The 144,179-nt window shown below is 39.4% G+C and overlaps 2 protein-coding genes and 1 pseudogene across 8 annotated transcripts; 1 reads left to right on the top strand and 2 right to left on the bottom strand.

Annotated features, from left to right (window-relative positions):
• Nucleotides 1-17,621: 17,621 nt before the first annotated feature.
• On the bottom strand, nt 17,622-47,665 carry LOC145531298 (uncharacterized). 3 transcript variants are annotated; one of them, XR_014072350.1, is made up of 9 exons: nt 47,564-47,665; nt 45,270-45,383; nt 29,570-29,726; nt 25,591-25,692; nt 23,823-23,958; nt 20,449-20,582; nt 19,381-19,492; nt 19,129-19,274; nt 17,622-17,865 (listed from the first exon to the last, which is right to left on the bottom strand). XR_014072350.1 is itself a non-coding variant. In XM_081553409.1 (7 exons), the coding sequence occupies exons 1-6, from the start codon at nt 47,571-47,573 to the stop codon at nt 19,258-19,260; spliced, it is 567 nt and encodes a 188-aa protein (XP_081409535.1). In that variant the 5' UTR covers nt 47,574-47,665; the 3' UTR covers nt 17,622-17,865; nt 19,129-19,257. The 3 variants fall into 3 exon arrangements, 1 of the variants encoding a protein (XP_081409535.1); XM_081553409.1 differs by lacking the exons at nt 29,570-29,726; nt 45,270-45,383 and having other exon boundaries at nt 20,449-20,638; XR_014072353.1 differs by lacking the exons at nt 17,622-17,865; nt 19,129-19,274; nt 19,381-19,492; nt 29,570-29,726; nt 45,270-45,383 and having other exon boundaries at nt 20,569-20,598.
• A 95-nt stretch (nt 47,666-47,760) lies between these two features.
• LOC145531314 (uncharacterized) lies at nt 47,761-60,087 on the top strand. The gene is made up of 6 exons (XM_081553418.1): nt 47,761-47,983; nt 49,550-49,612; nt 53,273-53,318; nt 58,441-58,563; nt 58,665-58,691; nt 59,277-60,087. Exons 1-6 carry the CDS (start codon nt 47,916-47,918, stop codon nt 59,298-59,300), a joined length of 351 nt encoding a protein of 116 aa, XP_081409544.1. The 5' UTR covers nt 47,761-47,915; the 3' UTR covers nt 59,301-60,087.
• A 22,347-nt stretch (nt 60,088-82,434) lies between these two features.
• LOC145531285 (protein CFDP2 pseudogene) lies at nt 82,435-141,640 on the bottom strand (annotated as a pseudogene). Of its 4 annotated transcripts, none has more exons than XR_014072322.1 (2): nt 141,520-141,640; nt 82,435-86,747 (listed from the first exon to the last, which is right to left on the bottom strand). The product of XR_014072322.1 is annotated as a protein CFDP2 pseudogene, transcript variant X2 (transcript). The 4 variants fall into 4 exon arrangements; XR_014072320.1 differs by having other exon boundaries at nt 82,435-85,983; nt 141,520-141,638; XR_014072326.1 differs by lacking the exon at nt 141,520-141,640 and adding an exon at nt 92,494-92,721 and having other exon boundaries at nt 82,435-85,643.
• Nucleotides 141,641-144,179: the final 2,539 nt, after the last annotated feature.

Genomic DNA, 144,179 nt, shown 5'->3' with positions numbered 1-144,179 from the left:
GAGTGGAACACAACTGAATGACTAACACTACTACTACTACTGAAAGCAACTCTCTGTGACCCCAATGGACTATGCAGTCCATAGAATTCTCCAGGCCAGAATACTGGAGTGGGTAGCCTTTCCCTTCTCCAGGGGATCTTCCCAAACCAGGGATCGAAGGCAGGTCTCCCGCATTGCAGATGGATTCTTCACCAGCTGAGCCACAAGGGAAGCCCAACTACTAGAGGCACCACAACAGTTCCAAGGCACTGTCAATAGACCAACAAGTGGGCAGAGGCCCAATTCCTGGAAATCTCCACCCTTCACCAAAATTGCTGGAATAATCCTCCCACTTGTTAGCACATGAAATTACCCAGTCCATAAAAACTAACCACACCACATTTCACAGCCGCATTTGCCATCTGAGATGGCCCACACTCTGCCTGTGGGGTGTGCTTCTCTCTGAATCTGAATAAATCCACTTCTTACCTATCACTTGTCTCTCACTGAATTCTTTCTGTGATGAGACATTGAGAACCTGAGCTTCATTAGGTCCTGAAACCAAGTACCATGTGTTGTGGCTGGGTTCTAGTCCCAGCACACGGGTTCAAGTCCCAACCTGAGGTAAATGGTTTCAAATGTATCATTATATTAATTTCAAACTGGACTTCTTCTTCACATTCTAGTGCTTTCCCTATAAATCCTGCAGTTTATCATCCTAAAACAACCTATCTATCATCTATCAACCTAAAATTTGATTGCTGAATTGTAGCAGAATCGGAGAAGGAAATGGCAACCCACTCCAGTACTCTTGCCTGGAAAATCCTATGGACGGAGGAGCCTGGTAGGCTGCAGTCCATGGGTTCGCTAAGGGTCGGACAGGACTGAGCGACTTCACTTTCACTTTTCACTTTCATGCATTGGAGAAGGAAATGGCAAACCACTCCAACATTCTTGCCTGGAGAATCCCAGGGACGGGGGAGCCTGGTGGGCTGCCGTCTGTGGGGTCGCACAGAGTCGGACACGACTGAAGTGACTTAGCAGCAGCAGAATATTTCACTACAGAGTGCATGATGAACTATGGACAGAGGTTTGTGACATTGTACAGGAGACAGGAATCAAGACCATCCCCAAGAAAAAGAAATGCAAAAGAGCAAAATGGCTGTCTGAAGAGGCCTTACAAATAGCTGTGAAAAGAAGAGAAGAGAAAAGCAAAGGAGAAAAGGAAAGATATACCCATTTGAATACAGAGTCCCAAAGAATAACAAGGAGAGATAAGAAAGGCATAACAAGGAGAGATAAAAAAGCCTTCCTCAGAGATCAATGCAAAGAAATAGAGGAAAACAATAGAATGGGAAAGACTAGAGATCTTCAATAAAATTAGAGATACCAAGGTAACACTTCATGCAAAGATGGGCTCAATAAAGGACAGAAATGGTATGAACCTAACAGAAGCAGAAGATATTACGAAGAGGTGGCAAGAATACACAGAAGAACTGTACAAAAAAGATCTTCACGACCCAGATAATCATGATGGTGTGATCACTCACACTCACCTAGAGCCAGACATCCTGGAATGTGACCACAAGTGGGCCTTAGGAAGCATCACTATGAACAAAGCTAGTGGAGGTGATGGAATTCCTGTTGAGCTATTGCAAATCCTGAAAGATGATGCTGTGAAAGTGCTGCACTCAGTATGTCAGCAAATTTGGAAAACTCAGCAGAGGCCACAGGACTAGAAAAGGTCAGTTTTCATTCCAATCCTAAAGAAAGGCAATGCCAAAGAATGCTCAAACTACCACACAATTGCACTCATCTCACACGCTAGTAAAGTAATGCTCAAAATTCTCCAAGCCAGGCTTCAGCAATACGTGAACCGTGAACTTCCAGATGTTCAAGCTGGTTTTAGAAAAGGCAGAGAAACCAGAGATCAAATTGCCCACATCCACTGGATCATGAAAAAAGTAAAAAAGTTTCAGAAAAACATCTATTTCTGCTTTATTGACTATGCCAAAGCCTTTGACTGTATGGATCACAATAAACTGCGGAAAATTCTGAGAGATGGGAATACCAGACCACCTGACCTGCCTCTTGAGAAACCTGTATGCAGGTCAGGAAGCAACAGTTAGAACTGGACATGGAACGACAGACTGGTTCCAAATAGGAAAAGGAGTACACCAAGGCTGTATATTGTCACCCTGCTTATTTAACTTATATGCAGAGTACATCATGAGAAATGCTGGACTGGAAGAAGCACAAGCTGGAATCAAGATTGCCGGGAGAAATATCAATAACCTCAGATATGCAGATGACACCACCCTTATGGCAGAAAGTGAAGAAGAACTAAAGAGTCTGTTGATGAAAGTGAAAGAGGAGAGTGAAAAAGTTGGCTTAAAGCTCAACATTCAGAAAACTCAGATCATGGCATCTGGTCCCGTCACTTCATGGCAAATAGGTGGGGAAACTGGCTGACTTTATTTTTCTGGGCTCCAAAATCACTGCTGATGGTGATTACAGCCATGAAATTAAAAGATGCTTACTCCTTGCAAGGAAAGTTATGACCAACTTAGACAGCATATTGAAAAGCAGAGACATTACTTTGCCAACAAAGGTCTGTCTAGTCAAGGCTATGGTTTTTCCAGTGGCCATGTATGGATGTGAGAGTTGGACTATAAAGAAAGCTGAGCACCAAAGAATTGATGCTTTTGAACTGTGGTGTTGGAGAAGATTCTTCAGAGTCCCTTGGACTACAAGGAGATCCAACCAGTCCATCCTAAAGGAAATCAGTCCTGGGTATTCATTGGAGGGACTGATGTTGAAACTGAAACTCCAATGCTTTGGCCACCTGATATGAAGAGTTGACTCATTTGAAAAGACCCTGATGCTGGGAAAGATTGGAGGCAGGAGGAGAAGGGGACATCAGAGGATGAGATTGTTGGATGGCATCACCAACACAATGGACATGGGTTTGGGTAGACTCCGGGAGTTGGTGATAGACAGGGAGGCCTGGTGTGCTGCAGTTCATGGGGTCGCAAAGAGTTGGACACGACTGAGCGACTGAACTGAACTGATGTCACTACAAAATGTGTCATTTTGGCGTAATGATTATTTTGCGCTCAAGACAATTAAGAAAAATCAGAAAAAAAGAAAAGCTCTCTACCTTCCCCCTATTTGTCTAAGCAGGACATACATTTATAAAACTGTTTCTTCCCCTCCTGGAAGGATAGAAGTTAATCACCAGAGGCAACTCTAGATCCTTATCAGTCCATAGATTGGGCCTGAGAATCCTGAGTGAAAAAATTTACTGAATAACCCTTATCTTCCATTAGCTTCCCCATATATTTATATTTATCTTCGTAATTTGCTCCCCTAGATAATCAGTGTCCTTTTCCTCTGTCTTACTATTTCCCTAAAAAAATTTATTGTTCTTTTGTTAAGGTGCCATACCAACCCAAGTTCTAACCACTCTTTTTGATTTAGTCATCACTGAGTACTTTTATGCATATGAACTGTGTGCATGTGTTAAAAACTTCTGTTTTTTTTCTCTTACTAATAATCTCTTGTTTGTCTGATTTGCAAGGCATCAGCCAATGAGCCTAAGATAAGTAGAAGGAAAATAGTCCTTGTCCCCTGCCCCAAATTACCATGCTCATGCTTTAAAACTTCTGTTCACTTTTTAATTACTGCTGCTATTGTTGTTGTTCAGTTGCTAAGTTGTTTCCAACTCTTTGTGACCCTGTGGACTGCAGCCCGCCAGGCTCCCCTGTCCTTCACTATCTCCCAGAGTTTGCTGAGATTCATGTCCATTGAGTCATGTCCATGAATACTCTCTAAGCATCTCATCCTCTGTCACCCTCTTCTCCTTTTGCCTTCAATCTTTCTCAGCATCAAGGTCTTTTCCAGTGAGCCAGCTCTTCAAATCAGGTTGCCAAAGTATTGTAGCTTCAGCTGCAGCAACAGTCCTTCCTTCTAATGAATATTTGGGGTTGGCATACCTACAGAATAAAATACCATTTCCATAGATGACTTGTCCCAAACTGAGCTGCTACCTGTTTCTCCAACCACTCTTTTCCAACACATATTCTGTGTGTGTTAGTCACTCAGTTGTGTTCAACTCTTTGCAAACCCATGGACTGTAGCCTGCCAGGCTTCTCTGTCCATGGAATTCGCCAGACTAGAATACTGGAGTGGGTTGCCATTTCCTTCTCCAGGCGATCTTCCAACCCAGGGATCAAACCCAGGTCTCCCACATTGCAGGCAGATTCTTAACCTTCTGAGCAACCAGGGAAGCCACCGGGGCTTTATTCGAGCAAACATCAATTCAATTTGGGCAGCACCAAACTGAAAGGAGTTAAGAATGCTCCATTGACTGGGGTAAAGCTTTTATAGAGAAGATAGGAAAATAGAGCAAAGACATTATTTGACTAGCTATAGCTTATGGAATTGCCTTATTTGGAAAAGCCCCATTGGAGGTATGTCATTAGTTGTCCTTAAGCTTCTTTTTCTCAGATTCTAGCACACTGATCTTGGCTTAGGTTTTTCTTTGCTTACGCAGGCCACCAAGGGGTTGGAACCACCCCAGTCTAATGGTCTTGTTAAATTATATATATATATATATATTCAATATATAAAACTTTATACATTTATATGTGTATAAAATATATTTTGCCAACAAATGTCCAAACCAAAAGCTTTGGTTTTTCCAGTAGTCATGTATGGATGTGAGAGTTAAACTATAAAGAAAGCTGAGCACCAAAGAATTGATGCTTTGAACTGTGGTGTTGGTGAAGACTCTTGGGAGTCCCTTGGACAGCAAGGAGATCTAACCAGCCCATCCTAGAGGAAATCAACCCTGAATATTCATTGGAAGGATTGATGCTGAAACTGAAGCTCCAATACTTTGGCTACCTGATGAGAAGAACTGACTCATGTAAAAAGACCCTGATGCTTGGAATGATTGAAGGCAGGAGGAGATGGGGACGACAGAGGATGAGATGGTTGGATGGCATCACCGACTCAATGGACATGAGTTTGAGTAAGCTCTGGGAGTTGGTGCTGGAAGGGAAGCCTGGTGTACTGCAGTGCATGGGGATGGAAAGAGTCAGACACGACTGAGTGACTGAACTGAACTGAACTGAAAATATATTTACACAAATATAAAATATAAAATTTAATATGTATAAACTATCATACAATTTTAATGTAGGATATTTATATTATATGTATTTAATACATCATTGCTTTAACATATATGTTAAAGAAAAATAAAGAGACGTGGAGCATTGATCAGGAGTTTCAAAATCTCTAAGACAAAGTCCCAAAAAAGAAAAAAAAAATAGAAATAAATTAAGCAGGAGAAAATGGAGAAGGCAGAGGCGTATGAGGAGGAACAAAGTCATGCAAGATAAAGAAAAGACTAAGTGCCAACTGGGTACAAGATGAAAGATTTATATCTAGGCACCGGCAAGAACTAGACATCTCCTTTAGAGTTTTCAGTCTGAGGGCAGCGAAAGTGTGAGGGCGTAAAATCAATATATTTTCAAACACAAAATGAGTTATTTTACTTACCACTTCTCTTAAAAAAGGTAATTGTGGTTTCTCTTCAAACCAACAAAAAATGAATTGAAGAAATAGAAGTCATAGGATCTAAGAAATAGTGCCCCCAACACAAAAGAACCGTGAAAAAAAATCCCCTTAGAGTGGGCTCTGTGGCATGTGAGAAGAAGAATGGTCAAAATTGGAACATGAATATCAAGGGTTCTAACCACAATGTTTTTAAGAACAAAAGGATTAACCTCAACATGTAGTAAATTTGAAAGGCAGGATTATCCTGAGGCTGAAATAAAAGCCCAAGCTTCTTCTTTCAATAAGGACAATTAAAAGAAGATTGAAAACTCAAGGAAAAGAAAAGATTTATGTGAAGCAGCCTCAAAAAATACAAAGAAAAGTGCAATATGGGATGATTTTGAACTCCTCATGGCGTGGAAGGAAAGAGAACCCCTTGACTTTCACTCTTGGAGTGTTGTTTGTCACATGGATAAGGTTTAGTGAAACAGGATCATATCATTCTACCTAGTTCTGTGATGATTAATAATTACTGTAATTATAATATTTAAAAAATTTATTGGGTCTGAATTTTAAAATATAAAATAGATAAAAGGTTATATATTTAACTAATTATAATGTAATACATAACTGAAATAGTATGAATTTGGTCAATGCAAAAAATAATGGCACAGCTAACAGAGCTAAGAAAATATGGAGGAAAGAAGGAAGAAAGATGTGGAGAAGCACTAATTTTTTTATCTTAATATTCGGACTTAAGGAGTTAGTGCATGTCAACTTTGATAAATAAATACACAGTTTGGTAATAACATGACTAGTACAATATTAAGGGAGTGGAAATCAACTGGAAATAGAGAGTATAAGCTCAGCAAATTCATCACCCTTCGTGTGAAAAAGTAAAGCATACTTTAAGTTGTAAATTTGGGACTTTACATTTGTTAAACAATTTAAGGTAAAATGGAGGTATAATGTACAAATGGAGATATAATTTAAAATGGAGGTATAAATGTACAAATTAATGCAGGAATTGCAAATTGGTAGCCCACAAGCAAATTCTGCAAAAGAGGCCTTTTTTGTTTTTTATTTCCCATATAATGTTTGTAAAAATTAAGAAACATAACCAAAGGATTCATATTTCCCATTTTTATTGAGAAAAAAAAGTGGAAGAAAGATCTAGCAGCATTGAAGTTGCATTCCTGCGTGGGAGCAATTAACCAGTGCTGACAAACAGGCCTCCCTTAGATGGAGCTTGTGCTATGCCGTTGAGCACATTCCTCAGCCCTCCACCTGTGTTTCTTATGCCCTGCTTAATTTGTTTACTTTGTCTGCCTGGTCTTTGTGAGACTGAAGTTCATGATCCTCATTGAGAGTTAGGAAGTTAAACACCAGACGAACCACACATGGTTCAAGCTTGGCTCTTCTGCAGATGTGGGAAGAGTATAGTTTGGAAGATAATAATCTTTCATTTCTACCCTTTAGTACAGTTTGAACCAGCCTTTTCATTTTTATGTCTGTTTGTCTATTTGTGTCTATTTGTCTATGTGTGTTTTTTTGTCTATGTATGTCTATGTCTATCACCTTATCTGTGCCCAGCCACAAACTGGTTCAGAGATAAAGCTCTGGAAGGACTAAACAGACCTTAGTCTAGAAGAAGGGTCAAATATAAGTGGGAAGATGATTTTCAAGGTAATAGTTTGTGCCAGGAGTCCATAGATATTATGTGCATGCTCAGTCGTTTCAGTCATGTCTGACACTTTGCGACCCCATGGACTGTAGCCTGCTCGTCTTCTCTGTCCCTTGAATTCTCCAGGTAAGAATACTGGAGTGGTTTGCTGTGGCCTCCTCCAGGGAATCTTCCTAACCCTGGGATCGAACCCTTGTCTTTTACGTCTACCTGCGTTGCCAGGGGAGTTCTTTTTTGTTTTTAAATTAATTTATTTATTTTAATTGGAGGCTAATTACTTTACAATATTGTAGTGCTTTTGCCATACATTGACATGAATCAGCCATGGGTGTACATGTGTCTCCCTCCCACCTCCCTCCCCATCCAATACCTCAAGGTCATCCCAGTGCACTGGCCCTGAGCGCCCTGTCTCATGCATCGAACCTGGACACCAGGGAGGTTCTTTACCATTAGTGCCACCTATAAATAAAAGAAAAAATTAGAATGACTTATCTGCTGATGGATGTAATATATTGTTTCTCTGCTCCTGCTTGTGGCCAACTGTTAACTCTCACAACAACCATGTGCTCCTCTACATTCCCTAGCCTTCTTGGCTGGATGATGCAATTAACTGACTAGACTCTTACAGACAAGATATGGGCAGATGTAATATAAGCCAATCCAAAGCCTGACCCACAAACCCTTCCCAAGCAACCTTTCAGATCTCTTTTCCTCCCTCAGCAACTTGAAAGCCAAGTGTTCAAGAAGTCTTAGCTACAAGACAGAGGGCACCTGTCTCACCCATATTTGGACTGTAATGTGAGCAAGAAATGAGACTTTGTTGTGAGATCTGGGGGGTTTCTGTTCCAGCAGTTACGGTTTATTACCTAAACTAGTGCCTCTCAAACTTAGCATGTTTCAAAATCACCAGGAGGGCTTGTTGAAACACAAACTGCTCACAGGCGATTTAATACCGTCTCCTACACACTGGCATTGAAGACAGGCTTATTGTAACTCGTCTGCACTGAAATGAAGAGGTAGGAAGAATGGATGATGCCAGATTTTCAAAATGTATCATAAGGGTGCATTTGTCATCCCTGAGACGACTATAAGCCATCCGGAAAGTGATGACTTCAAGTTACCTTGAAGCACAATTTCAGTTGCAGCATGATTATGATCTTCTGGGAAACCAGAGGGCAGACAGATCAGCCTCCTCTATTGAGAGGTCACCCCTGTTGAGAAAAATCATGGATCAAACTGCAGGTGAAAGTATAGGAGAGAAAACAACCTAACACTACCAACAATGGTTCAATGCTGTCATGAGAAAGTCACAACATGGGGCCATGATAAGTGGCACCATCTCATACCTATACGTTGATCTGTAACAGTTTTAAATAGGAACTCTTCATTTCTGAATAAAAGCAATAATAAAAAGTTAACTGTCAGAGGAAGGAAAATACCCAATAGGAATACCACAATTTTAAGTCAAGAACTTTAGCAGAAAAGAATGCATTTCTAATGATCAAGGAGTGACAGACTCAACCCTAGAGGTTAAAAGCAGTGATTAGACAAAATTCAATTTTCTTCTTCTCTTTTCAGATATGAAAAATGTGCATCTATGTGGTAGGTCTTTCAAAAGTATTTTTCACAACAGTGATTTTACCATATTACCAAATTTGTTACTGTTCCTTTTCAAAAAGGTAGTTTTGCGTCCTCTTCAATAGCTTCATACCCTTCTTGTATACTCTGCCACAAGCCACACAAACTCATCTTTCTTTTTATATATAAAGATACAAAATATTGTTATTTTAGGATTTAACACACTAATAATTAATTTGTTAATTGCTTCACCATAATATGATAATAAATTATCCATAATTTCCCAGAAACTACTTTTTCTATTTCATTTATTTCTCTTAGGTTTTTTGCGTAGATGAAATCATAGAAATTCCTGCTTGGACACTGTTATTAATATTCCTGAGCAGAACTTTGTAACTTCTAGTTATTAATTGAGAGTCAAATGAGAAGGGTCTGATTACATTATTTAATTTTTTCCATTCTACTTACAATCCAATAGGGTGTTCACTCTTGATGTTATTAATTCTTCATGTTTTAATTTTAATCTTAGTTTATAAGCCATCTGTTGTCCTTAACTCTACATGTCAAAACATAGATTAAGTTTTTCTTCATCCTCTTGAAATTTAAATACAGATAATGATGAACTAGAATGGATTTTATTACAGTTTTCATGTTCAAAATTTTTTTACTATTTCAAACTACTCAGGAAAAGATAGTCTTTAGTTCTATTTTATTCATGTTGTTTTTACAATAGAATTATTAACTATTGATTATTTAAAAAGCATTGTGTTAGGTGCTGATGAAGATTCAAACATCAAGAAGACACAATATCCTCTATCTTCTTAGAGCATAGAATTAGGGTGAATTAATAAGTACTTATGGGCTTTCCTGGTGACTTACTCAGTAAAGAATGTGACTGCAATACAGGAGACCCAGGTTCAGTCCCTAAGTCAAGAAGATCCCCTGGAGAAGGAAATGGGTACCCACTCCAGTATCCTTGCCTGAGAAATCCTATGGACAGAGGAGCCTGGTGGGCTACAGTCCATGGGGTCACAAACAGCTGGACATGGCTGAGCAATTAAGCTGTCACCAATGTGGTCCTGATAGTTATTTAAATGAGACAACATGTCCCAAATGGAGTCATTTCTGCTAAGTCCACATCTCCAAGCCAGGACTTAATACCTAACTTGATTGCAGTTTCAGCCTCTCCAGGAGTGGAATCTTAAATCAGTCAGTCTGAAAAGACCTGGTCAGCACAAGTGAGCTAACCTTTCTGATAGATGCCTGCTGTCCCCTAAAGGAAGGTGACTTTGCCACAATAATCTACTCTTTGCTAGTAACTTTCACCCTCCTTCTGCTTCCCAAAGTCTTCTATTTTGTACATCTACTCGGAGCTCCTTTCTATTTGCTAGCTGGAATGTTGCCCAACTATGAATCATTGAATAAAGTAAAAAAAAATCTTTAAAATTTACCCAGTTGAATTTTTGTTTTGTAACATAGTAAATGTGAAGTTCCTTCAGAAAAGCAGAACTTAAGCACTATATATCAGAAGATAGATTGTTTGCAAGAGGAATCGGTGATGGTTTCGTGGCCACCTGAATGAGATCTTGAACAAGTGTAGGATATGTATTGCAGAGAAGGCAAGTGTAGATGGGAAGAGAAGGAGGTACTATACAGAGCATTTCAGAGCTGGAATAACTCTGGAGGGTGCTGATAAAGACAGTGGCGAGTATCATTAGTGATAAGGTTGATAGAAGGCATTAAAAAGTTTAAATGTAACATTCAGGAGTATGGAGTTTGCCCTGTGGTCCTCAAGGGTGTGACAGATAGGTGAGAGAATGACAGTTTGTTTCAAGAAGATTATCTGATGACAGGTATGTACAAATAAATTAAGGAAAGCCTGAAGATCAGATTTAGGTGATGGGAGAGAAATTGTGTGGGAAAGCCAAAGGAGGAATCAAAGATAACTCCAAAGTTGAAAGGCTGGTTAACAGAGTGAATGATGACTTTATATGCTACAAAAAAGGAAGTAAGGAAAGAAGCTTGTTTGAGGAAACATGTTACTACAGACTTGTAAGTTAAAAATGATATTAGGATACAGGAGGGAAAAGGCAGAGCAGGTAAGTGCAGAAATGGAGCTGGAACTCAAAAGAAGGCTGAGCATTAGTGTGAAAGATTTGGCAAATGGCTAAAGATATGGGGGGGATGACTGAAATCAAGTGGAAGAGTTTGGAGACAGAAAGGTAGAAAGCTAATACTTATTCAGGACCAGCATCATTCAATTTACTTTATTTACACTAAATTCAAACACTAAAACTGACACAGCTCCCAGAACCTCTATAATAGAGAGAATGGTGAACTAGGTCAAATGTTACAGTAAGAGGTAAATCTAGGAATCTCTGCCTTTGGAATTAAAATCATGACTGAGAGAAACTATATAAGTAGTCTTGTTTATTTCCTCAGGTCAAATGGAGATTTGGCAGTTAGCTAGGTCATGTGACAGAGTCAGAAATCAAACGGGATAATTCCTACCTCCCCCAATCCACCTGGAGTCTGAATCATTCGTTTGGATTTTCCAGAATTGACCACATTGTGTTGTAACACTGTGTCTTCTGGCTAAACAACATGTTTCTTAAGGGTAGGGCTTTGGCCTCACAAATGCTTTACCCTTAACCAAGCTTAAGACATTTTTGTTAAAAAAAATAGTTGAATAAAAATAGGCCTCCATTGTATATAGATTCTAAACCATTTGCAGGAGTAACTAGGAATAAAGGAGAACCAAGGATTCAGTTTCAGGACCAGTAGAATGCTGGTGAACAGAGAGCTACTGATTTAGAGGTCCTAGGATTGGACAGTAGCTCAGTCTTCCCACTGCTATCAGAAAGACAGGCTTCATGGATTAATTGTTATTCCCAATTTACAAATGAGTTTATAGAAACAGACGGTTAAGTCACTTCTAGAAGGCCATAATGTGTCAACAGGAGATCAGAACTTGAAGGAACTGGCTTAGCATAGAGCTCAGAGTCTGTAACCTAACTGAGAGTTTCCCTGAAACTCCGAGTCTCAGATAAAGTTTTTCCCCGAGGTATGAAGGTTTTCCCTGAGGTTCATTTTACATGAACAACTCAGAGGAAACATGCATCTTTTGTTATTATCTTTTTAAAAATCATATCTTCTTTATTAAAGACAAAGCGGGGATTCCTGATTGAAAAATAAAAATAAAAATGGTAAATCTTACCCCACTCCCACCCTCCCCAGAAATAAACATGCCCTGCATAATGGAGAAATACGGGACAAACATATTTACTCATGTCTTATCCAGCACCTTTAAAATGATTAAGTGGATTGTTACCATCCCTTGTAAGAGGTATATTAGATATTGCTTTAATAGGTTTATTTCTTCAATAAAACCAGGAATAAGCTGAGGTGAAGTCACAGGTTCTTTTTTGACCTCACTGCAATCTTGAAACAGGGCACGGAAGAGTTAACCTGAGGCCCAGACTGTCTCCTGCTGATCAGTAAAGAGTGAGAGCTGCAGCTGAATGTCAATAGCTCCTGTGAACTTGGGTAACCCAGCTGAGCCCTCTGCTTGCCAGCGCTGGAGGAGGTAATCAGCTTGACCTGAGTGACCTTCCTGAGGCCACGTTCTGTCCTGCATCTGGAAGCTTCTTTGCATATGCCTCCTACATGCTACTCTGCTGCACCCCTTTGAAGAGAACTGAACCTGAGTCAGCCTTAAGAGGAAACACAATATAAATTAGTCAATGCTGGTGACAGGTTGCACAATATTGTAGGTGATTAGGAAAAATAAAACCTCAAGATTTCCAGGAACAGCTATGACAACGGCCCTTCCAGCATTGAAGGTTATATAAGAGTTCTGTTAGCACCTCATGCTTTCTTTGTCAAAGTTGTGTCTCATCAAATGCTTTCAACTTTCTGGTTTTGCTAAATTGATTTGCTATTGTTTTATTGTTTACTTGTCAATATTTTCATTGCATCCCAAGGATACCACACATGGAATTTACATCATATATTAAGAGTGCATTTCCTATGATTTTGGTTGAATTTTGAAAGAACATTCTATGTATTCTGTTCAGGAAAAGAAACTTGATCAACAATTAAACTCCTCTCTATCTGTGTCTAAATACACTGTCATTAAAAGAATCTTATTCATGAACAGAGAGTGTGAATGCTAATTCTGCTGTTAACTCCACAGCTTACATAACCAAGTAGAGCACAGCCAACAGTATGTCCATGCTAAGTCAACTGAGTCATGTCTGACTCTTTGTGACCCTATGGACTGTAGCCCACCAGGCTCCTCTTTCAATGGGATTCTCCAGGCAAGAATACTGGAGTGGGTTGCCATACCCTCCTCCAGGGGATCTTCCTGACCCAGGAATTAAACCTGCATCTTTTTCATCTCTTGCATTGGCGGGCATATTTTTTACCACTAGCACCACCTGGGAAGTCCATGACTTATTGTATTTTTAAATTTATTGATATATTTTATTTATTTATGGGTCAACATTATAATAAAGTTACAATCCATCCCCGAGAACCGCAAAAGTCCAAACACAAGGTACCACGCACTCTTGTCCCACAGAGGGAATAATTTAACCGTGTGTCTTTGTAATGGACTTCAGAATCACCATTACAAAGACACGTGTTCCCATAAAAGTAAGAAAGAGTGATTTGAATAATAAAGATTACCCTGCTATACAAATCCACAAATAAGTCCCATAACAAATATATAATTTATACTCCCATGAAAATGGGGCTTAAATGTAACAAAAAGATTTAATTGTGTTAAACTTATGGTGGTGGTTCAAGACTCCAACTCAAAGGCACATTATTCTATACAGCACCTCAAGTCTTCATTCTTACCCTAAAGCAAATTTATCACCGATTATATTTATTATGTGCGTTCAGTCTTTAGTATGAAGGAATTCTTGATCACAACTAATGACTTTTGCCTTGAAAAAAACTATATGGTGTAATTTCCTTTGGTTTTCATAATAATAATTTTTAAAATCTTTACTTAACAAATTGCTCCAGAAAAGATGAATTCTTTACCAGATGCTCAGCCACCATCATTACTTGGCAGATCAAAGGAACAAAGAAAATACAGCTTCAGTGTGGGCAAAGGTAACAAGCAAAGTTGGAATTCGCAATCTGTGATCAAATACTATAAAATACAGTGTAGCCTTCTTTGGACAAGCACACATGGTTAGACTAGGGGAAAAAAAAGCCTGCTAACAAGTCTATATTAAGCTTAACGTTATACTCTCAACTTGGTCCTAAGAGAAACAACACAATTATGAACCCTAAGATGAGCTAAGGCAACAGATGGTAAAGATTACTTGAGGGAGATGACACCTATATATTTGACCACAACTGTCAAACATACACAGAAAGGCTACATAACAACTGCACTTAACCCACACTTGCCTGTTTCTGGCTCAAGCATCTTATAACTGACAGCTTAAATATCTCTAAGCAAGTATCTTAAGAGCATAGTTCCCAAGGGAGGCTGATTTTTCAAAACACATGCCACGTGCCCAAGTAAATCATGCACATAGATGGGGCTCTAACAACCAAGTCAAACTCATAAAATATATTTTTCTTGTTGATTTTTAAAAGCCCGTTAAGATTGGATTGCATGATAACTAGTCATTTCAGCAAAGTCTAAATTTGTACAGAGCGTTTGCCTCTAGAAAAGTGTCACACGTTTGTTTTGACCCTGGAACACTCCTTTTTACAAAAATTTGTAGAATCAATCTCTGTGAAAAGTCAATTTAAAAGCAAATCTGCTTAATCTAATGAGATTGTATTGTATTGCATTGTAACAGCACAGAAGAACTCTACTGCTTTGTGGGGAGTGTCTTTTTTTGCTTTTCTGATCTGCATCACCAGCACCACCACTCACACTTCCTCCAAGGGAGAAAGTGTTAGTTGCTCAGTCGTGCCTGACTCTTTGCAATCCCATGGACTGTAGCCCTCCAGGCTCCTCTGTCTATGGACTTCTCCAGGCAAGAATACTGGAGTGGGTGGCCATTTCCTTTCCCAAGGGAACTTTCCAAACCAGGAATTGAACCCATGTCTCTTGCACTGTAGGCAGATTCTTCACCTTCTGAGCCACCAGAGGAGCCATGGAAGGAAGAAAAGCTTTGTCAAAAGACTTCCTGGTAAATTAAAAGCACTTTGTAGATAGTAATAGTGTGCACTGCACCAGAATGAGATCTAGTTATTCAGTGTTCTCCAAAATGTGTTCCTGCTAACTCAGGTCAATCAAATGCCTCATACCTGAAATGAACGAGGAGGCTTTTGAAATTGCTCCAGTAACGAGGCTAAGATAAACAAATACACAAGTTTTGCATAGCTCCATATTTCTACAGTCAAAATATGACTTGCACAGATTAGCCCCCAAAATGGTCTTTTGAGGTTATCCTTATTGAGGATACGAAATGACTGTGTGTTATGCACTAGGTCCTAGGAAGATGGATAATTCTTCCTTTGCACAGATATTTATGCAGAACAGACTCTGAGGCAGACTCTGTGATAAGTAAGGGGAAAGAAAGACAATGAAGACACATGCTTAATCTAAAAGAGTTTCCACTGCAGCTGAAGAAAAAGACAAGGAATAGTTGTATGTAATAAAAGTGTGTAATACCATTGTAGAACTATGAGTCAAGTTCTGAGAGTGCCCAGAGATGGAGGAAACCATTGGTTTTATCTGAGCCACTAAACAAAGGCCTCTCAGCAGAGGTGACCTGAGGCCTTCAGGGATGCCCTTGAATTGGATGCGGGACTGGAGACACGACATACCACTTGAGATGCATATTTCAGTGTATAGCCCTGGTGCTGAATGCAAGGTAGAGGAGGGGAACGAAACAGGCTAGAAGTCTGGGCAACTAATTTTTAAAATATATCTAATGTGAAAAATTCCAAACATTCACAAAAGGAAAAAAAAATAATAAATAATCCCTCAAATGCCATTAATCTAGATTTAACAGTTCTCAGAATTTGAGTTTATTTGTTTCATCTACCTTGTTTTCTTTTCTATTGTTTCTTTTCTTTCCAAGTTTTTTAAAAAAGTATATCCCAGGCATATATCAGTCACCTCCTCTGACTTTATTACATATCTCTCAAAAAATGAGCATTGTCTTATCACAAACAAAATTGATGTTAATTAAGGACCATCTGAAGAAGGAAATGGCAACTCACTTCAGTATGCTTGCCTGGAGAATCCCATGGACAGAGGATCCTGGCAGGCTACAGTCCATGGGGTTGCAAGAGTCGGATATGACTTAGCGACTAAACCACTACCAAGAACCATCTAATAGCTGGCCATATTGAATTTCCCCACTTTTTCAAAATTATTTTTTTACATGGTTAGTTTATTAGGTTGGCAGCAGATTTTCTTTTTAAAGCCCAAATGCCATTGCATGGACTTGGATAGTATTTCACAGGAGTGCTGAGGGTGTTATCTAAATAAATTCTTGTTGAACAGCCCTCTACCTAGAACAGTGCCCAGCTCAGAATTAATCCTAAATCATTGTTTGTTGAATTGCACTGACCTGAACTGAATAATGTTTTTAAGTTGAGTACTATTTTATCAGTGTTCAGTTTTGACATAACTCTAGTGGCTCTAGGTTAGACATTGGAAGGCCTGATCTAACAAAAAGTTTGTATGCTCAGGGAACCTGTAATATATGAGATCAACACTGCAGGTGAAAAGATCATAAACTCTAAACTGGAAGTTTATAAGACAGAAGTTAACAGTTTATAGATTTACTGAAATGCTAAGTCTTTGAGCCTTCTGGAACTTCGGAAAGGGGCCATACTTACCCTTGAATATCTATATAGACTAATATCTGAATAGACTACTATCAAAGATACAGTAGATCTTTTTTAATCAAGGAAAAATGTGTCCTCTAGTGATTAAAGAATTGTTTTTGAAATATTTGTTTCAACAATGCTCTGTTTGAGTTATTCCGGGACAAACCTGTGTATTCTCAGTACCTAGTAAGAAACCACTGGAGGAGAAAGGTCCAGAGAGTACAGTACTCATCATGTGGCAAAATTTCCATACCCACTTTATAATTTGATACATCCTTATATGTTTCTTATCTCACTGTTTCTCTTTGTTATTCACAATTGGTAAAACGTATAGGACGAATATTATTACCTACACTTAACATGTAAGTATGGAGAAGGCAATGGCACCCCACTCCAGTACTCTTGCCTGGAAAATCCCATGGATGGAGGAGCCTAGTAGGCCGCAGTCCATGGGGTCGCTAAGAGTCGGACACGACTGAGCCACTTCACTTTCACTTTTCCCTTTCATGCACTGGAGAAGGAAACGGCAACCCACTCCAGTATTCTTGCCTGGAGAATCCCAGGGACGGCGGAGCCCGGTGGGCTGCTGTCTATGGGGTCGCACAGAGTTGGACACGACTGAAGCGACTTAGTAGCAGCAGCAGCAACATGTAAATAAATAAACTGAGGTCCAGAGAAAATGACTGTCATTTTCAAGGTCTCAAAGCTAGTTATTAGTGGAGGCAAGATTTGAGGTCAAGTGTCTGCTGCTGTGTTGTCCTCAGTTGTGTCCATTTCTTTGAGACTCCATGGAGTGTAACCCCACAGGCTCCTCTGTCCATGGGATTCTCCAGGCAAGAACACTGGAGTGGGTTACCATTCCCTTCTCCAGGGGATCTTCCCAACCCAGGAACTGAACTCATGTCTTCTGCATTGACAGGCAGATTCTTTTACCACTAGCCACTTGGGAAGCCCACTGGGAGGTCAAGTGTCTGGATACCAAGAATAGCACCAGTGGTTTTATGTTTCTGCCATTTCCTTGATATTTATTTTCCATTCTTAGCACTGTTTTGGTTCCATTTGTCCTGTAGCACCAAACGTCCTGTGCAGAAGAATCTGGAAAGCAATGAAGATTCCGTGTCCTTGTGGGTGGCCCAAGTAAATAAACTTCAAGCAGCTTGAAGATTCCTTGAGAGCTGTCAGCCTCCTCTTCATATTTTTATAGGTTCTTCAGTCTCCATTATTATTTGTGAAGATTTCTCCTAGGATATAAACAGAATCCTATTTTCCTCATAAAATAAACTTCTTCTTTAGCAACTGGTGATCCAAAATGATTTGAACTACTTATTATGCAAAACTGGTACCCAACTCTTTGTGACCACATGGACTATAGCCTGCCAGGCTCCTCTGTCCATGGGATTCTCCAAGTCAAGAATACTGGAGTGGGTTGCCGTTTCCTTCTCCAGGGGATCTTCCCAACAAAGGGATCAAATCCACGTCTCTTATGTCTCCTGCATTGTCAGGTGGGTTCTTTACCTCTAGCAAAACTTGGAAAGCCCCTCGATGGATAATTTTTTTTAAAATCAAAATCCATTTAAAAAATGTTTGGGTTCAGTTTGTTCATAGTATCCATAATGTGTGGAGAAGGAAATAACAACTCACTCCAGTATTCTCTGGCTTCCCTTATGGTTCAGCTGGTAAAGAATCCACCTGCAATGAGGGAGACCTGGGTTTGATCCCTGGGTTGGGAAGATCCCCTGGAGAAGGGAAAGGCTACCCACTCCAGTATTCTGGCCTGGAAAATTCCATGGACTGTATAGTCCATGGGGTTTAAAGAGTCAGACACAACTGAACGACTTTCACTTTCACTTTCTAGTATTCTTGCCTGGAAAATTCCATGGACAGAGGAGCCTGGTGGGTTACAGTTCATGGGGTCACAAAAGAGTCAGATGCAACTTCACATGCATGCATTGCATTGCATCTATAATGTATACACTTTGTGGCTATATAATCAAACATTAATACTGCCTAAATTTTGACCGTATTAAATTTTAGTATAGAAATCTTTATAATATCAGGTTATAGTGTTAAAATGAACAGAACAAAAATTAGTTCTGGTTCAATCATTCCACAACAAATTATCATTAGTCATTAATTATGAATAAATGTATATGTTTCTTGCATTATTAATATATGAGCCACAAGTTCTGCATTTAGCTTTCTGTTGCCATTCCTTGTGTCATACCCATTTTGTTCAGCTCGTGGTCTTGTTTCCAGTGTTACTGTCTTTCCAAGTCATTTTTCACTTTTACCTTAAACAATGTCATTATAAAAAGTTTTTCTAATTTTTGAAAATGAAATTACTTTGTACAAATGTCCTTAGAAAAAATGGTATAATAGGCAAGTTCTGTAATTTCTAAAACCTCAAGAAATTGGTGTAAGATATAAATGAAGATTATTTGGGTTTTTTTTTTTCATCTAGAAGCCCCAGAAATTTAATTGTAAGATCGATTGTTTCCACTTACAAGCCAAGACTGTGATAGGGGCTATATTTGGTTCCAAAATCTTGTTGCAGAGGGTTCTGATTGAGATCATGCTCTTGCCTTTTCACACAGTGATTTCTCAGAACACTCCACTGAGATAGGTGTTAATTTCTATCCTCCTTTATTTCCTACAAGTGGAATTAGAGTGAGAATGTTCAACCAGCTTTTTTTTCTTTCTTTTAAATTAACTTGTAGCACTTTGAACACTCTTGGAAATGAAGGAAATTCATCCACCTAGATTGGAGAATTGTGCAGATTTACAAGCCTTAGGTTTTGCTCTTCGTTTTGTCACCGTTTTTGTTAATGGTGAGTACGAGGGGAGATGTCGTTGACTCCGAAAATATTTCTTAAGAAAGAGGAAGAATAGATGCTATTAAACTTATTGGAGCTGTTGCATTTCAAAACAACAACAAAAAAAGGCATTTTTAGAATAGTGGAATTAAACTCTACACAAAATGGGTGTTAGAGACAACGCATGGAGGTTCACTGGGGAGATTCAGGCAGTAGCAAGCTTGTTTCACCAAAATATGGTATTCAAGAGGGATGCTGGGAGCACTGCAGTGACTATGTCTTAAACGTTTTGTTTTTGCTACAGCACTGAGCTGGGGGCCTTGTGGAAAACAGATGTGTAATTAAAGCCTTGCTGCATGAACGCATGCATAGGCCCAGGTTAATTATGAAATAAAATTCACATTCATATGACACAGTATCTCCCAGAACCTCTTAATTTCAACACCCAACTTCTTGAGACCTCAGAAGGAAACCAGGTCATCCTTCTTTCTAAAAATGCAAATCTGGTCCTGACAATCTTCTAGCTAATCACCTTCTGTGGCTCCCATGTACCCACAGGAATAAATCCAGGTTTCATAGCCAGACATAAAAAGCCCCTGATCCTACCTCAGACTCCAGTTTCATCTCTTCCTCTCATTTTTCTACATCTTCCCTTCCACCCCAAATAAATCAGAGGTATCAACCTGCATTCTCTTTCTCTGCTTTTGTGTACGCTGTTCTCAGCATTCATGCTCTTCAAGTCCCTGGTTAATCACTGTTCTGCTGCTCAATCATGTTCGACTCTTTGTGACTCCATGGACTGTCGCCCTCTAGGCTCTTCTGTCAGTGGAATTTTCCATCCAAGAATACTGGAGCAGTTTGCCATTTCCTCTTCCAGGGCATCTTCCCAACCAGGGATCTAACCTGCGTCTCTTGTGTCTCTTGAATTGGCAGGCAGATTCTTTACCTCTGTGCCACCTGGGAAGCCCTGGCTAATCACTACTTGTCTTTTAGTATTAGTTCAAACCTCACCTCCTCTGAGAAGCTCTCTCTTGCATCCTGGTGTCTGGCCTGAGTTCTCAACACTTTCCAGCACAGGGAAGTGGGGTTTGCTGCCCTCTGTCCCCCTGAACTGGTCTCTGAAGAACCTGGATTTTTTTTTTTACCTTTCAATCCAAGGCACTCAGCATCAATGTGCCAGGTCCACAGTAGGCATTGAAACATGTTGGGGAGAAAAAAGGTCAGGGGAAGGGAGAGGAAAAAACAGATGGTGGGAAGAAAGGGGAAGATAAGGAAGAAAGAAGAGGGGAAAAGTTACTATTGGTTCAGATCATATTTTTAGGCTCTGAGAGCTAGAAATGAGCTCTAAAAAGAAAACAATGGTCAACATTAAAAGAAAAAAAAAACTTACTAAGCATGGGATATTTATTCTAAAGAATTAGCTTTTATATTTTACAAATTGTTCATAGGCTTAATAAGAATAATTTTGAATCCATTCCTCTTGAGTGATCGCATGATTTAAAAAACAAAAGCAGTAATTTCCTTATTAAAGCCTGCACTTTGAAATCAAAGAAAGCATGATTATTTCCAAGTTTATTTGACTCCAACATTGAGATGAAAGCTCAATTCAGAAATGACAAAATTTTCAGTCTAAAATATTTTGTTGAAATGCCAAGTAAAAAAAATTAATTATTTTGCAGTTTTTTGATGTGTTTTGGGGTCATGAGATAAGTCTATTTTACTTCCTCTTTACCACGGTCTGGAGGCTTTTAACTATTTATGGGTTTCACTGATCATCAAGTTGGGGTAAACCAAACCATTCTAAGGAGTGTGGAATTTTCATAGAAGTGGGGCTTTCTTTAAACTTCGTCGCCTTTAAAGAGAACTTTAGATATGTTTGAATGTCTTTTTTATAATATGCAAATATGCAATCATTTGGAGACAAAAATACAAATAACTAGTCACGCTTATTATAAAACGTTACACTGCAATATAAATTCCTAAGTTTAAACAAAGAGGTCAGTGCTGGGGAGACAGGACGTGCAAAGCACAGAAAACCACCTGAGACTGTCAATAGATGGTTTTCTTTGCTCCTCACACACACTCCCCACCTCTTTCCAAACTGTCTAGATGATCAGGGACCTCAGGAAAACAAACAAACACAATGTACAGGGCAGAAAAAATTGGAGTTTGCCTCCAAATGTGCAAGTGAAAACTCAAACTCCTTGCATTGATCATTCATGTATGATAGCCTTGCTTTAGTTGTAACCAGGTTCTTCACCCCTCAGCAACCTTTCCACTTATAACGTTGAGCCTCACAGCTGAGAAATCTACATATCTGCCAGATCAAGAAACCCTGACCAAGGCCAGCCAGTCCAAGGCTATTCAGCCCAGAACAGCAAGTCTGAAATAAAACTGAGAACCTAAGTCTTGGCTTTCCAGTTGGTCAGACCACTAGACCACATTGCACCATCAGAGCAAAGACAAATATCAAGGTTCTCCAGGGCAGTCTCTTGTTTGTTTACAGATGGGTTTGCAGCCTTTCCGAAGCCCTGTTTGTCCTAATTTCTTCTTCCTGTTTGCAACTTATAAGTATTTCTGTCTTCCTTTCCCCTTATCTAACCTATTTATGTAATCACTTGTACTCTTTTGTTTGAAATGAATCCTGGGAGAAGCTGAAGAATGAAATGGAATAAAATGACAGGTTCTGGGTTTTCTGGGAGCATGCTTACATCAAGGTATTGGGACCTATATTACTATGGATAATATTTAAAAAGTGCATGAGCACCAGAGCATATTTTACATAAAAAATAAAAGGTGCTTTGAGCACCAAACAACTTCAGGCTCTCCTGAATCAGAGAATCTTAAGACAATGAGGAAGTGATGCAAGTTAGATAATAAATCGATTAGGTTCCTTTCAATCCAAGGGCAAGGATGAATCTGCCCAAACTTACATTGTAAATAAAAACTTACATTGTAAATAAAACCTTGCATTTTCAAAGTGTCTATTTAAATACACAGGTGTATCAAGACTCACATAAGATAGATTCATAATCAACGTGCAGCTTTAAAACACATGATTACTTTGACAAAACTGAACAGCCTAGAAATAAAGTAGGAGAAGCAAATTTAACACAACATGAATGCTAACAGTTGAGGAAAAGCAGGTTCTTCTAGTGGAGGTCATGAAGGTAGACCAGCTGCTGTTGAACTTTGAAAGTGAACTTTGAGCACCAGGAAAATTTTAAGGTTAGAGATACTAGTTTTATTTTTATCTAATTTCATTTAACTTTATTCCTTGATGTAGGGATTACAAGTTTGTCCTTACACTATCATTAAAAGCCATGGTCGGGTCAGTATTTGACTCACAAATGTAATGAATATACACTATTTCTATCAGAAATCAAGAACATATTCTTACAGAGGCAAAAATATTTTTTTTCTAGTCTGTAAATTTTATACCATTTTCCTCTCTAATTCTCTTTTGGTTTCTAAAGTCTGTTTCTCATGGTTTCAAAATCTTTGTCTCCAGACTTGAACCCAGGAGTGAAAGAGGAGAGCTGCCTGGTCATTGGAACGTCCACATGGTCACCAGGCCAAATTAACCTTATAGCCAACAGAGCCAGAAGTGCCCTTGTGTGTCTGAGATCAGGCAACTTCAGCCTCAGCTGCCCAGGAGCAGTCAGCCACAGTGACCTCTTGTGAGGAACTTGGCCATAAGCCCTGACCCCTGGATGGGGCTAGAGTATTGCAATCATATCCCATTGCCTAATCCTTTGAACTCCAGTGGAACCAAAAAGGAGCAAGGATGGGATGACTCTCATCTCAAAAAGGGGTGCAGAAGAAAGAAGAGGAAAGATAACCAAATAGCCCTCAGGTGATAGAGGTTTCCAGAGGTTCTATGTCTCACCTCTTGGGAGAGTGAACACCCTTCTGCTCTTACAGATATTTAATACGATATAGAACCTTTGGAATGGGGACCAAAGAGCCAGCCTATTAGTCTAAGAGAAAAGTAATTAGGAGCTGAACCAGACTGGACAGGAGAGGAAAGGGGTTCTCTTAGGAGTCCTAGGAATAGGAAGAATGAAATGCTGCTGTTCATCAGGGATTTGGGGAAACCAATGATTCCTGTGATACAGACTGGTTTTTATCAAATTTCCAATTTAACTAATTATATTTAATAGTGGACCATTGTCTTAAGCGATTTGGAAGAGAAAGAGGAGCAGTCTGATGTCTTATTTACTCCATAAGAGGTTTTGTATATTTGTTTTTCTGTTCATTTTTCCTGACTGTCTCCAGGACTATTTTCCAGATATATGGCTTAGATATATTTTTTTTTTCCTGGAAAGAAGTCCCAACAAATGGGCATGAAAGAAATCACATAAAACCTTGTGAATGTTAACTACCATAGAATATTATTTTGAATCCTGTTGTCCTTGGCGCCTGGAAGCCAGGTAAGCACACCACAGGTAGCCACACCATCATGAGCAGAAGTTTCCTCAGCCAAATTATCCAGGTCATGGCCTTCCAGAATGAACACACCTGGAAAAACCGGTTAGTGAAGATCTGAGTTTTCATTAGGCATGAAGAAAAACGAAGAGGCAGCACTGTTTCCCTAACAGCATTCCCTGATGGCTTCCCACAGTCCTTAATCAAATTCTCTGATGTGGGTACCCAGCCTAACTCTTTGATTTCTCACATTGCCTGGAGGAAGCTAGTGCTACACCAAATAAAAGAGGAGGAAAATTCACTCATTCATCCTCCTGAATCAAAAACCTAAAGGAGGAGGAAGCCTTTACAAGTTAGTCACCAACCTTTCCTTCTCCCTCCCCCTGCCTCTGGCGAATTTTTTTTTTTGTTTTCGTGGTGGGGAGGACTGGACTTCAGCTCCGTTCTGAAATAAAAGATTGAATTGGAGGATCTGGTACTTTTTCATTTCCTTCATAGAATCAAATGGCATGAAGAGCCCTTAGAGACTGATTAACTGCATGACTGAGTGATTCATTTATTCATTCAGCCATTTAGCAAGTATTTGTTTAGTGCCTGCTTTGCAATAGGCACCATGCAAAGGCTGAGAATGCAAAGACAAAAGGATATGAGTTTTTGCCCTGGACTCATGGTCCAGTAATAGAGACGGTCAGGAAAACAAATGATTTGGGTATGAATCATGCCTCACAAATTGAGATATGTGTGCAATAAATGTTATTTGTCTTTATCTTCTTGAAAGGAGATTAAATACTACTCTAAGCTCTGACCCTGCACGGCATCTGGGAAGTTCAGCCTCAGTCATTTTTGAGGATCCCTCCCTGCTTTGCCCTGTTGTGCAAAGGTCTTTTGGTTTTTCAAAGCCCAGAGCATATGAGGAGCCCCTCTACAATCTTGGGTCCACCAGACTATTCCCGGATAACTGTGGTTCACTCTCAGCTTACTCCTTGAGGTCTGGAAGCCCCACTACTTCCATGACACACATAGGCCACTGGATCCTCAAGGACACTGGACCCTGTTACCTAAAACCAATTTGCTAGATAAATGGATAGCTCTCCCTGCCTGCCATGGTCTTTCTACTTTGCAGGGCTCCACTAAGAGTAGATGCTTGAAAGAGTGGACACTTGTTCCATGGAAGAAAAGCTATGACAAACCTAGACAGCATATTAAAAAGCAGAGACATCATTTTGCTGCCAAAGTCCGTAATGTCAAAGCTATGATTTTTCCATTAGTCATGTGAGAGTTGGATCATAAAAAAGGCTATGCACTGAAGAACTGATGCTTTCAAACTGTGGTACTAGAGAAGACTCTCGAGAGTCCCTTGGACAGCAAGGAGATCAAACCAGTCAATCCTAAAAGAAATCAACCCTGAAAATACTTCGGAAGGACTGATGCTGAAGCTGAAGCTCCAATACTTTGGCCACCAGATAGGAAGAGCCGACTCATTAGAAAAGACCCCGATGCTGGGAAAGATTGAAGGCAGGAGGAGAAGGGGATGATAAAGGATCAGATGGTTGGATGGCATCACCAATTCAATGGACATGAGTTTGAGCAAACTCAGGGAGATAAAGAATGACAGGGAAGCCTGGGGTGCTGCAGTCCATGGGGTCGCAAAGAGTCGGACATGACTGAGTGACTGAACAACAACTGAGTAGATCCTGCCTGACTCCCATGGCCCTCAGGACTCACCCAACTCCATTCTCTTCCTTGTCTGGGAGGATAATCTCCTTTCTCTTCCTCTTGTGTATTTCCTCTGCCCCCAATACAGCAGAATTTGCTCCAGAAGATACCCTATTGCAGGAATGAGTATAAATGAATATCCCACTGATTATTCTGCTCTTAGACCCTAACAGTGAGTGTCTCCTCAATTGTCTCCTCTGGTACCATGCCTGGGTGACTCATAAGCCTCACCCTAGTCCCAGCCCAGTGTTAGAATATATGCTTGAATAAGTATTGTAGGAAGGTCACAACTATGTATGGAGTTTAGGGGACTCAGAGAGAGGCTGGTATTTCTTCTGGGTCATGTTCACAATGTGTATAAGGTGTTGGGGATAGGCATCTGGGGTCAAGAGAAGAGAGCGCAGGAAACAGGGAGGGAAGAAAGAAAAATCCTCCCATGGGGGGTGTGTGTGTGTGTGTGTGTGTGTGTGTGTGTGTGTGGTAGGGCGTAATGGTAAGAGATGAGGCTAGAAAAAACGTTGGAGCTAAATTGTGAAGGGACTTAAAATAAATCTGGGGGGTTTCCAAGGTGAATTTCTAAGGTAAACAGTTTAAGGTCATTTTCTACACTATAGTATCAAGTGGAATCTGTGGGTTTTAGAGTCTGTTGGATGTAGCTTGTAATCTCAATTCCATCGTTTTCTTGCCATGTGATTCTGGGTAAGTTATTTAACCTTTCTGTACCTCAGCTTTTATTATCTGTAAAACGGGCATAGATAATGGTATCAATTTTAGAATCTTTTTTGTAAGAATTGAATAAAACAAGATATGGAAGCGTCTGCACAGTTCTGGGCATGGAATCATGGATAATAATGGCCCCAAAGGTCAAAAGAGATGAACATCAGGACGAGCATGTGGGGCAAGGCTTTGATGATTTCACCAAGTTCAAGTCAGTGTCTGGCACCCAGACGCCACCCAATTCATTTTGTTCTGAAAGTTCTAAAAGAACATAATATAAAGTAAAATGAGCCATCAGAAAAGAGAGAGAGGTGTATGAGTTTCCAAAGTCTGCTTGTAACAAAGTACCACAAACCAGGTGGTTTAAAATAACACATATATATTCTGTCACAATTCTAGAATCTAAAATCTGGAAGTCCAAAATCAAGCAATCAAGAGGATCATGTTTCCTCTGAAACTGTGGGTGGAATCCTTCCTTACCTCTTTCTAGCTTCTGGTGGGGTTTCTTGGAGTACTTTTTTGGTCATGTGATATTCTCCCTGTGTGTCTGTCTCATCTCCTTTCTCTTCTTAAAAGGACTCAAGTTATATTGGATTAGGCGCCCGCATACTCCAAGATGACCTCACCTTAATTTACATCTTAATCATGTCTGCAAGAAACTGTTTCCAAATAAGGTCACATTTTCAGATACCAGGGGTTAGGACTTCAGCATATCTTTTTGGAAAACCCAACTCAGGGTTTTATGGAGCTTGGGCTTGGAGCTGTGATTCTGGTGAAGTTACCTCTCAGAAGTCAGGTGTGTTATCTGCAAAGTCAGGAATGATTCTAAAATGCTATGATTATCTGAGTCTGCCTTGACTCTGAAAATGAGATCTATCTAGGGGCAAAATCTGAAGCAACTAATTGAAACCGTGTGTTCAAATCAAAACTGCAGTTTGAGGAACTAGGTATTACATAACTAATAACCTAAGACTTTACTGACCCTGGTTGAGTTAGGAAGCAGTGCTTATGAAAGAATGCATTCTGTTTGAACAATTTCTTCAGTCGGGCAGAGGATAGATTTTCTTGTGTAACTGGCATTTCCCACCCCTCCCTGAAAATGTGTTTGGATAAACATATTTGAAAGAAACAACATCAAGTAAAAAAAAATGAAAAGCTTAATTTACTGTCTAAATATAAACATCCCATACAGTGATTTGGGTTTTGAGTACTGAAATGAAACCATTGCTCAACATCCCTCCTCCCTTAACTGTAAAACAAAGATGACACTGAAGATCTTCATTTCATCATCTGTATACATCTGCCCTCCAATCTCCTTTAACTCTCATCCCTGGTTGCAGTTATACATATATATAACTGAAAAGTTATATATATTTTTGTGATCGTCTCTATAATAAAACCGATGTATGGGTCATGCTTACAATTTGAGTCTGTCTTCAAAATATGGCACATTGTAGGGTAATCTTGCCTGTTGATATCCAGCCAACCATTCCCATAATCATATCCTCTCATCTTTCCATGTTTTATGATTTGATTGTATATGTGAATGAGGGGAACCTGCTCTATTTCCATCTTGGGGTGACCCAAGGTAACCCAAATGTTGGCACATACTCTGTATCCTTAAGAAGGAAGCAAAAGTTTGGTAGGACCTTAAAAGATGGTTCGAATGGGTAAAGAATTTTATTAGGGGGATTGTATGAGAAGAGACTTCAAGGCTGAAGAATATAGAGCATATTTGGAGGAAATTGATGTATTACATTAATGGTCTAGTCCCAGATGAGCCTTAAAAAGACATAATGGAGCCCTCTCATGAAAGGGCTTTGCCTCTAAGGCTGAGAACTTTAGAAATGATTTGGCAGACAGCAAGGAGCCACTGAAGGTTTTAGGGGAAGGTGGTTAACATAATAGTTGGTTTCAGGAAGTTATCTCTTTAACAACACAGAGGGTGGGCTGGTGAGGGTGAATCTGCATTTGCAGAGACCATCCATGAAGTCATTACAAAAGTGGGAGGAAGCGCGATGCCAGCCTACGCAGGAGACAGATGGAAAGTATCAATAATAGGAGACAGTGCAGACCCACTGGCATGAAAATGTGATTTCTAGTCTGAGCGAATGGAGGAACGATGTGACCCCATGGATGTGTGAGAATGGTTGCGTTCTATTTTAGACGTGTTGAGTTTGAGGTGACTTCAGGACAATCCAGGGAAGATGTTCCCTGGGAAGCATGAGGTCACTATCTTTGCTCTGGCATGTTTATCGAGAAGGCTCCCAAGGGCAGGGCCTGCAGCACTGTGTCCTTTGCTGAATTCAGATGTCCTGCACTGTGTTGACTGAACACACAGTGGTTACTCAGTCAATCCAAGTTAAGATCTTGACACAGCACCTTTCATCAAACACTCAGCAAAGTCATTAACAGCCCTACCTATCTATTCAGCCATAATGCAAGAGACTTGTAGTTCTAGCATTTTTAATGCAGCAACTTCTAACCAAGACATTCTTCTAAAATCAGGTTTTTACTGAGTGAAAAGTGATGCAGGAATAGCCTCTAGTCACATGCTCCATATATCTAAGAAATGGGAGTAGTTTTCAGGAGCCTGAAATCCCAGATGCCTACTTTCATCAGGGCTACTTTTTTTTTTTGCTTTGCTACTTGATGTATTAACATTATACATTACGGAAGTTTCAAGGACCCGGTTTGAGAAGAATGACCAGAAAAAGTCTTTTTTTACCCATAAAACGAAGGAAAAAAGAGAAGGGTTGGTTAGATGCCAAAAGCGATCATGTGTTTTCGAGATGCCCTTGGTTGGTATGCTCATAAAAATAATTTACAGGGGGAAAGTTGACATGGAGCCACTTTCTGAACTTACAAGCTGTGCTTTTTGATTTCAGTTGAGAGAGACAAAAATATGAATAGGGCAGAGGTAAAGAAATAACATGACCCCTTGACATGTGGATGTGCAATGCCTAGACCAGTGATATTAACTGATTTGGGGAAGGAAAAAAAAAAACCAAAAAACTCATTTGCTTTTCCACCAACTCAAGCAGGAAGGAATTGGAGAAGGCATTTTGCACTGGAAGCCAGGACCCCTGGGTTCTAGTTCAGACTGTGCCCCTAAAGACAAGTTATACTGCTAACCTTGGGTAAATCACTTCACCCTCTGCAGGGTGGCAGTTTCAGCTATAATTTTCTCTCCTTCACACATCACCTTCTCTATTGATTCTCTACCCCTGTAGCCTTCTTTAAGTCATCACACATGAGATGTATAAAATACCTATATATTTTGGGATGCTGTATTTCCTACTGAGAGAAGCTCCTCTTCTTGTGGCTAATAATGAAAATTACAAGGGTAGAGCCTGGCTCACTTGTGTCAAGATGATATGAGTAAACTGAAGGTCACTTTCAGCATACTTCACTGTGCCTCCCAGGCACTGCTGATAAGAAAAAGAGAAAAGGACAAAGACAAAATTAACTTTTAATTTCCCATCCAAGCTACAAACTGACAGAAACAGGGAGATGGGTAGGATCTCTTCTAACATAAAATGGAGAATTATATATTAAATATCTTATCTGATTTAACTTATCAGAGATAACCAAGCATGTAACTATTTAAATCTGTATTTATAGGTAAAGTCCCTTGCTCTGAGTGCTAATAAATTTTAGTGACATATTTTCATATATAGTATCATTCCAAAAATCTTTCAGTTCTAAATTAGACAAATAACTAAACAAATTAGACACATGAACTTTCTCTTTGGAGTAGTTTTCTTTCCAAGTAATCACTGAAGTTATTTACATGCTGATATAACACATTACTTAACATAATTAGTAATAATTTTCTCACCCTCCAAGGAATTAGCCACCAACCCGTCTTCAATAATTTTTTTTTTTTCGTCTTCAATAATTTATTTTTGCAATTCTATAGCATCACTAGGAATATTAGTAAAGAACCTGACTTTTTTTTGGTATCTGATTTATTTTATAAAAATAGATCAATAATTATGGTTGGTTAAGCATTAGACATATAAGCCACCTAACATAATATATAGATAATTTATATTAACTATGGACAATGAATTCATGTCACAGAACACCCCACCCATACATGAACAGTGAAGCTTACAGTCAAATGACTAGCACTTTCAAACAATAGATTTCAAAACTGTTTTTAAGTGTGAACTCTTCCCATATAAACTTGGCATCTTTGTTTTGTTGTTGTTGTTCAGTCTGTCATAACCAGCTCTTTGTGACCCCATGAACTGCAGCATGCCACGATTCTCTATCCTTCACTATCTCCCGGAGTTTGCTCAAACTCATGTCTATTGACTCGGTGATGCCATCCAACCACCTCAACTTCTGTCGCCCTCTTCTCCTCCAGTCTTCAGTCTTTCCCAGGATCAGGAGCTTTTTCCAATGGGTTAACTCTTCCCATCAACTGCCCAAAGTACTGGAGCTTCAGCATCACTCCTTCCAGTGAATATTCAGGGTTGATTTCCTTTACGATTGACTGGTTTGATCTCCTTACTGTCCAAGGGACTCTCAAAAGTCTTCTCCAGCACCACAGTTTGAAAGCTACACATCTTTGTGTAGCATATTCTAAGTCTAGCGATTTTATGCTTATAAGCAAGACATACCCTTGATTTCAAAGAAGTCCAATTTAATTTGTGCATAACCTGAGTTTATGCACAAATTAATTATAACTTTGTTGTTTTACAAATTCATTCTTTATTTTACAGAAAGACAAGTTATCCTGTTGCATTTAAGTATAATCTGGTTTCTATAACAGTTATGATTACTCAGAGCCTGCATGCTAAGTGGCTTCAGTCGTGTCTGACTCTTTGTGACCCTATGGACTGTAGCCCTCCAGCCTCCTCTGTCCATGGGATTCTCCAGGCAAGAATGCTGGAGTGGGTTGCCATGCCCTCCCCCAGAGGATCTTCCCAACCCAGGGATCAAACCCTAGTCTCCCATGGTCATGCATTGCAGGCAGATTCTTTACCACTGAGCCACCAGGGAAGCCTTGATTACTCAGAAGTGTATCTATTTTATAAAACATGTTTTAACCCCTGCTATAACTTTTTAACACAGGATTACTACTTAATAGCGATGCACACCATTCAGGAAAAAATGTGCAATACTGGCTTTAGATTTAATAAGTTCTTAAACTTTCAAGTGAGTAAGCATCCCTCCAAAGTGAATACTTTGATGCTACATAATAATTCTATTTTACCCTAAATCAACACAGTTCAGGAACTTACAGTGAAATAGAAATTACAAAGGAAAATAATAACCTTGAACTCCCAGGTGGCACTAGTGGTAAAGAACCTGCCTGCCAATACAGGAGACACAAGAGATTCGAGTTTGATCCCTGGGTCAGGAAGATCCCCTGGAGGAGGGCATGGCAACCCACTCCAGTATTCTTGCCTGGAACATTCCATGGACAAAGGAGCCTGAGGACAGGCTACACTCCATAGGATCTCAAAGAGTCAGACACGACTGAAGTGACTTAGCACCATATCACGTACAGTATATACAGCATACATAGTTTGAATATCCAGAGTTTCATTCTCCAAATTTCTCCTCTGCATAAGAAACATTAAACATTCTTTAGAAGCTCTAGGCTTAGTCTTATGCAGTAGAGATGGAGGTGATATTAAAAATGAATAGGGAAGTACAGAGAATTAAAAGTATTTTCATTTAAAATTTTAAATAGGGTATCTGGCTTTCTGAGGCATGGTATTTTTTTTTTAAATAGCATTTTAAAATTTAATTAAGGGCAATGGTCCATCATAGAAAATAACAGGTAAGCAAAAAGAGCAAGCTAAAATGTCAGATATAATTCTAGAATTACTGATATACAGACATTCTGGGCTGACTTGTGTTCCCTCTCAAATTCAAACATTGAAGTCCTAATCCCACTCGCTCAGACTGTGCCCTTACTTGGAAAGAGTTTTACAGAGGTAATCACCTAAAAGTGAGGTCATTAGTGTGGCCCTAATGCAACATGACTGATGTCCTTATAAAAGGGGAAAACATGGACACAGTTATGCACAAAGGGAAGACTATATGAGGAGACACAGGGAGAAGACAGCCATCTGCAAGCAAAGGGGAGAGGCCTGGAGCTGACTCTTCCTTCAGAGCCCTCAGCAAGGACCAATCATGCTGACACTTCGATTTCAGACCTCTAGCCTCCAGAACTGTCAGACAGTAAACGTCTTTTGTTTAAGCCACCTGGTCTGTACTTTGTTATGGCAGCTTAGCAAACTAATACACTCTCCATCTTTTTGCCAAATGTGTAAATCTTTATATATATATATATATATATATATATATATACACACACACACACATACATGTATGCATATATGGGCTTCCCAGGGGGCTTAGTGGTAAAGAACCCATCAACTAATGCAGAAGATGCAGGAGACCTGGCTTCGAATATGCAGTCACAAAGAGCTGGACATGAATGAGTGACTGAGCACAGCAGCACACATGCATGTAGTGTGTGAATATGTAAATATACATGTGTATTAATGCATGCGTGCTAAGTATTTGAGTCATGTCCAACTCTGTGCGACCCCATGGACTGGAGCCTGCCAGGCTCCTCTGTTCATGGGATTCTCCAGGCAAGACTACTGTGGTGGGTTGCCATTCCCTTCTCCAGAGGATTTTCCCAACCCAGTGATTGAACCCGCATCTCTTATGTCTCCTGAATTGGCAGGCGGATTCTTTATCACTAGCGCCATCTGGGAAGCCCTATACATGTGTATACATATATTTAATTGGTATCATAATTTATATACTGCTTTGTATTTATTTTTCATTTTACATATAGGAACATCTCACTACATCTTAAGACATGATCATAATGATGATGATAATTTAATGTGGAATGAGCATTTATTAGGTTCTGAACACTACTAAGTACTTTATGTCTATTATCTTAATCCTTATGATTTCTAGAAGAACATCATGTTTAATGGTCATATTACATTCCATTAACTGGGTATATCATAAAATATTTAAAGTATATCCTATTATCAAACATTTAGGTTTATTCCATTTGGAAGGTGGGGTATTAAAAATTGTTTCTGACATGAACATCTTTGCATCATGGTCTAGGTGCATACATGGTATCTTCTTGGGATGAGGAGTCTGTGGGCTTATAAATCTTAAAGGTAACTTGGCAAAATATTAATTATATATTTATATAACAAGTACATATTTTATTTTAAAATATATAAGATTTGTGCATGTATATGTTTTATGTATATATTTGTGCATATATATATGTTGTGGGTTTGTATACACACACAGAAATTGTCTGCATGGGTATCAATTTGTAGACAAATAATGATATTGTGCATGTGTATTCAGTCACTAAATATGTCTGACTCTTTGCGACTCCATGGACTGTAGCCACTTGGTTCCTCTGTCCATGGAATTGTCCAGGCAAGAGTACTGCAGTGGGTAGTTGCCATTCCCTTCTCCAGGGAATCTTCCCAACCCAGAGATTGAAACCGTGCCTCCTGCATCTCCTGTACTGCAAGCAGATTCTTTACCGCTGAGCCACCAGGCAAACCCAATGATGACAGCATACTGTCTTAATTTAAATGTCCTTGTGTCCTTTAGTCCTTCCTATTTTTTGTGAATGTCTTGTTTGTTTACTTTTAATCTGAGATCATAAGGAAAGTCCTTCTGCTCTGGATGACTTTCATGATTTCCCAAACTCTCAATGCTCCCCCTAGTTTGAGAATTAACACCAGCTGATGTTTAGTGACCTCCAACACATAATGCCTCTTGTCCATCCTAGGGTCATATTTCTGACAACCTCAATCAAATAGAACACAAACACGAACCAAGAAGTAAGATATAAGAGTCTCTAAGAATGAAGGAAAAGGAAGAAGGTCATGAGTGTTGCTTCAAAGGAGACTCCTAAAACATTTTGTTTACACAAATTTTAGTTGTGTTAGACAGTAAACTAGAAGTCAGAGAGAAAATGGTGACTGGTAGACACTGGCTTGATTAAATAAAATGTTCTTCCTTCTTGCCTAAAATACTCACTACATCCTTTTCACTCCCTTCTGCAGAATTCAAATGTTACTATAGAGATTTAATTTAAATATGAGTTTTTCTGGGCTCCTTGACTAGATTTTCTACCCACCTACTACTCAGCTCCTTTGCTGCATGCTGATAACTTCACATAAATCTCCTATATGACTTGTAACGTCTCTTAATTATTTGCTCATATATCTGTTTCTGACACTAGACTCTGAACATCTTTAGGTCACCATGCCTTTCGTCCTAGTAGTTTCAGTGTCTGGTCCCAGACAAAGGCTGTCACGAAGGAACCACATAATGGGTGACATCACTCATTCTGAAGGTATTTGTATTGCGGGTGGATCCAAATATTTACTTTGATATTCAAGACTAAATCTGAGGAAGTTTTTTTTGTTTTGGATCTGCAGAGTTAGCTCTTTGGAAGAAAACAAATCTACTAACTTAAGAGCAATCAAATGATACACACATCTACCTGGGTCCCTAGCGGGCTTCATTACACATCCATGCAGGCATATGCGACAATTATGGATATCACACATCTCCTTGTCTTCCTGGTTGTGAGTTTTTGTTTTTGTTGTTGTTATTTTTTTAAATATTTACTTACTAGTTTATCTGCATTGGCTCTTAGTTGTAACTCACAGGATCTTTAGTTGCGGCATGTAGGATCTAGTTCCCTGACCAGGAATCAAACTCGGGTCCCCTGGGTTGAGAGTGCAGTCTTAGCCATGGGATCACCAGGGAAGTCCCAGCTGTTGTTGTTTTTAATCTGCAAAACAAGAGATTTGTGACACAAGCTCCAAGGGGTTTTTCAGAAATAAAAGCCTGTGATTCTCATTCCCCCAGGGCAAGACTGCATATGAAGTGGCTTCACTGCTATTCTGAGGGCAGGTTGAGCCTGGGGCCGCCTGTGTCACTGCCTCTGAGTCTCAGAGATAGCGTGCTGTTTACACGGAGCGGTGCCGCCTTGCCTCTGATAGCTGATCCTATCAGACCGGGTTATTTCCAGCTGTCTTCAGGACCAGTCAGCTGCTGTGTCCAAATTTGCCCGCTTCACCACTGGAGACTGTAGGCAGCAGACATACGCCTTGTGGGGCTCTTGAACTGCTACACAAATGCTTGGGCGAATTCGACCTCACAGAAAGTCACCCATAAAAGCTGACTTGGAACCAGGACCGTTTCATGTTTTCACTATGTCTGCAAATTCCTCTAATAGCCAGGTGGGGCCAGAATTGAGGGAGAGCAAAGGAGCCTAAAGAAACTGAAGAAATGGGACAAATTCACCACCTGCTAATAATGATATTAATAATATTTGTTTGTAAGCATGTAAGTTTATAGATACAATAGATTTTTTTTTGGTAAATCTGTAGATTTTGGATGTAGTGATGGTTCAAAATGATGTCACAAGGAGCTGAAAAAGAGAACTGGGAAGACCCAATATTTGGGGAGCATATTTCTGTGTGTGTGCTCAGTCGCTCAGTTTTGTCTGACCCTTTGCAACCCCATGGACTATAGCACACCAGCCTCCTCTGTCCATGAGATTCTCCAGGCAAGAATGATGGAGCGGGTTGCGATTTCCTTGTCCAGGGTATCTTCCTGATCCTGGGGATTGAACCCACGTCTCCTGTGTCTCCTGCATTGACAGGCAAATTCTTTATCACTGAATCACCTGGGAAGCCCATACCTGAGTACATACCTCTCTATATAGTGTTGAATAGATACTTTCAAGATTCAGGTACTTTTCTCAGTACTAAAACTAGGGCAGAAAAAATAAAAGCTTAAAAGCTGTTAGAAGAGAGAGATAGCAATAGTTGGAAATGGCAAATAAGACTTTATCATATTATCAACATGACTTTTACTTACTAGAGAACTCTAGTGTGCATGTTCACTTAATCTGATACCATTTATCTAAAAAAAAAAAATCCAAACTTCTGGTTGGCTCTTAGCAAAGTTGGGTGCCATATAGTTACAGAGCCATTGCTGCCATTCTAACCAGATACTGAGTTTCTGGGACCAAAAGAAGCCGAGTCCATTTCTTCCTGTCTAGACATCTCCTTTTCTGTGCTACACTGCAGCTGGACTTGTTTGCAGAGAGAGTGATGTGATTTGAACTGAAATGACCTTGCTTTCAAAGGGATATCAACAGCTCTCTGAGAGGAACAAATTTCCCTGATTTAAGTTGAAATCAAATGGATAAGGGATTCAAGTCTAAGTCATTTAGTCTCTTTTACTTGGTTTCTCCTTAACGTAAGAATTTGAAGGACTTAGCTTCTTGTAGTTGCTCCAAGACACTAAAGAATTTCTTTATGCAAATTCTAGTCATACAACAATTTCAGCTATACAAATTATTTTTATTAAGGTTTGTGCTCACTTGCTCAGTCATGGCTGACTCTTTGTGACCCCATGGACTGTAGCCCACCAGGTTCCTCTGTCCATGGCATTTTCTAGGCAAGACTATTGGAGTGGGTTGCCATTTCCTTCTCCATTATTGAGGCATAATTGAACTATAGTATTATATTAGTTTCAGGTGTACAACATAATGGCTTGATATTTATATATATTGTGAAATGATCTCCACCAGAAATCTAGTTAACTTCCATACACATTATTTTAAACAGCTTTTTGTGATGTGCAAAGAATCAGGTTGGCATAGTAGAGGACTCAAAGGCTATGGAAGATTCTTCAATAGAGAAGTCATCTATTACTTATCTTGCTAAGGAAAAAAGACTGACTTTGATTAAAATGCAGGCATCATTATTAAATAAAAACCTGACCACAAATATGAAACCTAACTCTTTGGCAGTTTCTTTAAAGTTTTATTAGATAAATCTGAATAGCCTTGAATTTTCATAATAAGGTCCAGAAAGCAAAAGGATAATGATGTAGCTCTGCTGAAAAAAATTTCTTGTTTCATATTCTTGGGCAATATTTAATTTTACAAGGTCAGAAATAATGGGAAACTAATGTATTACAAAGAGATCAAGTCCTTGGTTTTCAATAAGCACTTACAATACATACATAAGCTAATGAAGGAGTCTTACTTGGTTATAAATGATTGCAGGATGTGTTGTAATAATAACCACACTATCATTTTAATATGTCTGCCAAGTACTATGAAACATCTACCAAATATATTTCCAGCCTGAAGTTGTTGGGAAAATGTAGTTATTTCTGGAGATTCTTGAGACACACTTTGTATCTGATACTAGTTTTCTAGGGTTTTAAGAAAACTTTAAGCCACTTGTTACGGGAAATTACTAAGATGGAAGAGATGCCACAATGCCACACTGCCGATTCTGTTTTTAAAAATCTATCTCAGTGCTGTTCACATTAGGACAAACAAGTTTCATCACTTGAAATGTAAAGGTATTTTTCTCCTTGAGCATTGACCTTGACCACTCCTGGCTTTTCTATAGCAAAATAAACAAGCAATGATTAATACTTGTTAAGCACCAAGAACTGTGTTAAGTGCAACGTACTCCTAATGCTCTCCTAATGCTCAAAAGGATCCCATCACATGGATGATAACATTTACTCCCATTTTACAGCTGGGGAAACTGAGGCACAGGGTGTTAAGTATCTTTTTCAAGGTCACACAGTTAATAAGCAGCAGGGCAAGGAAGATCCCAACCCAGGCCTTTGGCTTTAGGGTCTGAATGCATAGCCACTACATCATTCAGCCTCATCTGTACAATAAGCAAAAACTACAAGGATTCAGTTATCTATGTGTATGGGGGGGGTGTTAATATTAAAGATTCTAAGACCATTATTTCCTAAGAAATAGACTGCTACTTTGCTACCTTATAACTCTTTGCTAAAGCTAAAAATCCAGGAGCCATATTTTAGCTGACTTAAAGGCATTAAAGTGCTACTTCACCTGGGAAAACTGAAAATTTGAACTACATTGAAACTAAAGATGTAAGGTGAGCACAGCTTGAAATTTTAAAAGATAATCATCTCCAGTTTATTGTGTTTTGGGGTGTTGTTTTTTTTAATTTTTAAGATTACAGAAAAACTGAGAAAATAGTGCAGAAATAACCATAGAAACTTCGAGATTCCTCATTGCTAATACTGTATCTCATTTGATTATATGTGTTTGTAAGTGAGTCACAGCTATCATAACATATAACCCTATGTATTTAACTACACATCACTAAAATATAAGAACAACTTTTCATTTTCCCCCATAATTTGCAATACAACTATATTATTATCACATTTAAGAAAATTATAATAATTGTAATTTCTTAATACCCTCTAATAGTATCATATTCAAATCTGCTGCAATTGTGAAACATGCATATTTTACAGCTGTTTTGTTCAAGACACAGTCAAAGCAAGGTCCAATCATTGCATTTACTTGTTAGGGCTTAAGTCTTTTTTCTAACTTATTTTTAAAGTTTCTTCACTGGACTTCTATAATTGTCCTTTTAAAAGGTTCCTTAAAATAAGCATGTGATTTTTTTTTTAATTCAAAAGCAAATAATGGCATTGGAGTTGATCTCTTTTTAGAAAACCAAAACAAATGATCTTTTAGATATCCTTTCCAATTGTCTAGTACCATGACTTGCCCATCTCTTACCATGGTCTCATCTTTCCCAGCCCAAGTGTCAGAAGAAAGCCAATGAAAAAAGTTAAACCTTAAAAATTCAGAGCTGAAAGATCAAAAATGCTGGAGATCAACCAGCATAACCACTTCCTTTAACACGTTAGAAAACCAAGTTCTAAGGAGGTGAAATAAACTGCCCTCAGCTACAACTACATATTAACAGAAAATGAAACTAGAACAAAAGTCCAATCCTTTTTCCAGTAATACCACAGTAGAAGAAGATCATATTACCTGGCCCTTGTCCTTCTAAAGGATTGCAGAACAAATGACTTTTCAGATCTCATGCTCTGGCACCAAAGTCAATAAGGCTATTACTGACATTCCAATTTGCATCAATGACAGCACATTTTATCAAACAAGTCTGCAGTTTAGCCCCAAAGACCCAATTCAAATCTGTGGACATGAGGTCAAAGGTTTGTACTGAGTCTTTTGTGCTTACCTGAATGCCTGATGAAGCCACATACAGGATTGGATGGACTATGGCTCTCAGTAGAACCTTGCAGACTCAGCCGGTCACAGGCTTAAGGGGACCCAATGCAACCTCCTTTTCCCAGTTTAACTTAAACTTGGCTTTTCTTTTGTCATTGAGGTAATATTTCTTCTCTTTCCGTGTTTTTGTGGCTGTTCCACACTGGCAATCTTGACTGACCTCACCCTAAAGGGAGTTATCACTGGGCTTGGCTAGTCATGGAATCCCAAGCCCCTATTCACAGATTTTTACAGAGCCCATGTGTGATCCAGACAGTCAAGCAAAACAGTCATGCAATTCAATAAATGGGAGTAAAACTGCATGTATATATGCACACACACAATATATATATATTTAAGAGCATTCTCTCTTTCTTTTGGCTCATACCCTGTAAGGGTATGGGCTTGACAACCTTTCCTGACATGGAGAACCCTAGGTCAGTACTAAAAGACACAGTGACTCACACAGATCTGAGATACACAAAAAGAGAGCCCTGACAACACCACGTGGGCCTACTTGGCATTCTGTTAAGTGAGCTAATAAATGTGTTTTTTTGGCTTTTGATAGATGCTGTTATGTTTCTGTCATTTACATCCAAAAAAAGTCTTCATGAGTACAAAGTTCTACTCTGAAGAGGATCATGAAGCCTTGAGGTTTTCAAGACATCTAAAGATAGTGATTTGTACCTTGTTACACTATTTCTAATTCTGAAAGCAGAAGTTACACAGGCATAGGGGTCCTCTACACCATAGTGACAATCAGAAATTAAATTTGTGTTTGTCCTTTTCTTTAGAGAGAGAAGTGCCAGAGACTACATAGCCAGGATTTAAAAAAAAAAGAAAAAGAAATTACCAGACATCACCTTAGAGTCACAGACGGTAGCCTGATTTAGAAAGGTAGGTAGAAATACGGGGCTTAGTCTCTCAGTTGTGTCCAGCTCTTTGTGACCTCATTGACTATAGCCCTCCAGACTCCTCTGTCCATGAGATTTTCCAAGCAAGCATACTGGAGGGGATAGCCATTTCCTCCTCCAGGAGATCTTCCTGACACAGGGATCAAACGCACGTCTCCTGCATCTTCTGCATTGGCAGGCAGATTCTTTACCACTGAGACACCTTGGATTTACTTCAGAACCTCCCTTGGAAGGTTATATCACCTTTCTACTTCAGTGAAAGCTGCCTCTTGCGAAAGGGAAGTGTATGATGAAGTTGGATATTGTGAGGATAGAAGTCAAGATCAGCTACTCCTCCCTTGGGTAGGTCACTGAGGAGGAGGAGGGATGGAAGACCAAGGCCCAGGAACTAGTAAATATCAGGATGGGATCTTCCCCAGCCCCTGGGAATGAGCTTGCACTTAGAAACTGTCTGTATGTGTATAACAGCAATTGCTGGGGCTTCAAACATGAACTGCCTTTGGCAAACCTCACAGCTGAAGAAGCAGGATGGCTGCAGGATTCTGGACCAGTAAACACTGTTGCAAACGTGTAGGGTGGTCTTCAACAGTGAGAAGCAGGTCTTTAAGAGTGTATGGCCACAACTGAAGCCACCACTGACTTCTCTTTACTTGATTTTGGGCAGAACTGCTGTAATATATTTAATATATTTTTATATATAAGTTTTTGTGTACATATGGTTATAATCCCAAGGGAGGCAATTATAGTTTATAAACCAGAAGAGGGAAATAACAAATCATTTGCTCTTATCCAGACTTCCCTGATTGCTCAGATGGTAAAGCATCTGCCTACAATGCAGGAGACCTGGGTTCAATCCCTGGGTGGGGAAGATCCTCTGGAGAAGGAAATGGCAACCCGCTCCAGTACTCTTGCCTGGAAAATCCCATGGGAGGAGCCTGGTGGGCTACAGTCTGTGGGGTTGCAAAGAGTCGGACACGACTGAGTCACTTCACCTCACTTCACTTCAGTAGATACCTCTAATGATCTATATATAGGGGAGACACCATTCTGCTTCTATAATACATTCCTATCAACATGGGTTAATTGTATTTAGAAGCTAAGTTGTGAACCTCTCTTGACAATTGCTTCACATATACCTCTTCTCTTACCTAAGTCTCTGTCCCTTAGCTTGTGTCCTTTTCAATTTATTAGGTGTCTTTCACAATGTGTAACAAATTCCTATTGTCTAGTCTTATTCTATTGTTATTCTATCAGAAATGTTTATTAGGTTGCCCCAACTGAGTGCAATCTTTCTTCAGCCATCCCTGTCACGGTCCCTAACAGAGACTTCTGCTGTCACCCACTGGGCTTACTTCATTCACCCTGTAATCTGAATGTTCTGGAAACATTATTTTTGGTTTCAACATAGGCAATTAATCATACACATTCATGACCTGCAATCTCCAAGAAGGCTTCAGGATGTACCCAGTGAGAGAGTTCATGGATGAGTAGGCAAAATGCCAGCTCAGACGTGAGGATACTTGATAATCCAGTACTTCTAGTTCTAAAACATGTTGCCTGGATCTGTGTACAGAGAAACATTTAAGTGCTCTGCTTTGGGGAGAAGGTAGGAAGCAGAAGAAATCACTTTAGAGCTCTTCTCACTCTTCTCCAGCCTTTCCCCTGCCATCTTCTCCCTTTTCCCTGACATTTTCAATCTTTTTTAATCCTGTCTCTTTAGATTGTCCATTTCCCCCTTTTGCTGGAATATTATTGGGCAGAAAAATTTTAATGAGGTGATGGCCAGGGGTAGAAAAGTGGTTGGAAGGTATATTATCGAGGTGAGTTGGGGCTAGGAACTGAAACCTGGGAAAGATTTTATTATTCTAGTAACAGACACAGAGAATGAGAGAGAAAAACAAAATCATAATTTGTTATGAATTCAGATTCTAATTTGTTCCAATAGTTGTCTGCAAAGCCATTATATTACAGAATTTGACCTCATGTTTTTTTTTCTTTTATAAATTATTAAAGTAATGCCTATTCCTTGTAACAAAATCAAGTGAAACAGAAGTCTAAAAGATGTAAAGCCTCCCAAATCTGAATCTCTGGAAGAAAAAATGGATTACAATTTGGTAATTAAAAAAAAAATGTTGTAGACTTGCAAATTTTTATGTACGTGCATTACCTTTAACAAGTAATACACATATAAATGGTTCCTTTTTGGGAAAAAAAAACATGTTTTATTCTTTTGCATAAATGGGATGGCAATAAACACACTCTTCAACATATTCTTTACTCTTATTCAATCATGGGCGCCATGATTGTTGGTTTTGAGGTATATAGATTTGGAGTTTAATGGGTAACTCTCTACAGATTATTATTTATGAGTCAATATTTATTTAATTTGTTCAACAAGCCTTGAATAAAAAGGCTGATATCTGCTCTTATGGAGCTTAAATTGTATTAGAGAAATAAAGCCAAACAAATAAATATGTAAATAAGAAAAATATCCAATAGCAATAACTGCTATTCAAATAATGAAAATAATAGTTCTGTGATAGAGTGAATAGGTAGCTATTTTAGATTTTTATGGCATCTCTTTAAAGTTTTATCCACTAGGAAAAATAAAGGGATGAGTTTTTTTTATCATAATTTCTGTACAATTAATTTCTCAGGATTCAAATATATCTTCTAAATGCTAATAATTGGAAGTATAAATTTTAGCAGGCTTGGAGCAATGGTATCCTGTAAGGCCAGTTCTTTCTGAGTCAATAACTATGAGTTTGATTGACCTTGGCAGTATTACAGGGTCATATTTTTACATGGATGAACTGTTCTTGAACAATTTCTACAATGTACTAGGTACAAATCGTCTTTTATTCAGCACCAGGCATGCGTGTCTTATCTTCTCACCAATTCTCCCCTCTTCCCTACCTATTCTTTCATTACTTTTACAAAAGAAAAACTATTATAAAATAGGTAAAGAAAATCCATCCCCACTGGCTTTTTTACTTTCAGCCTGCCCTCTCTTTATACTATGTTACAGTTGAAATATTGCATTCATGGATATCTGTTTTATTCTTAAGATGGATTTTATTTGTGAGTTTGTCTCATTATTTTGTGGTTCCAATATCTCATAGAATAACCTCTTTTTTATTTCCATCAGAGGAAGGACAAGAACTAAGAAGGAGATGTGGTTCTATCAGCAATTCACCTAGGAAAAATTCCAATCTTTTTTCTGAACTGCTCTACAAAGAAATTGCAATGTCATCACAAAAGAGACTAAAATTGCAGTCAATTCTTAACTATCAAAATATTTTCAAGAGAAGATAATTTTTGAATAAAGGAGTAAAACCCAGTCCCGTGAAAGCAATCCTTCTTTTATCTCTCTGTTGAAGCATAGTATGGGGGGAAAGTACTGAACTAAAAATCAAGGAAGTCCATCAGGATACCAACAATGTCCCAGGTGGCACATTCAAGAAGAGTAATTGAGGATTTGAAAGATGGAGTGGGGGCTTCCCTGGTGGTCCAGTGGTTAAAACTCTGTGCTCCTAATGCAGGAGTCTGGGTTTGATCCTTGGTCATGGAACTAGATCCTGCATGCTGCAGCTAAAGATTCCGCATGCCACAATGAAGATCCTGCACACTGGCAACGAAGATCCTGTATGCTTCAATTAAAACCCGGTGCAGCCAAATGAATAAATAACAAACACAAGCAAAAAAATTAAGATAGAGCAACTTACAAAAATGTAAACAGGATATAATTAAATCAGCAGGAGACAGTGAAATACTGAAGGGGCTATTTTTCCCACCTCTATGGCTAAAGGGCAAAAGAGAGTGCCTAAGTCCTCAGTCTCTCACTCATGACTGACACTTTGTCACCCCATGAACAAAGAAAGTAAGGCAGCTATAAAGGTAGATATAGAAAAGGGCACTGGGCTTTAATGGGATCTTTCATTGAGGCGTCCAGACACAACCTACAGTTTACCAGAGCAGGTACTGGGAGCATAAATACCTCACTCTCCCTGAAACTAGCATCTCCTAATCAGTTCAGTTCAGTTGCTCAGTCGTGTCCGATTCTGCAACCCCATGGGCTGCAGCATGCCTGGCTTCCCTGTCCATCACCAACTCCCAGAGACTACTCAAACTCATGTCCGTCAAGTTGGTGATGCCATCCAACCATCTCATCCTCTGTCGTCCCCTTCTCCTCCTGCCTTCAATCTTTCCCAGCATCAGGGTCTTCTCCAGTGAGTGAGTTCTTTGCATCAGGTGGCCAAAGTATTGGAGTTTCAGCTTCAGCATTAGTTCTTCCAATGAATATTTAGGACTGATTTTCTTTAGGATTGACTGGTTGGATCTCCTTGTAGACCAAGGGACTCCCAAGTTCAATTCAGTTCAGTCACTCATTTGTGTCCAACTCTTTGTGACCCAATGGACCGCAGCACGCCAGCCCTCCCTGTCCATCACCAACTCCCGAAGTTTACCCAAACTCATGTCCATTGAGTTGGTGATGCCATCCAACCATCTCATCCTCTGTTGTCCCCTTCTCCTCCTGCCTTCAATCTTTCCCAGCATTAGGGTCTTTTCAAATGAGTCATCTTCTCCAATACCCCAGTTCAAATGCATCAATTCTTCAGTGCTCAGCTTTCTTTATAGTCTAACTTTCACATCCTTACGTGACAACTGGAAAAACCATAGCTTTGACTAGACGGACCTTTGTTGGCAAAGGAATGTCTCTGTTTTTTAATATGCTGTCTAGGTTGGTCATAGTTTTTCTTCTAAGCATCTCCTGATAGTGATTCTTTTTGGTAGAAAGAAACCAACCAAAAGCTTGAGGACAAGAGAGCTTGTGGACACAATTCGTAGAGGTCAGCTTCCCAGGGCAGAAAGCAGCATGGTAAAGGATGGAGAGAAACTGCAGGACAAAGAAAGTAAAGCAGCACCTTGGATTCTGCCCCAGGTGAAACCTCAGGGTCCTGAGCCTTTTCTTCCTTCTCTGGGATAGATGGCAGGTAGGGCTCTTCCCAAGCTTCAAGACTCTGTGGCTTCCCTCAACTCTAAACGTCATATTTAAAGAGAGGGTTGTTAATGGGTGAAAAGTACAGTTGTTTACTACAACAAAAAGCTTTTTTAAAAAAGTCTCAGCATCTTATTTCTCTTTCTTGCTTGATATATTCCCATGATGATTTTTTCCCATCATTAAAAAAAAAAGTTGTATGGGTAATTACAATTTTTGTGTTAAATATTAATGGATTACATAGAGGTATCTAAATGTGCTATATTAGGAAAATGATTTCATCATTTAGTATTTCCTGTAACATCCATTTGAAGGTGAAATGTTTGTAACGTTTCTTTGCCATTTTCAAGTTTTCCTACACTCAGGATGAATATTTATCAAAACTAAACGGCATTGACGAATTTTGGTCTCCACTAAATTGTGAGCTCCCTGAAAGGAGTCCACATGCATCTTTGCATCTCCCTAGTATCTGTGAAATGGGTTTAGCAGTGAGTGAAGTCACTAACATAATTTGTTTTCTGAGCTTTTGTTAAGTGTTAAAGTGAAAGTCACTCAGTCGTGTCTGACTCTTTGTGATCCCATGGACTATAGAGTCCATGGAATTCTCCGGGCCAGGATGCTGGAGTGGGTAGCCTTTCCCTTCTCCAGGGGAATCTTCCCAACCCAGGGATCGAACCCAGGTCTCCTACAGTGTAGGCAGATTCTTTACCAGCTGAGCTACAAGGGAAGCCCATGAAGTGTTAAGCACTGTAGTAAGTGCCTTTTATTTTATTTTATACTATAATTATTACTATTATTTGGACCCATCACCTGGCTTGTGGGATCTTAGTTCCCTGACCAAGATTTGAACACAGGCCACCACAGTGGAAGTGCTGAGTCCTAATCACTGAACCATCAGGGAATTCCCCTAAATGCCTTTTATTCACTTTTTATTTTTTAAAATTTATATCATCTCTTTTTTAAAAGCTTTATTCATTTATTTATTTTTAACTGTGTTGGGTCTTTGTTGCTGCACACAGACTTTCTCTAGCTGAGACGAGCAAGCTTCTTGTCACTAGTGGTTTCTCTTATTGCGGAGCTTGGGCTCTAGAGCACTGGCTCAGCAGTTGTGATGTATGGACTCAGTTGCCCCACAACATGTGGAATCTTAGTTCCCAGGCCAGGGATCGCACTGTGCCTCCTGCATTGGCAGGCAGATTCTTGATTATTGGACCACCAGGGAGTTCCTCCCTAAATGCCTTTTAAACACTAGTCTACTTCATTTATCAAAACAACCTTAAAAGTTTACAGATGAGAAAATTGAACTTCATAGAGGCTAAATAACTTGCCTCAAGTCACACAGCCAATAAATGTCACAGCCAGGACCTAAATTGGGTCTGGGTGACTGATACATTTTTGTTTCCAACTAGTACATTTTACTGCTACTTGGAAATAAAGATGACAAGCATCTTTCTATAGTGTCTGGAAGGCAGAAAAACACTAAAGATGTTAATTCGTGGTGCTAGTATAAGCTTCGTTATCATGATACCAAGTAATATGAAAATATTCCTGCCTTCCAACATGTTAAAAGGCAGTAGGGAGTACTAGGTAGTTACTAAATGGCTGTAATGCAAGACAGAGTAAGGCAAGGGTCATAAGGCAAGTACAAATACATGTATGAGGAGGTGTCCTGCTGAACATTGAACAGAGTTTCAATGCTTAGGAGATGAAAGGATGTCACTCCAGGTGGAGAGAACATGTGAACAAAGGCAATGAGGTTGGAGCATACAGGGTGTGTTCAGGCATCAACAAGGAATTTAATGGCCGGAGTATGGGAGGTGTAGGGGAGCAAGAAAAGAAAAGACTGAACAGGTAGGTTGCAGTCTAGAGATTAATCTACTTAATTGTGCTATCATCTAGCACATATTTCTAGAACTTGTTGACAAGAGAGCTCATCAAATGACATGAGGAAATCTAAAAGCATGTCTACCAAGAGTTCCCTGATCTAGCAATTTTCAAACTTGCCAAAAGAAAATGAAGTCAATATGGCTTACCAGCCCCATCCTGCCCTCCTCCAACATATTTGAGTCAGTGTAAAACTGACTCACATTTACACTCACGTTAGAGTCAGTGTAAAACTTTTAAAATTATAGTCCAATTTCATCGCATTTTTCTTAACTCACAGGACGAGTTTCTCATTTCCTAAATTTCCATGCTCGCCTCTTCAGCCACCTGTCTTACCAGACTCCATCTTTAAGAGGTTCTGGCTACACCAAACTTCTCTCTGGTTCTGAGATGTGCTTTCTTCTGGACAGCAAGCTCTTCCTCTTCACCTCTGTCCCTGGCTGAGCTGTGTCTCAGGTCCCAACCTACTGACCTTCCTCTGTGATGTCGTTCACATGGTCTCCTTCAGAGACCCCACCCAGTAGAGCTCACTTGTTGCATGCCTCTATTCGTGTCCTTGTCACAATAGATCGTCATGTTAGTTTAAATTTCAGAGCATTTTTCTTATTTATTCTTACATTCCCAATTCCTAGAGCAAAATAGACAAGCAGTAGATATTCACTGAGGAAATGAATGGAAGGACAAAGTAATGGCATTCTCCTTGTGGACAGATGAAGCTTGCAAGTCACAGAACTTTCCTGTCATTACTCTTAGATGGTGAGATTTTCAGCATCTGTATGGGGAGTTCAAATCTCTCTCCTCTATTCAGTCTCTGAGATGGTTGTCAAGATAATTTCTCTGTATCTTTATCCATCCAGGCAGCCATAATATGCCCCAACAATTACATCATTTGTTTTCTTCTTTTTACTTCAAATATTCTCAAACCTGCTTTCCCCTCAGCCTGTGGATTTATAAAAAATTCTTTTTTGTAAGGTATACTTTTCTACATCTTAACTGCAAGTTTGTGTCTCATCCATTACGTTTTAAGATTATATTCCCTGTTCTGTTTTTCTCCCAAGAATTACCGGAAATCACCCAAAACACTTCTTTGAAATTATAGTTGTAGTCCTTTCATAGGTATGAGTTTCCATCTCTTTTCAGAGTTCCATCTAAGCCAATATCTAGTTATCTTCAGACTTCAGTGCAAAATCACAAGGAGAAATGGGCTGCACAGTTCATTCTAACCAACGTGCATGCTGTATACTCTATCATTTTATATATTATTTATCTGCTCTGATCAAAAAATTAGGTGACACAACTAATTTCACAATTCAACTTGATTCTCACTTAAGAGTAACAATTTAGTTCATTAGGAATTGAATTTGGTATAATCTCTTTACAAAGATCTTTTCCTCACTAGTTGAAATGTTATCCTCATTAGATTTTATTCTCTAATATTGTTTCTCCCTGCCATTAAAGAAGTTCAGGTGAGTTTTGTTTTGTTTTTATTGAAGTACAGTTGGTTTAGAATATTATTTCAGATGTACAACTCAATGATTCAAAATGTTTATAGATTATACTCCATTTAAAGTTATAAAATTTTGGATTTAGTACTTATGCTGTACAATATATCCTTGTTCAGTTCAGTTCAGTCACTCAGTCATGTCTGACTCTTTGCGACCCCATGAACTACAGCACACCAGGCCTCCCTGTCCATCACCAACGCCCGGAGTTTACCCAAACCCATGTCCATTGAGTCGGTGATGCCATCCAACCATCTCATCTTCTGTCCTTATCTCATCTTGCTGCTGCTGCTGCTGCTGCTGCTAAGTCGCTTCAGTCGTGTCCGACTCTGTGCGACCCCATAGATGGCAGCCCACCAGGCTCCACCGTCCCCGGGATTCTCCAGGCAAGAATACTGGAGTGGGTTGCCATTTCCTTCTCCAGTGCATGAAAGGCAAAAGTGAAAGTGAAGTCACTCAGTCGTGTCTGACTCTTAGCGACCCTGTGGACTGTAGCCTACCAGGCTCCTCCGTCCATGGGATTTTCTAGGCAAGAGTACTGGAGTGGGGTGCCATTGCCTTCTCCATATCTCATTTTATATCTTATATCCTTGTAGCTAATTTATTTTATACAGAATAGCTTGTACCTCTTTATCCCCTTTCTCTATTTTGCCCCTTCCTGCTTCTTTCTCCCCACTGATAACCACTACTTCATTGTCTGTATCAGTGAGTTTGTTTCTTTTTTGTTGTTATATTAAATAGTTTGTTTTATTTTTTAGATTCCACATATAAATGATAACATATAGTATTTCTTTTTCTCTATCTGACATGTTTCCCAAAGCATCATACCCTCCAGGTCCATCCACGTTGCTACAAATGACAAAATTTCTTTTCCTTCCTATGGGTGAGTAGTATTTAATTCACATTCTTTATCTATTCTTCTGTTGATGGACACTCAGTTTGCTTCCATATCTTGGTTACTGTAAATAATGCTGCTATGAACATTGGGATGCATGTATCTTTTCAAGTTAGTGTTTTTTTGTTTCCTCTGGACTTACACCCAGAAGTTGAATTGCCAAATTATATGGTAGTTCAATTTTTAGTTTTTTAAGGCACTTTCACACTGCTTTCCACAGTGGCTAAACCAATTTATACTTCCACCAATAGTGTACAAAGTTTCCCTTTTCTTCATATACTTGCCAACCTTTGTTATTTGTGGTATTTTTGATGATAGCCATTTTGTCATGTATGAGATGATACCTCACTGTGATTTTGATTTGCATTTCCCTGGTGATTAGTGATGCTGAATATCTTTTCATGTGCCAGCTGGCCACCTGTATGTCTTCTTTGGAAAAATATCTATTCAGATCATCTGCCCATTTTTTACTCAGGTTGCTTTTTGATAAATTTTAAGAGCTGTTTATGTATTTTGGGTATTAACCCCTTGTAAGTCATATCATTTGTAAATATTTTCTCCAATTCCTACAGGTTATCTTTTCATTTTGTCAATGGTTTCCTTTGCTATGTGAAAGCTTTTAAGTTTAATCAGGTCCCATTTGCTTGTTTTTGCTTTTGTTTTCTTTGCCTTAGGCGACAGATCTAAAAAATGTTGCTATGATTTATATCAAAGGGTATTCTGCTTATGTTTTCTTCTAGGAGTCTTATGATTTCCAGTCTTACATTTAGGCCTTTAAGCCATTTTGGGTTTATTCTTGTATATGGTATAAGAAAATGTTCTAATTTCATTTTTTTAACATGTAGCTCTCCAGTTGTCTCAGCACTACTTATTAAAGAGACATTGTATAGTCTTGCCTTCTTTGTCATGGATTAATTGACCATAAACATATGGCTTTATTTCTGGGTTCCCTATTTGTTCTACTGATTTATGTGCTTGTTTTGTGCCAGTATGATACTGGTTTTATTACTGTAGCTTTGTAATAGAGTCTGAAGTCATGGAGCATGATTCTTCCAGCTCTGTTCTGCTTTCTCAAGATTGTTTTGGCTATTCAGGGTCTTTTGCATTTGTGCATAAATTTTAAAAATATTTTTTTCTAGTTCTGTGAAAACTCCCATTGGTATTTTGATAGGACTTGCATCTGGAGATTGCCTTGGGTAATATAGTCATTTTAACAATATCATTCTTCCAATTCATGAACATAGTATGCCTTTCTGTTTGTGTCATCTTCAGTTTCTTTCATCAGTGTGTTATAGTCTTCTGAGTACTGGTCTTTTACTTGCTTAGGTAGGTTTATTCCTGGGTATTTTATTCTTTTTGATGCAATTACAAATGGAATTGTTTTCTTAATTTCTCTTTCTGATAGTTTGTTGGTAATGTATAGAAATGCAACAGATTTCTATATATTAACTTAGTACTCTTCAGCCTTAACAAATTTGCTGTTAAGCTCCAGTAGATTTTTTGTGACGTCTTTAGGATTTTCTATTGAGAATATCATATTATCTGCAATCAATGATAGGTTTACTTCTTCCCTTCTAATTTGGATTTCTTTTACTTCTTTTTTTTGTCTGATTCCTGTGCTAGAAATTCCAACACTATGTTGGATGAAAGTGGCAAGAATGGGCATCCTTGTCTTCTTTCTGATGTTAGAGGAAATGCTTTCAACTTTTCATCATTGAATGTGATGTTAGCTGTGGGTTTGTCATATATGGCCTTTATTATGTTGAAGTGGTGGCTTCCCTGGTGGCTCAGACAGTAAAAGCATCTGTTTGCAACGCAGGAGACCCAGGTTCGATCCCTGGGTCAGGAAGATCCCCTGGAGAAGGAAATAGCAACCCACTCCAATACTCTTGCCTGGAAAATTCCATGGATGGAGGAACCTTGTAGGCTACAGTCCATGGGATAGCAAAGAGTCGAACACGACTGAGCCACTTCACTTTCACTTTCATGCAAACTTTATGTCCACTTTCTGGAGAGATTTTTATAATATCATTTAAGATCTTTAATATGTGATAAAGTGCATTTATCACATAAATGATATGTGTCATTTAAAGCCAGTACTTCCTTATTGATTTTTCTGTCCGGATGACCTGTCCACTGATATAAGTGGGCTATTAAAGTCTCCTATTACTATTGTCTTGCTGTGAGTCATGTGGGCCCTTCTCTTGTGGTGGGCTAACTACTGTGGGTGGTCTGCTAGGGCAGACTGGCTTCCATTCTGCTTTGTTGTCAGATCCTGCCTTGTGTGGAGGCTGCCAGCCACTGTTGGTGGGATTGGGTCATGAGGCATCTGGCTGCATAACCCCAGGGGTCACTGGAGCTCATCCTGGCTCATTGGTAGGCAGAGGTGGGGTCCAGAAGATCCTAGATCTGGTTCCTGATTACGAGTGAGAGAAGCTAGGTCCTGGGGCTAGTGCTAGAACATCGACTGGCGGAACTGGATCTTGGAGTCTCCTAGGTGTCCCAGAGCTGGTGTTGGATTGCTGGCTGGTTGGGGCAGTTCCTGACATAGTTGGCTGTGGGGTTCAGGTTGTCCTGAAATTTGTTGCTCAAGGCTCTGTCCCAGCTGGCTGCTGGCCTGCTGGTAGGTGGGACGGGTACAGCCATGGCAGGCTGTGGGGCCATGCTTATTCTTAGGCTGGTGACAGGTGAGGCTGGTACTGAGGCTAGATCAGGCTTGGTAGACAGGGCTGGGACCCAGGGTATTATGGGGCTGGTAACTGCCCACAAATGTGTGGTGCCAGGTCTGCACTCTGGTGGCCAGCGCCATGTCCAGGGATGACTGCAGAGTCATGAGATCTTAAGACTGCCTGTAGGCTCATTGGTAGGGCTATGTCCCTGCCAACTCAGTTGCCTGGCCTGAGGCATCTCAGTCCTGGTGCCTACAGGCTGGTAGGCAGGGAGGGGGCTTCGTCCTGAGGCCCATAAGCTAGAGGGAGGATTGCAAATTGATGTTTACCAGCACCAGTGCCCACATGGTAAAACAAGTTCCGCAAAATGGGTTCTACCAGTGTCTATGTCCCCAGGGAGAGCTCCAGTTGCTTCCTACCTCTCTAGGAGACTCTCTAAGGTCGACAGGTAGGTTTGACCCAGGCTCTGTTCAAATTGCTGCTTGTATTCTGGGGTCCCAGAGTGTGTGAGATTTTGTATGTGCCTTTTATGAGCATAGTCTCTATTTCCTCCAGTCCTCTGGATCTTCCACAAGTAAGCACCACTGGTCTTCAAAAACAAACATTATGGGGGTTCATCTTCCTGGCACAGGCTTCCTAGGCTGGAGAGCCCAATGTGGGACTGAGACCAATCATTTCTTGGGGAGAACCTCTGCAACTGTAATTATTCTCCCATTTGTGGGTTGCCCACCTGGAGGGTTGAATCTTGACTGTATAACAACTCAACCCCCAGTTACCCATCTCATTGTGGTTTCTTCTCTCTATATTTAGTTGTAGAAGATCTTTTCTGGTAAGTTCTGATCTTTTTCATCAATAGCTGTTCTGTAAATAGTTGTAAATTTGGGGTGCCCATGAAAGGAGGTGTCTTTCTACTTCAACATCTTGGGAACTGAACCAATTTCATTTGCTTTAAAACTCATCTAATGTATGCCTATTACAGGGAAGTATGCTGCTGGCCTCAGGTCCTCTTGTCAGCCAGGAAATGGGTGAGTTGGGGAAGATGCCCAGATCTAAGTGCTTTAGTTTTATATGTGACTAAGTATTTATTCAAATTGAATAGACTGCTTAAATCATACAAATATATTCCATCACCCAGAATAAATTTTATATCATTTTAATAATCAAATCTGCTAACATCTGACTAATATCTGAGATTAGGGTTCTGGAAAAATTATGAGAAAAGATTGAAGCATGTAGATGATAAGGTAAATATAGAGAATAGGCCATTTCAGAGGAGTGAAGGTAAGTAGACTTGTGAGCAATGTCTCATGACATGGGCAGTCAGGAGTTTCTCTAATGCATCTATCATCTTATCCTATGAGGGTCATCTGAAGGCAAGGCAGGACAACAGAGGGAGATTCTCAAAGTCCAACAGTCGAGTTTGGGACACGAGATCCTGTAGCTATAACAGCCTGTGAATTGTGCAGCAACATTCAGAGTGACTCATCAGTCATGCTTCTCTTAGGTCACTTGTTTATTCTTGAGGCCAATTTTACTTGTTCTGAAGAAAGAAAAGATTTCTAAAGATTTTAGATGATGTTCCCACACACGTGCAATGACATGCCAAGCTCAAATTAAAGTCAGTCTGTAGAATGATGGCCTGCCAGGAGACAGGCAAACCTCCTGGTGCTTTTTAAAGCACCAGGGCAGAGAAGAATGTGAATCTAAGTGGAGTGGTTGAAAATAGTTGTATTCTTGGCCATTAGCAGCTGTGGCTGCAAATCAAGGACCAATCTCATCTAGGCTGTGTAGACAGGCTTCTCTGACACTCATCATTCTTCCTGGGCTGCAGGTACACAGGCCTGATTGGTGATAGAATGATAAGCATTGTTTTTAAATACAAAACCGAATTCTATATGGAAATTTGACAGTGGATATTCATAAAATGACTGGACAAAAATCATATACCAAGCTATTCATTCTTTAATGTCATTCATAGAATATATTTTACATATAAGAATGATTTAAATTTTCAGAACTGATGTTTCAGGCATTATACTGTCACTTTGATACAACACAATTACTGTGGTCCATACTTTATGATCACTTTTTTCCTAATCGATCTCTATTGAATAGTGTCTAAAAATAAACTCAACTTTTAAAAAGTACTTCACTATGCTTAGATTCCACTGTGTTTGAATTAAAGAATCCTTGAAAATGTGAAATTTCAAGAATGTATTTTAATCCTGAAGCAATTTTGAAATTTGATGGTTCCATACTGTGGAAAACCACTCTGTAAAGTGTTCTTGCCAACCGTTACTGAAACTATTTGCATTAATATTCTTTCAGAGGAAAAGCAGGATATGAAAGGCTAATATTAAGCTTTCAAATAATCTTACTGAGGATCTGATCACTATCAGAGCTTCCAGAGAGTTATTTGAAGCGGAGATAGCCAGATCTGAAAGTGTGAAAGAGACACTCTTGGGTTAAGAAATAGTAGAGCTGGTCTCTGTGTCCACTGGCTCTCTGAGGGCAGAGGTCAAGCCTCTTTTGTTCATCAATACACACTCAACTCCCAGGGGGTTGGGATTTGGCACAAAGCAGAGACTTGGTGTATATTTGTTAAATGGGTATGTGAGCTAATTGGCCATTGAGGAGTCAACCAGTGGTCAGAGAAATAGGATCAGTAAGTGTCTGGGGCAAGTATAGTGGAAATGCATAGACATTAGGGTCAGGATGACCTCTCTGAGTTTCAGTTCCTATATCTCTAAACCAAGGATGATAACTTCCTCATAGGGTTGCTATGTGATCAAGCACAATAGACACATAAAAATGTCTAGAATAATGCTTGACTCATCCCGTCTGACTCTTTGTGACCCCATGGACTGTAGCCCACCAGGCTCCTCTGTCCATGGAATTCTCTAGGCAAGAATACTGGAGTGGATAGCCATTCCTTTCTCCTAGGGTTCTTCCCAACCCAGGGATTGAACCCATGTCTCTCGCATTGCAGACAGATTCTTTACCATCCGAACCACCTGGGAAACCTCATAACTGGTTATTAAAAGCTGATAATCTCCATGCTTTAGATGTGCTTCCCCCTCCCCCAAACCTTAGCCTACATTTTGCATATTCTTCTTATGTCCTGTTTTGGAAAATACATTGAGTGGGACATCAGGCTTAGATAATGGTCCCAACCTAATCACTTAATCTCCGGGCTTTGGCTGTCTCAGTAAAATGAGGGGATTGGATTCATTCTCTTAGTCCCTTCTATCTCTAGGTTTTAGTTTTTAAGTCTCCTAATTTTCATTTAGTTCTCATAAGTTAAACACTTTATCTAAATTAATAAACACTGTGCACAGGCTTGTTGCTGTCATTCAGTCACTAAGTCGTGTTCAACTCTTTGTGACCACATAGACTGCAGCACACCAGTCTCCCGTGTCCTCCACTATCTCCTGGAGCTTGCTAAAATTCATGTCCACTGAGTCAGTGATGCTATCTAATCATCTCATCCTCTGCTGCCCCCTTCAAGAGACCATACTAATATATATATTGTTATCTCCCCACCTCGTTTTAGGTATCTTTTCTTTAATTCTGTGAATTTTCCTTACATTTTTTAGGTATCAACTACATACAGGGTAAATTTTGTTAGAATAATTAAGATTTGGATTCTGTTTTCTCAAATGTTTTAGCCAACTGAGAGTTGGCTAAAGTGAGGCAGATAATCTATGAGGTAATGAATCCCTTGATGTTTCAGAAATTAATTCTTCCAAGGTTTTATTTTCACCTTAAGAGAGGCCTGGAGTGCTGCAATTCATGGGGTCGCAAAGAGTCGGACACGACTGAGCGACTGAACTGAACTGAACTAAGGTTGTTATTAAATATTGTATTATAACATTGTGAATACGGTGGGAGGAGAGGAGTCGATAAGTTTTGGTTAATAAAGTGTGTCTTCCAATAGAACTCTGAGTAGCTGAATGCTTACTGTGGTGAGAGGAGAGTTATAACTGCACGGTTGTTAATGTTGTTTAGTCGTTAAGTCATGTCCGACTCTTTTGTGACCCCATGGACTGTAGTCCACCAGTTTCCTCTGTCCATGGGATTTCCCAGGCAAGAATACTGGAGTGGGTTGCCGTTTCCTTTGCCAGAGGATCTTCTTGACCCAGGAATTGAATTCGCATCTTTACTTGGTAGGCAGATTCTTTACCACTGAGCCACCAGGAAAGCCCCATAACTGCATGGTAAAACAGCAAAGAAATTCAGATTATTTATTTTATGACCTAGATATATTTTTTTTCTTTTAAGGCTACATATGCACATTATGAGCATCTTAAATTTCTTCAATAGTGGCAGTCTTTTTCAAAGGGCAGTTCTTAAGTGTAGGAAATATTTAAAATTCTTCAGTCTCATCATGGTTCTGTTACTGGAATTTGTGTTCAGAAAGGATTGTTAGTCCTCACTCATTAGAAATGCAGTGAGAAAAATAATGCTTTTATTATTAATTCATGGTCAGTAAAAGAATAATTAAATTCTCTTTATGTATTCCTTCTACCTAGTAATGTTTTATTTCTAAGATTAACTGCGTGACATTGTATGAAGAAGATTGCCGCACACAATGATTTTTAAGAAACTAAATGACTAAAAAAGACTGAGGTTAGTTTTGGTAGAAGCCATTTTTTTCTCTCTTTCTCGGACAGCCTGCAAAAAGAAATCCTATCCAAGACAAATATCTCCTTTTTTTTTTTTTAAATAAAATAGCTCCTTTTTAACCTAGGAACTGATCTTATGGATAAAAAGAGTATAGTTGATGTAAAACAGAGTGACAAATTATTAGTATATAGTCCATTGAGCACAATCCAAGTGGTTTTAGTTAGAAAACTCCTTTCCAAATATAGATTAAAAGTATGATTACTTGATTGAAAGCTTTTCCCCATTTGACACCAGTTTCAAAGCTTATATATTTTGTTTAATTCCTTCACCAGATATTACTTAGTATCCAGAAGATGCACCTTTTAAGGATGGTCCTCTAATCAGGACTTTTGAAGACAACACATTTTAGCAATTCCCATCTAGAAATCAGTGTTGGAAAAAGCCAATAGAATCATCACACAAGTTTTATTTCCTGGATTTTCTTTTGCATTTTGAAAATTTTAAAGTTAAAACAGTTCTTAATTGCTCCCTGGAATGAATCTTTAAACTATAATCAAACAAAGAGATCCAAGTTACATGGTACTGTGGGAGATTCAAAATGACAGGGCCTCATACACTTTTCCAGTAGTCATGTATGGATGTGAGAGTTGGACCATAAAGAAGGCTGAACACTGGAGAAATGACACTTTTAAGCTAGTGTTGGAGAAGACTCTTGAGAGTCCCTTGGACTGCAAGGAGATCAAACCAATCAATCCTAAAGGAAATCAATCCTGAATATTCATTAGAAAGACTGATACTGAAGCTGAAGCTCCAATACTTTGGCCACCTGATATGAAGAGTTGATTCATTAAAAAAGACCCTGATACTGAGAAAGACTGAAAGTGGGAGGAGAAGGGGATGACAGAGGATGAGATGGTTGGATGGTATCAACCAACCATCCATGGTTGGATGACTCAATGGACATGAGTTTGAGCAAGCTCCAGGAGTTGGTGAAGGACAGGGAAGCTTGGCATGCTGCAGTTTGTGGGGTTGCAAAGGGTCAGACACAACTTAGAGACAGAATAACAACAACATACACTTATTTTTTTTAATAACTGTGCCCTGAAATCATCAGTCTGAATCCATGAATTTGCTGGGAAGTTGGGAGGGGAAATGTTGCATGTATGTAGGATTGTGGTTTTCCATTTGGGGAGTATTATTTGAAAATAATTATAGAGTTAAGGGTTTCAGGTATTTTTGTGGTTTACTGCAGTGTTTCATATCAATATTTCTTTTCTTCAGGATGCATTATTTTAAATAAACTTTCACACAAATGCTTTCTAGAGATAGTTTGTAGATGTTTAATTTTCACCTTTTGCAGAGCAATGTGTTGTGCTCTTGTCTAGAATTTGAATTTTTCTAAAATGCTGATAGAGTGTTACTTTAAAAAAAACTATGAAGTGAAAGGAATTCAAAGGCTGGAGAAAGATTATAGTGCTTCTGCTTTAATTTAGGTACTAAAACCTTTTTCTTCTGTTACAGGCTTTGCAGAATTTATCCATGATTTTATTCATCCATTTATTTATTGAGTGGTTACTCAGGTCTTGGAGAAAACAGACCAACATATATGCTCATGTATTGCTGTTCATCACTTCCAAGGAAATGGTGAATGCTATTTTAATTTCACATTTATATCTCAGTGATTTAGAGTTTGGAAAAGAAGACTTGAATCATCATACTAAAAAATGTTCTTTCTCTTTATTGAGATGAACTTTGAGGTCAAGAGTGCTAAGGTGAGTCCCAAAAGTAGCATTCAACTTAAGAGTTAACTCTAAATAGAGACATAGTACAGCAAATTTTAAAATACTATTATCAGGAATCCAGATATGCCCTAAATAACCCTGGCTACTAATAATCTCTGATGGACATATTTTCTTTTTAAACTTGGAGCTTCCCTAACCTCATTTTCCCCCATTAAAAAAAAAGAGAGAGAGAGAGAGAAAAGAACAAGAAAACAGAAATTCTAAAAGGTTAAGTAAAGTAGTTTGACCAATGTCAAACAGCTAGTAGATGACAGAGCAAGAAAACAACTCAATTCCTCCGAGCACAGTAAAATTTCATCCATGCATTAGATTAAGATTTAGAGCTTGGAGACTGGAGCCCAGAGAAGAGATTTTCTGCAGTTTATTTTTTGATAGAGAAGGAAACCAGGAATGACCATCTAAAAAGTTTCCAAAGTCAAGTTCTCCCTCGTTCCAATTGTAATACCTAGCCCAGGGGTCTGGCACATCTCCGCATTTCTTCCTTTAAGGATGACTCATTTTGCTTTGACTGGTAGGAAATAATGGTTTCTTTGTTCTATCCAAATTGTTATACAGACGCAGAAAGGGGTACTGGAGTAAGTGGGAAGTCCTTAAGAGAATATTATTTGGTAAGTCACTTGTGATATCTTCTAAACCCCAAACTGAAGTGATCCAGATTGATATGATATATTCTGACAAGAGAAATCTTCTATATGAACAATCTCCCGAAAGTATAACAATTAAATCAATTTAGTTAACTAACTGACTAATGAAAATAATGAAATATCAATAACATTGAAGTTGTCCTGAAAAGTACAGAATGTACAGTTACTAAAGGGGTGAGAGACGATCCCCAGTGGAAGTAATGTGGAGGCTTGCTACTCGCGGTGCAGCCTCAGGACTGGCAATGTTGCTTGGGATCTTGTTATAAATGGAAAATCTCAGGCTACAGTCCAGGCTTACAGAATCAGCATGTGTATTCTCACATGATCCTCAGGTGGTTTATATGTACATTAAAGTTTGAGAAGCAGTGATTTAGAACACTATGAGAAAGGTTGTTTAAGGGAGTCTAGAGGGTGACCATCAGGGGAGGAGAGATAGTCCTACCCTTTTATTTTTCTAGTTTCTTTGACCCACAGCTTTTCAATCTTTGAGATAAGGGCCCCATGGGTAGCTATTCCTGTGACTCATAACATTCATGAAACATTGAAAGTGCTGTGTTCTTCAGAGTAGTGCCTCTTGCTCCATTTCTTGATTTTAAATGGTTATTTTATCGCAATTCTCTCGACAAGTGAAGCAGAAAACCACACATACTTTTTACTTTTCTCAACATTTCTTACCATCAAAAATGTCACTGCAGTCAGTTCTTGATTAAAAAGTACTAAAGGAGTGCAAAATGGCATTGAAAGAGGTTCTTTTTTTTTTTTTTTTTAAAGCCTTTTAGTCATGATTTTAACCATTCAGGTCACCCTTATTCCTCTCTGCCTTTATAACGGTTTATTAATAATTAATAAAATTCACAGATTTTATTTTTACTCTTGCCTTCTCTCTCTTCAACTATTTACATATCAAATCCATTTGTTGAAAGATGATGGAATTAATAATGATTAAGGAGGATAAGCTAAGAGTATCAAAGATCCCAGGGCCGGTTAACCAAGAAGACTTGTTAAATCATTGCCATTTATATTTATCGAGTTCACTCTGTACAGGTGCTGTGCTGAGGGCTAAGTATTGACTTAACCTGCATCTTTCTGATGCTGCTCAGGACTCACCAAATGCTGACATTAGTTCCAATAGGTGGGCTGTAGTACAGTGCCAAGTTTTCTTTCAGTTCAAAAACTTACTATGTAAAGATTTCTTTAGCATTTGTGTCTCCTTCTTCATTTGGAAAACCATATATATTTGATGTACATTTTTTCTAACAGAAAAAGGTGCAGATTAATAACTAATCACATCACGTCATCTAGTCACTCAGTTGTGTCCAACTCTTTGAGACCCCATTGTCTGCCAGGCTCCTCTGTGCATGGGATTTTCCAGGCAAGAATACTGCAGTGGGTTGCCAGTTCCTTTTCCAGGAGATCTTACTAACCCAGAAATTGAACCCAGGTCTCTCACGTTGCAGGCATATTCTTTACCATCTGAGCCACCAGGGAAGTCCAACAGCTAATCAAATCCTAGAATTTAAAATTTGACAGAAAAACTTACTGTGCTATAAATACATTATTAGTTAACTGTCATATATTGCTTTTTATGATATATTCTGGAATAAGATTTGGTTTTTGAAAAGTGTAAAATCTGTAACATTGAATATTTTGATTGTTAATAAATGTGAAATAAAGTTCCTCTTCTGGAAATCAAAGTTAATGTTTTGTTCCTTAAAAATATAATCAGAAATGTTTAATTGATCATGTCATTTTGAAAAAAAGGTAAAAATCTATGAAACATGGGAGCTTTTAACACACAAATTGAGAGTATTTGAAAACATTTTAAGTAACAACATTAAAGTATTAGCTATAAACCAGATTTATTGTTATTTAGCACTCTTTTGATTATTATTAACAATATTTCCTTCTTCTTATGACTTAGATTTACAAATAAATAAAAACAGCTAATGCATGCTCTAGACAGAATATATTTTAAAGGGCTTCCCTTGTGGCTCAGACAGTAAAGATTCTGTTGCCATGCAGGAGACCTGGGTTCAATCCCTGAGTCAAGAAAATCCCCTGAAAAAGGGAATGGCTACCCATTCCAAACAATTTTTAAATAATTTAGATAGTACTTAATCTTGGTATCCTGAAAATAAATTCCAGTTTGGTATATGTTACATGTAATCTAGCAGCTGTGAATCTTAAAATTTATTATAAAGTTTCAGAGTCACTATCTCCTTGGCTCTTTACTGCCAATGAGCCTGAACTAGATGCCAAAACTGAACCAGTTTGGGGACTGAAAATTCTACATCCTGAAAAATCCCACCATCTCAGGAAAACCTAAAAGAATAGGCATCCTATCTCAACTCTTTGTAAAGTAACTTATGGAAGCCTCCTCCTCTTACTCCTTTTCTGTCTTCTGGACAGCCACATTCCAGAATTCAGACTCGCCTATGCGGGCCAGAGTGAGCTTTGAGGGCTGGCCTCTAAAGGATTCCAGCTCCTCATAACTTGTTCATACCTGTTCCTTCTCTGCTATTACAACCTGCTTCAACCCCACCCATCAGTGTTCCCTGCTCCCACCACCTCATGCTTTTCCTCCAGTCTATGCAATGAGATCAGTAAATAACACAACCAAATAGCACATGCATGCATGCTAAGTTTCTTCAGTTGTGTCTGACTTTTGCGACCCCCATGGACTATAGCCCACCAGGCTCCTCTGTCCATGGGATTCTCCAGGCAAGAATACCAGAGTGGGTTGCTGTTTCCTTCTCCAGGGGATCTTCCTAACACAGGGATAGAACCTGTGTCTCTTATGTCTCCTGCATTGGCAGGAGGGTTCTTTACCACTAGCGTCACCTGAGACAGCTGTGAGCTATCAGATGAAATTTCCTGTCAGAGAGGTAATGAATCAAGGTTAGACCGATTCCCTCCCACAAATTAAAAAAAAAAAAATCTTATTTTTAATGTAATTAATTGCTAGAGACTGAGTGTTTATGCTCCCCTCAAAATTCATATGCTGAAATCCTAACCCTTAATGTGATTGTATTGGGTTGGCCAAAAAGTTTGTTAGAGTTTTCCATGAACTCATACAAACTTTTTTGGCAAACCTGATACCAGGAGGTGGGGCTTTACCATGAGAGTGGAGCCCTCATGAAAGGGATTAGTGCTCTTATGAAAAAGACCTCAGAGAGTGCCTTTGCCTCCTGCCGTATGATGACAGTGAGAAGATGGCCGCCTATGAGACAGGAAGTGGGCTCTCACCAGGCACAGAATCTCATGGAACTTTGATCTTAGACTTCTCAGCCTCCAGAGCTGTGAAAATTAGATTTATGTTTGTTATAAGCCATGGAGTCTATAGTATGCCATTATAGAAGCCTGTGACTAAGATACTAAGTAATAAAATACAGATTTTTTTACAAAGAGGAGATTGCCCCTCACTTTTCAGGAATGCATGCATTCTATATGTAAAGACACACCACTACTTATTCTTTAGAAAGAACAGACATGCAAGTCAGGGTTGGTCATTGCCTTGTCAAGCCACTCGGAGTGATGAGTCCTTTCATAGGCTAGGTTCATCAGGTTGCTGTTGTTTAGTCGCTAAGTCATGTCTGGCTCCTCTGCAACCCCATGGACTGTAGCCCACCAGGCTCCTCTATCTGTGGGATTCTCCAGGCAAGAATACTGGAGTGGGTTCCCATTTCCTTCTCCAGTAGGAGAAGGTTCATTGTATAGGATTACAATTGGATCATTGTAACCATCATTTATTTGGTCCCCATGTGTTTTAGTCACAACATCAGGTTTGTTATACACATGAACACACTTTGTCCTCATGTTAAGTCAGCAAGTGAGTCTTATGACATTCATGTCATAGATGAGGAAAATGAAACTCAGAAATTTGAAGTTACTTTCCCAACTTTCCAAGAAAGAGGCAGAACCAGAATGTGATGACAGGTCTGCGTGAAACTCTTGAGTGTGTCTGTGATCGGGCAAGCTAGGGCAGGGCCATTTATATAACATGTGCCATTTGACCAAATGATCCTGTTAAATAGTCTGGGAAAGCCGATTAAAGCTGCTGATTGATCTGTTGAAAAGCATGATACTTGGGGAGAACAATCAGCCAAATAAACAAGATGTTCCGATGAACAATTGCCCTCATACATAATGATTACTCTTATTTTGAAAGGCCCATGATGATAACTCTGTAAGAAACCTCTTGGTTTATTTTAAATTAACCTCCTCCTGTTTCCTATTTAGAAAACGATATCCTTATTTATCATTCTGGAGCTGTTTGCAGGCCTCTCCTTCTAATGTTTATTACCAGGAATTGCTTTGTGATGGCTGATTGCCCCAAATCAAGGGTGGCAAGATAACCTTGCCTTCAGTTAAAACCACTTGAGGGATTGACAGAAGTCAGTAGGATAAACTAAAAAGTAAACACCTCGTGTGTAAATAGAGGCACCATAGAGAAGTTCAGTTTGTCTTATTTAAACATAATAAAAATACACTCATTTGTAAAAGCCCTAATTACATTAGTGGGAAGCAACCTAGCAAAAGCATTTTTAGAACATGGAACTTCTTTTGCTAACCTAAATTCACTTAAATCACGGGTAAAATTTTAAATAATTTACTTATTTTACCTATTTGCTGTTGTTGTTTAGTCGCTAAGTTGTGTCCGACACTTTTGCAACCCCATGGACTGTAGCACACCAGGCTCCTCTGTCCATAGGATTTCCCAGGCAAGAATACTCGAGTGGGTTGCCATTTCCTACTCCAGGGGATCTTCCCGACCCAGGAATTGAACCTGTGCCTCCTGCACTGTTGGTGGATTCTTAACCCCTGAGCCACCAGGGAAGCCCAGAAAATAATCTTATGATATCATAAACTGCCAAATGTCTGAACTTGAAATATGTAATCTAGTCCAACCTGCTTTTAGGAAGTGAATACAGAGACATTAAATAGCTTTTAAGTTGGCGTTTGGGCATTGACCAGGGCATGTGACTCCCAGGCAAATGTTTACTCTAGCAAACACACTATATCTCTGAAATGGAAAAAGCATCATTTTAGGTAAAACTTGGGATAATATTTCATGACGTGACTTTTACATCATTATCTATCCAACCAGTCCATCCTAAAGGAAATCAGTCCTGAATGTTCATTGGAAGGACTGATACTGAAGCTGAAACTCCAATACTTTGGCCACCTGATGTGAAGAACTGACTCATTTGAAATGACCCTGATGCTGGGAAAGATTGAAGGCAGGAGGAGAAGGGGACAACAGAGGATGAGATGGTTGGATGGCATCACCGACTCAATGGACATGAGTTTGAGTAAGCTCCGGGAGTTGGTGATGGACAGGGAGGCCTGGCGTGCTGCAGTCCAAGGGGTCACAAAGAGTTGGACATGACTGAGCAACTGAACTGAACTGATCTATCCAATAAGTGAGGAAGGTCCTTCAAAGTAGGAACTGTGTCTTATACAGTTTTGATTTCCCACAGTGATTACTTCATTTCAGTGGTGTTTTGGATACTGTTGATTTGCGGATTTTACCGAACCTCTCCTATGCCCATTAACACAGCTAAGATTGAAAAGAATATTAGTCTGTGAATGACTTTTTTCTTTTTTAAGTCCATGGAAAATATACTCCTACATACACTGGAAATCTAATCTATTTTTTGTCCCATCTGATATCAAACTAGTATTTTGTGATTGATCCTTCACTGAAAAAAAAAATGTTCTCCACTACCCCTTAATATAGAGGGTTAAAAACATTTTAAGTTGACTTAGTTCTTTCGTTGCTTGAACATCAACATGATACACACACTGGGATATTTTCCAAAGTATTTTGCATCTGTGACCATAAGATCACATAAATATGATGGTCTCAAATGAAAAACATTATTTCCCTGCTTCAGAGGACTGTAGTCAAGGAACAGAAATCTATACTGTCTACTAACACTTGTTCTTAAATGGCTTATGGACTTTCAAGTTAGCACGTTTCCACAGCAAATGGAATTGGGGAAGGGACGGCTTGACACCTTAGCTGTTACCACTCTCCTGTCAGCTGTCACTGCAGCATGAAGCATCCCAGCAAAAGAAAGCCACTCTTTGCTGGAGTCCAGTAGCTGCCAGCCTGGGTGAGGAGGGCAGGGAAAGATTGTGTTACTCGGTGACAGCTGAATCTTTCCAAGAGAATTAGCTACCTAATTCCTCTAATGAAAATGTACCTTTTATATAAAATTGGAAGAGGAATAAAAATGGAAATAGAATTGGTGCTTTTACCAAGACTCAGCAAGCTTCCTGGTTCTGAGGCTAGAGACATTTTTAAAAAGACACAACGCTCTATACATTCTTTGATCCAGTGGAAGCTTTAAAATATCTGTGCAGGAGGTTTTAAATGCTCAGCCCTCCTTGTTAACTCCGTGTTAAGCATTCTTAATCCAAACCATAGAAAATTTAACTGCTATCCAATGGTGCCGCCCGAAAGTCATTTCTTATTTTATTTCTTCCTCCTTTTGTCACTTGGTATCTCACACTGATCTTCATAGGAATTCTTACAAAATAGGGAACCAGAGTGACCTCTAAACTAGCTGATATGCCATCATGAAATCTCTCACTGTCTTCCCTGCTTAAGGATTTGAGAGTCAAACTAGATGATATTTAAAGTCTTTTTTGCCCCAATGGCCTGTAAGTTTCCAAGTTTAACAATTAGAATTATCAATACATTCACTCTGGCACTTAAAATCCGAACTGCCCCCTGCTCATCATCTTTCTCCTTTCAACCTGAGAGATATGCCAGTCTCCTCAATATGTCTCATGGTATGAGTCTGATGAAGGATCAAATTATTTTCAACACTTCATGCTGGTACCCACAATTAGTGTAACCATCTTGATTCATGAATGCAAACATCATACTGCCCAGCAGAAAGACTGAGCTCTTCCGTTTAAGCACTGTTCCTTGCTGCTGCTGCTGCTAAGTCGCTTCAGTCGTGTCCAACTCTGTGCAATCCCATAGACGGCAGCCCACTGGGCTCCCCCGTCCCTAGAATTCTCCTTACCAGCAATTAAAATACAAAATCCTGACTAATCTTCCAGATAGTATATCCTTATCTTTCTGACTCTGAGGGGCATATTCCCTGCTCCATTTCTTGATCTTGCTCTTTCATATTGCTCTGTAATCTTAAGTAGTTGTTTCCATACTTTGGCATCATTGGGAATTTGTTTTAAATCATATATCTTTTCCAGCTTAAACCATTACCTGAGCTGGGAGTTATGTTCCATCATTTTGCATCTTCACACTTCAATATATGAAAATTGAAAGGATTATAGGATTGAGTCACTAATGACGCCTTTTCTTCTTTCTTAAAGATACTCCAGGGGGTTATAGGTTCCAATAGTGGGAATCTCTTATGAAAATTATCTGTAGTTCCCATCCTCTGAGAGAACAATTATAGGAGTGAGACACCCCATCATCTTTTTTGCCTTCCTCACAGATTTGAGGATATATTGTGCTATTTATTCTGTTAACGTCAAGCTGGGGAATTCTATCAGGTTGTAGGCTGGGAGTATTGACCCAGGAGTGGGGATCCACTCTAATTACTACCTTCTTAGAACAAGAATTGAAGATAATTACTTATCTCATTTTCAATTAAAAACCTTAGTTCTCTCTAGTCCTATAATACCATAAGGCCTCGTATGGGGCCAGTCAAATCTAACTGTTAACTGCTCCCCTCTTCTATCCATCTGCATTTATACTAAATGATGTGCTTATCGGAATGGATAAAAGTTTAATCTCATGTTCCTTTATTATCGTGTATGGAAGTGTTGTGATTTACCTTCACTAAATAGTGGAACAGCAGGTTCTTAAGGCTTTTCTTCATCTTGGAAGATTGATGTTTGCACAGTCTCCTCTCTTTTTATTTTAAATTACGTTTTCTTAATTGCATGGAACGAGTTATGTTTTCCTCTAGAGCAGAGATATCACCTTTTTAAATTTTAATATCCTCAAGTTCTCAGGGGGGTGGGAGAAATCTGTAGAACCTTGGAAGTCTGTTCTGGGAAATCACGTTGGCTGTACTATACTGGGAAATCTGAGAAGATCCATGAAAGCCAGTTATTAGAGAGAAATGAGATGATACTGTTTCTCAGCATTTGAGATCAAGAACCTCAAATTGAAGCAGGCATTGTCCCTGATTTCCCATAACTGTCATAATTTATATTAAAATATAAATTTTAATATCCTACAGTTCATACAAAACACTCAACAGTAAGAGTGACAAAGGAAGTGACAAAGCTGGAATTTGTCAGAATGAAAAAATAATAGTAAAATATACTGAAGAAACTTGTTCCAAGCAGTTGGTTGCCAGTCCGACATTAATTCATCTCCCCAATTCAAACCACATTAACTTCTTCCTTTCTCCAGTTACCTACTTTTCTCTGTAGTCATATACTTAAATGAACTCACTCCAATTTCAGGCTTTAGGGGTTAGTGTTAATTGGTCTAAAATAAACATGTTAGTCTTCATACTTTTGCCAATGAAGCCATTGAAGCCAATGAAGCATGGCCATGTGACATATGTCTGGCTAATGAGCCAGAGAACTGTGAGAAAAATTATTTTCCTCCTAAAAGTTGCCCATGAAAAAGTGGCCCCATTTTTGGGCTTCTGGTCATTGTTCTATCTGGATATACCATCCAGACCTAGTGCAGCCATTTTGAACCCTGACAGGAGCCAATTATAAGAGAATCCAAGGCACAGAAGAATCCAAAGCTGGGCCCTGACTATCCTATGCCTTGGGGCTTTTTTGATGCAAAAAGTAATTAATAATGTTATTGTTTAAGAAAATCAGGAGTTTCTGTTTTTTGAAGATATAATCATTCTGATATAAAAAAATATTCTATATTTCTTTTTTTTTTTTTCTGAAGAGTCTAAAAACAAGGCTTTAAACAGTGTATTGAGCCATCCCTTGGGATCTTAGGTCTTGTAGAAAGCTATGAGGACAATTAATGAAGGAGGCAGAATTAGGTTATATTTGCATAAGTATAGCAAAACAGATAAGCAAAATATTTAGTTTAAAATGTTCTCACAATTCCAAAATAGTGGCTTTAAAACACAGCCACAAAAATTCCACTTTTCCCCATTGATGTTCGTAACTTCTGGTCAAAGACCCTGAGAATGTGGAATGACCATGGGAATAGGGAGTGATGGAATCTTTCAGTTCCCACTGCCCACTGCCATATATGTGTGTATTGGGTTCCAGCATGGAGAATCAGGAAGCCTAGCTATGCACGTTACAAGGATAAGCAGAACTTAGATATTTCATTGTTCCTTTCCTTATAGTGTCACTCATACAGGCAGACTGTCACTGAGCAAACTCCCTTCAGACCTCATGTGAAGAAAGGAGATCTGTACCACTTTATCTTAAAGCACAGAGCACAGAGAACTTGGTGCAATTCCACATCTAGTTTTGCAAATCTGCTGGCACGCGAAGTCTTAGTAATGGATTTGGATGTGTCCTAGAGTTTATTGTGCCAATATCAATTGAATTAAGACTTCAAACCTTTTCAGGGAACTTCCCATCCTTCATTTCAAATGAATACACAGGCTGCTTTCAGCTACTGAAGTGCTGGCCCTGAAATGAAAAATGAATACCTCTCAGCTAAGGTGGACTGCAAAAACCCACAACATCAGATTTTGATCAGGATCCTAACTAAAAAAAATTTCTTTTAGTGTAAACAATGATTTCCACTCTTTCCAGAATTTGACAGTGGGAGGTAGTAAAAGAGCACTGTATTAGGACAAGGGTCTTGGATTCGAGACTTTACTTTTTCCCTGTCACTTCATTCCTGTGTAACAAGGCAAACAGTTTTACCTCTATGAATTTCAGGGCTTTAATTTTTTTTTAAATTTACTATTTTTTAATTTTTTGGCCACACAGTGCAGCATGCAGGATCTTAGTTCCCCAACCAGGGATCAAATCCCCACTCTCTGCAGTGGCAGCAGAGTCTTAAACACTGAACTTCCAGGGAAGTTGTTCAGTTTCTTAATTTTTAAAATGATAATAATTGGTTTTGTCAAATAGTTTCTAAAATGATTGCCATAAAATTCAATATGATAAATCCAAATATACTATACAAATACAGTGTACCATTATTTTTATTCCATCTCTTATTTGTGAGGAGATTTGAGGACATGTCCAAATTGATTGCATTCCGAAGGGCTGAGATGTCAAGCCTTGGAGTAAAGATAACCAGGCCTCTGTAGGAACCCCCAGGCATATATTTCCCAAGCATCATTATATTCATGACCTTTATTTTTCTTTTTACAGCTAAAATGGTGTTAATTTATCAAAACTCTATTAGGTTCTTATTATATCCTGATCCACTTCTAGGATACAAAGACATATACGAAGCTTACAATCCAGTAGGGGAAAGAACTCAGTTAGAAAATGTAAATATAAGGCTGTAAGTGGAAAGTTATGACAGCTATGGGAAATCAGGGACAATGCCTGCTTCAATTTGAGGTTCTTGATCTTAAATGCTGAGAAACAGTATCATCTCATTTCTCTCTAATAACTGGCTTTCATGGATCTTCTCAGATTTCCCAGTATAGTACAGCCAACATGAATTCCCAGAACAGACTTCCAAGGTTCAACAGATTTCTCCCACCCCCCAAGAAGGTTTTTAAAACAGATGCAGGAGGAAGCTCACCAAGTGATTAATTTTCATTTCAACTTTCATTATGTTGATAGCATTTTTGAGGGCAAGGGACACACCAGAGCCCTCTGAATGCCAAAAGGAGAATGAGGTTGCTGGCTAAGGGTGTGCTGTACAGGCCAGGAGGTCATGGATGAGCTCCATCTCTTTCCCCCTGAGAACTCTGCAGATAGCGTGTTTTATGGGAGTCTTTAGTTGGAAGAGAAGCTGAGACAAGGAGAAGGTGCCTCATTTGCAAAAAATTCTAATCATAGAAATAGGGGAAAGAAAAGAGGTAATAGAATTAAGAATCCTGATTTATAGCTTGCTGGATAACCACTTATAGTTTAAAAACAATTATTCTCAATATGTCATTTAATGATTAGTAGACTTATAATCAAAGCAGAAGTAATAGAGGGTTTCTTTTTACCATCCATTCCTGGAGTCTCCACTAACATGTGGCTTTGGAGTTGAAAGTAAATCCACAGATACATATCCCATCTGAGCCACTGATAACATCATTAGGACAAACCTATGCTATGATCTTGGAGGTTTATCCTCTTTCTGGACCTGAGATCAGGAGATGAATATTAGATTTTAAAAACTGAACTTGAGAAAAAATTAATCAACCATTTTGGAGATCTCATAAAGTTTAACCATAGAATTTATAATGAATCAATTTTTATAGATTATATGACTAGTGATGCTAAACTAACCTCCTGTGGGGCTCAGGCTTTTACTCCCCACACTGGTATCTCTCCCTCTGGGTCTCAGCCCTTATCCTTAGGGCCACAATAGGAGGAGAGGAACCATGTGTCTTGGAAACTTAATGGTAGCTCTCCCCTCTATGGCATTCAGGTTACTACTGCTGCATAATCAGTTATCCCCAAATTTAGCAGCTTCAAATGATTGCCTTATTTGGCTCACAATTTTGTGAGACAGGAATTTGTCAGCTCTTAGTGGAGCAGTGGGTGGGTTTCTCATGAAATCGCAGTCAGATGTTGGTAATGACTGTAGTCACTTGAAGCCTCAACGGGATTTCCTGTCCAAGATGGTGCACTCATACGGCTGGCAGTGGAAACAGACAGCTGTCTGCAGCTCAGGTGGGCTGTTAGCAGAAAATGTCTACCTGGAGCTCTCTCAGGATCATTGTATTCTTACATAGCATCTCAAGGCTATAAAAAGTGAGGGTTCCACCTAAAAAAAATAAAACCCACATGGCCTTTTGTGACCTATCCCCTCAAATCACACATTGCTTCTGCCATAATCTATTGGTTACAGAGAAGGAGAAAGCTCACTCAGATTCAAGGGAGGGGCTTAGACCCCACCTCTAGAGAAGGGAGTAGCAAGACTCTAGAAGAATATATGGGAAAGGAAAAACTGATGTGGCCACCTTTGGAAACACTGCTCTGTGTGAATGTCAAGACTGCTATTTCTGCCGTTGAATGTTCTATGATATTCCCAATGTTGCTTTAGCTCATTTTAAAGGTTTTTCTAGTTCTTCTGATGTTTCTTTTTCCTCCTTTTTTGGTTATGTCTAAAAGAATCACTTAGCGGAATCCAATTGGCTAGTTTCAGATATGGGTTAGTCTCCATGTGGAGCTGTATTATTAACCTGCAGCAGATACACAGGTTGCTAGAAATATTTGCTCCCTTCACTTCCCCACTCTCCAACAGGTGGCCTGCTTGTCTTCACCTGTGACTTGCCTCACTTACCTTAGATCAGGTCTGAGAAGGAATTCTGAAGGCTCCTTACAATGCAGAGCTCCTGACTCACCAACATGCTCCTTATTGACTTTGGTTCCACTTGTCTGTCACTCGGAGCCTCTGTCTAGATGCAGAAATGCTGTACTTCAGACTGACCCATGATTTAGTCTCTAGAGTCCTCACTCATAGTTTTGAACCTAAGCTCCAGGGTTGTACACCAGTGGGCCTCCTTGCACATCTAGGACCCACCAGCTTCTCCCTCCCTTAATAACATCTCTGAACTTGACCTCTGGTCTCTGTCCCTATCTTGTGAAACTCTAGTCCTAGATGGATTATTTTAGAAATGGGAATAGGAAGCCTGTCTGTTCATAGTTCTTTCAGCAGACATTTTGAGAATGAATGTTATCTTAATCTGATTGCTTCGTGATAGCAAAGTATTTTGGATTCTCATGGTTCTTGAGACAGTATGACATGCCAGTTAAGAGCTTAGTATTACAAATTAGACAGTCTAAGAATTGAAGAATGGGTATGTTACTCCCTGGTCTCAGTTTTATTGTCTTTAAAATGCATACAGCATTAGAATCTACAAATTAGAGTTTTTATAAAAAATAAATGAGATAATCAAGCTCTATCACTTGGTCTAGTAACTGTACTCAGTGAATATTAAAATATGTCTGCTGCTATGATCATCAGCATCAAGTAGGAGTTTTACTTTTTAGTTTTGTATATCCAGCACCTGAAACAATACCTCTCATATAGTAAGTAAACCCTTAACATTAAATTAATAAATCTATGTCTGTTGAATCTCTACAAAGGATAAATTGAAAGAAAAATCATAAATTTTTCTAAGAACTGAAGTTATTCTGGTGACACATCTAGGTATAAAACATGTTATTAAATGTTATTTCCCCAAGATTGGTGTCATTGAGGTGTCCAGGAGCACGTGCTATGTGGTTGATGAGGTTAAAAGGAAGAAGGTAGATTCAACAATGGTGGAAGGAAGTCCAGCCAGAGTCCAGGAGTCCCAGAAATCCATATACAGGCAGAGGGCACCTGGTCAACTATACAACATCACCGAAGTTCAAGGGCATGGCAAGAGGAAGTAACAAATGGGAGTGGGCATCCAGGAAGTCTGTCCAGGACCTAAACACAATCAAGGACCAGACTCTGGAAAATCCCTGAAAAGCCAGATAAGTCCTCAATTCAACAGATTTCATCCTAGTCTAACTATTCAGATTTAAGATTAGATGGCTTGGGCCCAGAACTGCAAAGGCAGCTTGGAATTTAGACTGAAGAATAAGGCTGACAGGTAAATGCTAGATCAGAACTGGACTAGTAGAAAGGTAGACATGCTAAGGCCTCAGAATACTGGACTTGAGCTCAATAAATGTCCCCAGATCAAAATCAAGATTGATTTTAGATCCTGGGGCAGAATTGAGTCTGCAGAGAGAGCCACGTGACCCCAGATGCGAGGAAGGAAAAAGTTGTGCTTTTGGATGAGATTTTTCTTTCACTTCACATCTGCTGCAAATCTCTGTAAGAATATTATTTCAACATTCTCTAAATGGGAGAATGAATGAAAGTAAAAGTTAGGGAATCATTTACTTTTGCATTGGTTTGTGGTGGTCCATTCTGTACATTCTCAAAGTAACCTTCAGATGTTTCTCTCTCTCTGTCTCCATCTCCTTTTCCCTCTCCTTCTCTTGCTTTTTTACACAGAATTGATAATTCACATGCCATCCTATTCATTTATTCAAAATATACAATTCAATGATTTTTAGTAAATTCAGAGTTGTGCTGCCTTCACCACAATAAATTCTAGAATATTTCCATCACTCCCAAAGAAACCAAATACCCAATTAGCAATCACTCCCTATTCCCAACCCCCACCCCCAGCCTCTGACAATCACTAATCTACATTGTGTTTCTACGGATTTGTACATGTTGGAAAATTAATATAGATCAAATCACACAATGAATGATCTTTTTTTATTAGCTTCCTTTCACTTAACATAATTTTTTCAAGTTTAATTTATGTTGTAACATGAATCAAGATTTCTTTCCTTTTTTATGGCTAAGTCATTTTCTATTATATAAATATGCTACATTATATTTATCCATTCAACAACTGATGGACATTAGGATTGTTTCTACTCTTGAATTTTTATGAATAATGCTACTGTGAATATTTGTATGTAAGATTTTATGTGGATGTATGTTTTCAATTTTCCTTGGTATATATATATTTATATATATATATGGAGTATAATAGAAATCACTTTTTAAAATTCTTATTAAACACAGGTCATTTATTGATAAAATTATTTTAGTAAGTATTGGATAATTGCCTCTTCAACCCTAGGTATTCCCTTTTAGTCCTTGAGTACAAAAAGAAAATTGAGTACCTGCCATCATAGAACTTACAATTCTCCACAAAGCTTTAAATCCTTGAGAATACGAACTGTGATTATTTTATTCCCTTTCCAATCTGCAATGTATCCACAATTTCAGGTCAGTTCAGTTCAGTCGCTCAGTCGTGTCCGACTCTTTGCGACCCCATGAATCGCAGCACACCAGGCCTCCCTGTCCATCACCAACTCCCAGAGTCTACCCTAACCCATGCCCATCGAGTCAATGATGCCATCCAACCATCTCATCCTCTGTCGTCCCCTTCTCCTTCTGCCCCCAATCCTACCCAGCATTAGGGTCTTTTCCAATGAGTCAACTCTTCACATGAGGTGGCCAAAGTATTGGAGTTTCAGCTTCAACATCAGTCGTTCCAATGAACACCCAGGATTGATCTCTTTTAGGATGGATTGATTGGATCTCCTTGCAGTCCAAGGGACTCTCAAGAGTCTTCTCCAACACCACAGTTAATCAATTCTGTGGCGCTCAACTTTCTTTTTTTTTTTTTTTTAATTTTATAAATTTATTTATTTTAGTTGGGGGCTAATTACTTTACAATATTGTAATAGTTTTTGCCATACATTGACATGAATCAGCCATGGGTTTACATGTGCTCCCCTTCCTGGACCCCCCACCCACCTCCCTCCCCATCCCATCCTTCTGGGTCATCCCATTGCCCTGGCCCTGAGCCCTTGTCTCATGCATCGAACATGGAATGGTGTTCTGTTTCACATACGATAATATACATGTTTCAATGCTATTCTCCCAGAATGTCCCACCCTCACCTTCTCCCTCAGAGTCCATAAAATTGTTCCATGCATCTGTGTCTCTTATTCTGTCTCGCATATAGGGTTATCGTTACCATCTTTCAAATTCCATATATATGCATTAGTATACTGTATTGTTGTTTTTCTTTCCGGCTTACTTCACTCTGTATAATGGGCTCCAGTTTCATCCATCTCAGTAGAACCGATTCAAATGTATTTTTTTAATGGCTGAGTAATATTCCATTGTGTATATGTACCACAGCTTCCTTATCCATTCATCTGCTGATGGACATCTAGGTTGCTTCCATGTCCTGGCTATTGTAAACAGTGCTGCGATGAACATTGGGGTACACGCGTCTCTTTCAATTCTGGTTTCCTCGGTGTATATGCCCAGCAGTGGGATTGCTGGGTCATATGGCAGTTCTATTCCCAGTTTTTTAAGGAATCTCCACACTGTTCTCCATAGTGGCTGTACTAGTTTGCATTCCCACCAACAGTGTAACAGGGTTCCCTTTTCTCCACACCCTCTCCAGCATTTATTGCTTGTAGACTTTTGGATAGCAGCCATTCTGACTGGTGTGAAATGATACCTCATTGTGGTTTTGATTTGCATTTCTCTAATAATGAGTGATGTTGAGCATCTTTTCATGTGTTTGTTAGCCATCTGTATGTCTTCTTTGGAGAAATGTCTGTTTAGTTCTTTGGCCCATTTTTTGATTGGGTCGTTTATTTTTCTGGAATTCAGCTGCAGGAGTTGCTTGTATATTTTTGAGATTAATTGTTTGTCTGTTGCTTCATTTGCTATTATTTTCTCCCATTCTGAAGGCTGTCTTTTCACCTTGTTTATAGTTTCCTTTGTTGTGCAAAAGCTTTTAATTTTAATTAGGTCCCATTTGTTTATTTTTGCTTTTATTTCCAATATTCTGGGAGGTGGGTCATGGAGGATCCTGCTGTGATTTATGTCAGAGAGTGTTTTGCCTATGTTTTCCTCTAGGAGTTTTATAGTTTCTGGTCTTACGTTTAGATCTTTAATCCATTTTGAGTTTATTTTTGTGTACGGTGTTAGGAAGTGTTCTAGTTTCATTCTTTTACAAGTGGTTGACCAGTTTTCCCAGCACCACTTGGTACAGAGATTGTCTTTTCTCCATTGTATATTCTTGCCTCCTTTGTCGAAGATAAGGTGTCCATATGTGCGTGGGTTTATCTCTGGGCTTTCTATTTTGTTCCATTGATCTATATTTCTATCTTTGTGCCAGTACCATACTGTCTTGATGACTGTGGCTTTGTAGTAGAGCCTGAAGTCAGGCAGGTTGATTCCTCCAGTTCCATTCTTCTTCCTCAAGATTGCTTTGGCTATTCGAGGTTTCTTATATTTCCATACAAATTGTGAGATGATTTGTTCTAGTTCTGTGAAAAATACCATTGGTAGCTTGATAGGGATTGCATTGAATCTATAGATTGCTTTGGGTAGTATATTCATTTTCACTATATTAATTCTTCCAATCCATGAACACGGTATATTTCTCCATCTGTTTGTGTCCTCTTTGATTTCTTTCATCAGTGTTTTATAGTTTTCTATATATAAGTCTTTTGTTTCTTTAGGTAGATATATTCCTAAGTATTTTATTCTTTTTGTTGCAATGGCGAATGGTATTGTTTCCTTAATTTCTCTTTCTGTTTTCTCATTATTGGAGTATAGGAATGCAAGGGATTTCTGTGTGTTAATTTTATATCCTGCAACGTTACTATATTCATTGATCAACTCTAGTAATTTTCTAGTAGAGTCTTTAGAGTTTTCTATGTAGAGGATCATGTCATCTGCAAACAGTGAGAGTTTTACTTCTTCTTTTCCTATCTGTATTCCTTTTATTTCTTTTTCAGCTCTGATTGCTGTGGCCAAAACTTCCAAAACTATGTTGAATAGTAGTGGTGAAAGTGGGCATCCTTGCCTTGTTCCTGACTTTAGGGGAAATGCTTTCAATTTTTCACCATTGAGGATAATGTTTGCTGTGGGTTTGTCATATATAGCTTTTATTATGTTGAGATATGTTTCTTCTATTCCTGCTTTCTGGAGGGTTTTTATCATAAATGGATGCTGAATTTTGTCAAAGGCTTTTTCTGCATCTATTGAGATAACCATATGGTTTTTTTCTTTCAATTTGTTAATGTGGTGTATTACATTGATTGATTTGCGGATGTTAAAAAAACCTTGCATTCCTGGGATAAAGCCCACTTGGTCATGATGTATGATCTTTTTAATATGATGTTGGATTCTGTTTGCTAGAATTTTATTAAGGATTTTTGCATCTATGTTCATCAGTGATATTGGCCTGTAGTTTTCCTTTTTTGTGACATCTTTGTCTGGTTTTGGAATTAGGGTGATGGTGGCCTCATAGAATGAGTTTGGAAGTTTACCATCTTCTGCAATTTTCTGGAAGAGTTTGAGTAGGATAGTTGTTAGCTCTTCTCTAAATTTTTGGTAGAATTCCGCTGTGAAGCCGTCTGGTCCTGGGCTTTTGTTTGCTGGAAGATTTCTGATTACAGTTTCGATTTCCGTGCTTGTGATGGGTCTGTTAAGATCTTCTATTTCTTCATGGTTCAGTTTTGGAAAGTTATACTTTTCTAAAAATTTGTCCATTTCTTCCAAGTTATCCATTTTATTGGCATATAGCTGTTGGTAGTAGTCTCTTATGATCCTTTGTATTTCTGTGGAGTCTGTTGTGATCTCTCCATTTTCATTTCTAATTTTGTTGATCTGATTCTTCTCCCTTTGTTTCTTGATGAGTCTGGCTAATGGCTTGTCAATTTTGTTTATCTTCTCGAAAAACCAGCTTTTAGTTTTGTTGATTTTTGCTATGGTCTCTTTTGTTTCTTTTGCATTTATTTCTGCCCTAATTTTTAAGATTTCTTTCCTTCTACTGACCCTGGGGTTTTTCATTTCTTCCTTCTCTAGTTGCTTTAGGTGTAGAGTTAGTTGATTTATTTGATTTTTTTCTTGTTTCTTGAGGTACGCCTGTATTGCTATGAACCTTCCCCTTAGTATTGCTTTTACAGTGTCCCATAGGTTTTGGGTTGTTGTGTTTTCATTTTCATTCGTTTCTATGCATAATTTTATTTCTTTTTTGATTTCTTCTGTGATTTGTTGGTTATTCAGAAGCGTGTTGTTTAGCTTCCATATGTTGGAATTTTTAATAGTTTTTTTCCTGTAATTGAGGTCTAATCTTACTGCATTGTGGTCAGAGAAGATGGCTGGGATGATTTCAATTTTTTTGAATTTACCAAGGCTAGATTTATGGCCCAGGATGTGATCTATCCTGGAGAAAGTTCCATGTGCACTTGAGAAAAAGGTAAAATTGATTGTTTTGGGGTGGAAAGTCCTGTAAATATCAATTAAATCTAATTTGCCTATTGTATCATTTAAAGTTTGTGTTTCCTTGTTAATTTTCTGTTTAGTTGATCTATCCATATGCGTGAGTGGAGTATTAAAGTCTCCCACTATTATTGTGTTATTGTTAATTTCCCCTTTCATACTTGTTAGTATTTGCCTTATATATTGTGGTGCTCCTATGTTGGGTGCATATATATTTATGATTGTTACGTCTTCTTCTTGGGTTGATCCTTTGATCTTTATGTAGTGTCCTTCTTTGTCCCTTTTCACATCCTTTATTTTAAAGTCTATTTTATCTGAAATGAGTATTGCGACTCCTGCTTTCTTTTGGTCTCCGTTTGCATGAAATATGTTTTTCCATCCCTTCGCTTTCAGCCTGTGTGTGTCCCTAGTTTTGAGGTGGGTCTCTTGTAGACAGCATATATAGGGGTCTTGTTTTTGTATCCATTCAGCAACCCTTTGTCTTTTGGTTGGGGCATTCAACCCATTTACATTTAAGGTAATTATTGATAAGTATGATCCCGTTGCCATTTACTTTGTTGTTTTGAGTTCGTGTTGAAACATCCTTTCTGTGTTTCCTGTTTAGAGAAGATCCTTTAGCATTTGTTGGAGAGCTGGTTTGGTGGTGCTGAATTCCCTCAGCTCTTGCTTGTCTGTAAAGCTTTTGAATTCTCCTTCATATCTGAATGAGATCCTTGCTGGGTACAGTAATCTGGGTTGTAGATTATTCTTTCATTACTTTAAGTATGTCCTGCCATTCCTTTCTAGCCTGAAGGGTTTCTATTGAAAGATCAGCTATTATCCTTATGGGGATCCCCTTGTGTGTTATTTGTTGTTTTTCCCTTGCTGCTTTTAATATTTGTTCTTTGTGTTTGATCTTTGTTAATTTGATTAATATGTGTCTTGGGGTGTTTCGCCTTGGGTTTATCCTGTTTGGAACTCTCTGGGTTTCTTGGACTTCTGTGACTATTTCTTTCCTCATTTTAGGGAAATTTTCAACTATTATCTCCTCGAGTATTTTTTCATGGCCTTTCCTTTTATCTTCTTCTTCTGGGACTCCTATGATTCGAATGTTGGGGCGTTTCATATTGTCCCAGAGGTCCCGGAGGTTTTCCTCATTTCTTTTGATTCTTTTTTCTTTTTTCCTCTCTGCTTCGTTTATTTCCATCATTCTATCTTCTACCTCACTTATCCTATCTTCTGCCTCCGTTATTCTACTGTTGGTTCCCTCCAGAGTGTCTTTTATCTCCTTTATTTCATTATTCATTCTATATTGACTCCTTTTTATTTCTTCTAAGTCCTTGATAAACATTTCTTGCATCTTCTCAATCTTTGTCTCCAGGCTATTTATCTGTAACTCCATTTTGCTTTCAAGATTTTGGATCATTTTTATTATCATTATTCTAAATTCTTTTTCAGATAGATTCCCTATCTCCTCCTCTTTTGTTTGGCTTTGTGGGCATTTCTCATTTTCCTTTACTTGCTGAGTATTTCTCTGCCTTTTCATCTTGTTTAGATTGCTGTGTTAGGCGTGGCCCTTCTGTATTCTGGTAGTATGAAGTTCCTCTTTATTGTGGAGGTTCCTCACTGTGGTTGGGGTTGGACAGGTGGCTTGTCAAGGCTTCCTGGTTGGGGGAGCTTGTGTCGGTGTTCTGGTGGGTGGAGCTGGATTTCTGCTCTCTAGAGTGCAATGGAGTGACCAGTATTAATTTTTGAGATGTCTATGGATTTGGTGTGCCTCTGGGCAGCCTGTATATTGATGCTCAGGTCTATGTTCCTGCGTTGCTGGAGAATTTGCGTGGTATGTCTTGCTCTGGAACTTATTGGCTCTTGGGTGGAGCTTGGTTTCAGTGTATTTATGGAGGCTATTGGATGGTCTCTTATTAATTACTGTTTCCCCTGGCTTTCAGTCTTATTCTTGCAGTAGCCTCAAGACTTCTCCTTCCATACAGCCTCAATAATAAAACTTTTAGGTTAATGGTGAAAAGATTCTCCACAGTGAGGGATACCCAGAAAGGTTCACTGAGTTACATGGAGAGATGAGGTGGGGGGGGGGGCTGAGGTGACCAGGAGGGGAAGAGGGGAATTCAAATGTGGAGAGAGCAATTTAGCCAGTAAGCACTTCCCTCTGTGCTTTCCACAGTTTGGAACCCTCAGAGTGGTTCACAGAGATACATAGAGAGGGGGGAGGAAGGTAATAGAGGTGAGCATGAGTAGAAAGGGAGGAATCAAGAGGGGAGAGAGAGATCTGGGCAGTATCCTGTTCCTGAAGTGTTCTCCGGTACCCAGAACACCCTCAGAGATTCACAGAATTGGGTTGAGAAGAGAAGGGGGAGGGTGGGAGATAGAGGTTCCCTGGGGGAGAAGAAAGAGCATCAATAGGGGGAGAGAGTGATCAGGCCAGTGATCACACTCCTGAGTAAAAATGGGTCCTAAAGATTGGGTTCTTAAATGTACAAAATTGATATCAAATATGTAAAACAAAGATTAAAAATCTGGAGTAGAGGTTAGACTCTTATAAAACTTACAATCTAAAAAAAAAGAAAAAAGGAAACAGTGTAAAAAGAAAAAAAAACAGTAAAACAGTAAAAAAAGAAACAGTAAAAAAAAAGTAAAACAGGAAAAAAAACATTAAAAAAAGAAAACACAAAAGGTATAAGATATATGTATGTAGTTTGCTTCAAAAATAGGGTTTTTTTTTTTTTGCAAGTTAATAGTGGGTTATGAAAATGAAAGTTAAAGGTGTAATAGAGGACTTGAAGAAAAAGGAAAGAAGAGGAAAAAAATTTTTTTTTAATTAAAAAAAATAATAATAATAGTAAAAAATATATATATCCCGGACTTTCTCTGGAGCTGTTGTGAGCAGTGTGGGATCTGCTCAGTTTCAGATAGATCCTTATTCCTGCTTATACTTTTCAAGATCTATAGGTCCTTTTCAATGCAGTCGGTATTAACTACAGGGATTTTAATCTGTTGGCCTGTCCCTTCCAAAACGCTTCCCTCTGTTTATTTGGCTTCTGTTTGGAGATCTCTTCAGTATCTAATTTCCGCCCTGAAACAAAGCGGTGGAGGTGATCTCTTTAGGTTCGCTTGTTCAATCGTGCTGTGGGGAGGAAGGAACACTGCAAATCTGGCGTGTGTGTGGTAAGCTCGCAGTGTCTCGGCCGCACTGGGTTCGCCCCCGCTCACGGCGTGTGTGCTTTCCCCGTCTACCCTGCTCAGGCTTCAGGTTACTCGGCCGGGGAGCGGGCCCTGAGCTGCGTGCACTTCCCAGGTCTAAGCCGCTCAGGTTCAGGCTCCCGGTTACTCCACAAAGGCGCAGACTCGGTTTCGCCCGCGGCTTGTGCCCTTCCCGGTCGGAGCTGCCCAGGCGGCCAGGAGTTTGGCGAGCGCGCTCTCCCCTGTTAGGGCGGTGCGGCTTATCACCTCCCTGGTCCCCGCCTCGGTTTACGGGCGCGCCCGGCTCCGGTGTGCTTTGTGTCGGTTCTGGGGAGCTGGTCTCTGGCTGCGACCCTCCTGGCGACTGTCGACCCTCCGGGATCTCAAGCAGTCTTTGCTTAGAAACTGGGAGCCTGTTTGCAGTTTGGTAGGGGGTGCCCTCTCTGGAGCCGAGTTTGCCCCTTTCTGGCTCTGGCGGGCCCCGCCTGCCCGCTGTGTCCGGCGGGGGATGGGGCGGTCCGCAGCCGGCTAGCTCTCCTCTGGTATCGCTCAGTCCTTTGTTCTGTGAGGGGGCCGGCAGTGCCTTAGAGGTGGGCTTTTCGCGGGATAGATCTCTCTCTCTGGCTGTCCAACAGTTTAGGTTACTATCTCACGTTAGCTCCCTCAGATTGCCCTCGGGGCACTCGGGCCCGGTCCTTACCCTAGGCAATGCCGCCCGCTCCTCTCCGCTCAGCCCCCACTTGCTGGTGGCGGATGATGCGAGCGTCTGGGGTTCTTTGCTGGGAGTTGCTTTAGGCACGTAATCTGTGGATTTTATTTATTTTTTCCTCCCAGTTACGTTGCCCTCCGAGATAAGAAATCCTCCCCCACACCCGCCAGTGAGAGGGTTTCCTGGTGCTTGGAAATTCCTCCTCTTTTACGACTCCCTCCCCGGGACGGGTCTCCGTCCCTAACTCTTTTGTCTCTCTTTTTATCTTTTATAATTTCTCCTACCTGTTTTGAAGATAATGCGCTGTTTTTGTGGAAGCCTGACGTCCTCAGCCAGCCTTCAGAAGTAGTTTTGTGAAGTTTGGTCAGCGTTCAGATGTTCTTTCGATAAATTTGTGGAGGAGAGAGTGGTCTCCCCGTCCTATTCCTCCGCCATCTTAGCCCCGCCTGTCGGCGCTCAACTTTCTTCACCGTCCAACTCTCACATCCATACATGACCACTGGAAAAACCATAGCCTTGACTAGATGGACTTTTGTTGGCAAAGTAATGTCTCTGCTTTTAAATATGCTATCTAGGTTGGCCATAACCTTCCTTCCAAGGAGTAAGCGTCTTTTAATTTCATGGCTGCAATCACCATCAGCAGTGATTTTGGAGCCCCAAAAAATAAAACCTGACACTGTTTCCACTGTTTCCCCATCTATTTCCCATGAAGTGATGGGACCAGATACTATGATCTTAGTTTTCTGAACATTGAGCTTTAAGCCAACTTCACTCTCCTCTTTCACTTTAATCAAGAGGTTCTTTAGTTCTTCTTCACTTTCTGCCATAAGGGTAGTGTCATCTCCATATCGGAGGTTATTGATATTTCTCCCGGAAATCTTGATTCCAGCTTGTGTTTCTTCCAGCCCAGCGTTTCTCATGATGTACTCTGCATATAAGTTAAATAAGCAGGGTGACAATATACAGCCTTGATGTACTCCTTTTCCTGTTTGGAACCAGTCTGTTGTTCCATGTCCAGTTCTAACTCTTGCTTCCTGACCTGCATACAGGTTTCTCAAGAGACAAGTCAGATCGTCTGGTATTCCCATCTCTTTCAGAATTTTCCACAGTTTATTGTGATCCACACAGTCAAAGGCTTTGGCATAGTCAATAAAGCAGAAAGAGATGTTTTTCTGGAACTCTCTTGCTTTTTCGATGATCCAGCGGATATTGGCAATTTGATCTCCGGTTCCTCTGCCTTTTCTAAATCCAGCTTGAACATCTGGAAGTTCATGGTTCACGTATTGCTGAAGCCTGGCTTGGAGAATTTTGAGCATTACTTTACTAGCGTGTGAGATGAGTGCAATTGTGCAGTAGTTTGAGCATTCCTTGGCATTGCCTTTCTTTGGGATTGGAATGAAAACTGACCTTTTCCAGTCCTGTGGCCATTGCTGAGTTTTCCAAATTTGCTGGCATGTTGAGTGCAGCACTTTCACAGCATCATCTTTCAGGATTTGAAATAGCTCAACTGGAATTCCATCACCTCCACTAGCTTTGTTCGTAGTGATGCTTTCTAAGGCCCACTTGACTTCACATTCCAGGATGTCTGGCTCTAGGTGAGTGATCACACCATCGTGATTATCTGGGTCATGAAGATCTTTTTTTGTACAGTTCTTCTGTGTATTCTTGCCACCGCTTCTTAATATCTTCTGCTTCTGTTAGGTCCATACCATTTCTGTCCTTTATCGAGCCCATCTTTGCATGAAATGTTCCTTTGGTATCTCTAATTTTCTTGAAGAGATCTCTAGTCTTTCCCAATCTGTTGTTTTCCTCTATTTCTTTGCACTGATCGCTGAGGAAGGCTTTCTTATCTCTCCTTGCTATTCTTTGGAACTCTGCATTCAGATGGGTATATCTTTCCTTTTCTCCTCTGCTTTTTGCTTCTCTTCTCTTCCTAGCTATCTGTAAGGCCTCCTCAGACAGCTGTTTGGCTTTTTTGCATTTCTTTTCCATGGAGATGGTCTTTATCCCTATCTCCTGTACAATGTCACGAACCTCTGTCCATAGTTCATCAGGCACTCTATCTATCAGATCTAGTCCCTTAAATCTATTTGTCACTTCTACTGTATACTCATAAGGGATTTGATCTAGGTCATATCTGAATGGACTAGTGGTTTTCCCTACTTTCTTCAATTTAAGTCTGAGTTTGGCAATAAGCAGTTCATGATCTGAGCCACAGTCTGCTCCTGGTCTTGTTTTTGCTGACTGTATGGAGCTTCTCCATCTTTGGCTGCAAAGAATATAATCAATCTGATTTCGGTGTTGTCCATCTGGTGATGTCCACGTGTAGAGTCTTCTCTTGTGTTGTTGGAAGAGGGTGTTTGCTATGATCTGTGCGTTCTCTTGGCAAAACTCTATTAGCCTTTGCCCTGCTTCATTCTGTACTCCAAGGCCAAATTTGCCTGTTACACCAGGTGTTTCTTGACTTCCTACTTTTGCATTCCAGTCCCCTATAATGAAAAGGACATCTTTTTTGGGTGTTAGTTCTAGAAGGTCTTGCAGGTCTTCATAGAACCGTTCAACTTTAGCTTCTTCGTCATTACTGGTCGGGGCATAGACTTGGATTACTGTAATACTGAATGGTTTGCCTTGGAAACGAACAGAGATCATTCTATCATTTTTCAGATTGCATCCAAGTACTGCCTTTCAGACTCTTTTGTTGACCATAATGGCTACTCCATTTCTTCTAAGGGATTCTTGCCCACAGTAGTAGATATAATGGTCATCTGAGTTAAATGCACCCATTCCAGTCCATCTTAGTTCACTGATTCCTAGAATGTTGATGTTCACTCTTGCCATCTCCTGTTTGACCACTTCCAATTTGCCTTGATTCATGGACCTAACATTCCAGATTCCTATGCAATATTGCTCTTTACAGCATCGGACTTTACTTCTATCACCAGTTTATGGGAAAGGCTTGAATCAAAACTACAATGTTTAAATAGAATCTGGTTCATCTCTTATCTACATAATTGTAGAAACTCCAGTCTCTTTCAAATGCCTCTTATTTGTTAAGGAAGTTTCTATTTTATGTGTGTTCCTGAATAAAACTTTCCTGCCTGCCATGAAGCATCTGCTATCCTCCCCTCCATCTTGGAATGTGAACTTAATGGAACCCAGGATCCCACACTGCTCTCCTGATGCTGAAAACAGACATGGCTTCCTGCCCAGGTCTTTGAGGACCTCTCCTGATTCCCCTCTGATATGTTTGCACTTCCCTTACCTCTTTTCTTTTGAAAGCTAACTTAGTCTCAGCTCTCTCTTCTAGCATGAAGAACATCCTTCACTCCACTTAGGTTACAAACTGTAAACACCATATTCTATTTCTGAGTGTCCATGACCAGCCTTTGTTCTCAACAGCTCATAGAGATGTTTCTGGTCCTGGAATTTTATTGCTGTTTTCTTCTTTTCCCTTGAACACAGAATTGCTAAGTCACGGAGGTCCAGTTTGTAGGGCAACCTGATCTCCATTCACCAGGCTACTTAAAAGTTTTCTTTCTTGTCTGCTCCTGCTACTGCGCTAAGTCGCTTCAGTCATGTCCAACTCTGTGTGACCCCACAGACGGCAGCCCACCAGCCTCCTCCACCCCTGGGATTCTCCAGGCAAAAATACTGGAGTGGTTTGCCATTTCCTTCTTGTCTGAGGATAACCAATTATAAAATCAGTTTTGTGTACCTTGAATTTCTGTCTTCTTACAATGAATTCCTCTGCTTGTTGGTCTTTAGCTGCTCACAAAGACAGCACTTGGAAGATCCTTCTTGCAGAGTCTATAGACATCAGCAAAAGATCTGAATTATGAAGATGAACAGCAGAAAGTCTTAAACTTTGTTCCTGCTGCAGCTGCATTTACTGTTAAATGTGATTTGACAACATTTTGCTCAGTGTTTCTTCTGGGCACCTTCATGTGGGTCTGTTTCAATTATGGCTTGTATTTATGATTTTGGAAATAGATTTAGGAGTAGGCCAATAGTTCAGGTAATTTAAGTATGACCTGGCAGCACTCTCAGTTCAGTGATTTAATTTGTATCTTGTGCAAGTCAGTAAAATGCTCTGAAATTCAAGCTCTTCTTTTGTAAGAAGGGGATTATTTACCATCTAGAGTGATAATAATAATAGCTAATGTTTATTGTGTGCTTCTGGGAAGAAGGCAGAATTTCACATCCTTTGTGTTGGGTTGGCCAAAGAGTTCGTTCTGGTGTCCTATACAATGTTACAGAAAAACCTGAAAGAAATTTTTGGTCACCCCAATATCTATCAGCTCAATGACTCTTCACACCAAACTCATGAAATAGTTGCTATTATTGTAGGATAAAATCATACTAAATAATGTTGTTGTTTAGTCACTATGTCCGACTCTTCTGCAACCCCATGGACAGGAGCTTGTCAGGCTCTTCTGTCCATGGGATTTTCCAGGCAAGAATACTGGAATGGGTTGCCATTTCCTCCTCCAGGGCATCCTCCCAACTCAAGGATTGAATCCATGTCTCCTACATTGCAGACAGATTCTTTATTGCTGAGCCACCAGGAAAGCCTGTAAATAATATAGTTGGATTGTAAAAGAATCATGCTTATTACTTTTAAAATAAGGCATAGACAGAATTCAGTCTTCATGAAATTTTCTATGTGATTTTGTAAATCATAAATTATATAGGTAAGACATGCTTTCATTAGAAAAAAAAGTATATATCTGTTTAGCAAACTGGCCCCTTTCATGAATAATCTCCGGCATGTATGATTCAGGCCCCACGGATTATTTTGACTTCTATTCAGATCCACACTTTTCACTTTTACTCCACGTTTGAATTCCAGTTCAGGAGACAGATGTCAGAGCAAAGAGCTCTGAGAGTAGCTAAGAACACCACAGTCTGTTAAGGCAGACTGAACTCTTATTTATTTTAAAAAGAGCAAAACTAATAACTAACCAAATCTGGCCCAGAACCACCCATCTTGTCACACTTTCCCACCCAAAACTGGACCAATGTTCCTGCTATGAAGGAAGGTAAAATAGTACATGGAAACAGCGTAAGCCTTTTCCAGGGGATGTCTTCCTTTCTTTCTTTGCCATGACACTTCTGCAACAAGCCCTAACCTTTTCTTTTCTTTTTGTACAGTTACTTACATAGTAAAAAGAGAACCACTTGGGTAGTCATCAACTTGTTCTTATCTGCTTGACTGCGTGCCTTGCTAGCTGTTCTAAGATATTTGGCCAGGAATTCAGTTTTGATTAATGAATTCTGTTCTATGGTTGAAGGAAAAATTAACTAATTTGGTAAGAATTATCAGCACAACATGTTTGCGGTTTTTTAGAGGGAGAGGGGAATCAGAAGAATTGTTGATAATCATAAATTTTTTTGTTAAAATTCTAGTTCATTAAGTAATCAGCATGGGGGTGTCTGATTGGCTGATTAGATGCAGAGGCAAATCATTTGTTGCTTTTTTAGGGAAATTTCCATCAAAGTGGTTCCACGTAGAGAATTTAAATTAATGTATTATTTTAAATCCATGTATATTTATTTCAAATTGAGTTTTCCTATAGAACAAAGGAGTTGCTTTTTCACTCAGAACTGTCATAGCTTCCAAGGTGGTGATAGGATTGAAAAAACTTTCTCTGGGCCCCTCTGGCTCTCTCTCTCTCTCTTCCTTTCTCTCTCCATTTCCCTTCCCCTATTCCCCTTTCTCTCATTCTCTCTCTCACCTGCCAACTAAAATCCTGCATCATAAAGTTCCAGTTTTACCTCCACAAGTTGATTTAGGAAAAACCTAGTGTGGGAGAAAACTGTTGAATTATGGATCTGAGAGGAAGTCAGAATAGTGTTAATATTACTTAAAATCCTGTCTCTCATTTTTCCTGTGACTGTATGTTTTGAATTCAGTTATAGTGATTCAATCCATACATAGTTCAATGAAGAAGCCACATTTTAGCTCAGACTTCAAAATTAAGAAGGGTTAACCAGTGTGGTTCGGGCACTCCTTGGAAGGGCCTTGGTTACAACCTTGAGCATTCATGATGCTAATTTAGAAAGGAGGGCTGAGAAACAAAATGCATCCCTTTACCCCCAGCTAAGATTTCTTCAAAAGGGTTGCTGAATCACTAAGTAAAATAGATAACCAATAAGGACCTACCGTATAGCACAGGGAACTCTGTAATGACCTATATGGGAAAAGAATCTAAAAACAAGTGGATATATGTATAGCTGATGCACTTTGCTATACAGCAGAAACTAACACAATGTTGTGAAGCAACTATACGCAAGGAAGAAAAAAAGCTACTAAGTCAGACCACACCTGGCTGTTGAGAAGGTTCAGAACCCCCAAGGATGCTCACTCTTTCTTATTTGCAGATGCCCGAACTAGGATCTCTTCAGAGGCACACAAGAGCTTCCCACCAAGATTTTGTTTGGAGAGTTGAAAAAAGATGACCATTTGCTAATATCCTGAAGCTATTGGCATCACCCCCCAGGGTCTGAGCCAACACTGCCAGGAAACCACTTGGTACCTCTGCTCCGCTTGGAGCCTGGAGGGTTGTTAATCCTCCCCGACCTCACACCCCTGTTTATTTTCAGTGCCTGCCCAATTTTCAAGTCCCTTTGACCATCTCCCCTCTCCCCTACTCTCAGTCCCAAACTTGACTTCTGACCGTCCATTTCTCCCTGTCTTCCTTGGTCATGGCCTCTGCATTCCCCATTCTGTGACCTGAACCCACACATTCTAAGTCTCTTTGCAAAATGCCTCTGACCCCGTCTTGCCTCAACTGAAATGTAACCGTCCCTAAGGCCAGCATTTCTTTCTTTCTTTCTTTTTTTAAGATTTATTTTTATTTATTTATTTGGCTGCGCTGGGTCTTAGTTGCGCCACTCGCGATCTTCAATCTTTGTTGTGGCATGCATGATTGTTAGCTGCAGCATGTGGGATCTAGTTCCCTGACCAGGGATTGAACCCAGCCCTCCCGCATTGAGAGTGCAGAGACTTAGCCACTGGACCTCTAGAGAAGTCCCCCAGTATTTCTCAAGCAGACCTTTTCAATGAAGACAAGATGTGCTGCTATCTCCTCCCTCCCTCACTGAAGCTTTTACACTAAACCATTATTTCTCTACATGTCAAAAGTTGCCCTTTGGGATTGATACAAACTAGCTACTCACTCTGTTAGTGCCTTTTATTCCCCTCCAGTTTGGGCACCTGGACTGCATGTTTCCTTTTGTCAACTTAACTTCTGCTATTCTGCTGAGAAAGTTACATAGCCGTTTAGGTGATCTTTCCAATATATTTTCCTCACATTGTCCTTCATTATTAATTCCCAGTCTTCCATTTTCTCTCTGCTTGAACTACCTCTCACACATGGCCATGTCATAGTTCTTGAAATCGTTTTGAAATATTTCATTTCTGAAATCTTAAATGCTGGCATCCTATTCATGGACCCAAAAATCTCTTACCATTTCAGCTCCCTCCATACGTTACTCCCGCTGTGCCAAATTTGACTTGATACAGGCTTGTACCACCTTGACCATTCCATTCTCTGCCAACCAGCCAGCATCTTCCTGGCAAGTCAGACTTGTTAGTCCCTAGAGCTTCTGAAATGGTGCCTCTCCCCAGTAGAACCCTAACCCCAGCTCAAATCAATTATCCATCTCTAGAGTCCTAAGGACCAGTTTGCTGAGTACTGCTAGAGAAAAGCACAGAATCACGTGAAATGGTGCCACCTTGGGCTGTGGTCTCTCTCTTCATCAGGACCTCACACTGCTGGACAGTCGTTCACCGGAATCTTTCTAATGCCATGCGCCACAAAACCTAGCTCATGCCTTCTCAGTATCATCCCAGGCCTTATGTGTGTGCCTTTCACATCACCATACTTTCCCTCCAAAATGAAAATGAAATGGTTGAAGTGTCCCCGTCATTTTCAGGAGATGATTTTCATATCATGTGGTTGCTATGAATTGATCTTCCAGGTTTTTATATGTTGGCTAACGAAACTCTTCCTGCGAGAGAGGACTTTCATCATCCCTTCCCTTCCCTTCCCAAAATATATCCATGCAAGAAGCACACAGAGAAAATAAAGTACTTTCTACACAATATCTGAGCAGTTAGGAAAGTTTTGTCACCATAAATCTGAACTTATCCATTTTCCTGAATATATTTGTTTAATGTGCTGTATGTGCTCAGTCCCTCAGTCATGTCCAACTCTGCAACCCTTTGGACTGCAGCCCATGAGGCTCCTCTGGGCTCCCACTCCTCTGTCCACGGGATTTTTCAGGCAAGAATATGGAAGTGGATTGTTATTTCCTCCCCTAGTGGATATTCTCTAGCTAGGGGTTGAAGCCATGTCTCCTGTTTCTCCTGCATTGGCAGGTGGGTCTTTTACCTGCTGAACCATTAGGGAAGCCCATATGTGTTTAGTATATGTATATATATACAAATATATATACTTACATATGTGTATATATATATAAATACAATGCTATAAACAGATATTTATTTATTAAGCATGTATTATATGTCATTTCCACTAGAAGGTAAACTCTGTAAGATCTGGAACCTGTGTTTCCTTTATTGCTTTTTTAATTCCCAGTTCCTAGGGCTTGTAACTGTATACAGATTCTGAAGTTATATGAATTTTCAGGATTTTTCATGAAATACTGTAAGAACCAGTCACAAGCCATTTTTTGACATCCTCAGCTATCTCAAGAGGAATAAAAGAATCAAGTAATCATAATTATAGGTTGCTTTCCCTTCCCTTGTGGTCTACATCACCAAGTCAAGAAGTCAGATCTATTGGATAAATAGATCTAATTTTGGCAACCACTTCAGATGTTTCTAATGCTTTAGTACCATACAGCTGAGTGGTCAGAACTGCTTGATGTTGATCCAACCCTGTTCATATTATGCGACAGATCTTCTTCTAAAAGGCATTGTTCTCTCTGCCTAAAGACTTTGGATCTTTCCTCTTATCACATCCTTTGGCCCCCAGTGAGTCTGAGATTAGCAAAGGTGTCCAAGACCTTGTAGTTAATAATCACTAGCAAAATACTCTCAGAAGGCAAACTTCACTTTCAGCCTTACTCTCTAAGGCAGCTTATTCCAAATGTTGTGAATCTCAAAATATCCCGGTGTCCATCATGTAGCGTTTCTGAATGCTGTAATGCTATTCTTTACCTATGGCTCCAATGTAATGAGCTATTTGCTAAGTAGGTGTATACTCATAGTATTACTCTCATACCATACCAAGGACTCAATTTCTCCAGTTTCCCCACAAAGTTGTCCATGATGGCATATTTCAGAGCATTACTAGTTCATTTGCATTAATTAATCAGATGTGCAGAAATGTAACAGTGCTGCTTTTCCATAGCTGACCCCAGCTTACCTCTGAATTTCTCTTTGATCACTAGTGAAAAAAAATTTTTTTTCATGTTACCTTTAAGGTGGTTTATCCAGTCACATCCTGTCTAAAATATTCCTTTTGAGGTAGAAAATCATTTATATTCAGGATTTAAACTTATTCAATTCATAGTTTAATCTCCTTAGGATTTCTGTTCAAACCTCTCAAAAGGTTTCTTTGTCCTTTCTTCAGCCTACAGGGTACCAGAGGGGGTCATCTAATATACTGTCATTAATAGGGGGGTGGGGAATGTAGGGAGGGGTCTGATATAACTATTCTTTTTTTTGCCACACCTTGCAGCAGGCATGTGGGATCTTGGTCCCCCAACCGGGGTTCAAACCCTTGCCCCTGGCATTAGAGCATGGAGTCTTAACCACTGCACTGCCAGGGAAATCCAACTACCCCTTCTTGACCTTCACCCTTACAAACTAGTCTCTGCCTTGGCCTCCAGTCACAAGTTAAAAGGATTGTGTTCATGATCTCAACAATTGCAGTCCACTGGCTTTCTAGAATTGTAGCACCCCCCTCACTAACTTCTGGAATAACTGGACTCAGGTCAAGTATATTAATGAAGACCCAATATTATTATTGAACAAATGCATTGTTAAATAAAATATATTCTATACTTTTCTCTTGACAAATACACTTTTATAATTACTTTAGGTCATTTGACGGAGAAGGCAATGGCACCCCACTCCAGTACTCTTGCCTGGAAAATCCCATGGATGGAGGAGCCTGGCAGGCTTCAGTCCATGGGATCGCTAAGAATCGGACACGACTGAGCGACTTCACTTTCACTTTTCACTTTTGTGCATTGGAGAAGGAAATGGCAACCCACTCCAGCGTTCTTGCCTGGAGAATCCCAGGTATGGGGGAGCCTGGTGGGCTACCATCTGTGGGGTCACACAGAATTGGACATGACTGAAGTGACTTAGCAGCAGCAGCAGTAGGTCATTTGAATTTAAAAATCTTAGAGTACTTTTAGTTCCAGGCTGAAATGTGTTCACATGAGGCTGGTAAGACCCACTTTGTAGCCTACTTTCTATCCTTCTTTCCCCATGACCTTTAACATACCTGTGTGGACAACCGAACCCATGTACTTAATACCCTATCTATACCCCATACCAACCCCTGCACACACAAACACAAACCATCCCTTCTTGGCCTCCAGTCAGCCCTACAGTTGCGTGCATTGGTGATATAACGAGCCCTCTGGAGACTGGATCCAGGAAGAAACACACAAAGCCTGGTGAGGGCTGAGGAGAACCTTGACAGAATTTCCAGGATCCTGGTGAGGGCTGAGGAGAACCTTGACAGAACTTCCAGGATCCTGGTGAGGGCTGAGGAGAATCTTGACAGAATTTCCAGGATCCTGGTGAAGGCTGAGGAGAACCTTGACAGAATTTCCAGGATCCCCAGGGTCCAGAGTATGATCTAGAGTGGTAGGCGTGGGATGAGCTCTGGCTGGGCAAGTCCCCTTTGGTCCCCAATCTCGTAGGATAGGACCTGGTTAGAAAGCTCAATGTGTACCCCTTGAAGTTGTGAGGCCCAGAGTAGGGGTCTAAGGCCAGTACTGTCTCCATGCTTCAAGAACCATGAAACATGAAGGGGTGAAGACTATTTCATGGCCCCACTGTCTGCTTCACGCACCATTTCTACACTCCTGGGGATACTGAGGGAGGTTGATGAGAGGCACTCAGTCATCAGTGGGAAATGGCACATATCTTCCTGAGTGCTAAGATTCCTAAGCTGTCTAATGGCCTCTGTCTCTCCCATGGGTTCCAAACCTCTGGCATGAGCCAGAGAATCTGCACCAAAATGACATCTCAATTCATTTCTTCTCTCCTCCGTCCCTCCATCCAACCCAGAAATGGTGTCATTACCTCTCACATAGCAGGAAGCTACCCCATGTGAGGTTATATCCTGTATCCTTCTCTATTTATATTGATGATACTGTTTTTATGTATGTATTTGGGTTTTATTTCCATATGCAAGGTAAAGGGTTATTCAGTTCTAAACACTTGTAAATATTAAGCACAGCTTCATGCGAGCCTTTCATTTTCATTTCTCCAGAGCTAATTTCAATCTTCCAGCTTATTCTTTCTGTATTTCCTATACAATTTTGAATAAAATATTATATTATTTTTCTACTTTTTAGTTTTAGACATCAATCTGGAATGACTTACCAATTTCTCTCCCATCTCCCACCCCCCCCCCCCAAATACACATTTATGTTCATAGAATAGATTCTTGCCGGCAAAATTTCCTTCTATCATGTCCTTCCCCCATCTTCTGCTTTCTTCAAAACTAGCAACAGTGTTTATAAGAAAAAGCCTAATAGAATCATGAAATGACAACCCTCTTGCCTGAGCCAAGCAGGTCTCCAAGTTCCAAAGATTGAAATGATTCCAAAGTGATTGAAGATGTTGTCCTGCAATGGAAAGAGAGTCATAGAAAGAGGAGTCCCCCAGAAAAGAATAGATGCCACCTCCAAGTTCAAAGGGAGTCACTGAATCTATTTTTACAGCAGCATTGGAGTCTCTGAATGGAAGTGCTATTGAGGACTGGGTATGTTAGGAAGTCAAATATCTGAAGCCTTGAATTCATTTTCCTAAAGTATTTGGAGGTGACAGCAAGGAAAAGAAGCAAAAATGATAACCGATAGAAAATCAGGAAACTAATTGCATGGGAGCTAAGCAAGCTTGAAAATCCAGGGAGTAATCGTAGTGTCAAATTCTCAAAGGTCGAGATCCAAAAATTCTGTGATTTAATGATTGCATCACCACTAATAGGTAACAAATGTGGTTTCAGTGGATTTAGAAACAAGCCTTCAAGGAGTGGATGCTGTTGTTGCTGTAAGCTGTAGAGTTAAAATAAAGGGTGTAAGTTATTCTTTGGAGAAGTCTCTTGGGAGAAAGGGAGCAGGCAGGGGTGGGGGGAGACAGGAGAGAAACAGAGATTCTGAGAGAAAAGCTTGAGATAGTGCAAGGCAAAGGGCGGCGTAGGCAGTGATATTTACAGACAGAGGGAAATGTGGCCATAGAAAGTAAGATACTGAAGATGCAAAGGAAGTAGATAACCAGAGGCTCAAGGTCATGGACACAGATGAAAAGGTTAGTTTTGAAAAGGAGGGCTATCTCATCCACTGAAACCAAGGGTGATAATAACCAAGGGTGATAATAAAAAGAAGCTGAGGGAATATATTGAGATATAAATCATTATAGCTGAGGGTGTTGGGGAGAAAGTAAAAGTGAAAGTCGTGGCTCAGCTGGTAAAGAATCCACCTGCAATGCAGGAGACCTGGGTTCAATCCCTGGGTTTGGGAAGATCCTCTGGAGAAGGAAAAGACAATCCACTTCAGTATTCTGGCCTGGAAAATTTCATGAACCATCCATGGGGTCGCTAAGAGTTGGACATGACTGAGTGACTTTCACTTTCACTTTCAAGAAAGATTAAAAGAGAAAGCTATATCAGATGCCTTGGATCTTCTCATCAATGTTCACAGCTTAAAATCAGAAAGGTGGTTACCAGCTGAAAATGAGGAAGCCAAGGAGAGTGAAACTTAGAGGGTTTACAGAAATTTATAAAGTTATGGAAAATTCATGGCATGTGATTTTTCAAAGGACATCAATAAGAGGTTTAAATTTCCACAGTAAGAAAAGTTTTGTGGGATATAAACTCCAGTCTTTTATTCTTCAGGTTTCCCTGGTGGCTCAGCTGGTAAAGAATCCATCTGCAATGTGGGAGACCTGGGTTCAATTCCTGGGTTGGGAAGATTCCCTGGAGAAGGGAAAGGCTACCTACTCCAGTATTCTGGCCTGGAAAATTCCATGGACTGTATAATCCACGGGGTTTCAAACTTTTGTGGGATACAAACTCGTCTTTTATTCTTCAAGGATGTTTCAGACTAACCCCATGATACCACATTCAAATTGTTCTAGACAGTCAACTCAAAGCCTCAGCAGTCAATGGAGACTTGATTCCTCAATAGAGAGACCCAAAAAGATAGATTTTAATTCCTTACACTTTTTCTAGCTATTTTTTTTTCTACATGGCTTCATATTTTCCTGTTGAATCATTCATTGTATGTAATTTTTGAGGTTCAAGGGAATCTGTTATGGTTTACATGGATAGTTTCATGTAATTAGAACAGATAAGTTTCAGAGTTGAGGGGAGGCGAGAAGAAGGTCTGTGGCTGGGTGGAAGTGGGTGTACATTGTTAGTGCTAGAGATAGGATTGAGCAGGAAAGAAGAGGAGGAAAAGGAAACATGATGTGGAAGATCCATAACTTGTGGTCTGAGGACTGTGATTCTCAACTAAGAATGATTTTGCCTCCCAAGAGGTACTTGGCAATGGTGGGATGATGCAACTAGCATCTAGTGGGTAGAGGACAGAGATGCTGCTAAACACCTTACAATCCACAAGACAACTCTCTACCGCAAACAATTATCTGGCCCCAAACATGAATAGTGCCAAGGCTGAGAAATCCTACTCTAGGGACCCTGGAAAAAAGCAAAACTTTGGCAATCTTTTTTTTTTTAAATTAATTTTTATTGGAGTATAGTTGCTTTACAATGTGTTAGTTTCTGCTGTAAAGCAAAGTGAATCAGCTACACTTTTACATATATCCCCTCTTTTTTTGGATTTCCTTCCCATTTAGGTCACCACAGAGCCCTGAGTAGAGTTCCCTGTGCTCTACAGTAGGTTCTTATTAGTATCTGTTTTGTACATAGTAGTGTATGTATATCAATCCCAATCTCCCAATTCATCCTACCCCCCGCCCCCACCTTGGTATCCATACACTTGTTCTCTACATCTGTGTCTCAATTTGGCAGACAGTATTTTTTTATCTGATGCCAAACAACTGACAATGAAGGGTGAGGACATTGGTTTTAACAATAATATAACGCAAAACATTTTCATTATTTTTCCAAGAGATATGATTAAATAAAGTTTTAGTATTTACTGACCTAATCCAAGGAAATTATGTATTTTGAGGTGTGGAAAAAGACAAATTTTGCCCTCTTTCCTAACTGTAATGTTTCTGGTTGTATACCACACAGCTAACAGTTGGATGGTAGGTTGGAATTCTATGGAACTCAATTTCTATATTGACAGTGGATATCAGATTATAATATAGTGGTATATTATGCCTACTGGTTATATCCTGCCTTTGTATTATAATCTAGGTGCTACCTTTAAATTATTTTTTTTAATTTCGTATTGGAGTATGGCCTATTAACAATGTTGTGATAGTTTCATGTGGATGGCAAAGGGACTCATCAATACATATACATATATCTATTGTCCCTCAAACTCCCCTCCCATCCAGGCTGCCACATAACATTGAGCAGAGTTCCCTGTGCTATACCATAGGTCCTTGTTGGTTATCCATTTTAAATATAGCAGTGTGTACCCGTCCATCCCAGATTCCCTAACTATCCATTCTTCTCATCTTTTTCTCCAGCAACCATAAATTCCTTCTCTAAGTCTGTGCTACTTTTAAGAGGGTAGGTCTAGAATCTGATGAAGCTATTTCTCTGTCTATTGCATATCTTATTCCTATGTTCTATTATTATGTCACATTTTCCATAGGCCAATAAAAAAGGAAGAAAGAAAAAGTAAAAGCAACTGCAAATGTATTACAAGTCAAACAGTAAGAAAGGAATTATGTTTGTTGTGGTCCAAAAATTCTGAGCTCAAGGGAAAAGAGCTATGGGAATAAAAAGACAAAAGAAGAATGGGAGGGAGAAAGAGGAGACTTTCCATATGGCATGGGAGAAGAGGAGGGGAATTAAGGATTGAGAAGAAAGAAGAAGGGCCTGGGAGCTTAATAACCTTTTTCCAGCAACAGATTTTTAGAAGTTAGTGGTGCTTCAATAACGTAAAGTAGTGTGCCTGATGCCTTTTGAAACAGGAGTCTGTTCTCAGTTTTTCATTTTCTGTTCTGCTGTTATATGTAAATTGGGTTTCATGGCATATTAGAACTGTGAAGATGATTTAATATGCCAAAATGTGCTATGGATCATTTGTGCATCGGCTCTGCAGTTTAACCAGCAGTCACTGAACTGAAACTCAAAACTTCCCTTGCCAAATTACAGAAAATTTTAAGATTAACTTGAAAGCAGCACCCACATCTGAAGAGAGACATGGCTTTTCCCTACCTGTTCCAGGTACATATCACAAACATGCAGTGTGTTTGTTTGTTTTTATTGCAAAAATGTAAATGAGACTAGAATATAAGAATTTTCTTCATGCAATGTTGTCAGTGTAGTCCCGAGGTCTCATACTATGTCATTTTTGCCCGGTCTTCAGAAACAGAAGTTGAGGTGAAATACAGCACCTAAGTACATTAACCTTTTCAGGAGCAAGCTGCCAGAAAATAATTATTCCTGGAGAGCAGGCCCATTGGAATAAGAAAAGCGCCTCTGATTTCTCTTTGTTACCAGCCACACCTATTTATTGAGCACTCACGCTGAGGAATAAGCAACTTGTCATCATCATCACCATCATTATCATCATCACACCGTCATCATCGTTGTGATTATTTTAAAGTTAATTCTTTCTTTTTAGAAATAATTGGTTTTAGTTACAAAGAAATAACCACACTTTGCCCAATCTTTTTGGCAGATGTTTTCACAAAGAGAAGGTACAGCCCCCTTCTGTGGCACTGGCTCAAGTTCTCTCTTAAAGACTGGGTCAGTTATAGGAGGGGGTGTTCAAGACAGGGAGTTGTGCACTGTTTCTTTTTTGTTTTTTTAACATTAATTATCTAGAATCAAAGATGACCTGAAAAATCCCATGCAAATGATTGCAAAAAAAAAAAAAGATTTTGGATTGAACATGGTTTTGACAACTAAGCTTATTTCATAAACATGTGATGTTTGTACATGCTCACTCATAGGTTATTGTCCCGGTAATTCTCAGATCTCTTATTATACCTTATGGTCTGCCTCTTGACTCTGAACTCTGACTTTGAGTTATCATTCTCATATGAATGAGGGGACCACCGTGATGGGACAGACTTGGGTAATACATGGACAGGGATCACAAAGAACTGTCTCTCCCACACCTTCATCTCACTGTACTTACTGACTACACAGTTAGAGGAGTAGCCAGTGGCTAATACTAGACGTAGACCACATGAACACATGACCACAGCTGGGAGGAAGAAGATGAGTCGGATAATCGTATCCATCCAGAAGATGGCTGGATAATTGTAGAATCAGCTCAGACATTCTCAGGCACAGAACTCAAGCTCCAAAATTGTACCCATCCTTATGGACTTTGGATGGGATGGGATTTGAATGGGATTTTAAAGTTACCAAGATGATGGGGTAGAAGGACGAATGCTCGTCTTCTCCTGTGAGAACTCCAAAATTACAACTCACTGCTGAACAACCATTGGCAGGAGACTGTTGTAGCTCACCAAAAAAAGATACACCATGTCCAAGGACAAAGGAGAAGACCCAGCAAGATGGTAGGAGGGGCAAAATCACATTTATAATCAAACCCCATACCCATCAGAGATGCTTGGAGGGATCAAAGAAAACCTTGTACACTCCAGGAGACCCCACAGAGACTGAGCCAGACATGCCTTTGAGTGTCTCCTGTGGAGGTACACCTGCTGCAGGGGCAGAAGCTCTGGGTGCAGCAGACCTGGGAGTGGCAATAAGCCCTCTTGGAGGAGGTCATCATTAACTCCACCATAGAGCTGCCAGAACTTCCACAGGACTGGGGAAACAGACTCTTGGAGGGCACAAACAAAACCTTGTGTGCATCAGGACCCAGGAGAAAGCAGCCGTGTCCCCACAAGAGACTGACTGACCCAGACTTGCCTGTGAGTCTTCAGGATTCTCCAGTGGAGTTGTGGGTCAGCAGCGGCCTGCTGTAGGGCTGGGTGACCATCAACAGAAAATTGGATTAAAGATTTACTGAGCATGGCCCCAGCCATCAGAACAAGACCCTGTTTCCCCCTCAGTCAGTCTCTCTCATCAGGAGGCTTCCATAAGCTTCTTATCCTTCTCCGTCAGAGGACAGACAGAATGAAAATCACAATCACAGAAACTAACCAAGCTGATCACAAGGACCACAGCCTTGTCTAACTCAATGAAACTATGAGCTGTGCCGTGCAGGGCCACCCAAGATGGACAGATCATGGTGGAGAGTTCTGACAAAACGTGGTCTGCTGGAGAGGGGAATGGCAAACCACTTCAGTATTCTTCCCTTGAGAACACCATGAACAGTATGAAATGGCAAAAAGATAGGACACTGAAGGATGAACACCCCAGGTCGGTAGGTGCCCAATATGCTACTAGAGAAGAGTGGAGAAATAAATCCAGAAAGAATGAAGAGATGGAGCCAAAGCAAAAACGACACCCAGTTGAGGATGTGACTGGTAATGGAAGTAAAGTCCCATGTTGTGAAGAACAATATTGCATAGGAACCTGTAATGTTAAGTTCATGAATCAAGGTAAATTGAAAGTGGTCAAATAGGAGATGACAAGAGGGAACACTGACATTTTAGGAATCAGTGAACTAAAATGGACTGCAGTGGGCAAATTTAACTCAGATGACCATTATATCTACTACTGTGGGCAAGAATCCCTTAGAAGAAATGGAATAGCCCTCATAGTTAATAAAAGAGTCTGAAATGCAGTTCTTGGGTGCAACCTCAAAAACGACAGAATGATCTCTATTCGTTTCCATGGCAAACCATTCAATATCACAGTAAACCAAGACTATGCTCCAACCAGTAATGCTGAAGAAGCTGAACAGTTCTATGAAGACCTACAAGACATTCTAGAACTAACTCCCAAAAAAGATGTCCTTTCCATTATAGGGGACTGGAATGCAAAAGTAGGAAGTCAAGAAATACCTGGAGTAACAGGCAAATTTGGCCTTGGAGTATAAAATGAAGCAGAGCAAAGGCTAACAGACTTTTGCCAAGAGAATGCACTGATCATAATAAATACCCTGTTTCAACAACACAAGAAACAACTCTACACATGGAAATCACCAGATGGTCAATACCAAAATCAGATTGATTGTATTCTTTGCAGCCAAAGATAAAGAAGCTCTATACAGTTAGCGAAAACAAGACTGGGAGCTCACTGTGGCTCAGATCATGAACTCCTTATTGCAAAATTCAGACTTAAATTGAAGAAAGTAGGGAAAACCACAGGACCATTTAGGTATGACCCAAATCAAAACCCTCACCATTATACAGTGAAAGTGAGAAATAGATTCAAGGGATTAGATCTGATAGACAGAGTGCCTGAAGAACGATGGATGGAGGTTCGTAACATTGTACAGGAGGTTTGCAACATTGTAACATTGTAAAGAAATGCAAAAAAGTTATCTGAGGAGGCCTTACAAATAGATGAGAAAAGAAGAGAAGTGAAAGGCAAAGGAGAAAAGGAAAGATATACCCATCTGAATGCAGAGTTCCAAAGAACAGCACAGAGAGAGAAGAAAGCCTTCCTCAGCGATCAGTGCAAAGAAATAGAGGAAAACAATAGAATGGGAAAGACTAGAGATCTCTTCAAGAATATTAGAGATACCAAGGGAACATTTCATGCAAAGATGGACACAATAAAGGACAGAAATGGTATGGACCTAACAGAAGCAGAAGATATTATGAAGAGGTGGCAAGAATACAAAGAAGACCTATACAAAAAAGAACTTCATGACCCAGATAACCACGATGCTGTGATCACCCACCAAGAGCCAGACAATCCTGGAATGTGACATCAAGTGGGCCTTAGGAAGCATCACTATGAACAAAGCTAGTGGAGGTGATGGAATTCCAGTTGAGCTATTGCAAATCCTAAAAGATGATGCTGTGAACATGCTACACTCAATATGTCAGCAAATTTGGAAAACTCAGCAGTGGCCACAGAACTGGAAAATGTCAGTTTTCCTTTCAATCCCAAAGAAGGGAAATGCCAAAGAATGTTCAAACTACTGCACAATTGCACTCATCTCACATGCTAGCAAAATAATGCTCAAAATTCTCCAAGCCAGGCTTCAGCAATACGTGAACCGTGAACTTCCAGATGTTTAAGCTGGATTTAGAAAAGGCAGAGGAACCAGAAATCAAATTGCCAACATCCGTTGGATCATCAAAAATGCAAGAGAGATCCAGAAAAACATCTACTTCTGCTTTATTGACTATGCCAAAGCCTTTGACTGTGTGGATCACAACAAACTGGAAAATTCTGAAAGAGTTGGGAATACCAGACCACCTTACCTTCCTCCTGAGAAATCTGTATACAGATCAAGAAGCAACAGTTAGAACTGGACATGGAACAACAGGCTGGTTCCAAATAGGAAAAGGAATCTGTCAAGGCTGTATATTGTCACCCTGCTTATTTAACTTATATGCAGAGTACATCATGAGAAATGCTGGGCTGGAGGAAGCACAAGCTGGAATCAAGATTGCTGGGAGAAATATCAATAACCTCAGATATGCATATGACACCACCCATATGGCAGAAAGCAAAGAAGAACTAAAGAGCCTCTTAATTAAAGTGTAAGAGGAGAGATAAAAAGTTGGCTTAAAGCTCAACATTCAGAAAACTAAGATTCTGGCATCCAGTCCTATCACTTCATGGAAAAGAGTTGGGGAAACAATGGAAACAGTGACAGACTTTATTGTGGGGGGCTCCAAAATCACTGCAGATGGTGACTACAGCCATGAAATTAAAAGACGCTTGCTCCTTGAAATAAAGCTCTGACCAACCTAGACAGCATATTAATAAGCAGAGATATTACTTTGCTAACAAAGGTCCATCTAGTCAAAGCTATGGTTTTTCCAGTAGTCATGCATGAATGTGAGAGTTGGACTATAAGGAAAGCTGAGTGCCAAAGAATTGATGCTTTTGTACCGTGGTGTTGGAGAAGACTCTTTAGGGTCCCTTGGACAGCAAGGAGATCAAAGCTGTCAATCCTAAAGGAAATCAGTCCTGGATGTTCATTGGAAGGACTGATGTTGAAGCTGAAACTACAATACTGTGGCCACCCGATGGGAAGAACTGACTCACTGGAAAAGACACTGATGCTGGGAAAGATTGAAGGCAGGAGGAGAAGGGGATGACAGAGGATGAGATGGATGGATGGCATCACTGACTCAATGGACATGAGTTTGAGCAGGTTCTGAGAGTTGGTGATGGACAGGGAAGCCTGGTATGCTGCTGTCCATGGGGTCGCAAAGAGTCAGACATGACTGAATGACTAAACTGAGCTTACAGGCTTTAGTTCATTAGCTGCTCAGACAATCATGGTGGCAACAACTTTGTCCTGGGTGTTTTTTCTGGTGTCTTCTGGGGCTATTCTGAATCTTGAAGTCACATGAGCCAGTATATGAAAATTATACATGCTGTTGGCTGAAATGATCGGAGAGGTTGGAAGGCCTTGATCAGCATGACACAATGGAACTTTCAGTATGTATGAACATGTTCTCTATCTGCTTTCGCCAATATAGTAGCTATTAGTCACATCTTGCTAATGAGTACCTGAAATGTACTAGTGTGATGGAAGAGCTGAATTTGAACTGTCATTTAATTTAAATTTACGTTGCTACATGTGGCCTGTGATTACTGTATTGGAGAGTATAGTTCCAGATATCCTCCCTCCTCTTTGAATGTTTAATTCACTTGTTCACGAATGTCATCTTGTCTTGTAAATCACCGAATTCTATCCATGAACAAAACAGTTAATGCTCCCAAATTTACTTTTGAAATCTATTCACTAGGGCACTTCTGCAGTATTTTAGCTGCTAGTTAATGAATGAACCATAAAAATTAGTTACATAAACCTGTTGATAGATATTGCAAATGGATTCCAACCTGTTTAAATAATATATCTAGTCTTATTCTGACTGCATCTGAATTCCCGAGTTCTGAGTGTACTCAGCAGGTCACTTTGTTCTATGTGTCCTTAGTTACCCAGTCTGGGCTCTATTCTGGGCTGAAGGTTTGGTTCACATTGTTTGTTCACATTGTTCTCATTAGTATTGATGGGAGTTACCTGTGGAAGTCTTCCAAGCCCCAATGAGAGATGAGGCCTCCCTGCAGGTCTGGCTTGTAGGTAATCTTTATTGTTAAGGAAGCCCTCGTGCACTGTGTCACACATGGTACACTGGAGGTAGTTGTGAGTTCAGGAGGTAAAGCCAGTCAAATTCTTTGCAGTAAAGTTGAGGTAGTCCCTTTGTTCCTTGACTTGACATTTGTGTCTGGGAATATCCCTCTGTGCATGTGTGCATGCTCAGTCACTTCAGTAGTGCAACCCTATGGACTGTAGCCTGCCAGGCTCTTCTGTCCATGGGTTCCTCTGGGCAAGAATACTGGAGTTGGTAGCGGTTCCCTTCTCCAGGGCATCTTCCGGACCCAGGGATCAAATCTGCAGTCTCTTATATCTCCTGCATTGGCAGGTGGATTCTTTAGCACTAATGCCACCTGGGAAGCCCAATATTGCTCTAAAAAAGCACTAATGAATTCTTGTTCCGGGGCTTCACAGAGTTTCTTCAGTTTTTAATTAAATGTTAAGCAATGTGTTGTTATAGCCACTGTAGTCAAAGTACATAATATAAAGCAAATGTACTTTTTTATTGTGGTGGCAAATTCTGCCAATGCCAATTGAAATTTAAAAATTAGGAAGTGATAGAAATCAAATAACAGAAGATTATAGACCTTTCTCCATGTGATAGATTCAATTCTTATTGACCGGATACTTTCATGTCCTAAGTGAGCCAAGAACCCCTTCCAGACATCTTTGGTATCAAACCCTGAGTTACACAGTGCCAGATCAGCACCATATAGTGAAGGAGGTAGAGTAATAGAAGCATTCAAATGGTTAGTCCAATAAAGTATTAAAAAATGAAATAGATACATGAAAGAATTACATTTACATTCTCTAAAGCCTGGGTTTCTGCCTTGTTTCAGGCTCGGAGCAAAGAATAAAGAAGTAGACGTTTCCCTCTCCCTTCTCAAAGCAGCTCAGCTACCTAGCCTTTGATTTTAACTCTTCATCCCCACCTTCATCTCAGAAGCCCAACGAGATGACTCTCTAACTTTCAAGTTTTCTTTCAGACTCCTTTCCCCATATCCTTTCTGGGATCAAAACACACTTGCCAAGCCTCTAGCATTTCATTGCCCCTCAAAGCTTTTCTACTGTGCCCTTCTTTTTATTATTTTTACATATATCCCCTCCCTCTTGGACTTCCCTCTCACTCTCTCCCACTTCTTGTCCATCTAGGTCATCACACAGCACCAAGCTGAGCTCCCTGCGATATGCAGCAGGTTCCCACTAGTGATCTGCTTCACACATGGTAGTGTATGTATGTCTATCCCAATCTCTCGGTTCACCCCACTCCAGCTCCCCCACCTACATCCACACATACATTCTCTACATCTATGTCTCTAATTCTGCCCTGCATATAGGTTCATTTTACTATTTTTTTTTTAGATTCCACATAAATTCATTTATACATGATATTTATTTTTCTCTTTCTCACTTGCTGCATTCTTGATCCTTTTCTGGTCAGACTGGAACAAGATCAACTCGTGGCAATTTCTGTAGTTGTTGTCTAAAACCATTCCTTTGCCTGATTAAATTATTTTTCCAGATGGTAAACATTATTCCAACAGTGTTATGGGCAGGAGAAAACACAGACCCATCCATTTAGAATATTAATTCTATGAACAAATTCTTCATGTTGTTAGTTAGGCACTGAGTCATTCTTCTTAGTGAATGTTGACCTCTAGGGGAGATCATGTCTATAGTGAAGGACAAGAGGTAAGAAGATGGAGAGGTCAAAAGGTGATTCCCCTACTTCAGCCATCAGGGTTAAGGCAGAGTGAAGTAGGTAGAGTTATTTTCCATCTAAATTCTCCTTCCTCCAAAATAAACTTCCCTAGTCTCCACTTAGCAGCTATTGTCTACAAATGTAGACCTGACTCACTGCCTTAGGCTATTTGGGCCACTGAACAGAATACCATAGACTGGGTGGCTTACATAGAACAGAAAATTACATCTCACCATCCTCAAGGGGGAAGATCTAAGATCAAGGTGCCAACAGATGTGATGTCTGATGAGAAATCCTAGTTCCCACTAGAAATCCTGCTCCCTAGTTCACAGTCACTTTCTCACTATATCTATCCATGGAGAAAGGAGTAAGGGGACTCTTTTGGTCTCTTTTATATGGGCACTAACTTCACTAACAAATATTCTGCCTTCATGCCCTAATTATCTTCCTAAATCCCCACCTCCTAATACCATCACATAGCCAGTAAGGTTTCAACTTATGAATTTTGGGAAACACATTCTGTCTATAGTATTAACTTCACTGGGTATTAGAGGGGTCCAGCAAGATTTCTCCCACCTACCACCAACAGGTCACGATTAGCCTTTGTGCTTAGTTTACTCAGCTTTACCTACCTAAAGAGGTGGGTAGATACTACCCCATTTATCAGCTGGAAAAGATATTGATTGGAAGGGACTAACCAATCTTTGATCACCAGGCATAATGCAAATGCTAACCTCTTAGAGCAAGCACTCCTCCATGAATTCCTTGATATTACCCCATTTATCACTGGAAAAGATATTGATTGGAAGGGACTAACCAATCTATGATCACCAGGCATAATGCAAATGCTAACCTCTTAGAGCAAGCACTCCTCAATGAATTCCTTGATGTCAAAGAGGTCAGTTCATGAACTAACCTGTGAAGACGCGCTAAAGAAGAGAGCAAAAGGACCTTCTGTTCAACACACAAACGTTTTACCTATGCCATTTTGGAATCACACCTGTGGTGAATTTCTCCATTCATCTCTCCCCTGAGAATATCAGGCCACAGAAGGGAAACTGTAGCATTGTGGTAAAGTTGCGGAAGAGATTTTTGGGGGCCAGCAGACCTTCAGAATCTCACAAGCCATTCTGTGTACATAGTAAGGCACTGATTTCACCTACAGATAGAGTTGCCCCATCCAGAGACTGCGTCCATGCTAAGTCATTTCAGTTGTGTCCTACTCTTTACAAGCTTATGGACTCTAACCTGCTAGGTTCCTCTGTCCATGGGATTCTCCAGGCAGGAATACTGGAGTGGGTTGCCGTTTCCTCCTCTAGGGGATCTTCCCGACCCAAACATCAAACCTGCATCTGTTTATGTCTCCTGCATTGGCAGGTGAGTTCTTTCCCACCAGGGCCACCTGGGAAGCCCCAGAACCAACACTACTGTATCAAAAATGAAAAGCAACAAAAATTGAAGAAATCAAATCAATGCAAGTTATTCAGCTTGCTAAGTCAGTTTTGCCCGACTTAATTTTGCCTTTCAAATGTAATGGACAGGACTTCCCTGGTGACTCAGTGGTAAAGAATCCATCTGCCAAATCCATCTGCCAATGCAGGAGACATGGGTTTGATCCCTGATCCTGGAAGATCCCACATGCCACAGTGCGACTAAGCCTATGCACCACAACTATTGAGCCTGTGTTCCAGAGCCCATGAGCTGCAACTACTGAAGCCTGTACACCCTAAAGCCTATGCTCTGCAACCAAAGAAGCCACCACAATGCACTGCAACTAGAGAGTAGCTTCTGCTCTCTGCAACTAGAGAAAAGCCTGTACAGTAATGAAGACCAGCACAGCCAAGAATAAATAAATAAAATTATTGTTTTTAAAAAGAGGCTAATGGACAGTAAGAAGAATAACTTTTCTCATACTATCTATGTATGTTGCTCCTTGTAGTTCATCCAAAAAGTCTACAAGTTTGGTGCTCATAGACCCCAAAATGAGTTCCCCGGAATAAGCATGATCTCAGCACATCGTGCTGTCAACACCTTCTCTTTCTCATTGGGTTATCCTATCCCTCTCTGAGTATAGACCAGAATATCCCTGGCTTTTCTCGTTGTCTTATCTCATTACTTACAAATGGCCAGTCTAATTTGCTGTCTCCCGAACACTATGCATTCCTTAGCTATCTCACTTTGTCTGATTAATTTATCTTCATCTTTCCCCAGATTTTATTCATTTGCATTTTCCCTAAAATTATTTAATTATGTTATCTCCTTCTTTTGAGCCTCTTTGGATTGTGGGAAGCAGGAAGATGCAGAGGATAACAATGGCTTACTGATATTATTTGGAGCCTAATTCTTATTCTGTTAGTGAATCCCTAGATAACCTCTGGAAAGTCAGTGAGACACTTTCAGCCAAAATTTCTTCACCTTGAAAAAAAGGGAAAAGAACAATGCACCCCTTGAGGTGACCACAGGGAATAATTAACAAAGTGAAATTAATAAAGTGAAAGTGATATACAAATCAGCATTTTTGAGGATCACAGGAATATGTTTCCTTCCTCGCAGATTAACTGTAATGTGTCTTATTTTGAAACCTGACCATTTCCATAGGTGGGGTAGCACAAATCTTTGAATCTGTTGAGTTCACTTCTTCTTCACTGCTTCATGTCAATAATAGTCATAAGTGATATTAGCACTTTGTACAAAAGTGTGTGTTTTCTTGTGACTTTGGTTCCACTTTTATGGGTCTTTGTCCTTCAGTTTATGTCTTAATTGTAGTCAAAGCTGATTTTAAAATTAGAATATGCTACAGAAGTTTCTGCTTCTACCACAAAGTATCTTCCTGATTTGGATATGACAATAACTTAAATCCTCACCAGTAGAAATGTTTTCCTTTATGCCTTAAAGGCTTTTGGTTCTTTAGGAGTTCCAAAATTCTAAGATAATACATAAAATATTATCTTTCGTATATATCGACAAACACATACACATATCTATTACCTTTCTTACATATGTATGAGTACATAGACATACATGTATATGGAAGACAGTACTTTATGCATTGCTGCTGAGTCACTAATAAACACATCAAAGCTAGAGAAGCTGAAGAATTAAAAAAAGGAAAGAGGTCAGTAAATATATTGCTTACATTATAGTTTTGCCACAGATTCACTCTTTTTTAAAATATGTTTAACCTAGCTAGAATAGACTTTAGATTTACAGAAAAATTGTGAATACAGTACAAAGAGTTCCTGCATTCTCAGTTTCTCCTAACATTTTACTTCGGTATACTTTTTACAATTAATAAACAAATAGTGATACATTATTATTAACTAAGCCCACACCTAACATCATACTCTATAGTGAAAAGTTAAAAGGTTTTCCTCTAAGACCAGGAACAAGATAAGAATTTTCTCAATACTTTCATTTATTAATAATATAGTACTAACAGTCTTTGCCAGAGAAATCAGGTAAGAGAAAGAAATAAAACATATCCAAATCAGAAAGAAAGAAGTAAAACTGTCTCTAGTTGTAGTAGAAAAACCCTGAAAATTCCACCAAAAAGCTGTTTGGGCTACTAAACTAATTCAGTAAAATTGCAGGTTATAAAATCAATATACAGAAATTGGATGTGTTTCTATATACTAAAAACAAAGTATCAAAAGGAAAAATTAGAAAACAAGTCCAGTTACAATTGCATTAAAAAGAATAAAATATCAAGCAGGTAAAATATCTGTACACTGAAAATTAAAAGACACTGATGAAAGGAATTGAAAACATAAATAAATGAAAGGATATTCTATACTCATGGATTGAAAGAATTAATATTGTTAAAATGTCCATACTACCTAAAACTATCTATAGATTCAACACAATCCCTATTAAAATCTCAATGGAATTTTTCAGAAAAAAAAAAAAACACCTTAAAATTTGTATGGAATAACAAAATCCCCTGAATAGAAAAAGCAATATTGAAAAGGAACAAAGCCAGAGGCATCACATGTCCTCATTTCAAACAATATTACAAAACTATAGTAATCAAAACAATATCATATTGGCATAAAAATGGACAGTTAGCTCAATGGAACAGAAGAGAGAGCCCAGAAATAAATCCACACCTATATGGCCACTTAATCTATGACAAAGGAGGCAGGAATATATAGTGGAGAAAGGATAGTTTCTCCAATAAATGGTACTGGGAGAACAGGACAGCCATATGCAAAAGAAAGAAACTAGACCTGTATCTTACAACATACAATAAAATCAATTCAAAATGGTTCAAAGACTTGAATGTAGGGCCCTTAAGCAATAAAACTCATAGAAGAAAATGCGAAGACTAAGCTCCTTGTCATCAGTCTTGGCAATAATTTTTTAGGCTTGACATCAAAAGCTAAGGCAACAGAAGCAAAAATAAACAAATTAGACTACATCAAACTAAAAATTTTCTGCATAGCAAAGGAATCCGTCAGCAAAATGAAAAGACAAAATATGGAATGAAAGAAAAGTATTTGCAAACCATACATCTGATAAGAGTTTAACATCCAAAATATACAAAGAACTCATAGAACTCAATAGCCAAATCAAACCATCAGATTAAAAAATAGGCAGAGGACCAAACAGTTTTCCAAAGAGGACATACAAATTGCCAACTGGTACTTGAAAAAATGCTCAACACTACTAATCAACAGAGAAATGCAAATCAAAACCACAATGACATATCATTACTCACCTGTAAGACTGGCTATCATCAAGAAGACAAGAGATAATGTGTTGCCAAAGATGTGGAGAAAAGGGAACCCCGTAAACTGTTGAAGGGAGTATAAATCGGTTCAGCCATTATGGAGAACAGTATGGAGGTTCCTCAAAAAGCTAAATATAAAACTGCCTTTGATCCAGCAATTCCCCTCCTGGGTATATATCCAAAGGAAATGAAAGCAGAATATTGAAGAGATACCTGTACTCTGGGGTTTACTACAGCATTACTCATGATAACCAAGATATGGAAACAACCTAAGTATCTGTCAACAGATAAATGAGAGAATAAACATCTTATGGTGCAAGGCACAGAATGGAAGATGTAGGTTTATAGGAGGGGATGAAGGTGTCTCTGAGTTTTCCAGTTGGACTCAATGAATGAGCAGCTGGAAATACATATCAGTATCTGGACAAAGATGTGGGCTAGAGATCCAGGTTAGGGTGTGTCTTCAAAGTACAGGTGATAGCTGCAATCATATCAGGGAATAAGAGCATATCTATAGCAACACGAAAAGTACATAGTCTTTTTTTTTTTTTTTTTTTGCAGATGTGTAGAGGGACAAGGCTCCAGTAAAAGATGGTATTAAAAATGCATCTTACTCAACCCTTTCCATCATCATGGGATAAAGGCATTAGGAGTTCATACTTAGAACTTCCACGTGTTTCCTCTACTTCTTCATCAGCCACCTACTGATGTCACTTTTTCTGACATCCATGCCTGGGTGTCTTTAAACACCCACTGTCACCCAGAGACTCTCTTTCATCTTGCCACTCAGGATATAACCAAGGCCTTGTTTCTTTCCTTCCATTCTGATCATTTATTTTCTCTTCTTGGCTCATTATACTTTTTTTCCAGTCTTAAATAGACTTTGGACGGAGAAGTGGGTTCAAACCTGTGTTTTGTTCTTTATAAGCTGCATGGCTTTGGAAAGAATTTTCACCTCACTGAGCTTCAGTATAGTTATCTGTAAAATGGAGATAATATTTACCACATGATGTGGTTATGTGGATTAAAAGCATGGAGGGGCTTCCCTGGTAGTTCAGCAGTGGGGAATCTGCCTGCCAATGCAGGAGATACAAGTTTGATCCCTGATCCAGGAGGATCCCACACGCAGCGGAGCAACTAAGCCGGTGTGCCACAACTATTGCGCCTGTGCTCTAGAGCCCGTGAACCTCAAGTAGTGAGCCCACGTGCCACCACTACTGAGGCCCCTGTGCTCAGCTGCAGGAGAAGCCACTGAAATGAGTGGCCTGTGCACCACAAACGGAGAGTGGCCCCCATCGCTGCAAACAGAGAAAAGTTCCTGCAGCAATGAAGACCCAGTGCACCCAAAGATAAATAAATAAAGAGTTGTTTTAAAAGAAGCTTTCACGTTAGTCAAACATCCGTTCTTGTACTTGGTCCTGAGCAGGTACTGAGTAGATAAAAACTCAACTCCAACTCTTACTGCTTTCTCTGATTCCTTAGCATTTTGTTTGTATCTCTCTGTCCTTACTGTCCCGGGCACATTGTCATTGTTTTCTTCCCACATGCTGTTTAAGGACTAGAAATAGAATGTATTTGAATTTATATTTATGCCTTTTCCTTTATGTGCACTGAGGCACAGTAAATAACTGTGAAAATATGTATGTATGTAAACGTCTGCACATAAAATTCTCAATAAATATCCGAAACATTGTAAGCTTTGACAGATAGCTACTAAAGGAATGAACCCTGCTCATGATCTTTTCAACTCTATTCTGATATAAATATGGGAAAAGAAATCTTAGCTTGTTTTTATGAATTGCAAGCAATTAATCTCCTAAATTCTAGGCCTTTGAGGTGCTAGTGTATCACTGAGGGCTGTGCTCCTTCCTAAGGTAAAATATTAATCCATGCTATCACTGGTAAGGAGCAGCACCCTAACCGACCCACTGGGTAACTAGTCTCAAATCCTGCCTCCTTGGCACTGGGGGCCAGGAAGCAGGGGAATGTGAAACGCAGGTGCTTGGCACAAGGCCAACGTGGCCTCAAAACCTAGGTCTCTAAACCCTGACCTGAAACACTCTTTCGAATTACATCTCCCACACTGCCTGCCCTCCTGGGTTTTATCTGGACTCTGTTCATTCCCATAAAATAAAGAATGATAAAGAACCATGCCCATCTAAAGAAAACCTGGGTCGGGACATAGAGGTAGCCCTGGACTAGAAGCAAAAGTGCTGAAAGGAAAGGCAGAGTGATGGACTGTGGTCTTGGTCCTGCAATATATTAGCATTGTGACCCAGGCCGAGCGGCTCACATCTCTGAGGCACAGTTTCCTCATCTGTAAAATAGGGATGCCAATTAACATTTTGCCACCTTCCCAAGACCCTTGCTATATCAGGTCAAACAATGGGAACCACTTGAAAAAGTGAAACTGGTTTCCCTCTGAGTCCTTCGTAGATTATATAAAAAGAACAACTAAAGAGGGCTTCTCCATACAGAATTGAATACCACTGATCTCCTGCCATCGAAGGAAAGGATTTAGTCTATTCTCAAGGGTAAATCTAGTATTTATTTGATCTTTGATCGTTAGAGAGAGAATTCTTTGACCTGTCTTGAAATTGCCCTCCCAAGTACTTACAAACTACTTCAAAGGATCTTAGTTTGATGTGTCTGCCTGGACTACAGTTATTCCTTTAGAAATAGATTTCTGACCTAGTCTTTCACATGTCTTTGTATCAGTTGCTTTTGGACATGCACAAATCTTTGAGAAATTAGCTTGGAACCATTTAAACTTGCCTGTAAAGCATGGGTGTAAGAATCTGAGAAAATAATCTGTCAGTTGTATGTAATAATCGTCTTAAATAAGCAGTTCCAGGCTTATCTAAAGCTGGCCCCAGCTAAACAAAGAAGGCAGTGAGCAGAGAGCCTCAGACACTGAACTCTGCACCCTGGCCGGACCTTGCGCCTGGCAGCCTGGTAACAGGAAGGCAGCAAGACACACTTTGAACCAGGGGTTCTGAGGCTGCAGTGGGGTTAGAGACGGGGTGACAGCTGCACTTTGCTGCCTGAACTTTGTACCTAGACACAGGGGCATTTAATCTCCATAACAGGCACTTTGTTTCATTACTTATTAACAGCTCCTCCTTGAGTAAAGTTCTTTGTTAATGGAGCTTTAAAATACGATCCCTCTCTCCTTTATTCCAGCCGTGGGGACTGGCGTCTGTGCTGGTTCTCACTAACTGGCTGGAACAGGGCTCGTCCTTCGAAGGGGAAGGCTTTTTCATTTGCTCACAACCGGCCCTTTTTAGAGGTGCCACTTTGCAATTACTGCCCCGAAGGCCAGTTTACACTCGGAGAAGGTCACCAGGGTCCTGGTACCATTAAAGGTCACACCAGACAATGACTGGTGTCACTTCAGCACTCCTGACTGTCGCACCTTTTTTCTTTCTGCCCTTTTTTCTTCCTTCCCCATTTTCCCTCCTCCTCTCCTTATTTCTTTCTGCACATCCAGACTCTCAGTGGCGCTAGAGTTAAATAACGGTGACCCTTGTCACATACTTCATTTTCCCAGCCAGTGTAGCCAAGACATGTTGTGTTGCAGCTGGAAGGCCAAGCAATTTAGGAGCACGTTCAAGCATCTTCCTTCCCAAATAAACCGTTTGTACTTCACTTCCATACACCAGGAGCTGATATCCAGTCAGTTGGAAGCATTAGCAATTTAAAGAGAGGGTCTAGACTCGAAAAAGGGAATGTGGGTTGTTAGTAAGTCAAGTACTAGTTATCATCTATAAAAGAAATCCTAGTCCTACTGAAAAGACTCAGACTTCCAAATGTGTGTGTGTGTATTCATTCGTGTCCGACTCTGCCACCCAATGGATGGTAGCCCGCCAGACTCTTCTGTCCGTGAGATTTTTCAGGCAAGAATACTAGAACAGGTCGCCATTTCCTTCTCCAAGGGATCTTCCTGACTCAGGGATTGAGACCATGTCTCTTGCAACTCCTGCAGTGGCAGGCGTATTCTTTACCAGCTGAGCCACCAGGGAAGCCCTCAGCCTTCCAGGCCCTCCACCAAAGAATAAGTAGAGACTAAACTGCTAAGTTTTGCTCACTAATGATCAATGGGAAGCCTTTGGTTTCTGGGACCAGGGAGGCAGGGACCACAGGGTGTTCATTTACTAACTAACAAAGACCAAGAAGCCCCCTCAGAAGCTTTGCTTGAGGGCTTGGGGGGACCCCAAATTACTCTTTTACCACTTGGCTACTTTGTCTATTTTGGGAGCAGTTAGGCTTAGCTTGGACAATAAATCACTCTCTTCTCATTTTTCTTTTTATGTTTAAAAATGCCTGTGTGTCTACCTCTCAGTCACTGAAGGGTCAGCCCTGGAGTCAACCCTGTCTGGACACCATACATCAAAAACTCACCATCATCCCAGGCCCTCTCTTGCTCCCCCAACCACACACACGCCCTCCAGGGTAGTTCAGCCCCACCCACCTATCTGTTAACAGCTCTCAGCCACCAAGTCCATCTGCGCTCAAGCCGCTTAACCAAAATGACTTTGAGAGTCAGAGTCCAAGTTTACACATCCCCGCCTGCCTTTCCTCTTTTTTCTTCTAGATCCCCTTCCACCCCTCGGCGCTCCTCCTCCTCTCACTCTCTTTCCTGTTCTTTTTTCCTCCTCTTCCCTTTACACTCTTTTTCCTTAACTTGCTTAGAGGCACAGTTTTCAAACTCATCACTGGTGCACAAGTGGAAATGTACAGAAGCAGGTCTGGGCTTCTGGGTGCACATTGACCTCTCTCACCCTTACTGTATTTTCACAAGGCTGCTGGGACAAGGGGATGTGATCCAATTATTTACCCTGTCATCTGGGCTTGGATTATCTATAAGGACAGAAGTGAAGTGAAGTGAAGTCGCTCAGTCGTGTCCGACTCTTTGCGATCCCATGAACTGTAGCCTGTCAGCCTCCTCTGTCCATGGGATTTTCCAGGCAAGAATACTGGAGTGGGTTGCCATTTCCTTCTCCAGGGGATCTTCCCAACCCAGGGATCGAACCCGGGTCTCCTGCATTGCAGGCAGCCTCCTTACTGGCTGAGCCACAAGGGAAGTCATAAGGACAGAAGGGAACTTTAAAACAAAGTTAAATCCTTTGAAAATGTCGTGCCACCCCTGGATGATCCAGAGACCCTGTATATCTCATTTTCTAGACCTGGCTTTCCAGGTACCACCCTATTTCACAGCAGAGAGGTGGGAGATTCACAGTGCCCAGGTCAGCAATGTTTTGGGTTCTAAAATTCTGCTCTTTGAAATGGCTCTTGGGTTTGCTCCCTCCTGCAGGATTCTCTGCTCACTGCTTTTCTCTTAGAGCACTCCAGTTCCCCCAGGTTCCCCAAAGGCTCGTCCCAAGGCCCAGGATTAGGGCTGCACCTGTTTGAGATTTATTCAATCTGAATAATAGTATGACTTCTCAAGAACACCTAATTACCTTTGCCCTGAAAGCAATACAGTTGGGTACTTTGACAGCACACTTAGGACAGCCAGAACTGTAGACCTGGCCTCCAAATTCAGTCCCAATTACCATAAACCAAACACCAATTACCCCAAACAGAACACGGCAATTGAACCTTGATTTATAGCCCCTCCTCGCAACTCCACCTGTCTCTCATTTCCAGAATCTCACCACCTGCTCCAGGCAGGAAGGTTTAACAAAGTACAAGCAAAGGTTATTATAGCTTACGTAGCTGACAACTGTAAGATACATGATAAAATTGATCTGATTTTATATTCATTATAACAATCCAAGCTTAAAGATGACAAACATGAAGTTTATTGAATTTCTTTTCTCTTTGTGAGTGAAAATGAATTCAGGGAATGAACATGATTATCCCAATTCCTAACCAAGACTGAGAATTTACAAATTAACATGAGTTAGCGTTTCATGAAATTCCCATATAACAACTCCTGTCTAGAGCCTTTGGTCTCTTCTCCCACTGCACACACATGGTATACACACACGCATGCACACAGGCACATGTAGGAACAGGAGAGAAGAAATGAAGAAAGCAGACGCTAATCTCGATGCAGGTTAGAAGGAGCACTGGACAGGATCGGCTGACCAGAACAAGTTTCTACACCAGGATCTGTACCAAATGCCTAAAGGATAGTATCATCACTTATACTTTCAATGATCAGTATTTTCATCTGGAAAATGAAACTTGGAGAATATAGTCACTGGTTCCCAGCCTGAAAAGATAAGAAAGAAGTGAAGAAAAGGAAACTAGCAAGGACAAAGGCTTTTCCACACTGAGAGCAGGAAGGTGATGGAGAGAGGGAACGTACATTCTCTGAAAAGGATGCCATTGGTTTGCTTTCTGTGAGCCATCATGCCAATATCTCCTGAAATTTCTGGACAAACCCCCTTCCTTCTCATCATGTTCAAATTTCTTCTTTGTGGGAAATACATTGATACCATAACAGAAAACAGGAATGAAGGCTACTGGTAAATTTTATCTACTATTAAACTATTTAGATAGAGCACAAAGTTAGAGCAACTAGTTATTACTTGACATAAGCAACTTCGGCTCCCTAATTGCCACACACGATTTCTTTTTGATATTAATTTTGCACTTATATTTGCCTTACATTTAGGTTTACTGCCTTCAATGATCTAAGACGAGTTGTCCTGAGTGGAGGAAAGAATAGCATACCCTTTTAAAGTGTACATCTGCTTCCTGGTTCTCAATACCAGAGTTTGCATGAATCCTGTGTTACTGGTTATCACCTCTTATATTTCTTACCAATTTTTATAATAGCACACCAAAATTACTTAATATGAAAAGGCCAGACCTCAAGTATGTTCTCTCAGCTCCAGCTACTTCATCCCTGATATATTTCAAGCAGCTTTTCCCATCCTCACTTTTAAGTTATATATCCCTTCCCCAGTTGGGCTTCCCTGGTGGTTCAGGAGCAAAGAATCTGCCTGCCAATGTAGGAGACACGGGTTCAATCCCTGGGTCGAGGAGATCCCCTGGAGGAGGAAATGGCAACCCACCCCAGTATTCTTACCTGGGAAATCCCATAGACAGAGGAACCTGGTGGGTTACAGTGCATGCGGTTGCAAGAGAGTCAGACACAACTTAGTGACTAAGCAATGACAATGACAACAATCTCTTCCCCAGTTACTTCTTGCATTTCTGAGCTCTGTAAAGGTAGATTATAGTTCTCTTTTCTTCACTGCATCCCTTCACCATATTGAGTCCTTAAAACACTTATTTACTGACTTAACTCTCAAAATGTTTCTAATATTTCCAAATGTAGGCTTATGTTTTCTATTTATGACCGATAGAAGATGCTTTACCTAGGATCTGTCTGTCCATGGCCACAGGCTCCGTCCATGGTTCAGGCTCCATCTATTCAACTCAGTCAGGATGCAAAGAAGGCAATAAAAATACAAGCTTGGGTTGTTGTTTGGTGGGAAGAAAAGAGTGAAGAGAAAAGCTGGACCATTGACCTACTTACTCTGCAGAAGTTTCTAAAGAGAGAGAAGAAAGAGAGGAACTCCAGGGTTGCCAGGGAGGAGGAGAGGAGACTTGCCATTTATTAAGTACATCCTACATAGCAGGCACAATGCTAGGCTAAAAGAATTTATGAATCTATTTCTACCCAAGGGACAGAAAGCTGAGCCAGAAATCTGCACCGAATATCTAGGGTTTATCATAATTTAACCAAGAACCATAAGTTATTTCCTACTTCATTTTGGGACCTATCTAATCTTTTTGGGCTTCCCAAGTGGCTTAGAGGTAAAGAATCCACCTACTATGCAGGATATGCAGGAGACGCAGGTTTCATCCCTGGGTCAGGAATATCTTCTGAAGGAGTGCATGGCAACCCATTTCAGTATTCTTGCCTGAGGAATCCCATGGACAGATGAGCCTGGCCAATTATAATCCATAGAGTCACACAGAGTCAGGCATGACTGAAGCAGCTTAACATGCATGCATGCACACACTAATCTTTTTATCCTGACATTTAAATCCTTCCACAATCCAGCCAAACTTACTGTCCATCTTTATGTGTAATATATCCTCTCCTCAAGCCACTTCTTCACAATATTTTTATGTCTGTGCTTCTATTCTTTTATGATAGAAAATGTAGTTTTTGGAACCAGCTGGATCTGTGTTTGAGTCCCGGTTCTGTCCTTAGCTATCTGTGACATTTTTGAGCCTCAGGTGCTTCATCTTTAAAAGGATCCTAGTGATCCTTTGTACATATAATGTAATGTAATGTTGAGGCTTAGAAATATACATAAAGATTCAGCATTATAGCTGATATGCTGGAGACACTCAATGATCTGTTATTATGGCAGCATTATGTTTGGTATTGAATGTCTTCTCCACCCCTGTCATCTTCTAAGTCTAACTCATCAATCAACAGGATAATACTCAGGCTTCCCTAATGGCTCAGTGGTAAAGAATCTGCCTGCCAATGCAGGAGACACGGGTTCAATCTCTGATCCAGGAAGATCTCACGTAACCAAACCGGAGCAACTAAACCTGTGCCCTGCAAAAAGAGAAGCCATTGCAATGAGAAGCCCACACACTACAGCTGAAAAAGTAGCTCCCACTAGTCACAAATGGAAGAAGCCCATGCAACAAGGAAGACCCAGCACAGCCAAAAATCAATTTTTTTTTAAAAAGTGTAATACTCAAGTTCTCTTTGAAATCATTTTTTTCATTCCCGGTTCAAATCATTGATTTATTTTCTTCATATATTTCATACTTGATAATATACTATTTTGTTGGCACAAACCTGATCTTAAGTTCCTTCAATTCAAAGGTCAAATCTTATGGGTCTCTATTGAGCAAGAGTTTTCAAAAAATAAGCAGTAAACACATGTTGAATTTTAACTTGTTCAGAGCGCTTGTACTTATTGAGCTTCTTGGGATCTGGGATCATATTTTACAATATTAAGTCACAGTCAGTGTGCTAAAAGTTCTATAATATAGTTAGCAGAGAAAATATAACATTCAATATAATGACTCTAATAAACTATTCTTTAAATACCCAATACATAGACACATGTCTAAGAACTTTCTAAACCCATAGAATTAAACTATGCTAGAAACACACAGCATTCCTTTTAACAAAGCAAAAAGTCCAATGATTAACACAAAAAATGCTGTTTGTGTTTTGCTCTTAACTTCTCGCTGAAATGAAAGAACTCACCTGAATGTTCTGAGATCTAGCCCTCTGTATAAAAAATTTGTGGTTTGTTTTTGGTTCAATGTACTGATTTACACAGCAAATGTAAAGCTTATAAATTACCTTTGGTAAGATAGGTGAATAGTTTGAAGTGATGACTACATAAACACTTTTAAAAAGAATCTAGAAATATTTTTATTTCCACTATGGGGACCTTGAAAAAAGTTAGAGGGCAGTAACATGTCAAGTCCAGGACGTAGATTAGTCTTCAGCTAACTGCTCAAAGATTAGCAAACCTTCTTCCCAGAACTTTACAGGTTTGATCCACACCCAGGAGACACACCCAGCTCTGCTTCTGGGATCTGCCCCAACCAGCTTTCTTAACCAGTACAGGTTCTAAGTAATTCTTTTGTTCCTCTTTATGTGAATCAATTTGTCTCACCATTTCCTGCATTTTTCAGAAGTTACTTCAATAGCTTATTTTTAGGAGCAAGTTGGAAGTTGCCACCAGTTATTACCTTATCTACAAAGCTCAGAGTCACAAACTAAACTGCAAAACTTACCTCTGGTGTCAATCAGCCTTCTAATCTACACAACCAAATTCCTATTAATCATTAGGACTATTTCCTTTCTTTCACACATTTTGAGTTTCTTCAAGTCCTTCACTAACTGTTCTAGCTACGTATTTTTTTGCCACAGGTCAAATTTGGAGGAGGGTGGTTAACAAGGGGAATTGAAAAGTCTCAAACTCCTCTGAAATATTTTTTTAATCATGTTAAAAAAAATCTATTGTAGAGACAAGAGAATCCTCAACATATATTAATATGAATACCTAACAGATTCCAAATAGTTAATGGTTAGGTAGTAAGTTTTGATCAATACCTTCACCCAAGAGTATTAAATAATCGGGAAAGTCTCAAATACACTCTAATGTGATTGGTTTGTCTTGACCAACTTGCATGCTATTCATTTAAAGAATCTCGTAAATGATAAAAATGCTACGTGTCTAGAGGCATCCTCTAAATCAGGAGAGGTCTGTGCCACTGTATCTGTTCTGGGTGAAAAAAAAAAGACAATGGACTAATTCAGCCTTTCACTCAACAAGTATTATTCACCACCTACTGTTTATGCATGCAAAGCAGTGCATGCTTAACTCAGGGAGCATCCAGACTGGCCTAACTCCTGCACCCACAGAAGCAGTTGCCATTAGGAAAGGTAACACATACCTAAGTATAATCATGCATGAGAGGAATGGAGACAGACGCTGCACCGTCAGCTTCTGGTCTCAGGTCCATCTTTTCAAGGAAGACATTTAACATCTATAGATCTCAATGTCCTTTTTCATAAACATTAAGAACCCAATGAGGCACTCTTTCAAATTTTCTTGAAAGCTGAAATTTTCTGATTTTACAAAGCAGGAAAAGATATTATATGACAAATGCTAACATTTTGTGGTATTTACAATTAGAGAATTAAACTAAGGGATTCTCATCCTAGTTTACAAAAAATCAAAGAAAGTCAGAAACCGCACAGCCTGAATGTCTTCATGCTCCCATGGCAGCATCAGATGGATGGAACATCCAGTTAAATAGCGAACGTGGTGATGTCATCTGTTACTGCTACTGGAAGTCAGGACAGGACCTCGCTCCACCATTTTCTATTTCACCACTACATTCCTACCACACTGCTTCTTTCTGTCTCCAGAACACAGAAATGCTCATTTCCACCTTGGCTCCTCAAAGACACATACCCTTCAGAACCTGTGAATATGCTGTCTTACAAGGCAAAAGAGACTTTGCTGACATGATTGAACTAAGGATTTAGACAGGGTGATTTTCCTGAACTATCTGAGTGGGCCAAATGTATAAGCCTCTAAGTTATTATAAGTGACAGAGGGGATCAGAAGAGGAAAATTCAGAGAGATTTGAAGATATCACCCTGCTGATTTTGAAGACAGAGGAGGGGACCATAAACCAAGGAATGTAGGCGGCTTCTAGAAAAGGCAAAGAAACAAATTTTCCCCTCCAGCTTCTGAAAGGAAAGCTGACCTGTCAGTGCCTTGATCTTAGTGCAGTGAGGCCCATATTGGACTTCTGACCTCTAGAACTATAAGAAAACAAATCTGCATGGTTTTTAGGCCATGATGCTTTTGTTCATTTGTTACAGCAACAATCAAAAACTAATACACCCACCTTGGGGCCTTTGTATTAGCCATTCCCAGTGCCTGGAATGTCCTTTCTCTAGAATCTTTATATAGCTGTCCCCTCTTTGTCACTCTTGTCTCAACCTGCCCATTGTCTTCTTTGATCATATAATCTAAGGAGCCACCCAAGCATTTAGCTAATTCTCTGCATAGCGTGTGTGTGATTTTTCCCAGTTAGTCTACTGATTGTCTTCCTCGCCATTAGTTTAGCTCCATGAGAATAGAGACCTTGTCTGTCTGAGCTACCACCCCACCTACAGTCCTTTAGAACAATGTCTGGCCTTCATCAATATTTGTTGAATGTAGGATTTATGGGACCCAATCAGGGTTTGATGTGTCTGAATCTTACAGAAAGTTTCTGGGAAATACACAAAGGAGTCACAGCACATATACTTTCATCATCTTTTAGCCTTTGCAAAAGCTATCTGTAACCACCAAAACCCCCAGCATTTTCCCTCCACTTTCATTTGCTCTCTTTATATCACAGAGCAAAGTTGAGAGACTATGAGAATGGTCTGGATATCCCTCAAAAATAAACTTTAGGATAAGAATAGTGCTTAATATGTGTAAAGGTCTCTGGGTTCTCAAGGAATAAGTGGCACTATATAAATTTTAAAATACTAGAATTTCCTTTAATTGAAAATTCCATTTTTATGTATCTCTTTGATAACTATACATTGCCGCTCCTGCAAAATTCTGTTGCAGCAAAAAGAAGAGCACTTTCCCCCTTCTCTTGAAATTTGTTAAAATGGCATTTCCCTTGTGCTGCATTTCCTTATACCTGTGCAAAAACATCTCCTCCCAGGATATAAAGCAATGCACAGCTGGGAAGCATAATGCTATGCTCAGAATATCAGATTTTTAAATGTACCAAAGCTGGAAAAGAGATTAAGAGTTAAGGCTGAATGTCTGTCTTTAATGTGCTCTATTATGCACCAGGCATTACAGTTAATATGTCCCTTCAGACTTTCCTGACCTACTTTCTGGGCTTACAGATGCAGCAGTACACAGTAAGGACAGAGGATCAGCGATGACTGTGAATTTCCTTGCTTCCTCTGATTGACCTCCCACCCCTTATGTTGTGGTGATGTGAATGTGGCGGAAGGAGATTGGTGGTGAGAGAAAGAAGTAATTTGATTTATACGGTCACCATAAACATTGTGACATCAAAAAAAAAAGAGAGAAGAGAGTTTTTGTAAAAACATCCATGTATCAGCAGTGCATGCATGTTTTTGGTCTTTTAATATTTTAACAATATTTTCCTTTCATTGGATTTGAAGTTTCCAGGGGACAACTTGAGGTTTTTATTTCATTTTCCTCTTAATCAGAATCGACAAACTGGCAGTTATTGGCCAATCGATGCTTGTACGTGCATTTTATGTGGCAGAACCTTGTTTATTATTTTTTAAATTGGAACACCTGTAGGTGGACATATCCATATCCACATATCTAGTTCCCAGTAGCTGCAAGCACTCACTATTGTCTCACATCTGATTGCTTCACACACTTACTTTCCCAATCTTTCTAGCCCCCAATGCAGGAGACCCTATATGGTGTTAGTCACTCAATTGTGTCCAACTCTTTGCAACCCCATGGACTGTAGCCCGCCAGGCTCCTCTGTCCATGGAATTCTCCAGGCAAGAGTAGTGGAATGGGTTACCATTTCCTTCTCCAGGGAATCTTCCTGACCCAGGGATTGAATCCAGGTCTCTGCACTGCAGGAAAATTCTTTACATTCTGAGCCACTAGGGAAGCCAAGCAGGAGACCCTGGTGTAGTCTATATCTGGTTCATATTTGCATCTTGGAACATCCAACTCTAGATGCCCCCATGAATGAGTGCCAGGCTATTTACTCCGTTGTTTCCATCAAGTAAGCATATGATTCATAGACGTTACAACCCTATTTTTTTTACTACCCAGTTAAGATTTTTTTCTGATTTATGAATTTAGGTTGTGGAAAATCTTTCACATTTAAAATTTAAATCGCAACCAGATTTTTTACCACTTTGACCTTTTTTCAGAAAGGATATAGGATAGCTATTAGATGTAGTTACAAAGATCCATGATGAATTGTTTTTATTTAAAAGCATCCAACAACATAAAATCTGGATAATATTAGAAAATCCTCACTGTATGGATACTGTGTACCTGGCAGAATCAGGCATGACAGACGGCCGTTTTGTGGAATTTGTTAGAAATGCAGTTTTCAAGTAGGAGACAGATGTTCTATTTTCAAAGCATTTGATGCAATTGATAGACAGAAGATTCCACCCTGGGCCAAGGAAGACTGGGTATCCATGTAGCAGTGATCAGCATACATCTGTTTCTAGAGTGAGTCTAACTGGGCAGAGGAGCCCACAAGAGACAATTCTCAGTAGAAAGTGCAGAGTGGAAGTAGGAAAGCAGGTGGAGAAAGTGGAGCAGGTGTCGAGGCCTGTATGGCAACTGCCAACCAGGGCCGAGTCAGCGGTGACTCATGAATCCTAGGCAGGAGACAAGAAGGTGCTTTTATCAGACTCAGAAAATCCTGAAGAAAAAGCACATCTCCCTTTCTCTGGAGTCCAGTTATTTTTTTTTTCTGCTTCTCCTCCACATCTAGTTAATTCACTCCCCAGTTCAAAGGTTAGGTAATTTGGAGATATATCTTTTACTGCAAGCAAGATCCAAGCCACCATCATCTCTCATCTGACTTTGTTTAAAAAAAAAAAAAACAACTTTTTAGCAAAAGTCTATCAGCAACTCTTCCCCAACAGCAGTCAGAGATGTTTTCTAACATAGCAAATATAATCACATCGCAGATTTTCTTGCACTCCTCCAATGGATTCCCCTTATTCTTATGATAAAGCATATTGTTTTGAACCTGCCTTTCAAAATCCTACATTATGACTTGTCTATCCTGGTTTCTCAAGTTTGGCTCTATTGATGCTTTTAGCTGAAAATTCCTGTTGAGGGATGATGTCCTCTGCCTTGTAGGATATCTAGCAGCATCTTTCACCTCTAGGTAGAGTTCTAGATGCCAGTAGAACTCCCTACCCCCAGATATGACAACAAAAGTATCACCTAGCATTGCCAAATATGTGCCGAGTTGAGAACAATTGATCTATCCAGACTGTGCCCTGACTTTCATCCTAATTCTGCTCCACTCATTTCATGCCTCCCAACCACCACTGCCAGGCTCCCCTTCTCCAGCCATACCAGCTTCCTGCCACCTCTTCAGATACAGCCATTTACCATGTGTTAGTCTTTTCAGGCTGCCATAACAAAAATGCCATAGACTAGGAGCCTTAAACAACAGATATTGATTTCTCACAGTTTTGGAGACTGGAAGTCCAACATCAAAGTACCAGCCAATTCAGTTCCTGGTGAGGGCTCGCTTCCTGTCTTGCAGATGACATCTTCTTGCTAAGTCCTCACAGGGAGGAGAGAGAGTTCTGAGTTCTCTTTCTCTTCTTTATAAGGACATTAATCCCATAACCAAGGCTCCAATCTCAGCATCTCTTCTAATCCTCATATCCTCTTGAAGGCCGCATCTCCAAATACCATCACATTGAAGCTCTGAACTCCAACATGAATTAGCATGGGCAGGGAACAGAGATATTCCGTCCATAACACATCGTTTTCCATCCACTTGTTTTCTACTCCTCTGTCCCCAACTCTGGATTATCTAATTTCTCCTCATCCTTCAAAATGGATTCTTTCCTGAGCCTGGAAGTTAGCCTTCTACCCTCAAACCTTTCCTGCTTTCATAACATGTGTGTGTGTGTGTGTGTGTTTCTTACACAGGACTATCATCATTGAAATTGCTTTTGCAATTAGTTCTATCTGTTATTCTTTCTGCACTGAAAATTTCATCAGCATAGGAGACATAGTTATATAGCTCACTGTAGTTTCCAACTTCTAGTAGAGCGCCTGATGAACAGCATCCACAAATAAATACCTAAAGACAGAAACAAGGCACTAAAACCAGGATGTTCAGTAAGGAATGTGACCACAGGTACACCTTGAAGCTGCCCACTTGGGGATTTTCTGTTAGATGGCATTATGGTGTATAATAAAGACTGCTGCTCTAATACTAATAACTAACATTGATTGAGCACTTAATTTATGCCAGGTACTGCACTATATATTTATTATATCAATGAATCCTTAAAATCATCTGATGAGGTAATAGCTATTAGCATCCCCATTTGATGAAAAGGTTAAGTAAATGGACTAAGGTCACCCAGCTCCTAAGTGGCAGAATTCACACATCAGAAGTTGAACCTAATGGCTATTTTACTCAAGCACCATACCCTGTCATGAGTTAGGGAACAGGGAGTTAAGTTTTCAGCTATTCCTCAGACTATATGCTAGGAGATTGTCTCCAATACAACCAAGATCTGAAGAGTCTTCATGTCAAGGTCCAGATTCTCAATTCAGAAGCAGAATAAAAATTGCCAACTAATTCTGCTCAGTATCATTTGGAAGATGGGAATTGGGCACTTGGAGATTAGGGCATAAACAAGGACAAAAGAAAGTTAAAGACTGTCTCCCCAGCATATTGCATACATCTAAAGTTTCATTTTAATTAACAAACTTCTCTTAGAATTCACAAGCTTATTAGTCATTCATTCCTCAGTATGAACCATCTAGAGCCTAAAAGAAAAAAACTTTCTTCTGATATTCTGTATGTGTGTGTGTGTGCTCGTGTATGTTTGACTGTAACAATTACAGACCCTGTGGCCCTTCAGTGCAGGGTAGTGATGAAACAGATAACCCAGAAAAGAGTTTGAAAATCCGTAGGCTTTGGTAAGGTCACTGAATACTTGGTTCCAGAAAAGTAGGTGGGATTAGGGCACTGGATATGAAGTGGGAAGGTGCCAAAAGTAATTGCTACCCATTTGCAATTACTTCCAGGGCCCAGAGGTTGAGAAAAATCATTCTAAGGACTACCTTTGGCACTGGAAACTTTCAATAGAGTTTTCATGAATAATTCACTTTGCCAAAGTAGAAGTCACCATGGTTTGTAGTTCACTTTCCTTCCATTAATTTAATCTATGACTTTCATTTCGTCTATCTGTAAAAACAAAAGGGATGCTAATATTTAGCTATGAGCCAGGAAATTGATTTATTAAACAGCATTTATAAATCATTATTCATGGCACACCAATAGTTTAGCAAAAGTCTTTTAAAAATAAGATTTTTACCGAGAACGGATTCAGGAGAAAAATAAGCATTCTATACATAGTCGACTGAATTTTCTCTCTTCTACAGTTAAAATTTAATCTACCCAATTTTGATGCATGTATTCAAGTGCCAGAGAAGGCTCAAAATATAGAGTCCATCTGTCTAATGGAGGTTTGGCCTATCAATCAAATTTGTCATTACTTGGATTAAGTTGTTGAGATGAACTGCTTTTTGGAAAATAAGGAAGGTGGAAATGCCGTAACAAATTATGGTGAGTTAGAAGGATTTGGGTTAATGAACCTATACCAGCAGAAATCCAACAGCTTGTTTCTTGGACTCCCTTCAGGGTTGGTAGAAAGAAAATATGCTCTCAAAGGTAGAGCCTTCGTCCCCTTGGCATCCTCCTGAGGCATCCGCCCTGGTCATCATGATACTGTCTCAGGCCCTGGCTATCAGTGCCCTCCTGACTAATTAAAAGCTTAAATAACAGCAATGTTAAAGGGCTTGGAGTCCTTTCCCTCTGAAAGCAGGACTCTGGCTCCAAGTTTGGAGCTTGGTGATATCAAGCTCATTCTACCACATGGACACAGGCTATTTTTGGGCAAAGCCAACTCCAGTGTTTCACTCTCTATGGTGGAAACAGGAGCTGACCTTGGTTGGCCCTGGGTGGCCTGGACATCATGGCTGCCCTTGAGAACTTATGCTGAGCAGTTCAGAAAACGAAAGAGTGTTTGCCTGCAACATTCATGGTGCTGGATAGTCCAGACAAATCTAGAACTCAAGAATGGGATTTTCAATTCACCCCAGGGATGCAGGTGTGACCCTCCTGTCTTCTTTTCCTATTCTTTTCTCCCCGTCACTGAAGAATGGTAGAGGGTGGTGAGATAAGTAAAATGGCAAAATTGGTCCTAAGCTTATGCATAATGTAAATCACATACTGATCTATTTAAAAATAAGTTTAGTTACTATTTTAGTTCTCTGGGTAAGTCCTGTGTGTCCCTGTTAAGTCATTATTTCTAAGACTGAGAGCATCTCAGAGGGAAGGGAATTGTATACTTCACTGTGTATAGATAGTTCTCTGCCTGGGTCATTATTTAATACGTAATTATGAACTATTTTACACCCAGTGGGTGAAAGGAAAACTTAATTTCATTTAGGAACATTTTACATAAACACATTGTTATCAAATATCATGCAAGGTAGGTGCCATTTTTCCAAAGAAAGAAGAAAATGAGCTATCACTCAATTCTTTTTCCTCCTTTCCTTCAGTGAGGTGGAAAAACTATCCTGCAATTCTATCTCAGACCGCTAACTGACTTTATTCCAGGGACACATGGGCAGGCAGGCTTTTCTGTTTCCAACCTGCTGCTACCTGGGGAGAACATTAAGGAGAATATTAGCTGTCCTTTTAAATACATTCTGGAATTCCTGGGTTCTGTTCGTTCTAGTCGGACCTCTTTCTCTTAGCCCTGCTAATGTAAGAGGGTTAGTGGCTGCAAAGATGACAAGGAAATATTGAAGATAGGATGATAATGTGAGTTTCTCATTTTATTTCATATGTGTGCATGCTTGCTCAGTAATGTCCAACTCTTTGCGACACTATGGACTATAGTCCAACAGGCTACTCTGTCCATGGGATTCTCCAGTCAAGAATACTTGAGTGGGTTGCCATTTCCTCCTCCAGGGGATTTTCCTGGCTCAGGGATCAAACTCATATCTCTTGCGTCTCCTGCATTGGCAGGCGGATTCTTTACCACTGCACCACCTGGGAATTCCTTGTTTTACATATCATCTGCCTATTGAAGAAAGTAAAACAAAGCTAACTTCCCATAGTTTTGAAGAACAGTGAAATAATGGTAAAGAACTTTTTGACTTTAATTTGTAACTGCTATGAAGGCATTCAAAGAATATCAGGAATAATAATTTCCTAATTGTTTGGAGCCTAATGGATTTTAATTATGAATGAAAACATGCTCAGCAATTTTGTTGCACATGTTGTCCTTGTGCTCTAGTTAATTGTCTATATTTAAAAATCATTATATCAGTATGTCATTCAACAAACATTGTTGATCCCTTATGTTGTTCCTCAGACCATGTGAACATGGAATGAAATTTAATGTAAAATAAAACACGGTTCTTAACTCTTGATGAACTTGAATTCTGATCCCTGAGTGAAGGTGTGACATAATATATACCTATTACAAATGTTAGGATAAACACAGTTCTAGGAAGGCTACACATGTTTTGTTTTGTTTTGTTTTTAAGTGACTTTCCAGTACCATAACCATGGAAAGGGCTCAGAGTTAGATAATATTTAATACTGAAATACAAAACAATATTTTGTCCACAAATTGCTCGTGTATGTCTTTTCTCATCAATTACACCCTGATCTTCTTGTGGCTAGACACTGGATATTATACTTGTTAAAAAAATTCCCTATATTTTATCCTGTTAGCAAGGATCAGCTACCTAGGAGGACCTTCACAAATATTGAATAATTGTTTTTTAATATTTGCTAAATGGTAAGAAAAAAGTCAGAGCAAATGCCAAGAATTCCATCTGTATCTTTCAGCTGACTAGATTCCAACAGAGAGACTTTCTATGGAAACCTTGACATGGCAGATTCTCCGATGGCTTGCTTCTGTGTTGTCTGTGGGGGAAACTCAATTCTAATTCTTATTTTTCTTGAATTTTTGACTATAAAGTGACTCCAGCTTCAATTATCTCACCTAGAAATCAGCCCACTAGCATCTTGAAGATTTAATAAATATCATTTTATGTCACAAAAGAACCATAAGTTTATTGGGAAAGACATTACACAAATACAAGATGCCATTATGACTACCACGACTCAGGTGTGATGCTGTTCCTTCTTGACAAGAGTGCAAAATTTCCTTTAGAAACATGTCACTGTTTCAATTTTTTTACTTCACTTTCACATTTCATTTGGCTCATCTTTTTGAAGTCACTTTCCTTGTTTAAATTCTTTTGTATTGTCCCTTTTCTCTCAAACTGGTTTTATTTTGATGGGTTTACACTTCTCTGGAGGAAGTGGCATATGGTAAAAGCTAAGAACCATTGAGCTGCTAATAATAATTATCCTCTGCCCTTTTAGAGCCTCTTTTATTTGAGAATATCAAAGCATTTGTCAACTGGTATATATATAATTACTTCCATCACAGAAAAGAATCACTTCTAGGGAGGCTGAATGACTTCCAGAAGGTTGACCAAAGAAAATGCAAAATCCAAATTCCCTTCCCGCTTTCTTCTTCCCTGTCTCCCAGTCTCTAGGACCCCTAGGCTCTAAGGAGATTTGGAGAAAAAGAGAGCAAGTCTCCATGATCCGTTGCTCTAATGGAGACCTAAAGAGGGTGCTTCATGCAGGCTCATAGCCTGAGGATACATGAACTCAAATGGCCAAACATCAATTAAGTAGCAAACCAGAGGCAGAGAGGTCAGTTGGGATAGAAAGTCAAAAAAAGGCTTTGTCAAGTGAAATTTCGGTCAAGCTGTCTCAGTAAGTGGCTGATTCTCCACATGGCCTTGCCTTTGCAGTTTTCATCCTCACCTAGAAAAATCGAGTTTATATTTGATAAAGGGCAAGAGTTTGCTTTTTCTTCAGCAGACCAAGTTGAGGGCTCTGTGTGAGTGTATTTAGTCTGTCTGACTCTTTGCAACCCCATAAACTGTAGCCCACCAAGTTCCTCTGTCCATGAGATTTCCCAGGCAAGCATACTGAAGTGGGTTGCCATTTCCTCCTCCAGGGGATCTGCCTGACCCAGGGATTGAAACTGCATTTCCTGCATTGGCAGGCAGATTCTTTACTCCTGAGCCACCAAGTTGAGGACTAGCAAGATGAATTTCTGGGTTCTCCTAAAGGGGATCATTCAGGCCTAATATTCGCTGAGTTTCAGAGTCCTTTAACAATTGACCATCTATGCTTGATAACGTTCAGATTTCCTTTCTGGGTTCTATCTGCAGATGGAATACATATCTCAAACTGACAAAGTTCCCTTAAGAATGGAAAAATGAATGACGTGAATAGAGTTTGGTAAGCCAGGCATTTTGATTAAGCCTGGGGTCTGAGAACTGCTGAATGGTCTGGGTCTGACTGATGGCAGAAAGGGCTCTAGGGCCGCCATGCTAAATGGTGAACCAGGGACCATAAAAGAGATAAAGTTGAGAAGAGCTCAGCCATCAAGTTATTCTGCAAATGGAGAAGGACATTTTACACCTGGAGAGAGGAGACTGATTGGCATCTGAATATTGCTAATATGTCCCACAGAACTTACTTGGAATAATTTTTTACTATTAATTTGAACAAGAGTGCTGAGATTCTTATGTGTATAATAAAGCTAATTTCTGTGTTTTAATAGAGATGATTTTTTTAACTTAGTAAAATCAGAATCTTATTACATTTTAGGAGTGAATATAACTTTTATAACTTTGGGTTCTGATTCTGGATTCTGTTTAGTGATTAAGATGCTCTTATTTCAATCCTCTTAGATTAGATTGAACTCATGATGCTCACTATTTCTCTCTTAGGCATACCACAATAGTTCTTAAAATATAGCATTTTCACAACAAGCTGTTTCATACATTCATTTTCATATTTGGTTTCCTACCTTTAAAGAACACTAATGGTTTGTATTTTTCTGATTAATAAGCAATTGATGATACTTGATTTGAGGGAAATAATGACTTATTTATGAAGTATTTACTATATGCCTGGTCCTGTGTTAAGCTGCATGCACAGTGTCATGTCATCCCTAAAACAACAATATACAGTAGTCACTAGTGTTATTTGCATTTTATAGATGAGTCAACAAAGGCTCAAAAATTGAAGTCATTTGATTGATGCCACACAGCTTGTAAATGACACAGCTGTCATTAAAATCAAGGTCCTACCAACTCCAAACCCACTCTCTTAACTGTAATTTTAACCTGTTTCATAATTGATTCTTAAATTTCTAGTTCTTTGACCTTCACTGTGCTTAGCTAAGCCATCACAAACCATGTGCCACTTTACTGTCCACTCAAACATCCTTGGCCAGCATGTTGGCATATATGTATGTGTGTTAGATCAAGTTGGAAACACCAAAGATTGCTACCCCTCCACCTCATGCTTCAACGGGAACTTAAAGACACTTTGGATAAGTGTTTCAACTTTAATGACTGTAATGACTGCTGGAAAAGAGATGACCTTACTAAGGGTCATTTCTTGGTAAATAAAACTCTGCTGCTGTTGACTTTTGATTCATCATCACACTGATATTTAGTGTCAGTCCAGTGTGCTGGACGAGGCAGCAGTCTTGAGCTCTTATAAAGAGAAACAGGTGGCTGGTCAGAGTGGACACATTCCTGTTGGCAGAGGTGGGGCACTGCAAACTAGTATTTAGTATTTTAATTGAAGCTGGCATTTGCAGAACCACTTTTCTCTTTAACATTCTTTTCAAAAGAGAGGAAACCAAAATAGAAAGTATCATAACTTCTTCCTGTGTCATGTACATTTTGCTCCTTCAGAAGACGAGACTTCCCTTTTCTTGGACTCAAATATAGCATTCACATGCTCCCAGGCTGATATACAGTTGTCAAAACTAATACACGCAGGTGTTTAGCATACCAGGGAGAGTAAATGTTTTTGTCAACTTTTTAAACAACTTCCCCCACAATCACCGATGCTCTCCAAATAGAATCTGCTGACTTCCAAATAGAATCACTGACCACTGGCAGGGTCAGAGTCACAGAGTGACTCACTCCGGGAGAGAACAAACAAGCTCAACAAAGGCTACTTGAAGATGTAAATACCGTTTCCTCATAGCTCGTGAAAGCTCCCTTCCCACCCCACCCCCCAGAATAGAACTCAAAAGCCTGTGGGTGGGGGTTCCTGCATCTCAGATATCCTCGGGTCTCAAAATATACACACACCCTCGAACAACTCTTCCCCCCCCCCCAGCTTTCCTCTCCCAACTCCTAGAGTGCACCAGATGCATTCAGCTCCTCCGTGAAAATGCTGCTGAACCCAATCCAGTCCGGCCCTAACCCACGCCACTTCCCAGAAGCTCGCCCTGCCAAGGTCTCCAGTAACACACTCCCTGCCAAAATGAAATGGCACGTCTCCATCTTGATGCTCCTTGACCTACGTACAGAATTTGACACTGCTGATAACCAATTACACAACTCTCTCTCCTTGGCTTCTTTGCCTCTTTCCTCATTTAGTCTGACTCTCACCCCCATCTGCTTTAGAGACCCTCCATCCCCCTCCCCCTAGCTTTTGCTTTCTGTGGGGTAACCCACCACTGTTTGGCAAGAGAACTATTTCATCTCAGTGGCCTCACAGAGGGCAGAGTCCATTCTTTATTCACGTTGGAACCCCAGTGCCTAGACGGTGCTGGCAAAATACCATGGGCTCCAGAAAAATGTTTACTGAATGAGTGCACATAGCTAATAAAACAAGTTCTGTATTCACCTCTGTCATGCACATTGCAGCTGGCTGTAAGATAAGTTCTATGACCAATTCATATTAAACAGAAATTTGTCATCCATCTTTATATTTTCCCACATCCAACATCCATATGTTGACAAAGAGCACTGATAAATCAGAAAGCTCCCAAATAAAACTCCTCACTGACTTTTCGTTGTTTTTTGACTTCGACTTCTATTTTCAGTTCCTAATTAAATCTGCTTTTTCAGTCATGACATTTTCTGAATCTGATTTCCTTTCAACTCTTCCAAAGGATTTTTTACAGAATAAATACAAAAGTACTCAGTGTTCAATTGGCATGTTGTATAGTAACTGCTTACTCTAATGTATTACAAAGAGCAGCCAATTAATATTTGTTGAGTGATGGCCGCACGAACAACTGGATTATGTGTGCCGTTTCTCAATTTGATCATGAATGTAGTCCAGGCACATGAATTAGTGGTTCCATTGTCTGTTTATTTTAGTCATCCTAATGACCAAATTGTATTATCTCAAAAAGGGACATAGACCAAGTAAAGCAATTTGTTACTTCAGTAAAAAAACAAAAACTTGACTCTATCAACTCTTAAATTTATCCTCTGGTTTATATGTAATCCTTTGTCTCCTATTGGGATAAACCATGGACTCATCTCCCCAGAATCCCAAGTTACAATATTTATTTCCTGTAAGTCTTCAGTTCTTCTGCCAAAGTAATCTTTTTCACCTGTCATTTTTTATAGGTGAGACTTTTCTGGGACTGTATCATTTTTTTTTTAATTTGTCCTATAAATCATCTGTAAGATCCTTTTGCTCAATTGCAAAGTCTTCCTGTTTTTTAAATGCCTTCCTAGTCATTTTTCTCTCTTCTTGTATACCCTCTGATTGAACCACATCTTGTGTCTGCTCACTATCTATTTCATTTGATCATTTTACTTTATATCATCCTCTATTTGGATGGATGGGTAGATATATAGATAGATTGATAAAATCACTTCTCACAGACAATAAAGAATTGTTCAATATAATCTGCTAGCACCAAGAGCTTACTTCCTAATAACATACATTGTCTTTTTATTCCCTCTTGATGAGCACATCTCTTCCATATTTATAATGGATCAAGACATCCATATTTGAACATCATTGTATGTGTGGTTACAAAGCTATCCCTCCTTTTATCTATTTCTGTTTTATTATCATCAGTATCTGATTGTAAACTCCCAAATGGAAGAATGATGTTTATTAAACATATCCTAAACAATTTCCAGCACTGTAATACAAGGATATAGACAAGTAAAATATTGTTTATGTCTGTTAACAAATTATTATGTATGTATCTGAAACTCTGTAGATATCTGAAACTATAAGAAAATCAATTAATTCTTTCATCTTTCACCAGTATATTCATTCAACCTTGCTAGAGGGAATATGTAATGAAAATGGACCCCTTCCATTATTCAATGGATCTTGTTAGATCAATAGTATTTCCCATTTAGTAAAATGTGATGTCTCATGATTTTTCATAGCAATCTGTATAATTGGAAGGAATGTGCTTTGATTAACATAGAAGAGTGGTAATTCAAAAGAGGCATCATAATGAGATATAAGAGAAGCCTTGTTGATATTTCTAACCCATGTGAGTTGCCAAAATAAATACTTTTCGGAAACTAAAGAGAACACCTTTTCAAATTTCCGGCTGCTTATCATCCCTTCTATTTGATCTTTTTAGTTACAAACCATGTGCATTACAAATTTCTTTCTCCGCTTGTCATAGCTACACTCTTTTGCCCGACATTTTAAATCTTCAATAAAATATAAATGAGCAACAGCTTCCTGCTAACCACAAATTCCCCTTCTTGTTTTGCTTTGTCTAAATGTTCTTCTTGAATGCCCAAAGGACTTTCTCTTCCTGCTTGGCACAGTCCGAAATTAGTTTGAATCACATTATTCTTACATCCAGGGTACCTGCATTATGATTCCAAGGGTAATTTGTGTCCTTTAACCATAGAGTGCTTATCATCAATGCTTCAAGGGACTCTAATCTGGCCTTGATCTTGCTCACTTCATCAAGGCTGCCCAGGGGTAGATCTGTTCACTGGCAAAATATTGGTTTCATTCCTATGACAACTAAGAAATCTATTTCTCAACCAAGCCAGCGATTTCTAACAGCGTTCTTTTTTTTAAATCACATTTACAAGACAGTGCTGGTACAGAAGTGTGCACCCATTTTTTTCACCATTAAGTTCAAAGCAAACAGTTCTTTTTGCCATCTCTCCTTGAACTTCAGTTCTGATCTAAATATTCAGCTCTTGAGTATCAACTAAAAATCTTGTTCTACCTCTGCATGAGTGTTCTATTTTTTAAGTGTGTGTATGTGTCTCTGTGTGTGTTTCCTTTCCAATGTCTCATTAAAAGATTAAGACACACTATTATTACAGACTATTATTAGTTGAAATAAATGGGTAGACTTTGCCTTGCTTATTGCTCATTCATGCTTTTATTAATTTTATAATTAACTATATATACATATAATTATAATTTTAAAACTCTTCCAGTTAGATCATCCTAATGGCAGGTCACTTTATCTGCCAAAAAGACTGATTATAAACCTTTGTGTTGTGCAAAATCCCCACTGTCCACAGGGTGTGGTGCAGAGACACTCAAGCATTCCTGAGATGCCATAGTATTATAATATTTTTTGTGAATGAATTGATCTACTTCAGGAAATGTGATCTCCAAGTTGGATTTTGTAGCCAACTATTTCCCAGGTTTATTTCTGGGCACTAACCTGGTAGCTATCCTCTCAGTTCAAAGTCATTGTCACACGTATACTGAAGATAGCTGACATTCTCCTAAATTCTTTGAAATTCCTGATTAATAGTATCTTGCCTTGAGTTGAATTTGTATAAACCTCTAACTACAATGTGGAAAAAATTGTGAAAGCCTTAATTTCACATCAGGTGTGAAAAAAAATGTGTTGTGATAAATTCTTTTTATAGGCTCAATTCAGTCAAGACAGTATCAATGTGACATCAGACAGAAATGAAGAGATTTAAACCCAGAATGTGTATATAGCCACACTACTGTCGCATAAGCATTGAGGTGGGGGTTATCGCAAAGCACTAATCATAGTTCTCACTCCAGATAGTTCTCATTACCTCATCAAAAAGCTCAAATGATTGAGTTCCAGATCAAGTCTTGATACTCTCTAACTAGCTGGATGATAAGACAAGTTAGATAACCTCTTTGTGCCTCAGTTTTCTTTCTGTAAAATTGGAGGATTGAACTGGAACAGCAACTGACAGGTCCATCTGGCATGACTTGGGTCAGAATATGACCGAGTTCCAGTTCTGGCACCAGCTACAGTAGAGCCAAAAGTCTATTCTACATCATCTACCAGGAGCCCCTTTAGCCAGTGGGAATGAGTGGCAACAAAGTGTTAGTCCTTAGGTGTGCCAGGGGCAATAGAGAGGTTGATAACTCCTGGTGGAGATGATCTCCAAGATATCTTCAAGGATATAAATTCTTCTACCTAAAGTGAATCATTGGAATACAAAAAAAGTAACCCTTTTTTAAAAGAGACTCTGAAAATTTAACCTGGAGCTACACCATATAAAAAATAATACAGTTTTAATCAACAAGGATGTACTGTATAGCACAGAAACTCTACTCAATACTCTGTAGTTACCTATATGGGAAAAGAATCTGAAAAAGAGTAAATATATGCATCTGTATAATTGAACCACTTTGCTGTACAGCTGGAACTAACACAACATTGTAAATCATCTGCTATTGTTGTTCAGTTGCTAAGTCGTGTCCAACTCTTTGTGACCCCATGGACCACAGCATGCCAGGTTTCCCTGTCCTTCACTATATTCTGGAGTTTGTTCTAAGTTATGTCCATTCAGTCGGTGATGCCATTCAACTTTACTCCAATATAAAATAAAAATTAAAATAATAATAATGCATCTTTAAGGGGATAAGATTATGGAACTCAGTGAATAAACCATGTAAGAAATATTGTCATGTTGACCACTTTCACTCAAAGGTAGTGAAAGAATGGGCTTCCTTGGTGGCTCAGTGGTAAGGAACCCACCTGTCAATGCAGGAGATGTGCGTTTGATTCCAGGATCAGGAAGATCCCCTGGAGAAGGAAATGGCAACCACTCCAGTGCTTTTGCTTGGAAAATCCCATGGACAGAGGAGCTGGCGGGCTACAGTCCACAGAGTCACAAAAGAATTGGACACAACTTAGTGGCTAAACAGCAAAATAAGTAGAATAAAATATCAAGACTGCTTTACTTTTCCAGAATGCAACCCATGACTAGTGAAACAGCACCCATTCTTTCAAAGGAGGCAGATATATTTTCCAACAGTTAAAATGCATGTGCTTAAAGAAAATGTGGTACATATATACAAGGGAATTTTACTAAGCCATGAAAAAAAATGAAATAATGCCTTTTTCAATAATATGATGGACCTAGAGATTATCATACTAAGTGAAGTAGATCAGATGAAGACAAATATCATAAATGTAGAATCTAGATAAATGATACAAATGAACTTATTGACAAAACAGAAAGACTCACAGATTTTGAAAACAAACATGTTACCAAGGGGGAAAGTGTAGGGGAAAAGGGATAAATTGGGAGATTGGGATTAACATAGACCTACTACTATATTTAAAATAGATAATCAACAAGGACCTACTGTATAGCACAGGGAACTCTATTTAACACTGTGTAATAACCTGTATAAGTGTTAGTTGCTCAGACGTGTCTGACTCTTTGCAACCCCTATGGACTGTAGCCCACCAGGCTCCTTTGTCCATGGAATTCTCCTGGAAAAGACACTGGAGTGGGTTGCCCTTTCCTTCTCCAGGGGATCTTCCCAACCCAGGAATTGAATCCAGGTCTCTTGCATTGCAGGTAGATTCTTTACTGTTTGAGCCACTGGGGAAGCCCAATAATCTCTATATATTCTCTAATAACCTACATGGGAAAAGAATATGAAAAAGAATATGTGTATGTGTATGTATAACTGAATCACTTTGCTGTACACTTTAAACTAACAAAATGTTGTAAATCAACTGTACTCCAACATAAAATAAAAAATTTTTAAATAAAATAAAGTAAACTGCATGTGCTGCATGAGATTGAAACTAACTTTGCACAGGGGCTAGGAGGTCACCTGAGAAGGATCTTGAAGCATGAGTAGGAGTCCATTAAGAAAAGAAAGGTAGTATGAACTGTCTGGGAAAGAGAAACAGATTTCACAAAGGGTCTGTTGTATTTGAGGAAAGATGAGAAGTTTCTTGAATCTAGAGAATTAGAACATTGGGGAACCATCGAAAGAAAGACTGAAAATATGGTAGAAAGTAGGTTCTCATGGGATAAAGTAAGGAGTCTAGATTTTATCAGATAGGAAATAGGACTCCTTGGTGATGTTTATTTTTATGGCATTTATTTTTTTTAAATTCACCTATTTTCTCTTTTTTTATGACAATAACTTCCTTCTAAGAGAGGAGCAAATCAAATGACAGGCCCTTTAGTCTGTGTCTAGATGTGTTTTATTGAATAAGTCTGATGGATTTAACTTACATGAAGCTGGGAGGGGGTTAGCCAAAATTGCTAAAAAATGAAAGAAGAAATTGGAGTTCTTAGTAAAGAGATCAGAAACAGAGGAAGGAAGGGAGAATTCAACAAGATAAAGAAAAGTGGGGAGGGAGGAGTTCATAAACACATTAGTAAATATTCACAGGATAAGGGTAAACGAGAGATATTTTAGGGGTAAATGAGGGATATTTTAAGAATAATTATCTTTTTGTTCCATGTGAAGTTATTTGTATTTATAATGTGTAATTCATTCTCCAGTCTTTCTCCCAAATCTCCAAGTTCATTGAATTTGTAATATTTATGTAAGTAGGGATTTTAGTGTTTGTGAAAATAGAGTGGGCTGAGTTAGTTGTGTAAGACATATTAAGAAGGCAAGGCCCAGAGGCTGAGATGACTAGAGAATTTAATTCCTACAGGCATTTTTAAAAGTCTTGGGGAAGGCTTTGGCCAATAAGTCACGAAATCAGGGAAGAGGAAGAGTTTTTGCTAATTTTATCTGAAAGTCAAATGCAAGGGTGGGGGTGGCAGATGCCCACCTAATCTAATCTCTGCTCAGAGTAGGTTTTTCAGCAAGAGAGTGGCGTGACCAAATTCACAGAAAGATAATTTAGTAGTATAAGAATGGACAGGGATTCTCCCTGTGTAAAACTGAGTCAGAGATTAGCACAACATTGTAAATCAACTGTACTTCAATAAAAAAGAAATGAACAGGGACTGTGAAAGTTGAGGCAGTAAAATAGAACATCAATATTGAAGCAATAGCAAGTAGCATTTGAAGCAAAGGTAGGTGTCAGTAAGCACACCAGTGTGATCTACTGGATAGATCTGGGAAATGGTACCTAGCAGGAGGGAATATAGAGGCAGAGGTGGGGGAGGGGTAGTGAATTAAATTTAGAATATAGACTTCAGACTTCAGAGTGGCTGTGATAGAGTTAAATAGAAGTGGCCATTAGGAACTTGTGTATAGATCTCAAGAGATTTTATGTTCAATAACATTTGATTTCACTTCCAGATTATCTTACCCAGAAAGTGAGTCTTATTACTAGGTATTAATATGTTGTGGTTAGGCTCCCAAGTAAAGCACATTAATTCTCACTGTATATCCTCGTTATGTTGTTCTTTCCCTCTTTCCTTCCTCTTCCTCCCTTCCTTTTTTCTACTTCACTGTCTATTCTCTATCCTCAAACAGTTATTGAAGAAAACAAAAACTCTGATTGTTTGCAATTTTCTCTAAATCCTGTATAGCAACTATTTTATACGTTAATTTCATATGATATGAAAATATTTTCTCACATTTAAATTAAATGAGCTGTCACAGTTTTGATATGGTGGTATCTATCGTTACCTTAATTTTTTAGGTTTTTATTATTATCATTAAGAGAAAATTGCTGCTGTCATATTTTATACACATCATATTTCTCTTATTCTTTCTAAGGAGAAAGTTATTCTTAAAGCTTTTCTATTGTTATCTATTAACATTAATTTAATTCTCTACAACTGTCTTCTCTTTTTCCTATTAAGTATATCGTCTTTCTATGTTCTCTTCTCACATGAACACTTTCCCATGTCTTCTGATTTGAATTCCACAAATGTAAATGGCTGATTAGATCACATCACTAAGCATTTATGAAGTTTTACCTACTTTTTTTGGCTCTGTTATAGTCATCTTAAGGTTGGTATATAAATACTTCATTAGAATCATTTAAAATTCAATTTATTAAGCTAGCCATTTTTCCATAGAGCAAAATAGAGAAGCATATTAGAATCATCATCATAAGGAGTTGAAATATACAACATAATCATTGTTTCTGCCTGAAAATACAGAAGAATAAGGACCTTATTAACTTGTTTCATTAGAATTTTTACTGGAAACATTTGAATTTGTAAAAACCACTAGAAATCACTTTAAATTATCTTTTTTAGAAATTAGGAGAATTTTAAAGACATTATTTTTGTATCTATGATATATAGTTAAAAGTAAGATAATAAAAACATGGTAAGTATAAAAGTGTAATACTTATACAACATCAGTGAATGGTGCTAAAATGCTTGCAGAAATTGGTAACAGCAATGAGGACTGAATTGTATTAAACAAAAATAAGATATACTATCACTATCATTCCATACTTATGGGTATTACAATTACCACCACAGAAAGTTTACTTTTAAACACGATACTTCAATTTTTTTCCAGAAATTTCATTCCTGTAGATGCATTCCAAAGATTTATAATGTCAATGATTTTTAAAACCTAAGAGGACCTAGGGCCTATTATAATACATTTTCTCTCTTCAAATCTCTCACTTTAATGTTTCTTATTATTTAGTTGATGTAAAAAGTATAGGATAAAGGACAATTGAAATAAATTAGCATCATGTAGATTTTGAGAGATTTTTTCTGAAAAAAATTACATTTGAAAAGGGTAGTCACTACTTAGAAGTTTTCCATTTATATCTTAAAATAACTAAATTTGAATATGATTTGCTTACATTATATATTTCTTCTGTGGAACTCAATGTACTTTCTTACATGCATAATATAAATCAACAACCAGGCAATAGATACACAATACTCAGAAAAAAATACTGGATGTTAAAGAAATCGTCAAGAAATTTTCCCAAAGTCTCGCAGGAATCCAGTACTAGGACTAAGAAAAAGAATATATGCAGCAGTCTAGTGTAGTGATCCACTTCTAAGACTATGCTATTTCAGAAGTTTTGTCATATATGTATAAAGATATCCCAAATTCCCCCCTTTAGCAAGAGAATCCTCACCATTTGTTTAGTGGTGGACAAATTCTTCAGAACGCAGTCTAAGGTTTTAGAGCTGGTACCTCTTCCATAAAACTTTCATGAAAAGGTCACTGCCATTCAAGCTCACTCTCCTTTCTCCCATATATATTTATATGTGTCACTCAGCGCCCTTTCTCTGGCTTGGAAAGCCATCAAGAACTTTTATCTTAGGAGTCAGTTGCCAGTTCTGTGTAATGAACCAGTCAGCAGGATTCTCGAGGGCCATGAATATAAGCCTGTCTGTGCCCTTTTTCGCAAACTAAAAATGCTGTTACCTCAAAAGCTAGCCATCGGGAAACAGTCTTAGAACTGCCTACTGGAAGTTATACAGCCTCAGAGCCCACTCTTATTCCTGGGTATGCAGGCATTCTGTTTTAACTCTATCAGCTTACTTTTTTATTATGCATTTATTATTTATTATTATTATCTATTTTATATTGGAGAACAGTTGATTCAGCAATGTTGTGTTAGTTTCAGGTATGCAACAAAGTGATTGAGGTATACACATGTGTGTTATGAAAGTGAAAGTTACTTTCACTTTCATTTTCATGGCCGACACTTTGCAACCCCATGGACTGTAGCCCACTAAGCTACTCTGTCCCTGGGATTCTCCATGCCAGATTACTGGAGTGGGTGCCATTTCCTCCTCCAGGCTTCCCTTGTGGCTCAGCTGGTAAAGAATCTGCCTGCAATGTGGGAGACCTGGATTCAACCCCTGGGTTGGGAAGATCCCCTGGAGAAGGGAAAGGCTACCCACTCCAGTATTCTGGCATGGAGAATTCAAAAAGTTGGACACAACTGAGCGACTTTCACTTTCACTTTCCTCCTCCAATGGATCTTCCCGATCCAGGAATCAAACCCGTGTCTCTGAGTCTTGACTCCTGCATTGCAGTCAGATTCTTTACTACTGAGCTACTGAGGAAGCCCCCATACATATACATGTATCTATTCTTTTTCAAATTATTTATTACAGCATATTGCACAGAGTTCTTGTTGGTTATGTATTTTATCTTGAAGTCTATTGACACTGATAACAGGTTTCTCAAGGAAAGAGAAATCACTAAAAACTCTTTCTCTTCCCTTTTATATTATCTTACCCAGAATGTGGGTACTGGAGCTATTAAAATGTTCTGTTTAGCCTCCCAAGTAGAGGCCATCAATTCACAGAGCCTTCAAACACCTCTGTTGTTTCATTTGTCCCCGTCTCCCTCCCTCAGCATATTATCATATTTGGCAAGAGGAGGTTCAATTCCACTTAAAATGATGGAATTAGACAGCCCGTCTAATGCTTGGAATCTATACACTCTTAGAAGCATAGTTACATTTAATCAGATATTAGGCCATAAAATTAGTAGTTCTACATTTGGAACTAAAGCAGATTTTTCAGTTTCATTTGACATTTTAAGAGTGAGATGAAATAAATATGTAGTAAAACACCAGGCTTATTAAACCAAAATATTTAGTGGTCATATTTTATAATTTATGGCTTTACAATGTTACAAATTGCTAAGCTATATTTCAATTTTAGTGCATTTGCATGTTGTATACAATATGATAGGAAACAAAGTAAAGAAAGCTGTGTCGGCCTTTGGAATGCAGGAAGAAGTGATCATGCTGCAGATAAAGTTTACTGTTAATGAATTAAAGAAAATACATGGAATGTGTAATTGATGCTGTGGTACATCTTTTTGGAGGTCAACCATCCCTCAAATTATAATAGAAAATTTTAGATTTTCTGTACCATCTTTTCAACAAACGGAATAATGCTTGTATTCAGATAAGCTATATCTCTTGACTGTTTTTATACTTAAGTTAACCATATTGTAGAACACTATCTTCAGACTCTGAAATTGAGTCTTTATCCCATCACTGAGCTTTTTCTTTGATTGTCATATACGTTTTGGAAGAGATATTCCTATTTGAACTTCCCTCTCCTCAGTCACCCATCCCCAGTCCTTCCCTGAAATACAATCTTTTGCTTCCTTTCAACAGTCTCAGATATTTTAGGAAAAACAACTGCAAATTTTGGAAGCAAAATGATCCCCAAACTAGATCATTAAAAGTTTCTTTTGCCAATTTTGATAAATAAATGAAAAATTGAAGCTAGTGTGTTCTTAATTTTTAGTACAAGTCTCAATTCCATGAGTCAGTATGTGGCTTTCACTCTAACCTCATAAGCCATGGGTTTTCATAGGGGAAAGAGAAATTGTCTTTTCATTATCCATCAAAATGTTAGGTATCCATATCACTGCTTCTTCTCTTCAATATGTTAGGACTGTTAACAGTCCTTTTCTATACCTTTACAGTTTTCTGGAGCAGCACAGACTACCTTACATTTTTCTGCATTCTATGGAGAAAAATTTTTGTTTACTTTATATTTTACTGTAGTCATGTACAGAATTACCATCTGGGGATCCACAATCCTATCAGGTATGACTGAGAAAAAGATTAGGAAGGAGATAAAGGAGTATATCTTCACTTTTATGACAGAAAATTTTGGTTTTCTCAACATATATAAAAGAGGCAAAGTGTGGAATTTATAATTCTCTATTTTATAGTAACTGTAGAAGGGGCACTAGCCTTTATTGAGCACTGACCTTAACCTTGTACCAATAGACATTTACATAGCCTTTGTTTAATTC

Source organism: Giraffa tippelskirchi, chromosome 2 (genome assembly GCF_054371585.1).
Source record: "Giraffa tippelskirchi isolate mGirTip1 chromosome 2, T2T-mGirTip1v1.2.pri, whole genome shotgun sequence".
NCBI lineage: Eukaryota > Metazoa > Chordata > Mammalia > Artiodactyla > Giraffidae > Giraffa > Giraffa tippelskirchi.
The sequence above is the reverse complement of the archived record's forward strand: the minus strand, read 5'-3'. Positions and strand labels throughout refer to the sequence as shown.

What these genes read in the sequence shown, in the direction of transcription:
- LOC145531298 (XM_081553409.1), bottom strand. An exon ending in AAGGAAGAGAATGGAGTTGG is followed by an intron (nt 23,959 to 25,590) that starts GTGAGTCCTGAG and finishes CGGTTTTTCCAG; the next exon opens with GTGTGTTCATTCTGGAAGGC. An exon ending in ATTCAAAATAATATTCTATG is followed by an intron (nt 20,639 to 23,822) that starts GTAGTTAACATT and finishes TCTCCCCAACAT; the next exon opens with GTTTCAATGCCTACTGTGGA.
- LOC145531314 (XM_081553418.1), top strand. Translation starts at nt 47,916, where the DNA reads ATGGCATTCTCCTTGTGGACAGATGAAGCTTGCAAGTCACAGAACTTT. An exon ending in CCTGTCATTACTCTTAGATG is followed by an intron (nt 47,984 to 49,549) that starts GTGAGATTTTCA and finishes TGTTTCCCAAAG; the next exon opens with CATCATACCCTCCAGGTCCA. An exon ending in TCTTGTCAGCCAGGAAATGG is followed by an intron (nt 53,319 to 58,440) that starts GTGAGTTGGGGA and finishes CTTCTGTTACAG; the next exon opens with GCTTTGCAGAATTTATCCAT.